The following is a 144,179-nucleotide window of genomic DNA, read 5'->3' as shown; positions in this document are numbered from 1 at the left end:
CTCTACCTCGCTGATTGTATCCCGATTTCACATTGCTTCTGCTGGAAGTGACGTTTTTGTCCCAATCTTGAATTTGTTTGAAATTTTGTCCCAATCTTGAGCTTTTTTGTTTTACGGATGCTTAAAACGGTAAAAGGGGTGACCTTGTCATTTTTTTAATATAGAAACAAGTGTATTAGTTTTCTCGTTGTAAATCTGCGTTATCAATTTCGGGTTTTTTTTTTGGTTGAAACTTTTTGGTTGAGCCATATGGTGAAGTTCAATAAATAAAAGTAAATGCGCTATTGGGAGGTCGACACATAAAAGTAGGTACGCTATAGGTGGACCTATTGGGAAACTTTGCTTTAGTCTCTTGCTGTTCCTTTGTGCTATTTTCAAGTTTAATCGGATAAATTGGTTCACTTTAGGTGTAGTACTGATTTACTTTTTTCCCCCGCATCGTATCAACTAGTTGATGTCTCCTCTTCAGTGTCTATTTTCTGAGGCTGTGGATTTGTGTCGTTTAAAAACTCCTGACAAAAACGTCACTTCCAGCAGAGGCAATGTGTAATCGGGATGCACTAAGCGAGGAAGAGCTGGTTTTAATATACATAGAGCGACCACCAGATAATCAATCTAAAACCAGGTAGATTGATTCTCTGGTGGTTGCCCTATGTATACTAAAACCAGCTCTACCTCGCTGATTGTATCCCGATTTCACATTGCCTCTGCTGGAAGTGACGTTTTTGTCCCAATCTTGAATTTGTTTGAAATTTTGTCCCAATCTTGAGCTTTTTTGTGTTACGGATGCTTAAAACGGTAAAAGGGGTGACCTTGTCATTTTTTTAAATATAGAAACAAGTGTATTAGTTTTCTCGTTGTAAATCTGCGTTATCAATTTCGGGTTTTTTTTTGGTTGAAACTTTTTGGTTGAGCCATATGGTGAAGTTCAATAAATAAAAGTAAGTGCGCTATTGGGAGGTCGACACATAAAAGTAGGTACGCTATAGGTGGACCTATTGGGAAACTTTGCTTTAGTCTCTTGCTGTTCCTTTGTGCTATTTTCAAGTTTAATCGGATAAATTGGTTCATTTTAGGTGTAGTACTGATTTACCTTTTCCCCCCGCATCGTATCAACTAGTTGATGTCTCCTCTTCAGTGTCTATTCTCTGAGGCTGTGGATTTGTGTCGTTTAAAAACTCCTGACAAAAACGTCACTTCCAGCAGAGGCAATGTGTAATCGGGATGCACTAAGCGAGGAAGAGCTGGTTTTAATATACATAGAGCGACCACCAGATAATCAATCTAAAACCAGGTAGATTGATTCTCTGGTGGTTGCCCTATGTATACTAAAACCAGCTCTACCTCGCTGATTGTATCCCGATTTCACATTGCCTCTGCTGGAAGTGACGTTTTTGTCCCAATCTTGAATTTGTTTGAAATTTTGTCCCAATTTTGAGCTTTTTTGTGTTACGGATGCTTAAAACGGTAAAAGGGGTGACCTTGTCATTTTTTTAATATAGAAACAAGTGTATTAGTTTTCTCGTTGTAAATCTGCGTTATCAATTTCGGGTTTTTTTTGGTTGAAACTTTTTGGTTGAGCCATATGGTGAAGTTCAATAAATAAAAGTAAGTGCGCTATTGGGAGGTCGACACATAAAAGTTGGTACGCTATAGGTGGACCTATTGGGAAACTTTGCTTTAGTCTCTTGCTGTTCCTTTGTGCTATTTTCAAGTTTAATCGGATAAATTGGTTCACTTTAGGTGTAGTACTGATTTACATTTTTCCCCCCGCATCGTATCAACTAGTTGATGTCTCCTCTACAGTGTCTATTCTCTGAGGCTGTGGGTTTGTGTCGTTTAAAAACTCCTGACAAAAACGTCACTTCCAGCAGAGGCAATGTGTAATCGGGATGCACTAAGCGAGGAAGAGCTGGTTTTAATATACATAGAGCGACCACCAGATAATCAATCTAAAACCAGGTAGATTGATTCTCTGGTGGTTGCCCTATGTATACTAAAACCAGCTCTACCTCGCTGATTGTATCCCGATTTCACATTGCCTCTGCTGGAAGTGACGTTTTTGTCCCAATCTTGAATTTGTTTGAAATTTTGTCCCAATCTTGAGCTTTTTTGTGTTACGGATGCTTAAAACGGTAAAAGGGGTGACCTTGTCATTTTTTTTAATATAGAAACAAGTGTATTAGTTTTCTCGTTGTAAATCTGCGTTATCAATTTCGGGTTTTTTTTTGGTTGAAACTTTTTGTTTGAGCCATATGGTGAAGTTCAATAAATAAAAGTAAGTGCGCTATTGGGAGGTCGACACATAAAAGTAGGTACGCTATAGGTGGACCTATTGGGAAACTTTGCCTTAGTCTCTTGCTGTTCCTTTGTGCTATTTTCAAGTTTAATCGGATAAATTGGTTCACTTTAGGTGTAGTGCTGATTTACCTTTTTCCCCCCGCATCGTATCAACTAGTTGATGTCTCCTCTTCAGTGTCTATTCTCTGAGGCTGTGGATTTGTGTCGTTTAAAAACTCCTGACAAAAACGTCACTTCCAGCAGAGGCAATGTGTAATCGGGATGCACTAAGCGAGGAAGAGCTGGTTTTAATATACATAGAGCGACCACCAGATAATCAATCTAAAACCAGGTAGATGGTTGTTGCCCTATGTATACTAAAACCAGCTCTACCTCGCTGATTGTATCCCGATTTCACATTGCCTCTGCTGGAAGTGACGTTTTTGTCCCAATCTTGAATTTGTTTGAAATTTTGTCCCAATCTTGAGCTTTTTTGTGTTACGGATGCTTAAAACGGTAAAAGGGGTGACCTTGTCATTTTTTTAATATAGAAACAAGTGTATTAGTTTTCTCGTTGTAAATCTGCGTTATCAATTTCGGGTTTTTTTTTGGTTGAAACTTTTTGGTTGAGCCATATGGTGAAGTTCAATAAATAAAAGAAAGTGCGCTATTGGGAGGTCGACACATAAAAGTAGGTACGCTATAGGTGGACCTATTGGGAAACTTTGCTTAAGTCTCTTGCTGTTCCTTTGTGCTATTTTCAAGTTTAATCGGATAAATTGGTTCATTTTAGGTGTAGTACTGATTTACCTTTTTCCCCCGCATCGTATCAACTAGTTGATGTCTCCTCTTCAGTGTCTATTCTCTGAGGCTGTGGATTTGTGTCGTTTAAAAACTCCTGACAAAAACGTCACTTCCAGCAGAGGCAATGTGTAATCGGGATGCACTAAGCGAGGAAGAGCTGGTTTTAATATACATAGAGCGACCACCAGATAATCAATCTAAAACCAGGTAGATGGTTGTTGCCCTATGTATACTAAAACCAGCTCTACCTCGCTGATTGTATCCCGATTTCACATTGCCGCTGCTGGAAGTGACGTTTTCGTCAAGAGTTTTTTTGCCTAAACGCAAGAAGTTATTATTTTTGCTTGAGAGTTTGAACTGTTTTGGAGAAGAGGTTTTTATCAAAGTGGGCCCAGAAAATTGATTTTTGTTGTAGTGTTTGGTGTAATTCTTAACGTTGCTGATGAATTTCCTCGCATCGAAAGCTAGCTTTTTGGTTTAAATGATTTATTTATTTTCTTAATTTCTTTAATGTTCTGGTCAGGAGCCAAGAATAAATTGATGTTGTCTCTTGGGATGGGATGACATTGTGGTTAACGATGTGCCTTTGCATAATTCTATTGATAGTGTTAGCTGTCATTCGCAACAACAATTGCTATTGGAAAACGGGAGAGACTTGTCAACCCTCACTAGTATACACATTTCTTAGTTCTTCGTTCTTTCATTCTTCGGAAATGGACCTGCGATATCCAGTTGAATTTTTTTTCTGTGTTAGATTCAAACACTGTTTCTGCCGACATTAATTTATGGTTTCTATCCTTTTTTCTATATTTCTCTGCGAAAATAGGAATAACATACCTGTTTCTCTGCCTCTACCATTACTCCTTATCCTGGATTGGTTAAATGCAATGAATCGATCAGGATTGGACTTAATTGTTTGGGCTGAACTGCTCTCTCATTGTAAACGAGGATTTTGTAAATTACGGAGAGTCTGTTCCTTACATTGAGAAAATATAGGCCGTAACTCTCTTTAAGTGCTTCCCCCAGAATTGATTGCAATGTTGGGTGATAATTTGCTCAATTGTTGGACAGAACATAGAACTCACGAACAATTCAGCATCTTGAACATTTTTGGATGTTGAAAATTTAAAAATTACTTGTTTTTTTTGCATCAATGTGGTGCAGTTTTAATTATTTACGAAGCCCCGCAATTTGACCTCTTTACATCCAAATTTTCCTTTGTCAACGGATGTATATATCATGTTTTTGCTATCTAACTTGTCTAGCTTTTACTTAAGTTTTTCCAGGTGATTTTATTTTGTTCCGCCGGATATATTATTCAATAGGTCGTCTAACAATGACCACGGGTATTTTTTTGTTTAGCGTTAGATTGATGGCTTGTTGGATCTCTGGGGGATATAGCGAGCGCAAAGAATCCCATTTGGAGTTGATGGGTTTCAGTAGTTTGGCGTCTAATTATGCATTTTTTCTGGCTGACTTGTCTTATTCCAGCTGGCAGTACTCGTACCGTATATCTATTCTGAAAAAAAATGACATGGGCTTTTCATTGCCATCTTGTGCTGGTTGGGCCACGTAGTCGTGTAGAGCGTCTATGTTGGCGATGGACTGACCTTATTTTGTTATTTTGATTGGGCTATTGACTTTTTGATTGCTACATTTGTCAAAAATAACGATGTGCTCTCGGTCTATTAGCGTTTTTATTACTGTTTAAACCCTTTTTGGGATCAGGATAGTAATTATCTTCCCTTTGTATTGAAATCTTGGCACCCGTCATTTTTTTTGTATGAACTATATGCCTTTTGCCTTTCCTATTTGTTTGCACAGGCCTGTGTTTGTTGTTTTTACTCAGTTGGTTATTTGCTTGTCCCAGGTGTCATAATTAGAATTAAGAATGCTTGTTGGTGTAGATTGAAACCGATCAATATTCGTGCCCAGGATAATTGCCAGTTGGTCCTTAACTTGTTGACTACGATAAAGGATGCTGTGTTGACTGTCCGCTCCCCTGACTCTATGGGAGTGATGATTCTTCCAAATGTAGGTATTCTGCATCCCATGTAACCCACCATCCTATTGTCTTCGTCGTATTTGTTCAATTGTGTCCGTTTTGCTAATTTGACTGAAGGTTCAAGCATATTGCTGTTTTTTTTTAGTTGACGAATCGTGTTTGCAACCCAGTGCCTGTGTTATTGTTCCCAGACCTTCCTCTCAGTAATTGGCTTTTTTTACGTCTGTTTCCTTGTTTTTCCCGACCTTGTCCTGGAACTGTATTGAATTTGTCGTTGTGATCGCCGGGTGGGTTATTTTCCAAACTATAATAGAACAAAGTAGGAGTTTGGTTTAATGTCTGTTTTCTAGATGGACTCTTTATGGCTTCATTCATCGCGGATAGCGCTGACTTCGGTGGATTGGTATATCGATTGCAGGTTTTTTGGAGTGCTGGGCATTGCTGGAGACATCCTGGTCAGAAAAGATTTCGCCGCTCGAAACTTGAATGTTTATGCTCTGACGTTTGCCTTTGGTAATCTCATCTTTGGAACGGACCCGTGTCTGGTTGCCGTCTCTTGGATCTTTAGGTCGGCGTAATAATGACTGAGACGCCTCTGCCTTATAATCCCCAGTCATAGGTTTTGTAACTGCGTATCTTTGTTTCTGCCTCCTCCCTTGAGATACCGTCTATTGTAGGGCCTAATTTGACGAAATGTCTCCTATTAATTTCACATTGTTCTCTTTGCTCCTGGTTTTGAAAGTTTCTGTCTCTGTTTTGCAAATTGTTTTCGTCGTCGGTTGGTAGTATGTGCTCATTCTCTTGTGGTTTTCTCACTGTTGGCGTATTTAAAAACTTTGAATTTCGAGTACAGTCTTTTTCGATAGTACATGGGACTTTGTTGGTTCTAAAATACCCAGCGGGTTTTTTTTAATAATAGCCTGGTGCGCTATGTCATACCCACGGAGACAGTGAATTGAAACGCGGTAAATCTCGAGATAACAACTGAACGCATAAATCTTGAAATGAGAGAAAGCGGACAATCAACTTAATTTCACTCAACAAAGTTTAGGTCTGATCGATTCTGACTTTCGAGCATTTAAGAGCCGAAGACTCGTAATATCAATTACATTTGATTTTCGGTCAAAACATTTGTTTTCATACTTAGATTTTTTTCTCTTTGTTTCTCTTAAATTTCAATCAATTTTAAATCGTTATATGATTCAAAATTTTGATTCAAAAAGCATATTCAAAATCAGTTTCATCCATTTTTCATCAATTTGAGTCCTGTGTTGCCATTTTTTGTCCAAAAAACTATTAAAACGATAGAAATCAGAAACAATAACAACTTCTTTGTCTACTCATTTTATCCAGATTATCTTTAGATTAACTAAACAAACAAACAAAAGAGAAGTAGCGGCAATTATATTTTTCTTTCAAGTTTCTCGCAGTTTTTATTCAGACAAACTTTTCTCGCAATTTTTTACAGAGTCTTTTCAGATTTTCTGGACTGGCAAACAAAACAAATAGTAGAAATTAAAAAAATGGGATTTTATTTGAGTTTCTTGATGATATGTTGTTTGCCTAATAAAGTTGAGCCTAGAACGTTGGTAGTGTAACTAATCTTCACTACATGACCTTTGTGACTCTTTTTTTTTCAAATTACTTTTGAAAAACGCCATTTGAAAAGAACTCGAAAACTACCAACACGATCAAAAATAACCTGTACAGTTATTGGAAAAAAAATTGATTTGTTTTATGAGACGAGCTAAATGAAAGGAAATACACAATGAGCTCATCGAAAGATGCGACGCCATCGCCAAATGATCAAAATTCAAACAAATAAACCGCGAGAACACTTAGTTTTGCACAATTTGTAAGGGAATCAATCAAACGCAGTAAATTGCTGTGAAAAGCTCTCCCTGGGTGACTCTTGCTTTCTGCGTTACTAATGGAGATTTTTTGAGTACCTAAAATTAATCAAGTTTCGAATCAAAAAGAATATTTAAACCAGTTCTGTTGAGGTTTGATGATTTTCCTTGCCCTGCGGAAGTCCCTTTGAATCCATGTTACATTCGTCCGGAAATAGACACCGACGGAAACTCAAACCGACTCCTAAAACGACTGGCTGGCGTCAAAATAAGGCTTGACGTGTTTTTGACTGCCTCTACCTTGGCCAAATCAAAGTAGTTCTCGTAACATCGAGTCGACAAAATCGTTACTGTCAAAAGGCTATCAGACGACTGATACACTGTCATTATTATAATACTATATTACTAATGTTTTTGTACAGTAGAGAAAATCAATCCTTCCATCGGAGTTGGATCGATTCTTTCCTAAACTCCTAGCTTCTCATATCGTGAAAATGATCTTTGATGTTAATAAATTGAATTCAGTGCATTCCATGAAGCTAAATGTTGTTAAAATTAGTTTTTCAATAAAACGGGAGACCCTTCCTAATACGCGGTCTTCGTTGAAGCTTCCTCTACACCTTCAGGAAGGGTTGCTATCGTCACTTCTAGCCTTCCCGATCGGTGAAATATGTCCAGTAACGATTGTAACTGCACAATTATTATTACTCGGAAGGCTTGTTTTTTTTTTAATGTCAGTTGTTATTCTCGACTTAATTGCTGCCGTTTTCTCTCTCGCGTGTATTTTCATAGCGAAAGTTGGCGTTCTTATTTTTGCGGTTTTTAGCTATCGCGAATCTCAAATTGTTACGTGTCATGCTTCTCCAAAGCGAAAGTGCAAAAAAATTTACTTCACTTCTAAATAACCCTTCTTTTTTCGGTTCTTTGCTGATAGCGTCATTCTTCGTCATTTTGACCGTATCGTGCGATGATTTTCTTCCGAATAAAAATCAACGGCATTCTGGTCGAATGGCACACCATTTTTTATGCAAAAAAAAAAGATTTTTTTTTTGAACCTTACAATCCATTTAATCCATTCTAAATCAATTTACGATTCTAAATGGGCTATCATAATCGTAAATGGATTTCTATAAACAATGTTATCTGCGTAAAAACCTTTTAAATCTTTTTTGTCAATTGTTTTCGTCTAAATTTTCTTACGAAATGATTTAAATCTCAAGTTTGTCAGTGCGGGATGGTGTTCTTAATATAGTTTTTGTTTCAGTGTTTGTTGTCACTATTCTGGATATTCTATTCATTTCTACGAATAAAAACATTATACAGATAATGAACGCTATTTTTAGCATCAGATTTGACGAATTGATTAGTATTTGCTTTTGTGTAGCGCCGATTCGATAATTTTCTAATTCCCCAGGGAAAATTTTTTGCGTCACATCACTAAATATTGATGTCAAATTTTTATACCGTTTATGAATTGCTTATTCATTCTGAGCTCACAAATTGGGCTTTAGTGTGGGCTAAATTTTGACTAATTCTCTAGACAGTTTTCAACTAGCAAACGTTACTTGCTCGCTTTTTTGTTTGTAAAATAAAGTAAAAACAAAGCTCCATTCCTTTTTTTTCGACAGTGAATTTTGTTTTTCTATATTATAATTTTTTTTGAATGATGATTTATAGTGCATTATTGTTATTATGACTTGATCAATTCTGATAATTATTGGTGGCTGCTTATTGTGCATGGAGAAAAAAGTTTTTTTTTAAATGAAAGGTTAATAACTTCAGAAGACAGGATTCCTCCACACTTTCAGGCGTCGGAACAATTTTAAGATTCCTTGAGGTTGTGATCTTTTCTTATTTTGGATACAACGCAGCCACCATTTTGCAGTCAAATTTGGAAGCATGACAAAAATGGACAAATCTTCTCACAAAAAATGAATTGCTATTGGTACAGTAATCAATTTTGGAAGCAGCGCCATGCATTTTAATTGGATTATAGGGGAACATTTGATTGATAGCTCTGCGACTAGCATTTTTTTCTTAGTATGTACAGTTAGCATTTTTGCAAAAAAAATGGCATCATTTTTTTGTAGTTTTGTGTGTCTAGAATCCGTTTTAAGACCATTGGATGGAATGTATAAATTTGTAACATCCTCAATTTTTATAAAAGGTTTTTTTCTTAAAACGCTATTCGCACAATGTTCATAGTATATAATTTTATGCCTAGCTTTTTTAACGGAAGCTCGGGTCATCTTTTTTTGGTATTTTTTGTCTCCATAATCAACTTCAATACCATTATCCTTGATTTATCGATTTTGAACAACTTCAGGTTCAGTTTTTTAATTTTTGTTGATATAGAAGAAAACTCTATTTTTGAAGTCGTTTTATTTTCTATAGTTTGAAATTGTATGACTAGCATTTTTTCATTTGCTCCATTTGTAAAAATTGTCTCACTAGCGTTTTCCTAGTGTGGAGGTCAATCCGGGGAAGTGATAGAAGTAGATTACTCCAGAGGCTGTCAAATTTTTTCTTAATTATATGGACGTCGTTGATACAACTGTCCGGGTCGAGGTGCTCAATTTATAATTCGACCGTCTCGACCAAAATTTGGAATGTTTCAATCGTCCTCGATCGTGTTCGGAAGTTATCCAAAACTAGATGCTAAAGAAACAGTTCATAGTTCTCATTATTTTCAGTAAAATAAGCAACGCGAGGAATTATCGTTAAAAATTATAGTCGTACTGAAAATTTAAAAAAAATTGAAGAAAAACCATTCGTCAAACATCTCGGAGCTATAGTCGATCAAATTCTAAATTATCATCTGGAAATACTAAGATTTTGAAGAAATTTGGCTTGTGTCATTAAAACATTAGCCTCCGTCAGAAAACCATAACCGATAAAAAATTGAATGTGAAAACATCACGATAGCTCAAACGGCTGATTCTTAGGTTATGCAAAATAAGAAAAAGATTTCTCTTGGTTTCGTTAGAGCGCTTAAAATTGTTCTCGGAATATTAACAAATATTTATCTAAATCTGAATTTGTTGATCTTAAATGAATAGTCATAGCCGCCACCGCTGGTCTTTGATTAATACCAGAGAATAACGAGCGTTGCAAAAGTAGCACACTATAATCCAGATCGTCGATGACGAGAAGTGATCCGCCATATTGGCAGGCGCATCTAGTTGATGAAGACCCGTTCTCCGCTAGCTCATATAGGGGCCTGAGATTCCCATTGGCCATCTCGAATTGATAGCGAGAAGTACACAGCCATGCCCATTTGCGCCCAACTGTTGATGGTATGTTGTACTCTTGCGGCATTTGTGTTCCTAATCGCATGTACAGTGGATAAAGGAACCCAAAAAATTGATCGAGCGGGTTTTCTACTTCTGACATTTGACTGAATCGCGTTCAGCGGACCAAGTGAATAGTTTGCGATAGCTGAAACAGATGATTCTTAGGTTATTTCAATTAGGAATAAGATTTATCTTGATTGTGGAAACGCGGGTTAAAATATTCGTGGAATATTAACAACTATTTATCTGAAATAGTTGATTGTCCAAGATTTCCTATGATTAAAGTCGTTATGGTTCTAATACATAATTCGGTGTTCCATTTGTCTGAATATCAATTAAAAAATATTTAAGTTGGGCAGTAATAGAATTAAGTATAGATCAGCGTCAATATTGGCGATAAGATTTCTCCACGATTGGAAACTAGCATGTCACTTCTGGAAAAAATGACATAACATATTATCAGCCTTTATGAAGCTAGGTTATTTAAATCATCAGCCGACTGAACATCGTCGATCAGTAAACTTAATGCTACATTTATGGAAAGTTTTTTCTTTTATAAGGTCTGTACCAATATGGAACTCAATAAAAGAACATAAGGTAATCGAAACGCTCTAAAGATATTACCATGAGCTGAAGTTTTGAAAAAATATAATCATTTTTTTTTCGATATCTGTAACTTGAAAATAAAAATGTGGCGGCCTGTGGAAAGATAACTAGATAAATAATTGATTTCCTAAAATGCCCTTATGTTTTTTAACCGTGTTATCTTGGAATCTTTATATAATTGTTAATTTCATTTTTTTAAGTGTAAAAGAATGAATGAGTCTTAATGATTTTTTCAGGAAAAGTCTGAGTGTTCACGCACGTTCAATTTTGATTTTTGGTGGTTTGACTTGTGATTTATGTTTGAGTAGACTTCTCTTTCTTTATTAAATGAAGGTAAACTCCACTATCGAACAGCAGAAGTCGAAAGGCAACAAAAAAGTGGAATGACTTCTAGTTTCGAAATTGGACTTTAATTTTCCGAATTCTGAGAGGAATATAAAATTGCCTTTTGATCCAGTTTACTCTAGATAAGATAGATAATTTAGTATTAGTTAAAAAGATAGTATTTAAAACCAATAGAAATTTATAGAAAAATATCCTGCAAACAATAAAAGTTTATTTGAAGCCCGAGTAACTATTGATATAATTTTTTTTGTAAATGAGTAATATACCTAACAAAAATTGCATGACCTACCCTTCCATTATGTTATTAGCTAACGTTTTGCAATAAGATTTTGTTTTTAATTTGAGAGCTTCAACGTGATATATCTTTTTCCTCGAAGTTGGAAAAATGTTCAAAAAATTTTTATCGGTTTCTGAGTTTTTGTTTACTTATTGCCAATCTTTATTGGCGATTTTTAGTAATGTAATCTTTGTTTTTACACTTGCGATCAGCTTAGTGTAGTGTTACGAGCATTCTTTTTTTCTAACTTAACTCGCAAATAAAATGTTCATTAAAAGTTATTTGGAATTTTCACTGTATCATTGGAAGTTGCACAGCATATGTTCTCTTTACTTGTGGCTCGTGTTTAGTGCCTATTGAGCGGCCGTGGCTGAGTGGTAAGTTTGAGGGACTCATAATCTCTTGGTCGCATATTCGATTCTCAGGCGTAGCCGTTTTTTTTTAAACTAATTTGAGGCTTATTTCGAATTTTTCTTGTTGCTTTTTATAGAGCTGCTTTTTGTCGTGTTCTCGCAAGTGTTTACGAAGCTTCGCCTCTGTGTAAATCTTGATTTTTAATGAATAAAATGTTTCTTCTTTTTAGTAGTAACTGGTGACCTGCCAACGATTACTTTCAGCTTTCCAAATTTAGAAAGCTTTGTTTTTAAAAATTGAATTTAGATGATCCACGGTGTGTAAAAGTTCGCTGATGTTTTTCAGGTTAATATGGATACTGCTCAAAACGACGAGGTTGATTTCTCAGGGAACACTTTCGTTATTCGGCCGAATTTCAAACACAAATTCCGACCAGTAGCAGTTAGGGAAGTGATTAATTCAGTTCTCTCAAAGAATCTAACTGACAAAACATATAACGCGGAAGAAGTTGCCGATCTTACGAAGACGCTCTCAGAAAGTATCAAGGAAGCAGTCAAGGAGCTGGGATATGATCGGTACCGACTGTTGGTCCAGGTAGTCATTGGGGAACAGAAAGGAGAAGGTGTGAAAATGGGCTGCAGATGCTTCTGGGACGCTGACACGGACAATTATGCCCAGGACACATTTATGAACGACTCGCTCTTTTGTGTAGCGGCAGTTTTTGGACTTTTCTATTACTAGATAGTTTCAACTCATATCACAATGTAAAATTCATTTGATCCGAATGTAAATGTTGTTAAGTACGTGAGCCTAATGTAAATATTGTAAAATACGTACATAGAAAAAGACTGTTTTATTTGGCTGGTTCATAAATGAAAAGTATCCTTGATCTTTCAACCTTTCTTGAAAAGTACAGCTTTTTTCAAATAAGTGTCATTTTTTCTGCGTGGTGTGATAAAACGGATCAGAACGAACAACTAAACAGTCGTTGTAAAATGCGCAATTTGGAAAAGTTTTTGTAGAAAAATGATGAGAAAAATAAAAAATCTTACATTTTTTTAAATTTTTTTTTGGATTTCAATTTTTGATTCCAAAAAGGAGCTAAATTACTCAAAAAAACTAACTTTACTCGATTAAAAGTAAGTTTGTACGGCGTAAATCAGGGACGGATTCAGGGGGGGGGCGGACGTCCCCTTATGTGCATCCCCCTTATGTACCTTATATATTAGGTCCTCCTTTTGGTACTTTTTAAGAAATCCATTTCGAAATGCAACAAAAAAGTGGAATGACTTCTAGTTTCGAAATTGGACTTTAGTTTTCCGAATTCTCAGCGGAATATAAAATTACTTTTTATCCAGTTTTCTCTAGATAAGATAGATAACTTAGTATTCGTAAATCAGATAGTATTTGAAAACTAATGGAAATTTTAAAGAAAATTATTCTTGAAACAAATTAAGTTTATTTGAAGCCCGAGTAACTATTGATAGAATATTTTTTGTAAATGATTAATATACTGAAAAAAATTGCATGACGTACCCTTGCATTAGGTTATTAGCTTACGTTTTGCAATAAGAGTGTTCTTTTTATTTAAGAGCTTCAACGTGATATATTTTTTCCTCGAAGTTGGAAAAATGTTCAAAAATACAATTCTTTTTATCGCTTTCGGCATTTTTTTCTACTTTTTGCCAATGTTTTATTTGGCTTGTTCGTAAATGAAAAGTATCCTTGATCTTTCAACCTTTCTTAAAAAAGTACATCTTTTTTCAAATAAGTGTCATTTTTTCTGCGTAGTGTGATAAAAAGGATCAGAACGAACAACTAAACAGTCATAGTAAAATGCGCAATTTGGAAAAGCTTTTGTAGAAAAATGATTAGAAAAATAAAAAATCTTAGATTTTTTAAATTTTTTTTTCATTTATTTCAACTTTTGATTCCAAAAAGCTAAATTACTCAAAAAACTAACTTTACTCGATTAAAAATAAGTTTGTGCGGCGTAAGTCAGGGGCGGACGTCCCCTTATGTACATCCCCCTTTTTGTACCTTATATATTAGGTCCCCCATTTGGTGCGCGCGCCAAAAAACCCAATTTTTGGTCAAAACAGCGCCTTTTAGTGCTTTAGGAGAGCTCGGAAAATCAATTTGGTCGACTTAAAAAAAAATTTCGAACGTTTTTTAAAAAGCCCCCCCCCTCGAGAAAAATCTAGATCCGCCCCTGGCTAAATTATGCTATTGTAAGCTTTTAAGCTAATAAAATAAGCTATTGTAAGTCTACTTGCTCGAAATTAGACGAAAAATCAAAAATTTCAAAACGGTTTTTCTCGACATAACGAAAACTTTTGTCGACACAAGGAAAATTTTTTAATCTTCAAATTATGACTGAAAGGGATTTAATGTGATATATAACTCAACTAATTTTGATAATTTTTTGTGGAAGCTGATTTTGCTTGGAGAAAATCTAAAACACACCCGAATACTAAGTTCCTCCCGATTTTTCAATTTTTCAGAACAAAAAAAAAATACATTCAAAGCCACACCTCCAGATTGAGCCTCGAAATGTAAATCTGAATGTGAATTTTTAAATTGAAAATGCCATGTAATGATTTTCATAGCCAATTAGTTCAAGACTTTCACAGCAAAATAGTTCAAGACTTTCAAAGCAAAAAAAGTTTTTCACCAGAAAATACTCACTCAATTTTGTTAGTGTCACCAAAAAAAATAGCAAAAAGTAGCTTTCGTAACTTTTGTTTTCACTACATTCAATTACATATCTCTGCTGCGCTGTAATTAAACTGCAAGTTATTGCTTTTGAAATGTTTCCTGGAAGTGCTTAGTCAATGTGGACAGGACAGTTATTTATCTATATCCGAAAAGCTATAAAATTGAAATACTACAAAAGAATGCACACCCAGAATTGCAAATAACCACTTTGATAGTACAAACCAGGGATCTCTTACCCTGTCCCCCTTTTTTCAAATATTAGAGAGCGACCGTTGAGGAGCAAAACCAGTTAAAGAGCAACATCTTATGCAACAGTTAAAGAGATTTGCAACAGTTAAAAAGATTTGCAACAGTTGAAGAGCAACACCTTTTGCAGCTCCCTTGGTCGACAGTTAAAGAGATCCGAGATCATAAACCAGCGTAACTGGTCGCCGAGGAACTTGCACAGAATATCGCGACTACGAAATAAAATGAGAAATTGAAATCGTTATGACAGTAGAAAAAAATTAGAAATTGAAAAATTTCTTCAATTTTTACAATCAAAAGAAATCATTCTTCACTAGGTGTTTTTAATGAAGGGCAACCGACTGCGGTGTCACACTGAAAAGGCAGTTGAATAATTGCTTCAATCTTGAAATTGTGGCGTTTTGAAAAACAGAAGACATACTATATGAGTTAGGACCGAAGTGTAACTCATAGAGTAATTTCGGATAGGGTACACCGTCTGCTCGTCACGCTATCTTATTTTCGGCCGGATAGATTCGTGCAACTTCTTAGTCTAATACCGATCCTAATCTTACTCTTATACTATCTAGTCTCAGGTTGTTTAACTAGTCTCTGCTAGGCTCAATAGATCTAGGGTATACTGGTTTATTGCGGTTGCTGAAGTGCTCGGGAGAGTCCAACTAATTTCTAAGTTAAATTCAAATCTCTCTGGTGCTGAAATTACAAGTAACTTCAGCACTTACAAATAAGTGGGTTGTTAGTTAGATGGATCATGATTGGTTAATATTCAATACTTTACATTGGTAAAACATTTAATTTATCCAATCATAAAATATAGTTTAGATCAGGTTCCATATACTCGACCCCATGAGCCAGGAGTCTCGTGCGCATTTGGCGGGGAGGTAACTCATATGCCTAAAACAACAGACCGGGTATTCGATTCCAGTAATGATCTATTTTTTGCAAGCTGAAAACTGTCGTCTGTTTTAGAATATCATCTGTATCTTTTGTCGGGTTAAGGACTTTTTTAAGGTTTGGTTTCTTTCTGGCAGTCCTGAAGCTCTTCATGAGGATTTTTAATGGTGTAGATAAGTTTGTTCTTGGTTTTTTTTGACTTTTATGCAATTATTACCAAATGTTTTGATTTTCTTCCATGAGTTTTTCTCGATTTTAATTTTCATTTGCTTTTGTCATAGTCATTCGTTTTTGTATCGCAAGTGGTGCGACGCTCAGCTTCGCCTCTGTGTCATCAACTACTTAACTCATTTTTTGTGATTTATTGGAGTAATGGGAGGGCAATTATTTAGCAATACGATGCAGGAATGATGGACAATCGATAAAAATTTTCAATACAGTTAAATTAGATCAGGAGTTGAGTTGTTTGTTCATTCCGCTTATTAAACAACTTTGAAAGAGAGACCAAGCAGAGTTGCGCACTACCTGCTTTATATTATAGTTATCGCATGGCAATTAAGCCAAAAGAAACTGAGACGAAAATCACTGAATCGAAAACATTGTTTGAAAAAAATATCAAGAAAAAAAGTGATTATTTTGAAGCTCCTTAGGTGAGTATTCAGATTGAGGCCCGACCTCTACTCGTGTTTTTATCTATATGTGCGTTCCTCAGTTTTGTAGTTATCTGATTTTGTCTCAACTTTTGTCAGCTTTGATTTTTTCTGCATTTTTGCAAACGTTTTACTTAGTGTTCTTACCATTGGATGAACAACGATAAAAAAAAGTTTGGCGTTCGTTTTTGCTCATTTCTGGGTTTCCAACCAAAACTCCGTAAACATATCCTTCAATAAGTCATTTTAAAAAATCTAAGTGCATGCGCTTATACAGAGATTGGAACCTATCAAATCTTTTTTGAAAACGTTTTTTTTAACTTCGAACTTTTTTGGATTAACTACCGCTGCGATTAACAAGGGTTATGGAGATTACGCAATTTGAAAGTTTTTTTTTAAAATGTTTTTTGTCCTCAAACTCCCAGGCAGAATAGATATTCGTCTACATCTGCATGGATAATCGTGATATGAAGTTTTTCAAACATTTAGTTAAACATCCATTTTTGAAGTTTTGTCTCTTTTTCCAAGTAGCTTACTTTTCTATGTTTGCTATTAGTTGCAAGTGGCTAGGAGATTTGCTTCATTTCTGTGTTGGATGCTACTAGCCGCAAAATTTTGTCCAAGTCTGTTGTTCTGTTGTGTTTACACAAGCATAGCTTGTGTTATAGTATGAACTTTCTTTTTTTATCCAACCTAAGTCGCAAATATTGTTGCGATGCAATTGTTGCGACAAAATGTGTTCATTTTGAAAGTGATCATTTTGATCCATCTATTAAGTACAACCAATGCTAAGGATATTAAACAGGAATTTTATATTACAAATAGCACTTTAGCTTCAAGGTATCAGGGTTCTGTAGCGTAGAGGTAGGGAAGGAGACCAGTCAGCAGTTTAAGAGAGCTCTAGCCTCTGCAGGTTCGGATGTTTTAAATGATTTTTTTTTTCGTATACTAGTTGAAATGTGTCCGCTCTATAAATTCAGGCATGTTATTTGGTTTTTTTTTCAAATTGACTGGTACTGCTAATGCGTCATAATTGACATGCGCCACTTAGCAATTACGTAGACTCAAAGTTTTACTGATTCAGTTTTTCCCAGTTGCGTTGTCGGTCATATTTTTGCTTGCGTATGCGAAGTACATTTTTGCTTGCGTATTCGAAGTACATTTTTGCTTCTGTGTAAGATGAAAAATAATGCCTGGAGAACAAATCAGCCAGGCATTGATGTGGATTTTTTGTATCGTGTTTAGGCGGGAGCAATTCTCAGACTATTGATATCCCTAACTGATGCATTTCCTGATTTTTCAATTAAAAGCTGGCGAAAGTTAGAGCAAACACGCTTAAGCTTTGAAAGTTTTAATTTGAAAACAATGCAATATTAGTTTTTTTTAGTTTCGTTGTCGCGAACTTTGAAAAAAAATTCAAAATGGTATACTACAGCAACAGAAGACTTGTGATTGGGGAAAAGTATAACTACTTCGACTTCTTTTTTTTGAAAATCAATTTTTTTGAAAGCTAGCTTTATTGTAGTTAAGAGACTTTTAATATGCCTTAGAAAAAATGCAACAGTTACTGAGTCTTTTTTCTTCTCTGTTAAAGCAGGAACAAATAAGCAATCTGTTGTTGTTAACTATGATATTTGTTCAAGTTTTGATAAAGATGCGCAGGCCGAAGATGAGGGCAACTTCAATGCCTTGGACAACATTTAACAAATGCCTTTTACAAGTTTATGGAAGACATTAAATCTGGCTGTTTGTTCCTATTTTAATATGTCTTGCTTCTCTCTTTCCCATTTTTTTTAAATTGTGTTTCTCTTAAATTTTAATAAAATCAGTTTTTTAGTGAGTTGGGATTTAAGAAAGAACATTTTTCCTTACAGAGAGATAAATTTTATTTTGGCTTTATTCTGGAAAAATACTTTTTTGCTATTAATCTTTTTTTAAAACGCACTAACTTTAAAACGGTTTTTTGACCCCATGTTGCATTGTTCGAAGCGTACAGGATTTCATGTATGAGATTATGCATGTGTGCTTCTGTTTCTTATACAGGAACCGAGACAAATATGATTACAGAAATCAATATAATAATTTTCGCCGCTAAGCATAGAGGTAACTTACATGCCCTCTGTCAAAAATTGGAGATTTCGAGTTTGTACCAGTTGTCATCAGTTTTTTAAATTTTCGCGCCTAGCATAGAGGTATTTCACATGCCCTGGATGTCAAAATCTGAGGTTTTGACTTTTTAAAAAACGAAGTTGAGAAAATTGAAAGTTTTAGTTTTTGTGCTTTTATTTGCCTGTTTACTTTTTTGGCATTGTTTCCACGGCATAGTTTTTTCTGATTTAAGCAATTTTTACTTTGACAAAAAAACTTTTTGGGTTATTCATATAATGATGCAGGGTTTGAGTTAAAAAAACTCATCTGTTTTTCAACACTGTTACGCAACCTTTTTGTTGAAACTTCAGCTGACCTTTTTATTTATTTCTAAGTTTAAAACAGAGCAAGGAATGAAACAAATTAGTTAAAACTACTTATTTCACAAAATAATTGAAACTACTCATTTATTTGACACATTTTTCCTTCTTGCTATGAATGATTCCGTCACTTGTAGTTTTACTTTGCCGAATGAGCTTTTAAAGTCTGATAGAGATAGATTATTTGCCGTATGTCTAGATTCTCGATTTTTTAAAAAAAAGTTCATAGCTTTTGAAAAACTTATTTTTAGTCTGTGTAAAATATCTAGGATGCTACTATAAACCTAAAAGTTTTAAAATATTTTGTTTTCAGTCCCCAAATTTTTCAACGAATTTTTTTCTTCCTCTGTCAGGACAAGGGTAGTAGACTTTTGTGTGCTACGTGCATTTCAATTTGTTATCTTTGCTCATTTTTCTGGCGTAGTGGAGTAATTGAGGTAACTTTGGCCCAGGGTCAGTTTTTGCCTAACTTACTATCTCAAAGAAAGCACGAAGGGGGTCACACGAGGTATCATATTAAAGAGCTGTCAGTCGTGATTCGGATTTTAAAACCAAATCTCATTTCTCAATGTGCCAAAAAACTGGTACGGTGTTTTAGCTACTGAGACACAAATTTGGCAAAACACGAAGACAGAACTCTGCTTCCGTTGTTTTCACATGTTAATTTAAGTAATAAGCTATTAAAATTTGTTTTAAAATGTGGATTTTATCAGCTGCAAGTTCTTGCCCTGTCAACAAAAAGAAACCATCATTTTTTGCCTGAAAGATTATTTTTAGTGATAAATTCTCATCTATTTGGGGCAATTATAACAATGGTCAGAACAATCTGTGCCAATCATACAGCAGCCGGCTGCTCCTGAATGTTAACGCATTTCCTTTCCTCTCTGATCGGCTTTTTCTGTCGGTTTAGGTTCCGAAATCACTTACGAGTTAACTTCGAAATTAGAATTCATAGATTAGATGTAGAAGGTAGGTGCATTTTTTCTCTATAAGGCTTTTTGCCAAAAAAGTGTAATCCAATTTTTGGCTTATGGGGCGTCGGCTTAAATGCTGTCGGCCTTCTCACCTAGTTTTCTTCCTATTTTTTCGCAAAAATTGCGGCAAGTTTTTGGGATTGAGGGAGAGTGTTTGAATGCCGAAAATGAACTCCACAAAGAATTTCTTGTAAAAATTTCAAAAAAAAGAAAAATTTTATTCTAGTTCCTTTAATTGTAACCTGGTTTAAAATAATTTTTGGGGACAAGTCTCTTGTTACCGTTTTTTTGTCACAACAGGAAATTGAAGTTATGAAATTTTGTGCCACTTTTTGAATATTTTTTTGATAATTTTTTAAAGTTTTTTTTTTTTGGTTTTCTTGCTTTCTAGTCTTCTAGATTTCGTGTAGAAGAATAACAAACAACTTAAACTCCAAGATCCTTCTGCGCAGTCAGGTTTTTTTGCAAACATAAAATCTTAGATCATCGTTCGTCTGGTTTTTTTGTCAAATTAGTTCCCAGAGAACGGATTTTCTTGGATTTTCAGCTCTTTCCTAACATTCAAATAATCTAGAAGCTAAAATTTCTAATACTGCTTGAAATTGAAAATTCCAATTGTTTCAAATTTTTCTGCAATTTTGCTGATTGTTCAATTATTCGTGATCATAGTTGTTCCATTTTGCATCGCAAGTGGTGCAAACTTCTGTTTCGCCTCTGTGCAGGGGCGGATTTAGGGGGGGGGGGGAACGGGGGGACGTCCCTTCTCCTCAGGGTTTCGATCCCTTACCGACCCAATGGGTCCCCTTCTGTAATATTTTGATATGTTCATTTTTGGTGACGAACCCTTAAAATTTTACACTATTACACTAATTTTAAGAAGGGGAGCGCCCCCTTCCTGATTTTTCAATTAAAAGCTGGCGAAAGTTAGAGCAAACACGCTTAAGCTTTGAAAGTTTTAATTTGAAAACAATGCAATATTAGTTTTTTTAGTTTCGTTGTCGCGAACTTTGAAAAAAAATTCAAAATGGTATACTACAGCAACAGAAGACTTGTGATTGGGGAAAAGTATAAGTACTTCGACTTCTTTTTTTTGAAAGTCAATTTTTTTGAAAGCTAGCTTTATTGTAGTTAGAGACTTTTAATATGCCTTAGAAAAAATGCAACAGTTACTGAGTCTTTTTTCTTCTCTGTTAAAGCAGGAACAAATAAGCAATCTGTTGTTGTTAACTATGATATTTGTTCAAATTTTGATAAAGATGCGCAGGCCGAAGATGAGGGCAACTTCAATGCCTGGACAACATTTAACAAATGCCTTTTACAAGTTTATGGAAGACATTAAATCTGGCTGTTTGTTCCTATTTTAATATGTCTTGCTTCTCTCTTTCCCATTTTTTTTAAATTGTGTTTCTCTTAAACTTTAATAAAATCAGTTTTTTAGTGAGTCGGGATTTAAGAAAGAATATTTTTCCTTACAGAGAGATAAATTTTATTTTGGCTTTATTTTGGAAAACTAATTTTTTGCTATTAAATTTTTTTTAAAACCCACTAACTTTAAAACGGTTTTTTGACCCCATGTTGCATTGTTCGAAGCGTACAGGATTTCATGTATGAGATTATGTATATGTGTGCTTCTGTTTCTTATACAGGAACCGAGACAAATATGATTACAGAAATCAATATATTAATTTTCGCCGCTAAGCATAGAGGTAACTTACATGCCCTCTGTCAAAAATTGGAGATTTCGAGTTTGTACCAGTTGTCATCAGTTTTTTTAATTTTCGCGCCTAGCATAGAGGTATTTCACATGCCCTGGATGTCAAAATCTGAGGTTTTGACTTTTTAAAAAACCAAGTTGAGAAAATTGAAAGTTTTAGTTTTTGTGCTTTATTTGCCTGTTTACTTTTTTGGCATTGTTTCCACGGCATAGTTTTTTCTGATTTAAGCAATTTTTACTTTGACAAAAAAACTTTTTGGGTTATTCATATAATGATGCAGGGTTTGAGCTCAAAAAACTCTGCTGTTTTTCAACACTGTTACGCAACCTTTTTGTTGAAACTTCAGCTTACCTTTTTATTTATTTCTAAGTTTAAAACAGAGCAAGGAATGAAACAAATTAGTTAAAACTACTTATTTCACAAAATAATTGAAACTACTCATTTATTTGACTTGAGAAAAAAACAGTGAAAAAACACATTTTTCCTTCTTGCTATGAATGATTCCGTCACTTGTAGTTTTAATTTGCCGAATGAGCTTTTAAAGTCTGATAGAGATAGATTATTTGCCGTATGTCTAGATTCTCGATTTTTTGAAAAAAAAGTTTATAGCTTTTGAAAAACTTATTTTTAGTCTGTGTAAAATATCTAGGATGCTACTATAAACCTAAAAGTTATAAAATATTTTGTTTTCAGTCCCCAAATTTTTCAACGAATTTTTTTCTTCCTCTGTCAGGACAAGGGTAGTAGACTTTTGTGTGCTACGTGCATTTCAATTTGTTATCTTTGCTCATTTTTCTGGCGTAGTGGAGTAGTTGAGGTAACTTTGGCCCAGGGTCAGTTTTTGCCTAACTTACTATCTCAAAGAAAGCCTGAAGGGGGTCACACGAGGTATCATATTAAAGATCTGTCAGTCGTGATTCGGATTTTAAAACCAAATCTCATTTCTCAATGTGCCAAAAAACTGGTTCGGTGTTTTAGCTATTGAGACACAAATTTGGCAAAACACGAAAACAGAACTCTGCTTCCGTTGTTTTCACATGTTAAGTTAAGTAATAAGCTAAAAAAATTTGTTGTAAGGTGTGGATTATATCAGCTGCAAGTTCTTGCCCTGTCAACAAAAAGAAACCATCATTTTCGCCAGAAAGATTATTTTTAGTGATAAATTCTCATCTATTTGGCACAATTATAACAATGGTCAGAACAATCTGTGCCAATCATACAGCAGCCGGCTGCTCCTGAAAGTTAACGCATTTCCTTTCCTCTCTGATTGGCTTTTTCTGTCGGTTTAGGTTCCGAAATCACATATGAATTAACTTCGAATTCGAATTTAGAATTCATAGATTAGATGTAGAAGGTAGGTGCAATTTTTCTCTATAAGGCTTTTTGCCAAAAAGTGTAATCCAATTTTTGGCTTATGGGGCGTCGGCTTAAATGCTGTCGGCCTACTCACCTAGTTTTCTTCCTACTTTTTCGCAAAATTTGCGGCAAGTTTTTTGGGATTGAGGGAAAGTGTTTGAATTCCGAAAATCAACTCCACAAAGAATTTCTTGTAAAAATTTCAAAAAAAAGAAAAATTTTATTCCTAGTTCCTTTAATTGTAACCTGGTTTAAAATAATTTTTGGGGACAAGTCTGTTTTTACCCTTTTTGTTGTCACAACAGGAAATTGAAGTTATGAAATTTTGTGCCACTTTTTGAATATTTTTTTGATAATTTTATAATATTGTTTTTTTTGGTTTACTTGCTTTCTAGTCTTCTAGATTTTGTGTAGAAGAATAACAAACAACTTAAACTCCAAGATCCTTCTGCGCAGTCAGGTTTTTTTGCAAACATAAATTCTTAGATCATCGTTCGTCTGGTTTTTTTGTCAAATTAGTTCCCAGAGAACGGATTTTCTTGGAATTTCAGCTCTTTCCTAACATTCAAATAATCTAGAAACTAAAATTTCTAATACTGCTTGAAATTGAATTCCAATTGTTTCAAATTTTTCTGCAATTTTGCTGATTGTTCAATTATTCGTGATCATAGTTGTTCCATTTTGCATCGCAAGTGGTGCAAACTTCTGCTTCGCCTCTGTGCAGGGGCGGATTTAGGGGGGGGGGGGGGGAGCGGGGGGACTTCCCTTCCCCTCAGGGTTTCGACCCCTTACCGACCCAATGGGTCCCCTTCTGTAATATTTTGAGATGTTCATTTTTGGTGACGGACCCTTAAAATTTTCTGAGGGCGACTTTGGCGCCAATATACACTAACTTTAAGAAGGGGGAGCGCGCGACAAAAAAACGCGATTTTTTGGTCATTAATTTCCAAAAAGTACTTGAGAACCTTTTTTTTCGGCCTGTTTCTTAAAAAAAACTAGACAAAATGTTCGAAAATTTTTATGAAAATCCGCCCCCTCCCTCTTGAGAAAATCCTAGATCCGCCCCTGCCTCTAAGTAATGTTTTTTTCGCAAGACTGACTGTAGATAAACAACCATGTGCTTCTTACGCCGCAATTATCTATTTTTGCTTTGTTTATTTCAACGGGCAATGAGTAAAAGATTGATCATCGCAAAAAGTGATGTCGCGTCATGGCAGCTGACTTTTTTGTATCGCATTCCTTTATAAATTTCAGTCTGAAAACCGATTCCTATTGTCATTCCAGCATTAAACGGAGCAACTTAACACAGTGCAATTTTTGAGGCTGAATTTTTCCTAATGTAATTACCCGTTTAATCGGTGCAGACCCAGATAACGAGATCACCTATTTAATATGCGCAGAGTATATACCATAAAAACACCCCTGAAAATACAAAACCAAAGTAAGGTATATTTTAATGTGTATATTTATGTATCACTAGCTTGTATGTAATGTAATGGGTACTGATGAGTGACCTTAAGGTAAATGTTTCATGCTACAAATGGGCGATTATTTTTTTCAAATCTGAGATAAGGTCAATCGGCGAAGGAGGGTAGACTTGAAAACGATGCCTCCTCCTCTATTTCGAGGGGAGATAAAAAAGCAATGACGCTTGCCGCGAACCTCATTCTCAAAAACAGCGACATTACAACCTACAACTGAGCAATTGTGGTGTATGCAGAATAACTGGTTTGATTCATGGGGGAATTTTAGAATTCCAAATTGGATTAGAATTGAAGTTGCTTGCTAATTTTTGGATGTTGTGCCTTTGCTCAATAAGCTACAAATGGAACCCGGCTAGAATCCAGTGTAGCGAGAATCGATCAGCCTCACCTGTCAAAGGTAATAATTATTTCACGATTTTTGGACTATCCCAAAATACTTGCCCTTATTTCCCTTTTACCCATTATTTAGTAGCCAATTTAGCCCCATTGTCAAACGCAGACGCTCACAGGATTGAATGATGATTTAATAACTAGTTACTAACTAGCTATCTTCCTCGCAATGTATAGCGCGTAACTTGAAACAAACCAATTTGGCCTTAATCCTTTTACTGGGAACCATTTGGAATTTCGACTTCGATGAGCTAATTACTGCGAGTCACATTGCAAAATCACCTGAAATTTCAACTGATACGTGTAGCGTCATCAAAAAATCGTAAAAAAAAGACCTTTGACTTTGGCAAACTTTAGAAGTTCAACTCGCACTATTTTTTTTTGATGACACTAGAGCTGTATGTTGGATCAGAATTATTCCATTAACTGTTTCTTATCATTGGACCGACCACAGATTTTTTTTAAAAAAAAAACTTATTATTGGCATCATTCAAAGAAATTTTCAAACCTCCAAGGTAAGCAATGCTTCGAATAGATGTTTGTTTTGAGTTTCAAAAGCGACAATTGAATCTAGAAAATGATTTTCATCCGCTTTTTACCGAAGCGCTTCCGAATGCTTTCTATGTAGATTCATTGACTTGTAAATCGAAAAAGCAGTTAATGCGTTTTAGAACTATTCAATGTCCATTAGACGTTTAACGTTGTTCAACGAGACGTTTAACGAGACGTTTAACGTTGTTACAATCAGATTTAGTGTTAATGTACTTAGTTGCCTTTGCCCGAATATAAGGTGCATAAATCTTGAGAAGTTTTACCTATTTTTTTTTTTGAATGATTCAAAAGCATATTCAATCGATTGGAAGTTTTTATGTGTGTTCTTCAAACGAATCTGTGTAACCGATCTATCTTGAGTCAATTTCTGTTTTTAACCTAGACGAGAAAACAAAACTAGCATTTGCAGAAACAGACGTTTTATTTTCATTATTGGCATGCCTTGTTAATCTCGAACGAGCGCAGTGAACTTTTACTTAATAGGTGGTACTATGTTTTTTGTAAAATTCAGAATTTTTGCTTTTTTTCCCAGTCTAGTATAAAAATGTTTAGTTTTGCTTTTTCCTCCCCCTGCCCCCACTTCTTATAAGAACCATTTTTTTGGTGTAACGAGCGGTTTTACACAGCAGGTATGCAGACCAAAGTTGTTTTTTATGGACCAATCAATCCACATGCCAGCTTTTCTAACTATCGGACAGAGTGAACAGAAATTTGCAGGTAGTAGGAAGAAAAAAGAGCCTAAATTTCTACTAAAAGAGCATTTTTCTATTTATGAGGCGATCTCATGAAAACGGGTTTTGTTCACACTCATTTTTCTTTTTCGGTGTTTCGACTTCCAATTTTTTGAACCTCACTTCGAATTTATTTGAACTGGTGCTTCCAATTGATAAAAATGTATTTGACCAAAAAAGTAGCCTGATTTTTAAATTAAGGAGGGATTTTTTTTTAAAAAATCGCAAATTAACAGCTTTTTCTCTTTTCTCAATGTGGTTGGTTTTATCGAATGATTCTTACGTCTCAATAATTTTAATAAAAACATTTAAATAGGTCAAATTGCTTTCAGGAAATAAATCTTAAGGGTTGTTCGCGCCGAATCTGATTTTTTGCCGTGTGACTTTTTTATCTAAATTTTAATTAAAATCTTTGATGATTAGAAGGCGTGAAGAGAAAAGCGTGAAAGACTTCTAGTTTCGGAAAAAGATTTCAATACTTAGTTTCCCTTGCGTACCTATCGACTCAGTTCTCTGAAATTGGGTTTTTTTTTCAAAAGATCGACCACCATGAACATTTCCTAAATTTCATTTTTTTACCACAACGCAATAGAGCCCAATATTTTCTACTTAAAAAGAAAGAGTGTGCTTTTTCAAAACAAGGTTAAAAAACAATTCGTAGAAAGTTTTTGTTTTTCTGAGGTCCATTAACACTTCCTTGGTCAGGTAACTTACTTCTGCTTATATTTTCCGTTGTTCAGTTTCCCTGGTTCTTTTATCTGAAAAAAAAATTAACCATGCAAAATCAGGTAGTACGAAAACTCATCTGATTGGGTCGAGTGATGTTTCATATTAAAACCCTTTCAGTTAAATGTATATAGACAAAAATATCAAAAAGATTTCCAGGTGTCGAGGAAAAATGTTGTGAAGTTTTTGATTTTTAATCTAACTTGGAGAGAGCAAAGCAAGCTAGTAACGCGAAAAGCTTCGGGTTAGGCCATAATAAGTACTTAATTATCAAATATTTAGTTTTAGCTTTATATAAATAGTTTTTTAACCTATTTTTACCATTACTCAATTTTTATAATGGCAAAAAATTTTAAGAATAAACCCAAATAATAAGAAAAAATATTTGAAAAAACTAGAGTAACTGGTTTTCGTTTTCGGTCTTAATCTGTCTAAATTTAACTAAAGTTAATTGAAACTTAACTTAATTTTTTTCGAAGACTTAGAATACATCTGATCGGGTTAACACCACTCAAATATTTTACACAATCGAGGAAAAAGTCGTAAAAAGTCAAGTTTTTTTAAAAGCAAGTTCCTTCTAATTGCACAGCAACTGGTAGTTTATGCTAAAAAAGCTGTGTTTGACCGCGGGGCGTGAAATTGACGAAAAAAAAACAGTTAACTTGACAGGCCTGCTAACAAAATTGCTGCTCACGTGGTTGCAAAAATAAAAGTTTCTAAAACAGGTTTTTTTAAATCATTTACTGGTCAAGGGCTACCAAGTTCGAATCCATATTGCCGATTGTTTTCACATGAATACTTTTAGGTTTCACTATAAAGTTCATTATCACCAGGTTCGAGGTTGTTTTAGCTATACCGAAGTTGTCGAACCAGATGTCGTAGTTCGACCAAAAAGCCATAGTCGCGCAGCGCTTATGGTCGATCGATCTGAGAGTCGAACTACTTCGAAACATAAGGTCGAAACATAAAGATGAACAGCCAAATTGCAAGTCAAGAAACATGAAGTCGTAAGAATTTGAAACATTATTTTGAACTGAGTCGAAACATCAATTCAAACTAAGTCAAAATATAAGGTCGAGCTGCGTCAAAACATAAAGTTGAATACTCGAAATCGAAAGTCGAAGGAGATAAAGTTGAACTGAGTCGAACCAGACGTCATACTCAGGGCCTATATATTTTTAATGGAGACAATTTTTTAGGATGCAGATTTTTGGGCCGCAGCAAAAAACTTGTCGTAAATGAATAAACTCAAAGGAGGCCGCAGTCGAAACAATTGAATTGCGTCTAAGATAAAGAGTCTCTTCTCAAAAGTTTTAAGATTTCTTCATTAGCTCAATGGATACCTCGGGGTATTATGGCTAAGGTCTACGTCTTGTGGAACCTGATCTAAACTACATTTTATGATTGGATAAATTAGATATTTTACCAATGTAAAGTATTTAATATTAACCAATCATGATCCATCTAACTAACAACCCACTTATTTGTAAGTGCTGAAGTTACTTGTAATTTCAGCACCAGAGAGATTTGAATTTAACTTAGAAATTAGTTGGACTCTCCCGAGCACTTCAGCAGCCGCAATAAACCAGTATACCCTAGATCTATTGAGCCTAGCAGAGACTAGTTAAACAACCTGAGACTAGATAGTATAAGAGTAAGATTAGGATCGGTATTAGACTAAGAAGTTGCACGAATCTATCCGGCCGAAAATAAGATAGCGTGACGAGCAGACGGTGTACCCTATCCGAAATTACTCTATGAGTTAACCAACTCGGTCCTAACTCATCTGGTGCGACCATAAGTCTCGAACAAGACCTTAATAGCTTAGAATTAACCAAAATAGATTAGAAATTAGACAAAAACATTTACAAAATGTTATACGACAATAATTTAATCGAAATGTCTCTACGACTCAATAGATCAGAGCCAATATTCCGAACCATAACAGAACTACCCGGAATTGGAAGAAGACCTCGAACCAGAGACGACATACGACAAAGTAGAAACTTGCCATATAGCTATATGATAGTTAGGCAAAAACCAGAACAAACTTTTATATTTAGAATACTACTGGCAATGAATTTAGATTTTCATTTGCAAACATAAAACCTTGAAGTTAATCTTCAAAATCATTTCAGGCGCTAAACAAAACTATTAATATACAATAACGATTGATAAAAAGATCTAAGATCGTTTTCCTAAAATTCTGCAGTAATATACAAAACATGTTTGAAAAATATTTATTGAAAAATAAAAAATAAAAATTAGTAGCATGACAATAAATGGTTAGTAATCATAAATCATCCTGTTGTTCCAGCTCCATCACCTAAAACATAACAGCAATCATACACCCACTAATATCATCAAAACACTAAATCTTTCCTTTACACACATTTAAAATTTTATTAAAACTTAAATTCACTTAATTTTAAAACCAGATCATCAAGGCTTATCCTTGGATCTTAAATCATTTTCTACTTAATTAAATTTCAAATTTGATCATCAAGGCTTATCCTTGGATCAAACAGAACAACTTTGTTCTCCCCCACCCACTTAATTAGTGTCTAACGACCTCAAACGTCGATTCACTATCCAACCCTTTCTAAATACCCAGGACTAATACAAATTTTTAAACAAAACTAATCATTCAAATTAGGATAAACAGTGAAGAACTTCGGTTATTCATCCTTCACTTGACCCCCCCTCTTACCAGACCCAGGATAAATCTTAGACTTAGTAAGTTTAAAATAGTATCTAACGAACTACTCGCGTTCTAATTATACCTGAACCTTGTGGATCGATTTACTATTCTCCAACCCTTGAACACAATCACTACCCCTAAGTAAGATTAAGTAAGTTAACACCTTAACTTATACTAGCCACGAGAAAGTAAAAAATCATTCTTCGGAATCGATATACTTTTCTCTCCAACCCTGAACAAATAGACCCAGGTTAAGCTAACCAAAAAATCGTAAGAACTAACAGTTTAAGAAAATAGAAATCATTTAACAACCTTTTGCATCCGTCATCCTAAAACTTATGTCATTTAAAAACCTAGGAAATAAACAAACAATCGTTTTACACAATTGTGAAATAGATAACAAAAAATACGACCTTGTAATCATACCTCATACACAAACAGTTGGATATATTCGAACAAAACGACAAACACTAAAAAGAAAAATAATAACGAAACAAAGACAAATATCACGAAAAAGATTTTCAAAAAATCGAAACGCATTTTCAGAATCAGAAACCAACAGTTTAGACGAACTTTACAAACTAAAAGAATCAATAGATAAAAATTACCCACTTCACGATCAATTATATTTTTCTGACTCAGAAACAACTTCAAATTCATCAAAAAGAGGAAAAAGAAGAATAAAAAAGCAGTATAAACACAAACCAGTACATTTATACAATTGGAATCAACCAATTCGACACATTAATAATTACATATTAACAGTCATCGAACGAAAAAATGAGCTCAACGCACACCCCAGGTGAAGAAAGTCCAGATGATGATGAAATCTTTCCTTTTATAGTAGATGCAACCACCGATAGAGGACAGCATATATTTTGCAAAAATTTACTATTAAATTTATTTGAACCCGGAATCAGTCCATGTAAAACAGAGGTCCCAGATGTAAAAATCAAAAGACAAATCATAGACCACTACTTAAAAGATATATGCAACATAACACAACAGTATGGAATCTACTCCATAGAATTCACCTCACCAAACCATAATAATAGAAAATATACAATTCAAACAGACGATCTTGATTTAGAATTTTCAAAAGTTTTTTCAGAATATATAAAAAGCATCCAATATCATAACTCACAAAGAGCAAACTCCATATTCACCAATGAAGTTTTCGCAATAATATATAGTTATATTTCGATATTAGAAAACGAAATCCCAATAACAAATGTCTCACCGACAGAAACATCTAAACATTTAAGAGTACGACATGAAATCACACTACTCTCTAGTTATTTAAACATCATTAAAGAAAATTTCACGAAAGACGACGTTTCACAACATACAAAACACGATCTACAAAAAATTTTGGCATGGTTCATAATAGATTATTTCACACACAATATTGATTTAATTGCACAAGCAAGAAAAAATTTTAGACCCCAAAACTCGAACGATGATACCGCTATCACAGAACAATCAGATTATGTTTGGGACCCCGAATGGTCTCATCCCGCATTTATAAGCTTCCCACAAACAATCTCAAGTCAAGCAATAAGTACGATATCTTACATAAGAGATTATGTAAAAGTAATACCATTAACCATTGATGCAACACCATTAAACTATAATACATTTTTACCCGATACACAAAATAATAGTTTAAACTCTACAGTTATACACAATGAAAACCTCAATGGAACTAGGAATCTTACTCAACAAGATATCCAGACACCATCACACTTCATAAATGAAGAAGTTGTACACACAACAACTACACAACAAAGTATTTCACCAATACGCCCAAATTTAACAACACCAAGAAATACAAATCCTTCACAAACACAGGTAACCTTACAATCAACCGTTAAACCTTCGGTTGCCCCTAAATATTCACATATGGATTACCAAACATACAGACCCATGACAATACCATCAAAAACACGCAAAACATTCACTAGAAACAACTTTGCAGACCATAATTATAATTATACACATCCATCAAAAACATATAACCAACCACAAAGAAATTTTAACCAATATACAAGATCTCGAAATTGGGATAACCCAATGACCCAACCTAATTCAATAAATTTCCAAACAAATCCTCCACAGGATCACAGTGAAAATTACCCATTTTTTCAACAAAATAAAAATAAAAAACAGACATCTTATCAAATGGATTATTTATCCTCAGATGATGATTTCTTACAACCAGATATATTTGCACCAAATACTCAAGAATATCGTAGACAAGAAATACAGAAAACACGTACAAATCATAGAAATTTTTCTCCACAACCAATAGATGCACAACATCAACAACCAATTCAACAACAAAATTTAATTAATACACAATCTTTTCAACCAATTCAACAACAAAATCCAATGACTGCACACTCGTATCAAGCATCACAAATGCAAAATGAAATACCACTCCCATATTATCTCCAACAACATGAAATAACAAGAAACCAACTTTCGAATTTTTCTCAAATGCCAAATGCAGCAGAATCATTACAAATGACAATGAATCCATACCTTATGGGTGGATCATCAATAACATCAAACAAACCTTTAATGGTTTTCACAGGAACAGACCCTGAATACTCTGTAGAAGATTATTTAAATGCAGTAACAGCAAACCTGATTTTAAATATTGGACCTGAACCAATTAATACGCCACTACATCAAAATTGGATACATCGACGCACAGCGTTAATACAAACAACCTTAGATGGCGCAGCCCAAAAATGGTTTTCAGTACTACCTCTAGAAATAAAATCAAACTGGAAAAGGTTTACACAGGAATTTTCAAAAATGTTTGACTCCGAAAGAAACAAACAACAACAAAGAGTTTTATGTAATGAAATTCGCAGATTACCAAACGAAACCATCAAGCAAATAGCAGTACGAATCGAAACACTAGTTCGAAAAGCATATTCATTAAATACACATGACTATAAAAACACAAAGATGACAGAAATCTTAATGATGACCTTAACACCACAATTAAGGAAAATAGCAATAAAAAAGAGAGCATCCCATCCTTCTTCAATTCGAGAACCCGATTTAGATTTTCGAAAACTAGTAGACAAATTAGAACAAGCAGAAATCACGATGAAACTAGAAGAAACGGAAAATCTGAAATTACAATACGTTAACAGAATTGAAACGACTCCCACTAATATTAATAATATACAGGAATCAGAGACAGACCTCGTTGAAAAAATCACTGAAATACTCAATATTTATGAAAAGAACCCAAACTTTAAAGGCAAACCATCTTTCAAAAAATGGTGTAATTATTGCCGACGATACGGACATAGTATTTCCGAATGTAGACAAAAACAGCAAGACAATCAAAATAAACCTCAAAAATATAAAGAACCAAATAAATCATTCTATCAATACATGAAAAAAGATCAAAATCTACCGAACAAAACAGTTTACAGCAACAACAGTTCAGGAAAACCACTCCCGAACAATACAAATTATACAAGAAATCAATCACCATATAACTCAAGTTATAGAGGAAGATCACCAGAACGAAGAAACACGCATAATTCATCACAAAATCACTACAATAGACCAAATAGTCGAAATAACTACTCCAGATCAAATTCAAATACACAACGATTTGTTTCTAGATCTAATTCCCAATCAAGAAATAACTACTATCCAAACAACCAATCACGAAATTCATCATACAATAGGAATAGAAACTACTCCTATAATCGAAATAGAAGTTATTCAAACAACCGAAACCAGAATTACCCGAACAATCAATCAAGGAATAACTCATATAATAGATCGAACTATAACAGACCAAACAATAATTACCAAAACAGATCGCGAAATAATTCACAAAATCGACACCCAAGTTATAATAATCGTTATAGAAATTATTCCCAATCACCACACCGGAATAATAATAACTATAATAATTCTAATAATCGCCACAGAAGTAGTACACCTAAACATCAAAGACAAATCAATCAAGTACAATCTAACCCAGAAACAACATCAGACCCTCCAGGTATTGATGACACAGTAACTGATACGTTACAACTCAATCAAATAAACTGTACATCATCAGATTCAGAAAGTGATACTGAAAACACTCTTTCTATCAATATGATAAAAGTCGAAAATGACTATGAATCTGTCATATATGAACAACCCTTTTCATCACACATATATGAAAATCAATCAGAATTTCTTCAAAATTATTACACTACACCCATAAATTCCACACCAACGACGCAAGAAACAAATGAGATTAACACTACAAATCAAACCAATAAAAATACCAAAACAAAATGCTTGAATACAAACCACATTTATCAAAATATACAAAAAGAACAACCCAAAGAAAAAATTTGGACAATACCATTTCTCTTAGAAAGCCCAAGAAATAAAGAATTTCAACCACCAGACCTTGAAATAGATTTTTTAATTGATTCAGGAGCAGAATCAAACATAATAAACATCCCCACATGGAATGAAATAAAAACTTTACACCCAAAGCTAACACCTCTTGAAACCTCCAGTAAGTTAGCAACAGCACAAGGATCAACATTGATAAACTACGGAAAAATCCAATTATTTCTCCTCCCCACCAGAACAATGGAACAAAGCAAAATTTTAAATAAGCCATTTAAACAAATATTCCATATCACTGACATTAAATATAATATCATTGGAATACCATTTATTTCGAAGTATATACCAACAATTAACATACTAAATAGTAAAATATTAATCAAAGATAATTATACAAAAACAAAAGAAACATCCTTAACATTTTTTCAAAGATTAAATAAACAACCACCATTCTTTTCAAAATTCTACCCGATATTTAACCAACAAAGAAAACACCTAAAACCACTATCAGGAAATATCTATAATTTTTCAATCAAACAAGTTCACCAATATGATAAAGAACAAAACAAACAAAAATTTTATATGTCAGAATTTGAATTCAAACCTATTCACAAATTTTTCAAAATCACAATCTCATCCATAAAATATTTGAAAAATTCGAATTCCGATATCATTTCCTTACATGTCTATAACAACACACCTTACCAAGTAACATTACCTTTAGGACTTTTAGGATATTGTGAAACCAACGCTACAATATCACCAATACACGAAAAAGCCTATCGCGTAAATAATATACTCCAATTACTAGATATTTGCCAATCTACAATTCTTAATGAAGAATTATCTATAAATAATATAATAAGTAACGAAAACAGAAATACGGATTATTTCACAAAAACTCCATATTTCAAACCTACATTCAACATAAGTAACTACACAGAGGACCAACAAAAATTTTTAACAATGTTTAATTTCCAACATTCACAAATAACACAAGACGAATTCGAAAAATTAGCCAAACAGCTAATTAAATATTCATCAGTCTATGCAACATCAAAATTCGATGTTGGAAAAATCAGTTCATCACTACATCTCCCGTTAAAACCAGACGCAGTTTTCAAAAAACAGAGAGCAAGTAAAGTACCAATTCACTTACATGATAAAGTGAACAGATTACTCGACATTTTAGAACAATACAACATTATATCACCAGTAAACAAAGAAGAACAACCAAAAGGCAACACATTTATCAACCCTGTTATCATTCTAGCTAAAGGAGAATCATTAAAAATCGTTCTCGATGCTAGATACCTCAATTCACTTATAGATGAATCAAAATGTAATTGGCCCATTGAACCAATACAAGTTATTTTAACAAAAATAAACGGCAAATACTTTACAACCGCCGATATGAATAGTGCATACAATCAAATGCCACTAGATGAACAATCACGACGTTTAACACAATTTGTTATCGGAAACCAACAATATGAATTCAACCGCTTATTCTATGGAATATCCATAGGACCAGCAGCATTTTCAGCTTTTATGAGCAAAATTTTTAGACCACTGATACTCAAGAAAAACGCAATCACCTATTTAGACGATGTTTTTATGCAATCACAAACAAAAGACGAGATGTTCAATGTTTTAGAAAAATATCACCAAATACTTCAGAACGAAAATCTGAAGGCCGCCCCCGATAAATCACACTTCTTTTTGACAAGAGTTAAATTCTTAGGACATAATATAGAAAGAAAAACAATCACTCCATTGAAATCACGCATTGACGCTATTCAAAAACTTCAACCACCAACAAATAAAAAGAAAATCCAAGAATTTCTTGGAATGTTAAACTTTTTAAGTAAATATGTTTATAAAATGCAATTATATCTACGACCATTTTATAACATCCTTAGACAACAAAATAATTTTGAATGGAACACAGAACATCAAACACGATTTGAAGAAAGAAAGAAACTTTTAACTGAACAAATTTCAAACACAATTCCAGATTCAAATCAACCATTTTATGCAATGTGCGATGCTTCGAACTTTGGCATCGGTGCAGCACTATTACAATCACATAATGGTACAAATAAAATGAACCTCATATCAGCAAATTCTCGATTATTCACTCAAGCAGAGCTACGACTCTCAACTCTAATGAGAGAATGTACAGCCATAATATATACACTGACAGAATAAGAATTTCTGATACTTGGATCAAAACATCCAACAGTTCTATTCACAGACCATAAACCAATCATCTTTCTCTTTACACAAAAATCTAACCCAAACCACCGAGTTTACAGATTTCAACTAATTCTAATGAAATTTCCAAACTTACATATAGTTTGGACTGCAGGAAAAAATCTTGCATTACCAGACACCTTAAGTCGAAATACACCACCTGAATTACTTACACGAAAAACAACAGTTGAAATACCCAAAAACATAAAATTCTACCTTGCAGAAAACGAAACATCACCCCGATTGGAATGCAAATATGCAGTAAAAACTGATATTGAACAATCACACATAAATAGTTTACAACATTTCCCACTTTATTTAGATTGTCAAAATAATCATTATGAAGTTGATCTACTTGGAACATCAACTTTCAAACCAATCCCATATTCTCAATGGATAAAAAATAACACCCAACAAAAACGAACAAAACAACACCCGCCTAAAAAAGACCATTTTCCACTAATTGAAAAAGAAGATTTAACTGATAAAATAAATTTATCAGGACCACAAACAAATGATTCAAAATACACAATAAATCAAGTTTTTGACCTTCACGACCCACTTGATACAATACCCTTATCTAAATTCGAAATTGAAAACATTTTTCTCCCTCCAACAGAAACGATTACAATTTCAACACTGAAACAATATCAAAATCTTGACCCGATAATTAGACAACTAAAATCATGGCACAAATATAAAACTAAACCTGTCAAGGCAGACTCAACCATTCTAGGAAACAAAACACTCCTCCGATACTTTCGCAAATTTAACAACACAACAATTAACGAAAATACAGACCTTTTAGAGTATAACCTGAATGAATCTACAGTTCCATGTCTCCCTTTAAGTATGATTCTCATAGCTTTTAATATTTCACATACACAAAATATTAAAGGACACTCTGGATCAGAAAAAACATATTCAAATTTTATACAAAACTTTTATTTCCCAAATGCACCAATTTGGATAAAAGTACTATGCAATGACTGTATAGTATGTCAACTAAATAAACCTTACCCAAATCAAAAACAAATAGCACAAAAACAAGATTTTAAAGGACAAAGTTTGTACTTTAATCATCGTATCTCATTTGATACTAAAGGACCAATTTCACCCTCATCAGAAGGAAACTCCTACATTATGGTAATTGTTGACGCATTTACACATTATGTAGCACTTAACCCAGTACCACATTGTAACGCTTATTACGCTTACACAACACTCTATGAACACTGGATAGCAAAATTCGGACTACCAGAAATTTTAGTTACAGACAACGGTACAGAATTCATAAATAATGAAATTATCACAGTATGTCATTTATATAACATTAAACACAAACCACGTACATCTCATGCACCTTGGACAAACGGCTTAGTCGAAGGTATGAACCGTTCATTACAAGAATATCTTAGATGTATCATCAACGGAAATGATACAAAATATACCGAATGGTCAGCAGATGTAAAATTATTTCCCTTAGCATATAATTCACAAATTACGACAACTTTAGGAATGTCACCATACGAAATGGTTTTTAACCAAAAGCCACGCAAACCAATAATGTTTACAGCAAATTCTCATAAAAACGCACAAGGTTATTGTCAACCAAATAAAGACTCAATTTGTTATAACCTACCTTTACATACACACGATGAAGATCATTTTCATCACCCACAAATTCTTAAACTAGCCTCCGGTACACACACCGAATGGATTCTAAACAGAGATAAAAAACACAATGAAATTTATCAAAAAATAACAAAAAAGTTATTACAAAGACAAAACATTAATGAACAAATCAATTCACGTTTTACACCAGCCTCCGAATTAAAAATTGGAACATTTGTTTTAATACCTAATTTTAATACTCAAAAAGGAATTTCTAAAAAATTACAACCCCTTCGAAAAGGACCATACCAAATAATTGCAAAACCCACTGATGTCACATATAAAATTACCGACTCAAACAAAAAAGAAATCGTTCAACATCGAAACAACCTATTACCTTATTACCCAAAAGAATACGCACTCCGCGAATTAACTCAATTATATTCTTTCACAGGATTAAAAATCATTCAAAATGAACCACATTTGAAAAACACAGAACAAAATGATAACCCCACCGAAAATCAAAACACAAAACCAATCGCCACCAAAAACAATACACAAAACCATAAAGAATCCCCAAAACAAAGAAAAAATAGAAAAATGACCGAACAAATAATACCCCAAGAACAAATCGACAAATCAGAAAATAGAAAAACAACAAGACTCCGAAATCAACCACGTAAAAACTATAAAATATTCATCCCCCAATCTAAAATTTTAAAGAAAGTGGAATTTCAAAAGTAATTTTAACATTATACTTCACTATCTTGAAACCTTCGAAACATTTTTCATTTACAAAATAACATGCTGACAAGTACGTAATAATTCTAGTTCAAAATAAACCAATAGGATTCATCCAATCCGTCACTTTCTCTAACTCAAACTAAGACCAATTAGACGAATCATATAGAACTCCAGGCACATCTATAACTATAACTTTACGACCTCCAGGTCAAAAATAAGCAAACCACTCCAACTTGACAACTAAAATAAATATCACCATAATACCGTACCCCTCCCTTATCTAATAACCCAAAGATCAACAATATTTCCCCAACTCAGACCACGAATACCCCCAAAGCAAATTTGTTAACTTAGCCTAAAGTAACAAAATGAACATTTTAATTAGCCTAAAGTATAAAAATCTCACCATACCCCGGATCATTTGACAAACAAAAATAAAGAAAAAGACGACCTCCCAATCACCATGAAAATTGCCCCCAACAATTTTTTACAAAACTCGACCCACTTGTCAAAAAACTAATAAATAATCCGACCACACTAGAAAATCGCCTCAAACAGCAAAAAATATTCGACCAAGAGATCATTTCTTAAATGCTCTTCTCTCAATCAGTTACTCAAATACTCATAAATCTTAAACATTTTTTTACAATACTTGAAACCTTTATAATATTTCTTTTTGATATACTTGAATCTTTTCTAATAATCCTAATCATTTTTTGTAACATTTTTTTAATTTTCTACACTATTCTCGAACTATTCCTCCAACTTTCCAAAACCCTTGATTATATCCACAGGTACGATTTATACAACTTGTCTAAATGATACGAACAATTTTCAGTAGAACTGATATTTTTTTATTGTTTGTAATTTTCATAGCATTCTTATCATCCCTCATTTTGACAATATGTAAATGTATAAAGAAAGCAATCTTCACATTTGCCCTAGCAACAATCCTTCTAATTCTTTTTTTGGAAGAATATTATAATAAACATAAACCTTCCCACTAAAGTAACAATTCAAAAATCCATCAAAAATTGCTACCCAACAGTCACAGAATCAGTCTTCACCGACATCATCCCAAGATAACCAAACACCACCTTCAACTACTCAAAATCCTCAAACATCTACACGAATTTCTTTTCAAGACAATCCATACACTTTTGAAGAACGACATGCTCGTTTATCAGAACCACTAGAACCAGTTCAACGACAAGCACCTCTAAGCGAACCAACATATAACCTATACCCAACACTACCACAAGAACTAAGTAGAATAAGAAATCCTAGTCAAAACCAAAATACAGTCGAAATAAATAGACAAATTATACATCCTCGACGAAACAGAAATTTTCAAACTCCACGAGTTCATTTTGATATACCTCAATCCCCATCACAAAACACTCCAGAAAACCCCATTGGTATATTACCAGAAACCCCTACGCTTCTTTCACAACGTAGCACCTCAAGCCTACCATCAGATTACTTAGGTTCAACACCAACATCTGAACAAATACGTGAAAATCCCTTTAACCCCCCAAACCAGGCATCACGACTACCATATTGGACAACACATTCATTTACACAAGGTGAATTAAATTTAGTCAATAATCCAATAGATATTTCTACGGATACAACAACATCCTCATCACTACCAGAAACATTATCACTACCATCAACACCATCAATAAGCCAGATTTCACCACCACCTTTTAACTTAAATTTTCCAAATAATCTCGACGCCAGATATCGAGAACAATCATCAATAAATATTCCTTTAAGACTAGATTGGAATACATTTACAGCACCTCCACCATTATTTGGACAACATCAAGAAAGTAACCGCCTTCATAACTGGGCACTTAATAGATTACAATATCGCCAAGATATTCACAACGATATCCGTGATCACAATATTCAAATACTCCAACAAAACAGTTTACAATTAAAGTTTGAAATCACAGTTAAGTTAAATAATATTACCCAACATCCCTACCCATTAAATCCACCTAACATAACAGCTCAATCACTACCACCACCGTTTATAACTACTGAAGTAATATACAAATACGACAGATATACCAAAAACACAATTGGCTACATTACATTTTATAATCCATACTCAGGATTATCATACACATGTATATTCTAAAATTATTAATTTTTCTCCAACTCCTTTTTCTAGTAATCTCAAATCAAAACATAAACCCTTCCCCTCGTACAGGACCACAAGATTTATTAGTAACACATTACGATTGTGAAGAAAATGAACAAAAAACACTACATAAATATGCAATAAATCAAGTATCACAATGTGAAACAGAACCACAAGCTATAGAAACCACAGATGTAATAGCAACACTCTATTCAAAAGCCCGAGCAACAACAGTTACAGGTTATAAATTCACAGCAACATTTTCCGAAAAGAAAGTACATTGTTCACAAGTCTCGAACGGAAACAAAAACCGACTTGACCATGAATCATTCTATCAAAGTAATATAGAACGTCTTTTACATCTCAATCCCGACGATTGTAAAAATGAATTACTTAGACTAAACATCACACAAAATAAAAACTCCCAAAGAAAATTAGTTAATTTTCAAGTTTTTTCAGACTCTGTACATCAATCACAACTTGAAAGACACCAAGGACATATAAAACTAGACGAAAAATACCCATATAACGGCGCACACGGACGATTAACCTATGACCTACACGATAAACATTGGATACCACACATTGGTATAAATGACCCATCAAACTGCAAAGCAGACACAAAAAATAAAGGATACCAAGAAATAATGTTTTTCGATTGGAAAATACAACTCGAAAAAATACAACTAGCACGAGATTTATCAGATAATACAATGATCTATCAGGGAATCCGATTACCTTGTAAAAATGATCAAGGTTATTGCGACCCTACAACGAGAACACAAGCAACAATTGTTTGGTTCCCCGAAGATACATGTACAACATTTCAAGTAGCAAAAATACACGCTCGTATGATAAAATTTCACGAAAAATATTTTATACAATCAATTCCATATGAACAAGTCCATCCATCACGAAAACTAAGTTCTAATTTTAGAAACATAGACAATATAGAAAATAAATTGACACGTTTTCAAATATATCAAGAAACAGAACTTGCATGTAAATACAGGAATCCACTTCACAGAACACAATACTCTGAAATATTAGTTGAATACGAAAAAGGATTCGACATGACCACTGGAAAAGTAAAAATCGACCCATATGCCACAGGTCATCCTCCAAACGAAGGAACATCCTATATACCAGTTAATTTTGAAAAAAGCAACGGACAACCTGGTGGACATCTAAAACCCCATGACACCAGAAGCACACGCTTACAAGAATTATCACTAATGAATACTACATATTTCGGTAATATCCACTATGATATTCATTTAGATATGAAACTAGATTATACAATTAGCCGAATTTTTCAAGAAATGTCACTCTCCGAATTAGAAACACTACACCAACTATGCGAATTAGAACGAACACAAATATTACAATCACTTGCACTAGCAGTATTAAAAATACCCTATGCAGGATACTTATTATCTGGAAATAGATCAAATTTTTTAGACTATGAAGGAAACATCTTATGGTTTTATACTTGTACTAAAAAAGTATCACCACTATACGTTTTTGAAGATAAACGATGTTATAAAAGAATCCCTATCTTTTATAAGAATAAAGTACATTTCGTGGATACACTTTCACGAAGAACCTATTTCTGGGATACCGCAGTCCCATGTGGATCAGAAAACAGCCACAATGTAGTACAACTAAACCCTGATGAAAATAAATATTATCTTCTCACTCCATATCCCACATTAATGCAATCACTCAAAAAATTTTCACCAGAAAGCATTCGCGCTATTGCTCGAAACCCAAATATAGACTTACAATCAATAGGAATCTATTCAAAATCAGATATTCAACATCACATTAGAACACAACAATTCCAAGAATTATTAACACAAATGGACACTATACAAAGACAATCAATAGACCAAAATTTACGCAAACTTGCAGAAACCGCAGGATTTGCCGATATCTACACGCAAGACTATAGCGGATATTTTAAAGACATTAAAGATTATATATATCTAAACGGTGAAAAATACCGTCCCCAAGATATATCACCAATTAACATTTTTAGCTTTGTTACACTCAAAAATGAGATCCTCGATTTTCTAGGATGGCCCTACTACATCTTAGAAAAATTGACTATTTTATACGCAATGTTTAACTTTATTGGATTTCTTTTCTCACTTTTAAAAGGAATCTACAACACATGTGCTATACACACACAAGTAAACAGACAAGCAAGCGTAGCACGCATACTCTTTGCAGGATTTTTTGGAATCTTTTCTACATCTATAAACAAAATTCTTTTAGACGCACAAATAAAAGAATATAACACAAAAATAGCAACACGACAAAATACATACGACGAAGAACATAACAATGTAGACATAACGCCAACGGCACCACAATTACCAGCCCTACCAAATAACCATCCACTATCCCTAGTCCCACGAAATTTTCGAAATTTAGCCATCACACATAATCCAAATTTTCGACTCACCACATCACAAAGTCCCATCCAACATATAATGACACACCAGTCACAAGATGATAATACTTATGAACAAATTATTGAACAACCCCATACCACCGCTTTTCAGTCTCAAAATAATCATTTTTTTAGCCCACGATGAGCCGCCAACTTGGATCACTGCACCGATCAAATTCCCACCCAACCAATCTTACCTCTCCAATCCCAATAATACCACTTTTTGCTTTTCCGCCACCCGATTTTCCATCTAGTAATGTAACATCAGGCATGAATTCCGACACTAATTCACACATCTCAGTTTTATATTCCATCTCACAACTCAATAACCCGAATATTGAAACCCCCGATGAATTTGCCGACTCAGAACCATCCCCATCCAATAATTTTCATAACTCTTCTAATTTTTCTCAACCCCCTTTTCAACCCATATTATCCAATAACCCTGACCCAATCACTCCCACACCCTCTTATGCTTCCCAAGTTACCCCAACCTACTCCTCATACCATTCTGACCAATCATCTCATTCTCCAGACACCCCCCGAATCTCCCCAGAGCTAGATAATTTTATTACCCTTCAACAACAACCCTACCACCTTAATACCCCAACCATAAACCAAATCTCCTCCACAATAAATTCATCCAACCCCCCTACCCCTACACCCTCTTCAAATTATACTGAATCATTAGCACCATCATCCACATCAACTGAATCTTCACTCAACACTAATAGAGCTTACCGCACTTTTAAAAGAAAGTTCCCCAACCATCCTTTCCCAGCAAAACCAGGAACAGCCCGTGAATACATCAACCACCCCAAGCATACTAACACAAAAGAATTTTTAGCCATCACCTTACCCTCATTCCCACAATACACCTTAAACACCCCCCACGACACTAACGAAACACGCAACTTTGTAGATGAATACGTTTTAATGCCCACTCTCTCTTGGACCTCATATTATCATTTTACTAACCCTCTTTGCTTACCTTTATCTAACACTCACATCGATATAGAGCGAAATACGGACATGCTATATCGACTCACTACACCACTAACCGCTAGACAATTTACTTACGTTGGATATAAAAAATCACTAAAAACACACACTGCACCTAGAGCTAACGAATATACACTCGAATACTATGATCACAACATCATCAGAGCTAACCAAGATCAATTCTTAGACGACGATCGCTTCGCTAATCCACAAATTACTGAGAAATTTTTCATCAAGACACCATATATATTTACACTAAACATCTTCGACCGAAAGTTTGATCACATTATTTCAGAAGCACTAATAGACACACAAGCATACGAAAGTTTCAAAGAACGCTTCCAAATATTTTCACTAACCTTTCATTTCCTTGCACCACACGAAAGAGATTTACACTGCTCACACGATATTATGTTGCGCACTAAACAAACCCACACATATAGTTATTATCGCTTCATCCAAAATCACTTTGACCTACACACACCCTCTAGACAACCACACCATCGTTTTCAATTCATTAATTCCAAATACACTTCACCATTTTTCCTAAATTTCACATATTGCATTAAAGATACTAACCTTCATGGTATTCTTCGTAATTATGACCCCATAACCCAAATGTACATCTTCTGTCCCATCACCAAGACCTTCAACGCCGAAGAATCCCGACCCTTCCTTATCCCGCACGAGTTTGTACAACCTATAGAAATCCCAATTTTAGAATTCATTCACAACACTAAATTCAATCACAAATTATATAATCTAATCCAAAACACACCTTATGAGTTTGCAGTTGGCACTGAAGAACTAACCACTATCAAGGCACTTCAATTGCTTTGGCCACTGCTTCAGACTAAAAATATCATCCGCATCTTAGCTAAACTACTAACAACTTCAGAACTAATTCACGACATCTTCCCCCACGGTTTTTTCCCCGACGACTAACAGGTAAGTATGAATTAAATGAATATTACTAACTAATTAAAATATTAAAAACTCACCATTCTTTATCCATGTTTTCTTTAGATTTTTAGTCTTCATCCGACGATCACCTACAAAAACCACAAAAAACAAATAAAGATCGCAAATTTCATCAAACAGATTTCAACAATTCTATTAATCTCTTACGCTTATAAATTTATAAATTTAATACCAATGCAGTAAATTCATTTCTAAAATTTTCCCCACAAGCAGTAAATCTAATTATAATGAAAATTTGTAACTTAAAATTCCCCCATAACTAGCAGTAAATTTCCAAATTCTATGCAGTAAATTAATAAAATGCAATTGCAGTACTAACCTTTTGATATTTTCATTCATTCGCACAGAAATTCTATCCACACTCGCACAGCTCGCCCACGAAGAATTGTTTAAAATAATGAATTTCAGTTTCAAGTTTTCACACTCAACAACTCTAACATATAATAACATGTTTCAAACCTTCCTTTAACCCGGTTGGAAAGGAATCATATACTAAACAAAACTAACCAACGCAGCTTACTAAATACCACAAATCATAGAATAACAGCATGACTAAGAAAAGGAAACCAACGGTACCCAAACCGGATTAACCCAGTTTAAAACTGGATAATTTATTCTTTTGAAGACTATTATAAAGTCTAAGAAAGAAATAATAAAACACAAAAAAGTCGAAAGACAAACCCATACCACGAACAATTTGCTTTTTGGAAAAAGGACATAACCAACAAGACATAAGAAAAACCACAACAAACCCAACATAAAACGTTGTCACATAACAGGACCCCTCACAAAAACCGCATGAAATCATACTCCCACTCCTGGCCTAACCCACCAGGAAGGACGTCCTGAGCATGCTCTATAGCCGGCCTAACCCACCGCGCTACATCCACGCTTTGTGACCACACCTCTATTTTTAATAAGAGCTACTCAAGTGTGAGTAACTCTTCAAAATAACCGAACTAAAACAAAAAGCTTTTGTGAAAACAACTAACTAAAATCATAATTAAAAAATATTAAACTAATAAATGTTTTATAAAATGTAAATTACATTATGCAATACATAGATCAGAATACAACACCAAGGACGAACATCTAAAGATCCCACTACACTCGAGAGAGAATGACCAACCACAATCGATATGCCACTCACAATCACAACTCAAAGGATTTAGAGTACGACTTGACTTCGCAGAAAAGGACTTCATTGAACTAGACCAATGACCACCTCGATGTTCAAGTATACGTACAGATCCGAGTAACCAGGCATCCCCTCCACGCACAATCTCCACGCCATTCCCAAACTAGATCAGACACAAAAGAAGTTCTCCACGCAGAACAGAAAAACCTGACATAGCCAACCATTCTGAAATCAGATTTGAGTTTGTGGCAAAGACTTAGTCGTTGTCACTAGAAGACACAACGTCTTATGTCTCTAACTCCAGCTTCCTGGAACTTCTTTAACAAAGAGGAAACGGAAGAAAATGATGTTCGCCAAAAACCAACGTCCATCATCCATCCTTCAAATTGCAGAAGAACTATTCTAAAAAACTCTGTAAAACCCGGATGGGTGGAACCTGATCTAAACTACATTTTATGATTGGATAAATTAGATATTTTACCAATGTAAAGTATTTAATATTAACCAATCATGATCCATCTAACTAACAACCCACTTATTTGTAAGTGCTGAAGTTACTTGTAATTTCAGCACCAGAGAGATTTGAATTTAACTTAGAAATTAGTTGGACTCTCCCGAGCACTTCAGCAGCCGCAATAAACCAGTATACCCTAGATCTATTGAGCCTAGCAGAGACTAGTTAAACAACCTGAGACTAGATAGTATAAGAGTAAGATTAGGATCGGTATTAGACTAAGAAGTTGCACGAATCTATCCGGCCGAAAATAAGATAGCGTGACGAGCAGACGGTGTACCCTATCCGAAATTACTCTATGAGTTAACCAACTCGGTCCTAACTCACTTGTAACCGAAAGTTGGCTGTTCGAAACTAGCCATTATCCTTAACCTTATTCGCAGCTTGTCTGGCTGCAGCAACATATCCCCGCCCGGAACAATAACCAAATCTACATGTAGTCGTAAAAAAAGGAAAGAACAACAATTTTGAAATTTATGGGTCATTTTATTGCGCCGCTGTTAAATTAAGACCTTGAGTTCGTTTTAATGGGTCTGTTTGCTTCAATGTGCTAGTCCTTCTTGTTGCAACTTTTCAAAGGTTCCATTAGACAACACCAAATTTGACATTATTCGCGCTTAATTAGTCTTCTACTGGGGTTCTAAATTCAACCAAGTTTTATCACGCCTATCTTAAAAGGCACCTACCTTAAAGGTTGTATTGTTATTGGTTATAGCTTTTATAACAAAATACGGACAATTTAGGGTTAGTTATGTTTGAATTAGATTATGGATATCAGTTTAAATTGTATTTCTTTTTTTTTGCAACGAAAGTGTAACCAGAACAGTTCGGTTAGTAGAATAGATTTTTTTTAGTTTTGTTGATCTAGGAGTATGGTGCAGTTGTATTAAAATTTTGTACTTTTTAAAAAAAATCCCACTCCTCCAACTTCCTTTTCGAGAGAATCTTCCAATTCTAGAGCTAAAAAGTAGATTTTTACGAGTGTAAGGTACTATACTTTAGTTTTGACCATGTTTTAGGATACTCATTTTAGTGTGATCAGATTTCTCGGAACAAATTCTTAAAATAGTCCGATATTTAAATGTTTCACAAAAAATTGGCCCTTTTCTGTGCTAATTAGTGGGAATTTGAAAACTTTAAACTATATCAGTTTTAGTGTTAACCCGGTTTTGTCAAATTAATTGTAACAAAATCTGATTTATCAGAATTAGGAATCTTAAAATTGTCACTTTCATAAATTTTAGGAAAACTGTCTCATTATCGAGCTTATTAGCGGGCTTTTAAGAGTTTAAGCTGCTGCTCGAGGTTTAATGTTGATCCTGTTTTTAAGATGAAAAATTTAAAAAAAATTATCAATCTCAGAAAAAATATATACATTCATTTCTCTAAATTTCAAAGTTTTGAAAAAAAAAGAAATACGGACCACAGCATTGTCGATTGAAATAACTAGATAAGCGTTTTCTTTAAGCAGAAGATCCTTCGCTTAGTTCTGTTGAATACTGCTGCAGTTGAGTTTGATAATTGAACCCTTTTAAAACAAACTGTTTGTTTGTAATAGTCTATTCCCTTCGGGTTATTCTCTGCTTGGTTAATTTCTAATTTACCCCCTTTTAAAAGGTAGTAAAATCTGTCTTCTTTCATACTTACGCACACTGACCAAGACAAACAAAATGGGGATAAATGTTATAAGGTAGGGTAAAAATAACTTTATTATATAGTAATATAGTGGTTAATTTCATCTGAAATTATATTTGTGAAGAAGAACATTTTAATACACTTACCAAATTTACATGATTCTTATATTTATTATAAAAATGGTTTTGATGGCTTGCATTTTGGAATTCTTCCCAGAAATAGCCCGACTGCTTGCCTCATAAAGTTTTATCTCTGGACAAGTATGTAGTTTTTCATTTTATTTGCCAAATAGTGTAAGCTACTTAGGTCTTTAAAGGTCTGGAAAGAAATCTGAAACATGTTAAATGGACGGATTTAAGGAGAAAATCTTCTTCACCAAGTATGTTAGGAGTTAATAATAAACAGCTGAATTATATTCAAAACAACTTCAATTTGAGCAAAGCCGAAACCTCCCCCGTTTTCTTACTAATTGTTGTTTTTATAAACAGTTATTAACACACTATATCCCCCGGAGTTCATAGAGGGAACATTTTCATACCAATTTCTTACCATTCTAACTAGTCCTTTAAACATAACAGATAACTGGCCAAATTTTGTGAAGTTCAGCAAAAATGGCGATCAAATACTCATTTTTGGAGCTTGAGCGACTGATAATATCATCAACGCTTGTTTAGTGTACATTAAAAAAATGTTGCTCTGAAAAATCCTCCATAAAACATTTTGTAGATGTTGGGAATTAAGTTTCAAGATAAATTTCGAGACCAATTATTTGTTTGTTTAAGCAACAGCTTCTTGGCTCAAGATTTAAAAATGGTGTTATAAAGCTGATAAGTCAGATGTCTTAAAACAAAAATTTCTCAAAAAAAATTGAGTAATAAATCTTTTTTTTTTCGAATAGAGACTATAAAAGTTGCGCCGTTTTCAAAAATTTTCCATCGTCATGGTTTATGCTGTAACACCCTTCGTCTTTTAAACTAAAGCTATTCCTTGCCAAGTACATGTCGTTTAGTTAACGCTCGAATTAATTTCAAAGCCATATACGGGTTAAAAAGCATTTACTGAATTATATCAACTTGTTCAAGTTTCCAAAAGTAGGCCGAACTATTCCAAATTGTTACCAGCTTTGCTTCCAGGGCAAATTGATTAGTTTGGATAAGTTTTTCACGCATCGCTTATAAGTATAAACTGAAGTTTATAAATATAAACTTAACTATCTGGTGTAGATTCCAATTATTAACGCCAGGGAATCTCCGGAAATTTTTGATTAGTTTACTATTTTGGTCACTGATTATTATCATACAGTCGAAAAGCCTTATTACTTTTTTACCAGTTCATAAAATGTAAGTTGAAGTTTGTTTTGCAGAAATTATCGTTGTTTTTCGCCATTTTTAGATGGGCGCCATGTAAATATAATACGTTTTAATCTTTTTAATAAAAGCCAGTTCTCTTAGAAATAAAGATATCCAATCATATTAAACAAATTCAACGGTTAAGTGTTAAATACTTTTGAACAATAGTCGAAGATTTCCGTTTGTCTTGTTTCGTAGTGTAAGTTTTCATAAAGTGATTAGTTTTGATCAACATTAACATTTGAGAGTAAAACAAGACTGCTCGTATACAAGGCAAAGCTCTGAATGTTCCGGTTGACCCGTAATCCATATCGAATAATTTTTGGGAAAACAAAGCAATGAAAAACTATAAACTTTGGACGATGTAAAAAATCTTCTGGGTAAGCTATTATTTAAGCTATGAAATAAAATATTTCAAGATACTTCACAGAGCGAATTGGATCGCAACAGGTTCAAGTTTTTCTATGAAAACTATATAAAATATTTCCATTTTTAAACATATCCAAGTTTTTGCATAGAATAATTTGGTTCAGGCAAGGTATAAGTTTTTCGAAGCAAACTATTAAGCTATGACACTTTGAAGTATTTGAGTTATACGGAAAAAATTGGCAAAAAAAATAAATTTTTCTAATCAAGCTGTTTAAGCTATGAAATTTTAAATAATTCAGGTTAGTTCAAAAAGTGAACGAGAGTGCAAACTCTTTTTCTGTTGAAGCCTTTCAAGAGATTTCCATGTTTTTTCTTAGTTTTTAATAAATTTTTTGTGCGAGCTAATCGAATGAATAACTTCGAAAAAATCCAAGCTATTTCTAAGACACTCAACGGTTAAGTGTTAAATACTTTTGAACAATAGTCGAAGATTTCCGTTTGTCTTGTTTCGTAGTGTAAGTTTTCATAAAGTCATTAGTTTTGATCAACATTAACATTTGAGAGTAAAACAAGACTGCTCGTATACAAGGCAAAGCTCTGAATGTTCCGGTTGACCCGTAATCCATATCGAATAATTTTTGGGAAAAGAAAGCAATGAAAAACTATAAACTTTGGACGATGTAAAAAATCAAATGTAAAAACTTGAGTCGTACGAGGTTAATTCGACCGACCATCTAGTCTCAATTCAATTTAGTTCGATTTTTTTTGCGCGAGATAGCTCACTACGCATAATTAATTCGTGTTACGATTCAGCATTCGGATGGCGCAACCTAATGTTTTTCCATGGAAGCAAGTCAAGCTGGTTCATAGAGCGAATCAATTCGCAAAAGTAAAGTTATTATACGCAAACTATTAAAGCAAGGAGACCTTGAAAAAGTTCACGTTTTTTCATAGAGCGAATCAGCTGGCAAAAAACTAAAATTTTTCTTGGTAAGCTATTATTTAAGCTATGAAATAAAATATTTCAAGATACTTCACAGAGCGAATTGGATCGCAACAGGTTCAAGTTTTTCTATGAAAACTATATAAAATATTTCCATTTTTAAACATATCCAAGTTTTTGCATAGAATAATTTGGTTCAGGCAAGGTATAAGTTTTTCGAAGCAAACTATTAAGCTATGACACTTTGAAGTATTTGAGTTATACGGAAAAAATTGGCAAAAAAAATAAATTTTTCTAATCAAGCTGTTTAAGCTATGAAATTTTAAATAATTCAGGTTAGTTCAAAAAGTGAACGAGAGTGCAAACTCTTTTTCTGTTGAAGCCTTTCAAGAGATTTCCATGTTTTTTCTTAGTTTTTAATAAATTTTTTGTGCGAGCTAATCGAATGAATAACTTCGAAAAAATCCAAGCTATTTCTAAGACACTCAACGGTTAAGTGTTAAATACTTTTGAACAATAGTCGAAGATTTCCGTTTGTCTTGTTTCGTAGTGTAAGTTTTCATAAAGTGATTAGTTTTGATCAACATTAACATTTGAGAGTAAAACAAGACTGCTCGTATACAAGGCAAAGCTCTGAATGTTCCGGTTGACCCGTAATCCATATCGAATAATTTTTGGGAAAAGAAAGCAATGAAAAACTATAAACTTTGGACGATGTAAAAAATCAAATGTAAAAACTTGAGTCGTACGAGGTTAATTCGACCGACCATCTAGTCTCAATTCAATTTGGTTCGATTTTTTTTGCGCGAGATAGCTCACTACGCATAATTAATTCGTGTTACGATTCAGCATTCGGATGGCGCAACCTAATGTTTTTCCATGGAAGCAAGTCAAGCTGGTTCATAGAGCGAATCAATTCGCAAAAGTAAAGTTATTATACGCAAACTATTAAAGCAAGGAGACCTTGAAAAAGTTCACGTTTTTTCATAGAGCGAATCAGCTGGCAAAAAACTAAAATTTTTCTTGGTAAGCTATTATTTAAGCTATGAAATAAAATATTTCAAGATACTTCACAGAGCGAATTGGATCGCAACAGGTTCAAGTTTTTCTATGAAAACTATATAAAATATTTCCATTTTTAAACATATCCAAGTTTTTGCATAGAATAATTTGGTTCAGGCAAGGTATAAGTTTTTCGAAGCAAACTATTAAGCTATGACACTTTGAAGTATTTGAGTTATACGGAAAAAATTGGCAAAAAAAATAAATTTTTCTAATCAAGCTGTTTAAGCTATGAAATTTTAAATAATTCAGGTTAGTTCAAAAAGTTCACGTTTTTTCATAGAGCGAATCAGCTGGCAAAAAACTAAAATTTTTCTTGGTAAGCTATTATTTAAGCTATGAAATAAAATATTTCAAGATACTTCACAGAGCGAATTGGATCGCAACAGGTTCAAGTTTTTCTATGAAAACTATATAAAATATTTCCATTTTTAAACATATCCAAGTTTTTGCATAGAATAATTTGGTTCAGGCAAGGTATAAGTTTTTCGAAGCAAACTATTAAGCTATGACACTTTGAAGTATTTGAGTTATACGGAAAAAATTGGCAAAAAAAATAAATTTTTCTAATCAAGCTGTTTAAGCTATGAAATTTTAAATAATTCAGGTTAGTTCAAAAAGTTCACGTTTTTTCATAGAGCGAATCAGCTGGCAAAAAACTAAAATTTTTCTTGGTAAGCTATTATTTAAGCTATGAAATAAAATATTTCAAGATACTTCACAGAGCGAATTGGATCGCAACAGGTTCAAGTTTTTCTATGAAAACTATATAAAATATTTCCATTTTTAAACATATCCAAGTTTTTGCATAGAATAATTTGGTTCAGGCAAGGTATAAGTTTTTCGAAGCAAACTATTAAGCTATGTCACTTTGAAGTATTTGAGTTATACGGAAAAAATTGGCAAAAAAAATAAATTTTTCTAATCAAGCTGTTTAAGCAATGAAATTTTAAATAATTCAGGTTAGTTCAAAAAGTGAACGAGAGTGCAAACTCTTTTTCTGTTGAAGCCTTTCAAGAGATTTCCATGTTTTTTCTTAGTTTTTAATAAATTTTTTGTGCGAGCTAATCGAATGAATAACTTCGAAAAAATCCAAGCTATTTCTAAGACTGAAACGTTTCTGCCTAAAGTTAAAATTGTCCAAAGCAAGAACTCAAACTAGGAATATTTGAAATAAATCAAGATATTTAATGAAACAAATCGGTTCACGAAAAATTTGTTTGAGCTTGCTAGTCGAAACTTTGAAGCTATTCGACGCTTTGTAAACTACAATAACTTCGAAAAATTTCCGAGTTAAATCAAACTCAGTATGAGAAAAAAAATAGTTTTTCGAATCAAGCTATTCACGCTATGAAACTTTGATAAATGTAAGTTAGTTCGTTGATTAAATCAGTTCGCGAAGAGCTTTAAGTGTTTCTAAGCAAGCTTTTAATGCTACGCGGCTTTGAAGTTATTTCGAAAACCGAATCGGTTCGCAAAAAATTTTTTGAAGCAAGCTAGTCTATTTCGTAGACCAGATCGTTTGGCGAAAATTTGAAGTTTTTCCAAGCATGCAATTAGAGCTAAGCAACTTTGAAATTTTGTTGTTGTTGCTTTTGAAGCAAGCTAGTCAAGCTACGAAACTTTGAACGTTTTCGGGCTATCTCATAGACCAAATTGGTTTGCGAAAAACCGAATCAATTCGCGAGAAGCTTTAAGTTTTTCGAAGCAAGCTAATCAAGCTTTGAAACTTTGAAATAATGAAAGTTATATCATAGAATGAATCGGTTCCTGAAAAGTTTGAGTTTTTCAAAGCAATAATTTCGAGCTATGAAACGTTGAAACTGTTCCATTTATTTCATAGACTGAATCGGTTTGCAAAAAATTTCGTTCATACCATAGAGATTGCTGTTTTTAAGTGATTCGTTCCAGACTGAATTGAATCTGTAAACGCGAAGTTTTGGACAAAAATTTGGTTGTTCCATTCTAGCTTTGAAAATGGATCAAGTTCGTCTTCGTCTCATGGTTCCTCTGAATGCTTCTTAAACGTTACGCTGGATAGCCTTTATAAGCATTGTGATAGCCTTATAAAGCGTTGAACACAATGCATAATTTTTAAGCATTGTGTTCAATTAAACATTGCATTCATAGCGCATTCGGAGTTCAATTAATATATAAGATGAATAAAATCTGCAAAGCGCGCATTAATTAGTCCAGAGCATAGCCGAATTGACTATTTTAAAACTACCATAACTTCGCAAAAAAGATAGGGTGTAAAATATCTTTTTATATTTGATTTCAGGAAGTCAAGCAATCGCCAACTGACTGAATAAAAAAAATCCCAAGCATGTTTTTTTCTTCGATAGTCGGGACAAAAAAAACAATTGACAAGAGTATATTTTGCCGTGCAAGTAGCATAGAAACATCGAAACACAATTTTTTGCCGGGTTATTAATCACAGGGAGTCTTTCTTGGTAAAGAATCTAAGATTTTTTGTCAAAAAATAATCGAGTGCTAAAATTAGCCTACAGAAGCCTTGACGATCACTTTAATTGAGTTTTGAGTTTGACCTCAAGCTATGTGATCATATATTTTTATTCAAAATTCAGAAAAAAAACTATTATACTGTTCACGATAGTCTGTTAAAACAATTAAAATTTTACAATTATTCAATTATTCGTCAATACGCTGTTATCAACTTGTGTTTTCCATCTTTAATAAAGAAGATCCTATTAGCTATTTCAAGTGTACCAGTGGGTTTTTCTTTGGATATGAAACTTTTTGAGAACACAGAGTGGGGCTTGTTTTTTCCTTAAAACAAATCACAGTTTTCTCAACCCTTGGGTTTGCCAATAGAAATTTAAGTGTACTAAATTGTGATTGATAAGACCATAACTTCTCTCTGAAAATTTGTCTTAAGCTGTCTATGCTACCTTCTTCTCAGTAATTGTTTTATCTTCTCTGTAATTGTTTTTCAAATTTGATGCAGTTCATGTTTTTCTTTGCCCCAAGTGTAATCTTAGTCTCTAATGGTATCAAATTGTACTTATTCTTCGTATTTTGGTCCGATCCCTCCTAGGGCTTCTAGGGGAGTGAAGCAATTTTTGCCTAGGTCGTTATCACTCAAGGTGAACTATATATCATTTGTAAATATTTACCTTTTTCAAATTCATTTTAGCTAAAATATAGCCAAATTCAATACATGATTTCTTTCCGATAATCCATTAAGTGTATCAGTTTTTTAAGCAGCAAAAAAGTTTTAAAAAATTTCATTGCGTTGGTTATCAAAAATTGCTTCGACGCGAAAAATCTGCGGTACCCTCACTTCTACTACTGTTTTCCATTTTGATGAAAGCTATGAGTTTTCTAGCAGTATTCCGACATAATTTGACTAAACTGTAAAATTTCACTCTCTAAAAATGATTTTCAGCTGTCGGTGCTATTTTTCTAGAAATATCTACTCTGCAATTGCTTGTTCAATTTTATACAGCTCGTGTTTTTCTTTGCCTCAAGTGTATCCTTAGTTTCCGATGGCTTGAAATGTACTTATTCTTCGTTTTTCGGTCCGACCTCTCCTGGGTCTCCTATGGCTGTGAAGCAATCTTTGACAGTTCCTTATCATTCGAGATAAGTTATATACCACAAGTAGGCTTCAGCTGGGGTCGAATGATATATTGTATGATTATCGTTCTTAAAGATATGTTGAAGCCCTTTAGTTTGTCATTCGAATTCCAAACAAAATTACAAAACAGATGTTTTGTTTTCGACAAAAATGAGTCGCAGTCTTTCCGTTTTTGAGAACTACTTTCATCAGGATGCTGAAAACATGTTCCAATAAATTTGTAACTTTTTATTATCTTCTAGTAAATTTTTTAAACTAGTTCATTTTAGCTAACATATTGCCAATTTCAATACATAATTTTTTTTCGATATATCATTACTGTTTACCAATTTTGTACGCAGCAAAATTAAACATAAAAAAATATTTGTTTTGAAACTTTGCGTTGTTTGTCAATACACACTGTAGCGCGAAAAACCTCAGGTACCTGTACTTTCACTACTGTTTTCAGTTTTGATGAAAACTATCAGTTTACTAATAGTAGTCTGACATATTTTGGTTAAACTTCAACTTCTTAAAACGGTTTTGATAAACTGTGCTCCTCTATGTCTTACTTTGCAATAACCTGCTGTCAAAATTTTCAAATGTTTGGTTCAAACAGTTTTTGTGCTATTAGTACGGCTAAGTATTGCAAATTGTAAGTATGGTAATGCAATCGATATCCCAATTTTTTAAGGCTCTTTATTCGGCGCTCAGTTTTATCAGAGCTTTTAAGTAATGATGGTGCGACAGATTTGACCCTAAGGTAGAGAGTACCGTAATATTCGATTTTTGTCTTGTTAGTTTTTTCCGTGAGTATAAATTTAGACTATATCCTGCCAATAGTACTGATAGAAATGTTTCTGATTATAAGGTAGCTTGTCATTATCAGTTATTTCGAACCTGTTTTTTATCACGGTTAACTGCTATATGTGAATTTTCAGTACGCCTCGATTTGGATTTATTCTGTTTTTTTTGCTGTCAAATTGTTATTTTAGATAAAATTTCTATTTTTTCTAACTTTTTCTAGCTAATTTCTGTTTCTCATTAATGTTATCAGTCAAACAACCTCGCTTTGTTACTTATTCCCAATGAGAGAGCTGTTTTTTGAGCAGCTTTTACTTTTTCCCTGCAGAAGTTCTGTTAAGGGTGGCGCCGGTCCAAGATAGCCTGACAATTTCCAGCAATTTAGATAAAACTGAAACAGATCCATCATGCATACCAAGTCTTTTTCACTCAATTGATGCCAGAGAATACCAATAAAGTAAACAGACCCCTTCATTGGAGTCATGAAATACTTTATAAACAACTTAAGCCACGTGAATGTACTAATTTTCATAACTTTTTCAGCATAGAATTCCGCAACCAGCATTAGACCATTGCATTGTTTTAAAATAAATTCAAAATCCGCTAACTCTTTTGCTGTCAATTTCAAAGTATTCTGCAAATTTCTGCTTAGGTTAATAGATTCTATTTTATGGAGCCATGTAAAAGTTGAAGTAAGAGCGTTTACACTCCTAATAAAACGCTTTGACAGTAATTTTTCACTTGGCGCCTTTTTCGATACCAAAATAACATCTTGTTCAATAAGGTAACATTTGTTCCCGTGCCAAAAATACCCTGGTTTTATTCTGTATTTCCCCCAGATTTCATTAAATGCGATTTCGATATTGCCGATATGTTTGCAATGTATTTTGTCCAAAGGGTCCGATCTCGGTTTATAGTGACCAGCTGGAATCATGAAGAATTTGTTCTCGCATTCAGCGTTTACTCTGCGCATCCAAATGGCCGAAGGCTCCTCGAAAACAAAAATTGGAAACAACCGGTGCGAATGATTTTCATTTTCTCCTGAAAGAGTTTTAACCGCACGGAGAACGAGAGGAGTTGTTTCGACTGAATAAGCACCAAAATGCGCTGAGTAATCATTTTGAATGGCGTTGAAATTTGTTCCGTGAATTGAACCGTTAGCTGAAAATTGCGGAAACAAACAAGCCTGTTCGGTAATATTTGGTTCGAAAGAATCAAAAGTACCGTTGTCAGGCATCGGAGTAAGGCCTGTTTCAAAATCTCGAAATAAAGTTCGTAGCTCTTTTGTTTTCTCTTGGTCGTACCGTGGAACCGAGAGTATTTCTGGTTCGTTTTTTGGAATTGAAGGTATCTTTGGTTCGTTTGTTAGAATTGAGCATAACTCTGGTTCCTGTCTTGGAAGTGAAGGTATCACTGGGTCTTTTCTTGGAATTGAGAGTACCCCTGATGTCTTTATTGGAAATGAAAGTATCCCTGATTCTTTTCCTGGAGCTGAAGGTTTTCTTGATACTTTTCCTGGAACTGAAGGTATCCCTGGTTCTTTTCTCGGAACTGAAGGTATCACTGGTGTCTTTATTAGAATTGAGGGTATCTTCGGCTCACTTCTCGAAGATGGGAGTATCAGTGGTTCCTTTTTCGGAACTGAAGGTATTCCTGATTCGTTTCTTGGATCTGATGCTATCCCTGGGTCTTTTCTCTGAACTGAGAGTAACCCTGATTCGTTTGTTTGAAATGAAGGTGTCACTGGGTCTTTTCTAGAAAGTGATGTTATCTCTGGATCCATTCTTGAAGCTGAAGGTATCCCTGGTTTCTTTGTTGGAACTGAAGATATCTCTGGTTCCTTCCTTGGAAACGAAGGTATCCCTGGTGCCTTGATTGGAACTGAGGGTGTCCCTGGTTTGTTTCTTGAAACTGATAGTATCCCTGGCTCCTTCTTAGGAACTGAAGTTATCCCTGGTTCGTTTCTTGGAACTGAGGGTAACTTTGGATTGCATTTGATTGTCGTGATATCCCTTTCAAACAGCTCAGAATGATCCCCAGGTATATCGATAATTATTAAATTGGAAACTGATTTGCGAATCTTTGGAGTATCGCAAGTGTTTTTGAAGGTATCTTGACAACTCGAATCAACCTCTAATATCGGACACAAGGAGCTTGATCGTTTTCTTATAGAACGTATTGGTAAAGATGGCCGGCGCACAACCTTCCGTTGCTTTTCGCACTCCCCTGTTAGGTAGGGTTGGGCAGGTGCCATTTGCGACTGCTTGCACTGCATGTCGGGTCCACCACTGAAAGGCACAACATCTGGACCCTTACGTTGATCTCCCTTTGCATTTTGTTCAAGGCCTATGGGTTGTGAGTTCGATACCGACAAGAACCCAAGGCTTTTCGAATTAAGCTCTACTTTTTTCTGCGTTATGCTTACCAACTCAAAGTGTTCACCTCTTGCATAACAATTTTCAGCGATCTGGTCATTTTTTACATGCAACGTTTTTTGCTGGTCTTCGTTTTCCTTCATTTTTATCTCCGTTGGGAGGAAATTGGGTATTTTTGGTATCCCAACTTTGCCAGAGTTCAAGCTGTTATTCTCTTTGTTGTTAGTTTTGTAATAATAATTCTGGCTATAGCAGGCCAAGTTCTCAGGAACTTGGCGTTGAAATGATTTTCTGTCATAAGATTTGGTTCTAATGTTTCTAGTTGCATGAACAAGCACCCTCCTTCCATGCCTGGGAATGTTGTTCATTTCAAAATTGACAATTGGTCGGTTTGATTTCATAGTTAACAAACAACCAATTTTGCTTCGGAAAATTACAAGACAGATTGCGAATACTTAGTGCTTTGTTAAAAGACTTGAAAGGATATGTCAAAAGTCAAATTCAGGGATATTTATGGTTTGACGTTTTTCTGTTAGACGCGCAGTTAATAAGCTTAATCAGACAGCATTTACATCTTTTTGCTCTTTTTTAATGAAAAGTTGCCCAAGGGTTCGATTCAGAAAAAAAATTTGAAAACCCAAAATTTTTTTAAGAAAAAACTTCATCGTTAAACGGTGTTTTGAGGAAAAACTCTGACTGATAAATGCTATTTTAGATCAGAGCTTCCAAAAACTGCCCAAAATGGTTTCTTTTTTTGGCTGTTTTCTCCGCAATTTTAGCTGCTAGGAGAAAAAATTTTGCAAAAATGGCTCTTTAGAGTGTTTTGGAAGATCAATATGGTTAACATATAAATAGATCAACAATATTTAAACTTGGAACGTTTTTTAAAAACCAACCCCTGCCTCCGAGAAAATTCCAGATCCTTTGCTCGTTCAAATGATTTTGAAGTGGTTTAATTAGCAGGTAAAATTTTTGAAACAAAATTTTTCTTCTTAAGCAAAAAAACCGTCAATTTTTAAAATAAATTGCAAGTCATGAGATCCTAAGTTTTTCATTTGTTAAGCTTTGCTAAATCCTTGAAATTATTTAGATAGCTTTAGCTTTGAAGTGTTCTTAAACCGAAAAGCACTTAAAAAGTTTTTCTTTCGTTTTAGCTGTCTATCAAGGTAATAATTTGATATTTTTGGGCTGTTTCTACAAATCTTGCTACCTAATTGAAGCTTTTTAAATATTTACTGATGAGATTTTAGACAACATTACAGTAAAAATGGTTCAAACAATTGTGTTCGTTCCAATGAATTTAAAAAAGGGAAAATAATTTGAGTATAAAATTTAAAAAAGTTTTGAATGTATTCTTAGTTGCAATTTTTACTCCCGTCAAAGGAAACTATCAGCGAACCGCTTGACGTTTATGTTTGCTTCGCTTTTTGGTCTATTAGAGGGATTACCTCGGTTTTTTTTGCTGATTAATATCTGGGCCCTATGCTTTAGGAAATTGCAGCGCATGTGGTTTATTGAGTACCTTGTTTCTTAACTTTCCAATTTCGCTCAATCCAATTAGCCTTGAATTTTAAAACAAGAATGTTGTTCATTGAATTTTTGGAACTTGTTTTCATTTTTCTGAAGTGTATATAGACTCTCGCGCATTTTTGCCGTTTTTCAGTGCAATTGAGAATGAGCTGTTTTTTTTTTATTAAACAAGTTCTAAATTTAATTCAGCTAAGAATTTTCAGTTAATTACAGCAATTTTGTGAGTTTGATTCTAAATGACTAGTAAATGACCTGTATATATACTCCAAAGTTCATTCGAAATACTATCTTTACTTTCGGAGTGTTGGTTCTCGGGGTTCTGTTTTCTCCAGAAAGATTTTAGTTTTTTAATTAACCATTTTTAGTTGACCTTTTTCATAAAAAACTATAAAAATGTTTATGTCCAAAGCTCAAGAAAACCTTTAAAAATCTCCAAAAATAATAATTTCGCTTATTTGTTTAAAGCGATTATGTTGAATTTGTCAATGTTTTGATTAGTACATACTACAATTCAAATGTTATTATATTTTGTCCTATTAGAGCGTAAGCGAAAATCAAATAAAACCGAACTGAAATGAAACAAGCAATTAATTTTTATTGATATACAACAAGACGCAAATTATGTCACTTTGTTTTTCCTATAATTCAAAAAATAAAAGAAAAAATTTAAAAAAGTTGCATTATTTTTACAAATATTTGACTAAAGACTTTGTAATTTACATTAATGAGCAGTTGGAACCTTCAAAGTTTCGTCTGATACGAGCAGTTGTTTTCATTGGAAAATACACAAAAACATAATTGCGTATGCTCAGAGAAACATAAAGAAACAAGGCAGCTCGCATCTCGAACTTTTTAGTTGCCATTTAACTCAATGCCCTTTAACTCAGACTTTTCTTAATTTGAAAAAAAAAGTTTTCGTTAATTGAAAACTTCTTTCTTATTTGTTTTTTGTTTTCTCCCTTCACACTTTGTAAAGTACAGAAAAACACGTTTTGCTTCTGTTTTACGCTTCACCATAACTTTTCATAAATCTGTCGGGTGTGAATTTTGTTTTTTTTTCTAGTTCAGGGTATCAAAATAGTTTAGATGACAAAAAAATCTGTAAAAAATGCTAGTTAAAAAATTTGCCATGAGAAAAAAAAACAACCTGAGCGCAAACACTCCATCATCTTATTCGAAATTGGAATAATAAAAACAAAAAAGCTGTTTGTTACAAAAATGGACAAAATACTTAGCTAATAAAGATAGCCGATTATTGTGCAAATATCACAGAATGTTCCGACCAGAGTCTTGAAAAAATGCAAAATTGTTTCTAACTTATTGTCGTTTTTTCTGAGTCAAAATCTTACAAAATAAATCGAATCACGGCTGAAAGGGCTTCAATATAAAACATAACTTGGACAGAAAAATGGAAAAAAAAGAAAAAAACTAAAACACTCCTAAATACCTTGTTCGTTCACAACTTTCAAATGATCAAAACAATAAATTCCATGACAAAACTCATGTGTAAATCATTAAATGATACTGCGCTACAGTAAGCATCGGATGGAGATAAAATTTTGCTTGTAGCTTTAGTCATTTGTTCCATCTTACAAGAGAAAATGTTTTTTTAAATTTCTATATCTTCTGTTCAATTTCAGCGATAACTGTGCTTTGGAACCGGCACATGATTTTTTGAATTAATTCTACCGAATACTTTGACTGACTTAAATTTTTCTACATACAAGTTGCTTAATGTATTCCAAATTGACAAAAAAAAACTAATTCATTCTTTTAAAGACTTTTCAATAGAGATGTATAAATTTTAGCCGGCATAGTCACTTGATAATTGTAATTTTTCGCGCCATTCAATTGGAAATAACAGACCAGATTTAAATAACAAATGAGTTTTTTTTCGTTTGTTCAATTTGGAGGCTTTTCCCTGATTATTGATCATAAAATATATTATGTTTTCACAAATATCTGGATTTTTTTATTTTAGAGGAAGGAGGGAAGATTATTATGTTTTATTACCTGTTTACTTAAAGTTTTCATTTTGCCTGTTGATTTTTTAAACATATTTTGAAAGTGTGATGAAAATGGTTAGAAGCGTTCTTGTAAAGATGAATAGTAAAAGAACGCCAACTTTTTGTTGGTATATTTTATTGGCATATGAAGTGCTATCTCACTGCCAAAATCACTTTTTCGTCAACATCAAAGTATAAAAACATATTTTTAAACAGAATTATTTGTGGAATAACTTTTTTTCGCACTAAAAATTAAATCCACACCTTTCAACACGTGACGTATTTTCATGCGTCATCGTGTTTTTACACCAAATTTAGAGTTAGCTGAGATTGGTTTTATTTTTTCCTGGTCATTTGTTTCCAGGTCAATTACTGGAATAGATAATTTGGTTATGTTTTCTGTTTAGAATACCGAGAATCAATGGAGTGAAAAAGACTCAACACAAAATAAGCACAGAAGTGTGAACAATAAAGAACAGTATATTGGAATAACTTACCACTTATCAAAAAGATGGTAATATGCAATCAAAAGGTGGTTGAACATTTTGTTATTACACGACCGGCAAAATGTATTTTGACTCCTAATTGATTCTCTAATTATCACTTTGTTCTTTTGTTAGTTTGTTTTGTAAGAGTGTTTCTTCTTTTGTTAGCTCACTTCACGAAAATTATTGGAAAAAATTATGCGTATACTACCTGCTGATATTGTCAAACTTAATGACACAAATAAAGATTGTACAATTTCCTTTTGAGTCGTTCGATATTTAAACAGCGATCTCACCTCAATTTTCATTATAATTTATTTGGGGTCAATCAGAAAAAAGGGCGATTCGTTTATGAAAATATACTAAAATCGAAAATTTTGCCTCATTTTTGTTAACCCGTTCACCAGCGAGTTACCATTGAATTTCAAATGAAACGTACTATCTATTTTTATGTGGCAAAAAAGTAGAGCTTTAAGTTGAAAAGCGGAATAAATTTTATCGACCGAAGGCTTGATTTGCGAGGCGTTGTGCCACATTTTCCCAAAACTATCTTGATTTAATGTTTTGGAAGTTATTCGATCAATTTATTTAAATCTCAGAGAAAAAAGTTCGAACTACAGCATTGGTTTAATCTTCGATTGAGATGTCGACTTTTATAGTCATAAAATTCAAGTTTCTCAAAATGATCAATCAATCAGTCTTCTGGGTTACTTGAATCAATTTACCCATTCATCGAAGTTATCATATTATTCAAATAGTTAAAAAGATGTCATTTCTGACCGCCGAACACCCACGATTCGCAAATTTCACCCCCGAAGGTTATATAGACTCTTCGGTGCCGACACCCGATTCGGCTTCGAACGGGCAAATTTCACGCAGTCGGAATCCCTCGGCAGCCGGAAGTCGCTCTGGGTTTTACCCTCTGCAGCCGAACAGCAACCACTCTGGATCAAATGATCTGATGACTCACCAGGAATGTTCCAATTTCACTTTGAAGCTTTTAAACATAAATAACCCACAAATTTAAAATTATTACCTGAAGTCGGCAAGCACAAAATGTGCAAGAACCCTCAAAAATTGTGGGTTTTCGATAATGGGTTCTGTAACTGGTAATTTTCAGCTCAACTCAAAACAAAATACTAGTTTAAAAGTAGGTTTCAGATTTATAAATTTACAATATCAGCTAATCACTTAAAAAAGATGCTCAATCTGACAGTTTTTTATTCAAATTTTGAGTTTTTGCTGTTTCTTTCACTTGTTGTTTTGAGGTTTGTTCAAAGGTACCGATTTACTTTGCTTTATTATAAATCAAATATCATTATAACTATACTTCAAAAGCAAAATTGGAATATTGTATCAGGATTCACCGCGAACCGAGCCTTCCATCTTCATGGAAACCTCTTTTCGGGTAATGTCGCCTGAAAACGAAGTCGCGGCCGCCTCCTTGCGAACCCTTCAGGGCATTCGGGTCCCGAACGAAGTGTTGCCGAGTCAAAACTCGGAGTCCTGTAGCTCGTGTTACTCCCAGTCGAAGATGAACTACAATAATAACAATGTTTGTAATGTACATGTGGTTTCGGATAAAGTTTCGCCGTCACATTTGACAAGTGGTGCTCCTCAACATGAGAGAAGTTAGTAATTTTTTGTTTAAATTTTAGATTTTTTGAGAAGTTTTGCCAAGATTCTGTGTGGCACAAAACATTCCGATTCATCTGAAATACATGAACACATTTGAATTTTAAACCAACATGGCTTAAATTTTATCGTTTTATTTTGTAAGTCTTAAGGTTTTCTAGAATTGAGATCATTTTTTTCTTGAAACTCTAATTTTCTTCATTCAATTCAGAGCAGTTTTAGATCAGTCAGTCATTGTTTTTCCACCCTCTTTGAGATTCGAAGGTTTCCAAGAGTGGCGTCATGTTTTTCTTTGCCTCCCGTTGTTGAAATACTCGTTATTTTCCAGAGACTCTCGTTAAGAAACTTAAACTGAAAAATGTTTGGGAAATAACTGAGTCAGATTATATTTCAGGCTTCAAACCGGTCGAATTAATCGTCAGTGGACGATCTGCCCTCTCCCCCAACGCATTCTCAGCCCACAGTCGCATGGGGGGAGTGGGACCTCCGCACCAACACCACATCGAACAACCTCAACCTGTGTCGCATAGAGTGTTCACTACTCACCACGGAGATAGTTTTGGCCCGGGTGGGGGAATTGGAACGGGTGGGGGTGGTGAGTCACGAGATTCGCGTGGGAATGGGAGGAATCATCATCATTATAGAGGATTCGAGCAGGACTTGACGCCTCCCTTTCCGCATACAACCCAATTTACAGGTTCGCGTTTGGTGTGCAAAAGCGACCTGACGTCTGAAGATCTCCTTTTCTGTTTTTCCCTACTTTTTATATTCTCAAAAACTTTAATCCTGTTACGCTTTTTGAAATAAGTAAGTTTTTATCCTCTGGTTGCTCTGACCACTTAAGCGAAGGCGACGGGAAGGAACTATATTACCTAGTTTATGCTATACCCAAGAGGATCAAATTTCAACTGTGTTGTTATCTTACATCCCTTTTCGGCCGTGTTTTTGAATTCCAAAACAAAAATTTCTCTCAGTGTCGAGAAAAATTTGCCTGACTTCAGACTTATTTGCGCTTAATACACTCAGTAATGAGTAGGACAAATGATGGCTTCCAATCTACAATTATGCTGCTTTTTCAGCGTTGTTTTTGTCATAATAGCCTCAATTGCCTAATAGTATCTAATTGAACCTGATTACAAAACCCAGCGAAAAAATGTAAGCTAGAAAGTTTTTCGAACCCTAGTTGATAGCCAATGGTTATCTTGCAAGATGTATGTAAATCTTGTCAAGATCTTGCAAGATAATTGCAAATTCATGCAAGAAAACCATCATTCAAGTTAAACATAATTTTGTAAGATCGCAAAAAAAATCTTCTAGCTGAAACCAAAAAATTTATGATTCGTGGAATTGCTATAATAATTGCTATACCGTTTTTAAGTTTCATTGTACTTTTTTCCAGATTTTTGAAACTTGGCTATCGATTTCTCAAATCTTGTCGGGCTTGACAGATATCAAAAAACATTAAAGTAAATTGATACAATAAAGTCATACTTTAAGACTATCTAAATTTGAAAAAATATCAAAACTAGCAAGAAAACTACTTGTAGTTTCAACACCAGAACAATTTGAGTTAAACTTAGAATACAGTTGTTCTCATTCTGGAACTACCTAGCGCAAACCGGTGTACACTAAATCTATTGAGACTAGGAGATATAAGAGTAAGATTAAGATCAGAATTAGACTAAGAAGTTGCACGAATCTATCCGGCCGAAATTAAGATAGCGTGACGGGCAGACGGTGTACCTTATCTGAAATTACTCTATGAGTATAGTATTTAATACATAACTCACCTTGCAACTATATCATTAATTATAGTTGCGAGTACAAGGGGATTGTAATCGGGATCTAGATTTTTTTCCGTAAAAAATTTTGCTTGCAACTCCATAGGAAGTTGACTTTGCTTCATTAAGAAGCATTAATAAATCGTACAGCTGTCCACTTGATTCTTCTTTACACTGGCAAATATCAAAGGTTATCAAAACGGAACATAGACTTTTTGAAGCGGACAATTTGTGTAGCAGGATTAGTGAATCATTTTCGTTTTCAATGCACGTTGTGAAAATACTTATTTAAGTCGTGATGATAATTTCCGTTCTTTGTGTTAAATTACATGAAAAAATCAGAAAACGGAAATGGTGCTTAAAATGCGAAGGGCCTTCAATATCGAAATTGAAATTCAATTTTTTGACGTGCCAGCAGAATAAAAAATACAGATTTAATCAGTTCTCTCTAGTTTTTGAAGTGGTTAGTTTTATGAAAAAAAGTCAGAAAAACAATTTTTTTGAAATTTGGATAACTTAAACATTATTAGAAAGCTACTACCCTTAAGCAATTTTTAAAGAGCAATTTAAAGAGGCTCAGTATTTTTCTTCGAATTTTGAAAGCTTCAACAAAAGAGAGTTTTGGACTGTTCTATTGGTAACGCTAATATCGTACGCCTATGACTGAAATTTTTGCACATGTTTTCATAGTCACAATTGATTCTAATGTTTTTTTTTGTCCAAAAGATTAAATAAACTTATCATGTTCAATGAATTTCTAGAAATTTTGTCAGTTTCCAACACTGTTTTTGTTTTCTTCTTTGTCTTAGCTGATAACTGATTCAAAATTTTTTTTAACTGAAGAGATTTGAGCCTCCATCCACGTTCTTTTTGGAGGCAATTATTAATTCTCAATTGTCAGAAAGTTAAATTTCTGTTGAATTAGGTTACAACTAGCTGACTCAAAATCCATCATGTTTTTTGGCAATTCCTGGCTTTAAGTTGAGTAATTATAGCGCGGAGTAAATTGGCAGGGTCAATTGTAACGAGTAAAAAAAAAACAAAGTTCGTGGGCACCGTTGATGAAAATACACTAAAAGCATCGACTCGCAATTCTAACTTTTTAGTGAATAAGGCTGTAGTTTTTTTTCTGAAAAGCAAAAATTATCATTCTATTTTCCTAAAAAATTGAAAAGTTCATTGGAATTTTCATCGAAAGCTGAAGAAAAATGAATGGTTGACTCAAAATGGTTTCAATTAGGAGTTTTATTTTTTGTCTAAAATATCTAGATATACTTGATTTTGCACATCAAAATACATACCAGAATAGAAATTTCCAGCTCCATTTGTGAGTTAAGACTTCAATGAATCATTTTAATTTAAAACTTAATTTCAAATGCATTTCTAGTTCTGGGATAATTAGAAACAGTGAAAAAAGTCCAAAATCTCGTCAATTTAGGAAGTGAAATCATCCAAGAGTAAAATTACTAGCAAACGAGTTCATTACCATTTTAGGAGGCGGAGTTCGCAGTGTTAGTCCATGCTCCCCTCCTGAACAGATGAGTAATCACAGAAGTGGGGGTGGAGGTGAGGGTGGGGGTGGGTTCACTTCTGAAAAGAAACACCACATGTTGTCTCACTCTTCGATATCCTTACCTGCCCTCAAGCCCATTCAAGACTCAATCAACCCCCACGGAGGAAACGATCATCAGGTCAGTTCTAGAAGAAGTAGAACTTATAGTTGCAAAGTAGTAGAGATGCAATATAGTAGTAGTGTTTATTAATGATTGATTGATCGAGGTATCATTAGAACAACAACGAGCCTAACTGATAACCTCTTGATGTTGCTGGAACTACTGTTGGATTGTGTTACTAAATTTCTGCACTATATCAACCAGGGGCGGATTTAGGGAGATTGAGAGCGCGCGCCAAAAACACGTGGTTTTTTGGTCAACATTTTCCAAAAAATGGGTAAAATCTCCTTTTTTGGCCTGTTTTTCAAAAATTCAGTGCTATAGGAGAGCTCGGAACGTCAATTTGGTCGACCAAAAAAAAGGTCGCCAAAACTTTTGAAAATCCGCCCCCCTCCCCCTCGCGAAAAACTTAGATCCGCCCCTGTTATCAACTATATCTCCCATTTAATTTTGAAGGTGCGGTTGCAGCAAATTTGGATCCAGTTTTGTTTTTTCATCGAAAACGCGGCACCACACAGATACTCGTCACCTGGGTTCGAATTATGTACCATTTCAATGTCAGTCGTCAGTCAAAAATCTCAGTTGTGTTTCGAGTTGCTATATAGAAAGTGTGTGAAAAAAATCGCAATATTTTGCTTAATCCATCGAAAGAGGTAATATAAAGCAAAATTTTAATTAAATTGGGATTTTGATACAACGCTGATTTAAATTATCCGGACGAAGAACACATTAAACTTGAAACCAAACGACGAGAATAAATTTTTTAATACAAGTTTTAGAGTTTTATATTCTTCTTGACGCGTTCAGACAGTTCCGCCGAAGACATCATTACGAAACCAAACTGTGCATTTTGCCAATTGTAGGCGGATTCCAAAATAAGGACGCTCCCTTTGTTCTTCTTTTGTTCTTTCATTCTCTTTGATCATTCTGACAAAATTTTTACAAGTTTAAAGACTTGTGTCTGAAATCCAGGAACGAACAAACACAAAATTGTGTGCCTATCCAGTGCACAGTTTGGCCTTGTATTGATTTCAGCAAAAAGTATGCAAACAGTGTAGTCTTTGTTGGGATACATGAAAAGCTCGCTTTGATATAATTTTGTCAACAATTGATCCAGTTGTAGCGTAACTTTGATTGACTACAAAAAGAGATACTTTTTGGGCCCGGAATTTGCACCATAATTAGTTCGCGTTTTAATTTCAGCATGAAAGTATTAAGCGAGCAGTTTAGATAGACTCTTTTAGGACTGCAGGCGGTAGATTTCGAATTAGTGAAATGTTGTGCGCGCCTTTGCTTGAAGCACAAAAATCGTGAGCGTGCCTCACTCAAAAAAGGTTTATTTGGAAATTAGTTTAAATAGAAAAATCACTCCGAGCATATATATTCCCCCTTTTTTTAAAAGTCGGAATAAAAATTTTTTTCCGACCCTTTGGTAACATAGCTCACCCAGAATTTTTTTATGTTCCGAATTTTTCTCATTTCACAATCAAAAGGTAGGTTGTTTCTAACTGAACAGCCAAATAAGCCAATAGACTAATAGGTTGTTAGATAGGACTGAACGGGTTCCAGGTACTTCGGTTGATAGCTAGAAGTTTTTTGGTTTTAAAAAATTGTTGCATATTTTTATTCGATACCGGCTATTCTTGTTACACAGGTTCTCAAATAGTAATAACGGGTTTAGGAAATCAGACGACAAGCAAATTAGACGATCAGAAAATAACAGAATTCTGACGATGACATGTGTGCAAATTGTGGGAAATTTGTTTACAAGCTTAAAGAAGACTGCTCGTATATCAGGGCAAAGCCCTGAAAGTTCCGACTGCCCCTTAATCCAAATCGATTAGTTTTTGGGAAAAGAAAATATTGAAAAACTATGAAGTGTGGACAATATCAAAGATTAAGTTTGAAAGTTTGAGTCATACGAAAATAACATGACTAACTAAACTAGCTAGCCTCTATTCGAAATTGGATAGTTCGCCATGCATAAATAATTTGCGTTACGCTTTCAAAATTATAGATGAAATATACTAAATTTGCATAAATTAGTCCAGAGCATGCCCAAATTGGTAATTTTCGAAGTCCGTAAACTTTGCAAAAATGATCGGAAGTAAAAAATTTTTTTTGAATTTCATTTCAGGAAGTCAATCTCTTCAACGGAGCTTAAAAATACTTTGTTAAAAAATATGATTTCGATCGCCGAAAATTGACTGAAAAAATCACACCAAGTAGAATTATTTTTTTATTCGAAAGCCGAAACAATTAACTTTTGGTTGAGTAAGTACTAGTTGTCCAACCACAAATCAGGTTGTTAATGTTACACATATGATTAGGTTTTTCAAAAAAAATTTTGTTTACGATTGATTGTTTCATAATGAACTTAGAATAAAACTTTTGATCAGTTCTGTGATCATATATTCTTCTTTTTTTTTGTCTCACTTCATTCAAAACAAAAGATTTGTTTGCCCAAGTCTTATCGTCTAAATTCACAAAGAGTTATTGTCTGAATTATGTTTTGTTTTACGGTCGTCTGATTTGCTTGCTGTCTAATTTCCTAGGCCCCAGTAGTAACGACTTTTTTTTACTTTTGCGAGTTAAAAGTCTTTTATAATTTATTCGGAGATGGAGGAGTCTTGGCGTTATGAACCGATAATGCGGATAAAACTACTTACTATGTTTTTTGTTGTCGCTGACAGCATCTTGCCCCACCCGATTCAATCAGCCTCGCCAGTCACAGACGCAGTCGTGCCGAGACAGATCAAAGTGCCGACATGCCACTCGGAGGCGCCGACAACAACTACATGAACAACCCTATCATGGCCTACCCAATGGACAGTACCCAGAACCCACACCAGAACAGACTCTCGATTAGTCATGAGAACAATGAAGGGGGCTCTGTTGGGAAGTTGAAACCGGGGGAGAGTTTCACTGAACCCCAGCCAATCTACACTTGGGGCTTCCAGTTGTGGGAGTGTTTCAGTGACACCAAGTGGTGTTTGATCACGGGCTTCTTCCCATGTGTGACTGAGTTCCTTCTTAGGTAAGAGGCTTGAACAGTTCTGCTTCAGTTTAAGACACTTTAAGGTACGGAATTCATTGTAGGTGTTCAATAGGTTTGCAGACTTCGATATAGTGTTTCACACATGTCAATTTCAAATTTTGGATATGATTCATTTAATGGCAGATAATTTTTGGCATTTGTTAAAGTAAAAATCACAAATAAATACGTTATAAATTGTATTTCAATTGATTTTTGTAAAATACACGTAATCACGTATAGATTTTGAGCGGATTTTCTAAAAAAAAATCAAAATTTCCGTCGACTTTTGTCCGCTCTCTTCAAAAATGAGCCTATTTCATCAAAAAAGCTCGCTGTTTGAGACAACTTGCCAAAAAGTACAGTTCACGGAAAAAGTTTGGACGACTTAGCCATAAAAATTGCATTCCTTAACAATGGTAGATGTTATTGGTTCCCCGGGTGCTCTTAGAGTCTGTTTAGGGTTTGCTATCGTGTTTTTTTAATAGTAAATTCCATCTTGTTTCTAGAATAATCTTGTGCTCTTGAGGGAGGGGGGTGTATATATGTTATTATATTAAATGCATTCAGATTAGTATAAAATGTAGTAAATTATTCATTCACTGAACCCTTTATTTTGTTGTTACAGCCAGACGTTTGGCCTACAGCGTCTGGGAGTCTCCTTTGTCGTCTCCTCCCTCTCCATCCTCTCCCTCCTCCTTCTCCAATTCACCCTCCTCACTCCCAACACAGACACACTGCACATCGGAGTAAACGACGCCTTCATATGCAACCTCCTCCTCTACTTCCTACTCATGTTCCGAGTGTTTCTCGCCTTCAAACTGAGGAACAGAATCCGAAATGAGTACCGGATATCAGGTTACAAAATCATCAGATTTTTTTTTGGTTTTTAATGCTATATATGCTACTGTCACTATGCTTCTGTAACTGCAAAAAATATATCAAATGGTTGTACTGGAAAAAAAACTTTAAATCCAGAGCAAATTTCCGATTGTTTGATTTTGTTCAGGTAGCCGATTGGGCGACTGTTGTGTTATCTGCGTATGTCCCTACTGCGCATTATGCCAAATGAAACAGCACCACGACTACTACGACGCATCCGACTCCGAAGACAATGACGATGACGACGACCAGAACTCCTCGACTGCCGGGGCACCCAATGTTACCCTGTCTCCTCTAAACGTCGCCTCAAACCACCCCAAATTACACCATAACCACAACTCACGACCCAGTTTGCACGGCATTGCAGTGCACAATCATCAGTGCTCGCACGGTGCTAGCGTGAACAGTGCGAATCATAACTCAAGCTTGCACTATAAATCACGCATGACGAGAGAAGTGCGAGGCTTCAAACAAAGTCCAATCAGCCAGTTGGGGAAATTTCTAGATTATTCTGGTAACATCGGTCGCAACGATTATGGAAATAACAGCAATGACAACAATAATAGTTGCTGCAGTTCAGGTAGATGTACTCAAACTATTCAACCAACTTGTAGATTACATCACGTGACTGAACAACCCTGCTGTTTGGGTTCTGACGTGGTAGCCATGAATCATCAATGCAATAACTCATTTTCGACCAATCACAATCAAGCTCACCACTCTCATATATGTGGCCAGCCTAGCCAATCAGGTCGAGGCAACGTTTGGTTGGTCAATCCCGACAGCCAATCACATCAGACTATTTTGAGCGATGGAACGAGAGTGAACACAAATATGCACAGATATTAAACTTAATTTCAGTACTAAACTGTTTTTTCAAGTTTTAATTCATTTTGTTTCGGAAAATATGTAAACATTTTGCGGTTCGTTTAAATTTTGTAAGCAGATGGTGTTAAATTCTTTACTTGCCACTTGTTTTTATCAGAAACTCTTTTGGTCTTTTACTTATTCGGCTTTAATTTTTGTAGCATTCATCCTCTGAAGGTAAAAACGGCGAAGGTTTTTACATGCAAAAAAAAATTTTGGTCAGGAAACTGCTAAGTAGAAAAAAGTTGGATTTTTCAGCTTTTTTCATTCAACAACGCACCCCTGGCTTGATTTGTATTCCCAACAAACAAAAACACAAAAAACACAAATAAATGATTGTTCGACAAAAAAACACTAACGATTCGGCTAATTTTGATTTGCTTATAGAGGAAAACGGAATGCATTGGAATGATTAATATTCTTATTGTCCAATTTCAGCTGATCAAGCATACAAGATTGGTTCCAAGAGTTTGAAACCTCGATCGTGGGCTGAATAAATAATAAGACCTGAAATAAATGCAGCTACAAGGAAAAAAATTCAACCAAATTTACGTGAAATATTTTTAAAAAATCCATAAACAAGTGAGCGATATAAAGGATTTTTTTACGCATATTTTACTCGATTGACAGGCTGAGCATACGACTTGTTTAAACAAAAAAAAACAAATACTTTTTTTTGACGAAAAAAATGGTCTGATTATTTTCGTTTCAAAATTTCTTGTTGTTGAAAATATGCAATTTGGTTCCACGGGTACCATCCTCAAAAGCTACAAAATTTTATATGAAAACATTACGAGGCCCAAATTGCGCTGGATAGGCTCAAAATTTGATGTGTATAGGTTTCTGGAGTCCAAACAGAAGTCTTCAAGCCTGTTAAGATTTTGTGGGAACGATCAAAGAAAAGAAAAGAACAAAAAAAAAACGAAAAATGTGTTCTTGCTGCGGACTCCGCTTACAATTAACAAAATATACAGTCTTTCCTAGCAATGAAAATGACTCTTTTTTACTAGTTTTCTAATAGTATATTATGCTAAGCAAAATTTGATTTTAAAGTTTTTATGAGAAAAGATTGCCTGTTTCTGTGCTATTTTGGTTACAACAATTCAATTAACTTGGAAGAAAATAGGGAAAAAAATTTAAAAAACCATTCCATAAAATTGCTTTTGTCCTAAGTGTTTCTTTTTTTCGCAAATTTTTCGTTTTTTTTGTAGTCAAGTGCAATTGAATTAGGTTCGAAGCTGCAAAAATGAGAGGTAAAATCAGAAAATTAAAGTTATTTTTGCAGTGGAATCAAATAGAGAATCACTCAAATTTGAACTCAACCTCCGTAAAAATTTAGTTGAAATTGCTCCAAAAAACAAGCGTAATAATTCAATTAACCTAAAATATATTCAACCGCTCAATTATCTCGTTGATACAAATAACTTGATTCATAAACTATAATGCGATACAAATCCTTTCAAAAACCGTTCCTTACAGCAATGGCGCAAATTTATAGGTGCTCAGAAAGAACTTTTCGAAGGCATTGGCAATCAAAACGATTTTGCTCCCGCAACTTTCGCACGTAAAGGAAAAAAGTGGAAGCTCAATCAACCACGTGCAACGCACCACGTTGATGTTTAGGAGCGGTTCGTGAGAAGTTTTCAGCGAGAACTAAAAGATATACTAGACAACAGGATAGTTACCAAGGAGGTTTTAGGAACTACACGTTTTCTGGTTGAGCAGTCATTGAAAGCGAGACTAATAAAAGCTTTTGGTTTTAACCCACGCAATAAAAAAGCGTTGAACCCAAACCAGTTTTCGCTTTGGGGTCGCTAAATTTTGAATTAACTTTCATAGCTAAAATGAAAGTCAGAACTTGGTTACGAAAATACTTACCTTTCCTGAAAAAGTAGCAGAACACTAAGGACATCACTTTGATTGAATTGTTGTCAAATTTGCTTGAATTGTTGAATCCGAGAATTCGCAATAACCACTCGCACGTTTAGTCAAACTAAGGCCAATATGAATGCGCGCGATCAGCAGAAAAAAACCATCGCGAGCAAATTGACCAGTCCGATTGTAAATAATTTTTTCCATTCTTCAATCTTTAGCGGAATATACTGCCACGCAAATTTAAAAAAAGATAAAAAGACATGCATGAGCGTACATTTTGTTGGACCAAAAGTAAAATCACAAATTATTTAGCTGAGCGAACGCGTCGAGATCCAAAAGGCCATATTCAATCATTCATAATGGAACCTACTTGGTTGTCAGGCTGAGCATAAGCGTTCTTGATTTAAAAAAATATGGAAAATGTGAGCGACGTACTTTAAAATCAGTTTAGGAAAACGATTGTTGACTCGATTGAAAAGAATATAGCGTTCAATGGATCATAACTCATCGGTTTGATATTGTTGTTTCCCATTTATTTTAAAGTAGTGTTTGTTTGTATTTTTTCTCAAGTAAACTGTTAAATAGGGCTCAAAAACAGTTGTTTCGATCACGTCACGAGGTGAGAACGGATCATATCCGACTTTTTTGTTGCGATTACCGGAAGCTCGAAAAACCGGTCAATTTTTTCTGTGTTCTCACACAAAACCTCTTACGGCGTAATTTTCTTCGATAATAAGGGTAAGCACCTTTTTTCTGTCATAAAGCAATAGTCCAAAAAACCTTTCTTAAAAATTTACGCCGGTCACACAATTACCATTTATGAAAAGAAATTTTGATTTAAAACTTTTGATTGTTAAAATGAAAGTGATCTCGTTGATAAAAAAAACGTGATCTCGTTGAAACGAATAACTTTCAAAAACCGTAATATACAGCAATGGCGCAATTTTTTTGAGTGCTTAGAAAAAACTTTTTGCTTGCACTGACAATTGAAACGATTTTGCTCCCGCAATTTTTGCGCGCAAAAGGAAGAAAGTGGAGGCTCAATCAACAAAGCGCAATGTACCACGTTGATGCTTAAGAGCGATTGGTGAGAAGTTTCTAGCGAGTACTATGAGATATACTAGGCAACAGGATACTTTTCTGGTTGAGCAGTCATTAAAACCGAGACTAATCACAGCTATTAGTTCTAATCCACGCAATTAAAAAGCGCTGAACCTGAACCAGTTTTCGCTAAATTTTTAAATAACTTCTATAGTTGAACTGAAAGTCAGAACTCGGTTACGAAAATACATAACTTTCCTGAGAAAGTAGCAGAACAATAAGGACATCACTTTGAAACCCGTCAAATTTGCTTGAATTGTTGAATCCGAGGATCCGCAAAAACCACTCGCACGTTTAGTCAAACTATGGCGAAAATGAAAACGCGCGATTCGCAAAAAAAACCGTCGCGAGCGAATTGACCAGTCCGATTGTAAATAAAATTTTCCGTTCTTCAATATTTAACGGAATATATTGCCACGCAAAGTTAAATAGTGATAAAAAGACATGCATTAGCGGGCATTTTTTTGGACCAAATTTAAAATACACAAAAAGTATTTAGCTGAGCGAATGCGTCGAGGTCCAAAAAGCCATGTTCAATCATTCATAATGGAACCTACTTGATTGTCAGGCTTAGCATAAGCATTTTTGATAAAAATTTTGAAAATATTAGCGTCCTACCTTAAAATCAATTTAGGAAAACGATTGCTGACTCGATTGAAGAGAAAGGAGTTCAATGGATCATAACTCACCGGTTTGATATTGTTGTTTCCCATTAAGTTTGAAGGGGAGTGTTTTTTTCATTTTTTTTTCAAGTGAATTGTTAAATAGGGCTCAAAAACAGCTGTTTCGATCACGTCACGAGGTGAGAACGGATTAATCCGAGTTTTTTCTGATAACTGGAAGCTCGAAAAACCAGTCAATTTTTTGTGTTCTCACACAAAATCTATTACGGAGTAATATTCTTCGATAAAAAAAGGTAAACACCTTAGTTCCTGTGATACAACAATAGTCCAAAAAAGTTCCGTTCTCAGGATTTATGTTAGAGTTATGCTATTCGGGCACACGATTACCATTTATGAAAGGAAATTTTGACTTAAAAATATTCAAAAAGTTATTTGAATCAAAATTATACGTTATTATATTTATTTTGCTTTAACTACTTTAGTCAATTTATTCTCTGCAAATTGTTAAGCAACCGGATACCGATTTAAAAAGCCTGAGATATTCCATTTTTTTGGCCCACTATGTAATCGGATTTTTGCTCTACGAAATCAATTTTAAAATAATGATACTACTAATTTTCATCTTGTTAGTATGGATCAAGTAGCAGAAGAAAATAGCAAAAACCTTGTTTGTAGTTAAATTATCATAAACCGCTTTGAAGGCCAAGTTTAGTACCATTTGCTAGTTATTGTGAGCTTCTTTTTCAGCTACATCAGCATTTCAAATCTGATATACTCCTAACAAATTCAAATGTTTTTTTAACATAATTCAGCCTACATGTCAAGTTCAAATCTGATGTTTTTTTTAAAAAATTTAGATGTTTTTTCAGTTTAAATTAACCCGAAGATTAAAGAAAACTTACTTTTTAATTTAGGTTTATAAATCAACAAATGTGATCATGTCAAGTCAGGCTGGTTTCTAAACAATATCAAAATAAAGTTTAGGGTAACCAAAAAAGTTATAAAAATAGAAATGTTGTTACATTACGAGAGCAAACTGTGCACTATATAGGCGCTTAAATTTCTGTTTGTATGTTCCTGGATTCCAGACGCAAGCCTTTAAACATGTTAAAAATGTGTCAGAACGATCAAATGAAACAAAAGAACAAAAAAAGAACATAGGGAGCGTCCTTGTTGCGAAAATTGCTTACAACTTACAAAATGCACTGTTTGGCCTCAAAATGTAATAACATTTTTGCTAACGGGTGCTTGCTCATGTAAATATACCAATAATTTATTAGACTCTGTTTTATAATTTGACCATTTTTTATCATTCCAAAGTTTTTACTTACAGTTTTCTAATTCTCGACACTTTCTTGGCATATTCTTGACACATTCTGGCAATCAAAATTCTGATGAGTAGTTTCCATAAACTTCTCCTGTATTCGATTTTTTGCTTTTTTGTAGATCAATATTTTCGTGTTTTGTATGATTTTTGATCCGACCATTGAAAACAGAGAAACTGTGTATTCGGGTGTGTTTTAGTTTTTTTCTTTTTATTTTCCAGGCAAAATCAGCAACCACAAATAATCAGCAGACAGGGTTGAGTGATATGTCATATTAAAGCTCTTTCAGTTAAAACATTTCCAAAAATTTTTCCTGGTGTCGAGAAAAACCGGTTTGAAATTTTTGATTTTTTTTTCGTCTTATTTCGAGCGAGTGAGCAGTCTTATATTAGCTTATTTATGCCTAATTTAGGCCTTGAAACTTTCCTTTAGTTATGTTAGCTTTTGGAGTTTTTAACTTCATCTTAGGAATCAAAAGCTTCAAAAATTTTGGGAGAATTTTTGAAAAGTTGTTCAAAAAAAATTTGATTTTTTTGATTTTCTTGTTATTTGTCTTGCATATTTTACATGACTGACAAAAATGACTAAACTCTACTTTTTTGCTCGGACTTTTTCATTACACCTAGCCAAAAACGACACTAGTTTGAAAAATAATTTGTTGTAATTATTTAAGACTGGTCGGAACATTCTGTGCTACTTTCACAGTAACCGGTTATCCTTGTTTTTTTTTGCTTTTTGTTTTCCACGCAAAATCAGGTTACAAATAATGATTGGACTGGTTTGATTGATGTATCATATTAAAGTTCTTTCAGTCGTGATTCGAACTACATTTAAAAGTTCATTTTTCTCTAAAAAGTTTGTCCAATTTGCCTATATTACTATGACTGTCTAATATGCCTAACTTATAATTTTACGTCACATCCTTTTATCACACCAAGCAGAAAAAACTACACTAATTTGAATTAAAAAAATTTCTAATCCTTAGTTCTCTAAAGACTCTTGTCGGAACATTCTGAGCTACTCGCTCAGTAACCGGCTATCCTTGTTTTTTTTCTTGTTTTCAATTGTCAAAGGATTTGTATTTTCAAAGAATTTAAGGTTTTTTGAGAAAATCGGGACACGAACTATCCTTTATGCAATGGCTTAAAGAAAAAAATAAATGTTCTGTAATTGAAATTTCGTCGATGTTTTTCTCTTCCATTTCCGAACAACGACTTTTTTTAATAAAACTTTGTCATGGTTTTTCACTAGATTAGCAACTGAAACAACAATTTAATAAGTATTCGAATTCAAATTTTGAGCTTTTTCTGAAAAGTTTCTGTTTTTTTTCTAGAGTTAATTAATTGTGCAAAATCTTCGCAGTCGGCATTCTTTGTTTTGATTTATTCATTCCCACTTTTTTCCGCAGAAGGCCTGAAGCAAGCTTTAATTAAAAGACTAAACTACTGTGCTTGGAAAAACATCAAATCAACTACATTATTAGGTAAAATGATAGCTTTCTGCATTATTGAGTTTTTAATGTAAGAATTGCTTCTAATTAAACTTTTTTCGCCACATGAAAGAAATTTTTGCTGCAGTCAAACGTAATTGAAGAATAGCGCAAAATGGTCTAAAAATAACGAGTCAGTTTTTGTATAAAAATATTGTTTGTATATTTCAATTCGGTGTGTAAAATTTACAACTTACACTTATTTATTTTCCTGTTAATACAAGGATACTGAAACAGGAAATAAGGAACGATAAACAAAAATAAACAAAATTGTGCTAACTTGGCTATTAAAACTTATTGCCTGATGCAATTGACTGAATGGCTGCTTGTTGTATATTGATGGTGCCAAAAGGGGGAAATCAGATTTTTCAGCTGAGATAAAAAGTTCTTTCGCAGTTTTTTCGTCGCTTTTGAGAAGGTAATTCTGCTTTTAACTCAATTAGAATAACAACCCACGCTCCTTACAAAGTATCAAAATATTGCTCAGCAAGCAAAATTGGAAGAAATCAGAGACAAAAAACCAATTTAATCTTTTCGCCTGAGTTTTTTTGGGGTCAAACAATTTGAACCAGATTTCGAACTTCTCAAAAAAGGTAAGTTTCTTGTTTCGTAAATGATAATTTTCATAATTAGTAATCCATTACTATGGTTTTATCCAAAGTTTTTGAGTCAGAAATTCCTACATAACTTCAATTAATTTCTGAAGTGGCTGGAAAAAAAAGGCAAATTGTCCGTTTCATCATAATTTATATTTTTGCTGGCCGCAAAATTAAACTTTTTTTTCAAAAAAGCTACTCTTCTGATTTGATTGCGAATTTTTCTCTTGTTTTTGCATAAAAGTAGCTGTAACTTACAACATACGCAAACGCGTTTTGAACAAAGAGGTAACTTTTCTCCACGCTATGTCGTGAATTTTTGTGTTCAATCAATTTTTTCAATTTTCTTACATATATGCCTTACATATAATACATATAAAATACAGTCGATGCTGAGGTGAAAGTACGAGCTACGTTATCATTCAGAATTTTGATAGATAGCGGATTATTTATTAGATAGTGGAATATTTGTGCTCGGTTCAGTTGTTTTATTTTTAGTCAATCTGTAATTTTTAATTTAGCCGGTCAGATCAATTTTTTCCTGTAAAAACGACTGCCGTGAATATTTTAAAATCAATAAAATGACTTCCATGAGCATAAAATATAAAATAGTTATTAGTAAATTTATTGGGTTGTCAAAATTAGCAAATAGTTAAAGCGCAGTATGTTCTGTTCTGTTTACTAAGAAGTTGAAAATTAATACCGCTCAAAATGATGTTCCAAAATCAATTGAAGCAGGCTTTATAGTCTTATCACAGTTTTATTTCATGTCGGTTGCAGCACCCGAATTAAGGGCTTCGCGACTCGACCCCCTGACTACGCAAAGGGTCTTCCCTTTGGTACTATTTTAAGACCTCCAGCTGTGGCTGGCGGACCGTTAACTTTTTTTTAAAGCGCCTTTGGCGCCAATGTATACCAATTTCGAGGCGGGATCGGGCACCAAAAAAAACATCCAAAAAGTGCCCAAGAACGCTTTTTAGGCCTGTTTTTCAAAAAATGCCTGCGTGCAGAAATTTCGCCCCTCGAGAAAATCATAGATCCGCACCTGGTCGGTTGCTATTTTTGTTTTCAAAAAACACGGTATAGAGTTAAGTTTTTGTCTTTTTTGGTGTACGGAAGATTATTCACTTTTACAAAGAGTGCAAAGTTTTCGTGAGAGCCGAACTTTGTTCCAGCTGCTCTACAAAAAGTAAAGGAACTGGCGCTACATGTTTTTTTTTGTTAAAAAATCAGTTACATCCAAGAAAACTTGTAGGGAGTCACGTCAGAGCAGATCTATTAAATCTGTTTCATTCGTTTTGGTTTCAAGAAAAATTTTCAAACACTTTTTCCCTAACTTTTATAGCTATTTAAAAAATCAGGCTTGCACATTTCTGCTAAATGTATTGCAATTCTAAAGAAAACTACACTGGTCTAAACTAATTGTGGTTCCCTAGTTCGAATTGCTTTCTTCATTTGTGGTTTTTGACTAGATACGCAAACAAGCATTCAAAATTAAAGCCGTCCTAAAAGGCTCAGCAAAGCAATTTTACATTACGCAATTAAAATGATCCACCTGCATGCTTTATTCGAACTAAAACTGGAGTAAAAATCAAAGATCTCAAACAAGAGTAAAAATCAAAAATGTAGAAGGAAAAGCTCTCCTAAAGACGAAGTTTTCGCCTGCATATAAGAAAAGTGAGAAAAAATTCTCTATTGTAGGTTTAGAGGATTGCTTCTCTAGGTTCAATGTTTTCTCTCTAAACGACACTTCAAAGTGGTCCCACGGATAGTGAATAAGAGGAGCGACCAAGATTCAAGGCTATCTACAATCCCGAAAAGGTTAAGTTGGTGGAAAATATTCTGTATTGTATTATGTTGCTTGCCCCGTTCTGTTGTGCTGCTCTTCAGGTTGTCTCGACTACTCGATAAAATCGCAACAGGTTCCAACTGTAATTTAACTCAGAAGAATATACGGCTAAATACAGAAGGCGCTGAGTGGCCAGGTTATAATCTAATAATCAAATCAAAAGGAAAGGGTCCGCAATTTATCAGCATAATTACCCAATTACAACTTGACTTCCAACTGGCATCACTAACCAATTCTCTCTCTGTAGAGACGTTTTCTCACCTTAATGAGAACTAAATACCTACTGTTTCTGCTATAAATGTTTTCTGACTCCGAGAACCAACTACTCGAATCACTAGAAATTATTGTTCTCCCTAACTAAATGAGAACCAACTATGCACTATCACAGTATCAAATGCTCTCTTCTCTGAATGAGAACCAACTACTCTTAATTGTAGCTAGCAACTCTTCGGACTCTTAAAGGCTCTCCGGTACTCTCCAATTTCTTATCTTTTTTTACAATTAGTTTTAGTTAACTCACGCCATTCTCTATCAGTCTTGACTTTCGCTAAAATCAACCGTTCGCACATGTCTTATGACTTTATCCCTCCACCTGTCAATTCATGTGCCAAATTTGGTTTCTTTTATCAATCTTTTTACGCTTATTAGATACCCGGTATGCGTTAGGAGTCACAAATTGACCAAGCAAACAAGTGTCATACAATTCTAATCCACTAATTCTTGACCTCCGTGAAATTCAGCAGCCGAGTTAAACTCAACCTCTTAACCATGCTATGTTTATTCAGTGACGATCCCTAGATCTTTTTTTATTATCCCGTTAACATTCCCACCCCCAATGGTAGGGAGAGACCCTTTTCATAGGTAATTATTTCATTTTAGGCATCTAAAATTTCAATCTGTACTTTATTCCAACCCCGATCTTCTAGCTATCAGGGGAACGTATTTTGTCTATTAGGGCAAATCAAACCAAGAAATCACCTCCGGGAAGCCAGACAAACTCGCCGTCTGTTTATACTACTTAGGAGACTTCATTCTCATGCTGCAGTGTCCTATTACTATCATTTTCCTCTGGGACCACTTTTCTTTAGTCTAGTTGAATTGCTTTTAATAGATCATTTGCCAAGCTAAACTGAACCCAATATTTACCATGTCCACTCTGAATTAACTCTACTACTCCAAGGTTGCAATGTAAAAGCTGTATTGCTATCATCTTCTGCCCTTTTTCTCAATATGCAAGTTTCCTCCCAGTTATCAGTTAATAACCCATTCTCAATTCCAGGGGTTGGTCTGCGGAATACGCAACTTTCCGTTGTTTATCTCGGGGTTTTTCAGGCAATTTTCGGGTGAAATAGCCCAAAGGTCAACATAATTTTACCCAGGGATCAACCGGGATCAAACTTCCAAAGTTGGGTTCAGAATCCATGGTGGCCCTAACTACCATGTTCCAATCCATATCCCATTAATACTTCACAATTTATCCCATTTCTAAGGTCCACAATCACTTTTCCCTAGAATAGCGCTATTAACACCAGAAAGAGCCGCCGGAGGGCGTACACTCATAAGGGATCTTTTTTAGAGGTTCGTATTTTATGTCCATTGCCGCAAGGAAATCATTAAGCCACCTCCATTTTTTGCGTAAATTGCCTATTTCAGGTTTAAGGGGGTGTTTTTAAAGTGCTAATAGCTTCCGATCCACCCTTTGGAAACGGTTCAAATTATAACACAAGATGTATCTTGCCATTATCAATCATCCCTCTAAACTTCAGCTCCCTATGTTCATTGAGGGCCGAGAAACGATTTCCAGAAGTTAAGAGTGGGTTCTATTACTTAGAGCACAAAACCGGAAGTGGGGGGTTCTAGGGGTCTGGGGTTCGAAACTTAAGCTTTCCTCAAATAGGCCTATAACATTAAAAAAAATTGCCCTAATACCGCCGCTAATTTCCGTAGGGCCATTTACACTTCCGGGGACCGTCATCACTTGCCCCCTTCCAAGGGTCTGAGGGGTCCCAATTTTCGTATGCCCGGGTCAAAACATCTAATATACCGCTACTCTGAATTTCGTAACATTAGCTTCCTTAGTTCCGAGATTTTGTTTTTTTTGGGGGGGGGGGAGGGGTTTCGCCGATTTCGTCAACTTTTAATTTCTGGGATAAGGGGGGCGATATATTCGAAGAATGAACTATTTTGAACTCAACCATTTGTTTGTTGTACTACTTAATTAAATGTCTAATCAATCTTACGCTCAGGTTAGTAGTCTATCTAATACAGTCGAAACGCCAATTCTACAGCTATTATGGATTTTTGAGGTCTAAAATAATGTCAATACAATCGATTTCCATGTTATACTCCGACAACAAAATTTCTCTAAAAATGAAAATAAATCCATTTTTCCTCGCAAAAAAAAACATTGCATTATGAAAATAAATATTTTTTCCACTATTTGTTTTTGCGTGGTGCAAATTTTTGTGCAAGAATTTCTCCATTTATCAAAATGAGTAATGCGCCCGCATTGGAATTCAATGAATAAAAATCAATTACAATTGAGTTTCCTTGTCAGTGTCCAAGAAAGTGATAAACATCAGGTGGCGGAGGTTGTGGGTTAGGTGGAGGTGGGTGTTCAGGTGGGGGGTTGTTCAGGTGGTGGTGGGGTTGTTCAGGTGGGGGTGTTCAGGTGGGGGGGGGGGGTGCTGATGGGGGGGTTCAGAGGGGGGAGGGGAGCAAAGGGGCAAACGTTAGGGGGATTGAATGGGAGCAAAGGGGCAAAAGTTGGAGGGGGGAGAACTTAACGGAATCTTTTTGCAATTTGTGTTCAGGTTTTGAAATGGATTAGGCCGTATACCCTTATGCAAAGTTTCCGCTTCACTCACTTGATAAATGCAGAAATTCTTGCAAAGTTTTGCACGACGCGCAAAACAAAAATAAAGTGGAAAAGATTATACCCTTCATAAAGTTTGTTGGGCTACGTAAGGGGCTCACTTTGATATAATTATGTCTGTGATCGACTGGATATTTTCGGCGTAATTTTTGATTAACTAAGAAAAGCCAAAATGACCCATTTTTGGGGTAAAATTTCGGGCCCGAATTTCTCAAAACAAATTACACCATATTAATTCTGCTAGAACTTTAAGCAAGTTTTGTCTTCCTAAGTTTTCACCTAAACCCAACCCAATTTGAGAAAAATGCGTTTTAAATTTCAAGTTTAACGCGTTTTGTCCGGTTAATTTAAATCAGCACTGTATTTCTGTCTTCACGTCTCAATTGAAGGATCATTTTTGTGATATCAATTGTGACCATCTATTCTATAGTTTCCAACATCACAAAATAAAAGTCGCTGTCAGAGCCTTTTTACACACTCTCCTTGCGAGGCACTAGTTCTCCAATTTGTCTACTTCCCTTCTTTTAAGTCTCCTTTTAAGGCTGGATCTCTCATCACCGTTGCATGATTTCTTGGTTCCTGGTTTCCAGTTTTTCTGATTGGTTTCTGGTGCTCCTTATTTTTTTGCTCATAGCCTTGCCCGAATCTTCTTATAGATAGTCTTAGTGCCTGTTCCCCATTTCTTTGATTTCTTGCACTTTCGCGTGTGCTCATTACAGTATCTTATTTTCTATCTCCGCCGCCATTTCCGATTCGTTTTTTCCACCTTTTTGCTTTTCATCTTCACAAAATCCTCCAAAACTGGAATCAATGCAGTTCCTTTGTTACTCAGGCTGGTTTGCAACTTTTTGTATCTAAGTTTCTGTGATTTTATTGAAGGAATTGGCCACACCCAGTCTAATTAGGTTGTCATCACGGTAAACGTCTATCTGAGTCACTATTTTTCTTGTCCATCTCTTTTCTTCTCTTTTTTTTCCACTTAAATGTCGCCTGTGTTTTCGAAAACCTTCGTTTTGATTTTGTGCTCGCGATGTAACAGACATTATTGGCGACTTTTTTTTAGCGACTAGCGTCTAGTTTGATAGTTCAAAAAGTACTTCTTTTCTATTTTGTCAAGAACCTCTCAAAAAGTTTACTGATACTTTTGAGGAAAATATTGCACATCTGGCAGAAACTTTCCCAACTGTCGTTTTGTCGACGAAATTTGCTGCAACATCATGCAAAGTTTGCGGTGTCAAGTGAAGCATCTTATTACAGCGATTTTGCTTTAAATCGGGTTCTGAGCAAAAGCTTACAAAAGTATCTCAAAAAGCTTATTCGTTTGTTGTTCCGACTATTAGAAAAATGGGGAGGAACTTTGTATTCAGGTGTTTTTTTTTAGTTTTTTTGCCTCTTTTTTCTCTCTTTTGTTTTCCAGACAAAATCAGCTACCATAAATAATCATCGGAGAGATTTGAGTGATATATCATTTTAAAGCCCTCTCAGCTGTGATGAGAACGACATTTAAAACTTTTCCAAAAACTTTCTGGGTGTCGAAAAAAACCGGTATGAAATTTTTGATTTTTCAACTAATTTCGAGTTAGCGAGCAGGCTTAAAATAGTTTATTTTAATAGCTTATGAACTTAATTTAAGCGGTAAAAGTTTAGTTTTAAGACAGTCTAATTTAATTTGGATAGAATCATCATGTTTCCAATCTTTCCGTGACATAGTCGACATTGCTGCTCCCGATTCATCCAAAGTGTGATGAGGCGACATTTAGTACCTCATTTATTTTGCTGTCTTTTGCAGCCATGCTGCATAGTTATTTACCAGTCTGCTCAAGGTCACCGGGTTGGCCTTACCGAGCGACACACTGTGTGTGATCACTCTTATGTTTTGTATACATCGTTGTTAGATGTAAAGTTTATTCAATCTCTATTTGTTCTATTTCATTTAGTCAAAGTCTGACTAACTAAATCTCAAGTAACTAAGAATCAAAGCAACTAATCAATCAATTCACTATTACGAACAATCTAGTTTTGTCCTTTAAATCTCGGCAAATCTCATGGCGCAGCCAGCAGTTCCTGTGAACGAAGACAGGACTGAACTGTTGGGTATTCCCCCTTTTTGGGCGAAACCTTCGATTAACCCCCCATTCCTTTGGGAATCTTGGATTGGACAGTTCTTCCTGGCGGTGGGGTTAAAAGATAACCTGAACCCTCAGGAGTTATTAGCAGAACCCACGGAGGTCATCGATGAACCACCTCCAAAAGCTGAGATCATAGGAGCGACGGAAACAGCTGCGGAGGCCGATGCACGCCTCCTCAGAGATCAGGCAGCAGTTCGCCGCATGGCCGAATACAATGCCGAGCGCAGAAGGAAAGGCCCCAGAATAGGCCTCAACTGGTTCTATCACGAAGCAGAAGCCCGACTGAAGTCACGGTTGTTTTTCGCTCTAGGAAACGAAGGGAAACGACGCTTCGCGGATTCCTACCCGCATACGGACATCAGTGTCACTCCTTTCCGTGATTTCCACAAAGCCTGCGAATCACTATTCAAGATAGAACGCGATTATACTGTCGAGCGCATTAAACTGTACAACAATATCTTTATGTTGGAAAATGACACCTTTTCTTCATTCTACGCTCGCCTCAGTGCTCAAATTGCCTTGTGTAATTGGCCACGTGCTCAAGAGAGGGATAACCTGAAAGATCTTTTCATAGGACGAATTCGTGATGTGGATGTGCAACAGCAGCTGATTAAGGCAAAAGCAGATTTAGACGATACATTCCAACTCGCTCTAGAATGCGAAAAAGGGGCTAGTACATCAGCCCAGTTCCAAAAACTACTCCCACATAACCAAGTCACTGGAAATGTCAAGATAAAACAAGAACCCACTTTCTCAATACAGTCATCTAGAGGAAAGCGGAATACTCCTCAGAACAACTCTAATCGACCAAATATACAAAGTAACAAAGGCAACAAAGCATGTTATTTCTGTGGCAACCCTTTTAGCCCGGAACACAGAAAGTCGTGTCCCGCTCGAGAGGTTACCTGCAATCTTTGCAAAAAACGAGGTCATTTTGCTAAATGCTGTAACTCGTCAAGACGTCGCGTCAATTTGGTCGATGATAGTGAGGAAGTGATTGACCCCTCAATTGACTGTAACTTCATTGATGCAGACTATGATAGCGAACCCGAATACAGTGTGCTACAACTTGAAAGTGCTGTTAGGATTGATAGCGCTGAGCTTCTCAGATCAAACAAAGGGAAACCGAGAAGCCTCAGTATCCAGCTGCGTACGGGTTCGAGCTTCTTCTACTCAACCATCGACACTGGAAGTCCTGTCTCATTCATTAATAAACGGACTTGCGATTTGATATTACAGCGAAACCCGTCGTTCAAATTTCGAGACGTAGCACGGAATCCTATAGACACTCTGTATGTTGATTACAATAAAAAACCAATCCGCCTTCTCGGCTCAGTTTGTCTACCGATCTCGTCTAGTGGTTGGAGAGTGGAAGAGGCTTGCTTCCTTGTCTCGGAGAACAGAACAAGAAACCTGTTGGGTTTGGACTTACAAGACCAATTGGGAATAGTGACCACCCAACTGAAGGCAGAACACGTTCAGCAACTTGAGGTTCTGAACCAGGATCCTGTCTCCGATTATTGGAGTTCTTTCTTCGCTAAAAAATACGCGCACGTATTTAATCGATTAGGAAGATCAAAGAACCACAAAGTGTTTACAAACTTCAAGTATCCACTGGTACCACGTCAGGTTAAGGGACGTAAAGTCCCAATTCACATCCAGGACAGAGTCGCTAACGAAATCAAACAGTTGGTAAAACAAGGTCACATTGAGAAACTGGACAAATGCACAACTGACTATTTCATAGCACCCATTGTACTGACTGCCAAGAAGGACGGCTCGAAAAAACTTGCTTTAAATGCTAAACCGATGAATGCGCAAATCTGGAAGAACAAGTACCAGATGCCAAATATTCACGAGCTTGTTGATTCTGTGGCTCAAATAATCACTAAAGATGTACCAGGCACCGTTTGGTTCACCTCGTTAGACTTGAAATATGCTTTCAGCCAGCTGCCATTGTCTTCAGCCACCAGCAATCATTGTAATTTCAATATTTTATGCGGAGATGCTACGGGAACCTATCGGTTTAAGACAGGGTTCTATGGGTTGACCGACATGCCAACCGAGTTTCAGAAGGCGATGGATTGTACCTTGCAAGGATTAGAAGGTGTGGTTTGCTACCTCGACGACATTCTAGTAGTCACGAAAGGAGACGTTCAAGCACATAATGACTTGGTTGAAAGAGTGATGCAGCGACTCGACGCAGAAGGCTGGGCATTGAAACTCAGTAAGTGCGAGTTATCAGTAAACCAATTAACATGGCTAGGTTATGTCATAAATGAGCACGGGTACTGCCCGAAATTTTCAAAGATTGATGCGATTCGATCACTTAAACCTCCCAAAACCTTAAAGCAGCTCCGCTCGTTTATGGGGACGTTAAATCACTTACAACGATTCATACCTGATCTACACACATATACCGTTCATTTCCGAGAATCTCTAAAGGCATGTAACAAACAGTCTTTTCGGTGGGGGGAGGAACAAGATAGCGCCTTCAAGAGTATCATAAATATGTTGGCTAATATTCCCAATTTATTCCATTATGACTCTTCAAAAAGTTCTCGGGTGAAATGTGACGCTAGTCATAACGGGTTAGGGGCATGTTTGGAACAGGAGATCGAACCAGGAGTTTGGGCCCCAACCGCGTTTGCCTCACGCTTTCTCAATAATGCTGAGACAAAATATAGTACGAATGAACTTGAGTTGTTGGCAATCGTTTGGGCGTGCGAACATTTTCGTACTTATTTATTGGGCAATCGTTTTCAAGTATTAACCGACCACAAAGCCATTATTTCGGCATTGAGTGAAAATTATAATAACAAATCCTATCAGTCGCGTCTTTCACGTTGGGCGGACCGGTTACTACCTTTCGATTTCGAAGTTATTCACGTGCCTGGGGTTACTTTAGGCATTGTGGATTATCTGTCTCGACATCCAACCTTCCCAGCTCCAGCGCCATCAATCTACGATGAACTTTTTGTTGTAAAGTCTATTGAGGCATTCAATTCGGCCTTATCATTTATAAATACATTTAATATACTTGACTCGTCTAGTAAGTTATGTTCTTCGTCGCAAGAGGTCGATGTGCCTCAAATTCATAAATCAAAGTGTTTTCTCGACCAATCAAATCACGTTATGCAAATTCGCGCGTTCGGTCTCTCACCGCGTGAGGGCGTCGAGTCATGTTGTTGCAGAATTGACCAATCAGAAACCGGTATGCTAATTAATAATCGCAAACCAAATTCGCTCGCTTCAATTCACTGTCTCCGACCTGAATTGTTAAAAGATAGTCGCAACTCTTTCTTCTCATCTTTAACTCATTCTACTAATTCTCTTTTATCTCACTTCTCTATCTACAACAACATGAATCCCTCAAAACCTACTCACTACCACATTCCGCTCTTGAACATACTAACGACAAACCAACTACTCAACCAGCTCACAATCCGATACAACACTCATCATATAGCACAATGGAGGAACAAGCAGAACTCCTCTCTTTTGTCGAAAACTTCACATTGAGTTCACCTAATTTTCGACGGCCGAGCCCGCGCCCTTCAGTAAGATCTCGTCAAGTAGGACGAATCTCACGACTGGACCAGGTACGTCAACGCAATCGGACCAGAGAGCGTGCGGCGAAAACCCGATTTGTTGCTGCCAGGACTGTCTCCAGAAGGGAGGGACACAACCAGCTTTTGGAGGCTTTGCGGAAGTGCCGATTGTCAAGACCGGGCAGAGCTCATTCTGTTGATAAAGTTGGCGTGTATGCAATCAATGGTGGAAAGCCTATCATCTCCAAGTCCAAGAAAGAAATTGTGGGACTACCGGGATTATTCGACGCTGACTTGCTAGCCGAGCTCACAGAAGAAGATAGATTTCTGGGTCCGATGAAACGGGCCATCAATAACAAAGACGTTTCCAGTTTTAACAAACTCGGAACCTACATGGCCCAATTCTGGTCGAAAGCAGCGGTTGTCAACAACTGTGTGATAATTGACAACAAACTGGCCATCCCAGAAGTCCTGAGACCAGCTGTTCTTGCCCGCCTTCATCGGTCGCACCCGGGTCAAGAGGCCATGATGTCAGCCTCTGAATACATTTGGTGGCCATTTATGAATCGGCAGATAGTCGACACCTGCGAAAGATGCCGCGAATGCACGTTGTATGGTAAGAACTTAAAGCCCGTCAAGACTTTTCATACCGCTCAATCTTTGCCCTTGTTAACGGGGCCTAATCAGGAGTTACAGTTAGATTTTGCCGGTCCTATTGTAGATGATAGAGGCGTAAAAATATTCCTCTTGGTAGCTATCGATCGTTTCTCGAAATTTCCTTCTGTACTTATTACAAAAACTACTGGGGCTAAAAATATTACGAAATTTCTTGAATCTTATATCCGAATTCATGGCTTACCTCATTCTATCAGGACTGATCATGGCTCCGGCTTTAAAAACGAAAAATTACAACAATTTTCTACTAGTAAAGGTATCAAACACATCTTTTCCCCAGTCGGAGACCATCGGGGCTCTGGCCTCGTCGAACGTACGATACAAACAATAAAACCCAAGTTAGGCACTGAACAACTGGATCTTACTTTCGGTAACTTGAAAGAAGTACTCTATCGAATTATAGAAGATATCCGTAAAAGCAATCATTCTACACTTAAGAAGTCACCTTTTGAAATGCACTTCGGACGAAAACCCAATACTGAATGGTCACAAGCTTTTCATAATATAGTTAATTCTGATACTTCAGCACAAAGACTTGAACGCAACCTCTTGACGCCGGATCAAATTGCCAGTCAGGACTATAGTCGAGATCGTGCCAAAGTGGTGCCAAGAGGCAGTCTCAGTCCTCAGATTTCCCCACGGTTCAACCCAATGTTCTCTCTGGAGGGAAACATTGCCGACAGTGCGCCGTACAAGGCGCTGGCCGATCTTGCCCGGGCGGCTAATAACTGGTCTCAACAGAAAAGAAATCTTCCACCAGATGGGGGAAAACGGGTGCTACAGGAGCTGTCGAGTCGCCATTTGGATTTGGCTCAGTCACTAAAAACAGACCTCTCTCGCAAAACACTATACTTTGCGGAAGACCGGTCAATCAATACGCCTCCAGAGGCCCAAGATACTGTTCGCCGTCTACCGACACTTCAACCCCGTCGACAGTCTAAGACAAGTAAACTAGAATCTCTCCTTTTATCCGATCCTACACGTGTGAGAGTGTTTAGAAAAATTATAGATCGTCAGTCTGGCAAACCTCTTTTTAAACTCGCGAAATTCAAAATTACTCGTGTCACCGATCATACATATGTTACCGACAAGGGAAAGGTGTATCGGAAAAATCATGTCTGTCTTAAGCCTAATTATAATAACATTTCAGCAACTTACAACACACTAGGTGATCGGCTCCAAACTTCATCTTCAAAAAGTGGGGGGAAGAAACCATTTACTCGCGCATCTAGCCCAAAATTGCTCGAAAAACGGCCAGCTAACACGAGCGCGTCATACCCGGCGGTGGTGGACCTTACTGCGGATTCATTTAGTGAGAGCCCTCCCGTTCAGCACGCTTTGCATGAAACTCGGACATCTACTCCGATGGAAAAGCGATTACGGCTACACGACGATTCACAACCGGTTACGTTTGGCAGCTCGTCCCTCACACCGGGCCCATCTTCTATGGATACTAGTGTCGACCCCCCGCTCACCATTCAGCCTGCTGAGTCCACAACTTGGGTTGCTGGTTCGCATCAAGTACCACTGGACGTGGTTGATTCCGAGAGTCCTATTGTCCAAGGAAAAGGCGCCCAGGCAGACCAATATTCGTCGCTCCCTTCTCTTTCTCTCCCAGCTCAACCGACTACGGATGATCTGGAAGGCACTCGGGCCTCATCTCGAAACAAAAAGGCCACAAGATTTTTCGGCGACCCGTTACGGCACTCGGTCAAATCGGTGGAAGAAGCCAAATCATTAGGAAAAGAAGCCGACTTGTCATTCTCTACAAGTATTGTACCATCTTCCAAGACATACGCAAAAGACACTTCAGTGCCATCATCCTCCACGTCACCTAAACGTAGACTTCTTGTTCGGGACCGTTTACACTTAACTTCTCCGGAGGCGTCATTTTCCTCCTCGCCAGTTAAAGCTCAGGACGAAATCTGAAGATCGAAAAAAAAACACTCACTCTCAAACTTTTAACAAAACTTCGTATTTAAACATTATTCTTTTCACCGTGCATTTTACGGGATAGGGGTGCTATCTAAAATAATGCTTAGGGGTGCTGTCTATTTATTTATGTATTAAACAATTTTTGGGTTCCCCAAAAATTTTCCCTTCCGCGGGGAATGTGATGAGGTGACATTTAGTACCTCATTTATTTTGCTGTCTTTTGCAGCCATGCTGCATAGTTATTTACCAGTCTGCTCAAGGTCACCGGATTGGCCTTACCGAGCGACACACTGTGTGTGATCACTCTTATGTTTTGTATACATCGTTGTTAGATGTAAAGTTTATTCAATCTCTATTTGTTCTATTTCATTTAGTCAAAGTCTGACTAACTAAATCTCAAGTAACTAAGAATCAAAGCAACTAATCAATCAATTCACTATTACGAACAATCTAGTTTTGTCCTTTAAATCTCGGCAAATCTCACAAAGCCTTTTTACTACCCAATTTGTACTTAATTTTTGCGAACTAATCTTTTTGCAGCTCATCAACAAGACATGTTTGGGTTGCCAACTCCGAATTTGTCTTTGCGAAGTTAGTTTGATACAAATGATCGCCCGCCTTGAGAGTTTTTGCAGTTTCGGTTTTCTTCTTCCATGGTTTCTTAGTAATTTAAGTTTCATGGTTTCAAGGAGTTTCCCCTGTTCACCTTTCGTCATTCTTTTGGGTCGGTTTTTTTTTGTTGTCTCTCTCCGTCAATCTTCATCTTCTTTAGATTGAAACTCCACATTTTACCTAACATATCTTCTCTTTTGACAACCGTACAGCCAATTATCTTGTCCAAATCTAGAAATCTAGAATACCCATTCTGATTTTCTTTTAACATTTCGTTTGGGCATTACTTCTGGGTTTTGTGTCGTTCTCCACTGGCTTTCAGAAATTACACAATTTGTCTCATTCTCGGTCGCTGAAAAATCCTCGGTGATTGTTCTAGCACCATACTGTATTAATCTAATTCTCGGTATTTCGTAGTGATCTATTTGAAATCAGTTTCGTATTAATCTATCTCCTTCTCGCTTTCCCTTCGCAATACTCTGTTTGATTCTTCTGGCTATACAGAAAAAAATGAGAGGCAAACCGCATTTCTGTCTTCTGTAGAGTTTTTTTGAATGCAACACTCCACTCTACTCTTCTATCAAACCTCTTCTATCGTCTGTTTATCGGTGCTGATTTCAAAAATAAGTTTGGGTAGATGAAAAATTTACGAGGCCTAGTTGTGTTAATTTTGGAACACAACGAAACTTCAAAGGATTAAGCTTCTGTCGAAAATCACCAGATCCGCATCATCCAAAAAAAACCTAGAGGCCTCGTAATACATATTCAAACATCAATTTTAGAAGCAACTCTTCCTATTTCTGAATGCACTTCCTTGCGGTTTGTTGCATTTGTCAATGTAATTATATCCTGGTGTCTTTATCTCGATCTTGATAAAAAGGCGCTTTCATACCGACAATTAGTTGACAACAATCCTTGCACCAAAAATTATACATATTTTTTGTTTTTGCAAACTGTCTACTTTGTTTCGTTTTCCAAATTAGAATATTGAAAATGTTAAGTTTGTTTGCGTATCTGGTCTTAATTTGTACAGTTTTTATCTTGAGTAGTTTACACTCCATGCTTTCCGCTCATCCAATTTCTCTGTGCTTCTCAGGCACATTTTCTCTGCTTTGATCTTCTTTTGCAGTTCCAAAGGTCGGATGTTCGAGGCCCAACATGATCCGTGCTCGTTGCTTGAGGGTGAGGCAACATTACCCAGCCCAGAACAAAAACCAATAAAAACGAATTGCATGTAGATCCTAAACAGGGGAAAAAAACAGGCCTCCATGAAGAGCCGAACAGCTCGTATGCTGGTCGTTTCCCTTGTGAATAAACAGTCTTAAATTAGGTTAACATCAAGGTTGCCGTTATTAGTTTACAGTTGGCATCATAGTCTGTAACCTCGTTTTTTCTTACATGAACTCTTGCTACCGATATCCCTGTAACTCTTGATGACCTTGCTTTTCTTCCTCTTAGTTCCACTTCCGCACAAATTTGAAAAAAAAATTGTCTTTCAGTAGAAGACAGGGGCGGATCTAGGATTTTCTCGAGAAGGGTGGATCGACAAGATTTTCTGAAAATTTTGTCGACGTTTTTTTTTGATCGACCAATGAGGTTTTCTGAGCTCTACCAAATCACTATAAGGACCCCAAATTGACCAAAAAATCGCGTTTTTATTGGCGCGCGCTTCCCCTTAAAAGTTAGTACAAAGGGGGCCCGCAGTGACAAAATGGATCAAAATCGATCATCTACAGAAAAACATACAGATTTTAGATCTCTTGTAATTTTATATAGTAAAGCTTTGATTATGCAGTTTTAATAATTAATTAAAATGCATTTTACTTTGCAAAAATTTCATACTGTATTTTTTCATTAAATAATCAAAACCAAAACACTCTAAAATTGTTTTTTTTTTCTGTATCAAATTTCCTGCATACTATATACATATTGTATACAGATTATCGAGAGAATATTTACAGATTATCTAGAGATTAGTTACAGATTATCTACACAATATCTACAGATTATATACTGATTTTATACAGATTATGAACAGACTATATACATATTATACACTTTTTTGTTCAGAATATACACAAATTACATACTGATTTTCTCAACACTGTCGCCAATCAGATGATATGGTTGTAATAAAAATAAATTATAATGCATGCTTTTCATTGAATTTTTCTTTCTGATGTTTGAGAAAAAAAAACTCAAATCATTTTTTTTCAGAATGGGTTGCTGCAAAAACTAACTGCACTATGTTAAGTTTTCTAATTTTTTATTGATTTTTTTAAGCAAAATTGGGCTGGGAAAGTTGATCTTTTAAGTGGCAGTTGAAGAATTTTTGCACAAATTTACTTTTATTACCACGGGAACCCTTAGATTGCAAAATCCTTGATGGATCTCTTAAAACTTGAAGTTTGTGGTCAACAATTTTTGTTAAGTGAGTTCAGCTCACTGTAATACTAAAGAAAATTTTCCTGCTAACAAATTTTTGTTGAATTTGTGACAAAATCATTAATATAAATCATGAATGACCAAAACTGAAATTGATGCGACCCTTATGGTTTTTGGGCAATTTAATCAATTTTAAATAGATTGTATACAGATTATATACTACAGATTGTCTACAGATTATCTACCGATTATATACAGATTATCTACAGGTTTCAATGTATAGAGATTACATACTGACTAAATGCAGATTATCTACAGATTAAATACAGGTTTTATAGAATAGAAGAATTGATTGTTTTGGCACTAAAATACATTTATTTTTAGTGGAAAAATAGATTCTAACTGTATAGAATCGATTAATGTTCGCAAAATGGTTGTAGATAAATCGATTCTATACTTACGTTAATCTGTAGATTTTTATGTATATAATCGATTTATATCCATTTTTTTCACTGCAGGGCACCTTTGTACGAAGAGGGTCGGCATGGGGTCGAATCCCTGAGAAGGGATGCGTCTCCTGTCCCCCTCCTCCTAAATCCACTGGTGGCGCGCTGGTGGAAGAAGATCATTACACCAGCCTCCATGCTGAAGAGAAATACTATGTGCCGAGCAAAATCGAACAAATTTTTTGGGCCAAGACGCATAAACACATCAAACTTTGGTCAACATAAGTTTGTCAAGTCTTATTTTGTACAGGATTTTTTAAATCTTAGTAGTTTACACTCCATGCTTTCCAGTCATCCATTTCTTTTTGCTTCTCAGACACATTTTCTCTGCTTTGATCTTCTTTTGAAGTTCGAAAGGTCACTGAGTACCTCAGACGCAGATAAATTTGCTTTGGTCGCGCTGGTTGTGCACGCATCTAATTGATCTGCAAAGTCTGAAAATACCCAATTTTAGTAACGATAGTCTTATCAAAAAAATTAGGTGTCGAATTTTCTTGAATTATGTATAAGCTTGCTTTCAGACTGTTCACGATAGTGACAAAGTCAAAGCCATGAAGGTCGAGCCGCAAACAAATTTCGTACAGTATTTTCAGAGAATGTCCGAGTGCGCGATAATTGAAAAAAAATTGCAGTTTTTGATCGGTTTTCTGCTGAAGAATCAGTTTCTGATTACTGAATGCTCAGAGGCAAAATATGCCCTTTTTTCATTTTATTGTGACGCAATATGGTCCGTATATCAGGGCGAAGCTCTGATTTTTCCGACTGCCTTCTTTCAAAACAGATTTGTTTCGGAGCTAATAGCGGATTTAAATTAGCATCCTAAACAGTAGAAAAATGTAGTAATTATGATTTGAAACATTTTGATAACCCTGGGTTTCCCCGCTTATAGTTTTTATTGAACATAAAAATATGATTTGAGTGCTTTCTGATTCGCGAATAACAAAGAAACACAGATTTCGGTGAATATACATGAGAGGTTGAGATAAATTCAGATGTCAATACGAAAGCATGGTTCGTGAAAATGCAAAAAAATGCAGATGTGCAGCATATTTTTTGATATTAAGAAAAACTTATATTGACTAAAATCACTTTCGTAACATATTAAAATTTCTTCTAATTACTACTCAAATCAATACTAATCAAAATCAAAATGAATGCATGTTTCGTCAAATTGCAAAAAAAAGTGCAGATGTGCGCCATATATGCTGGTAGTAGCAAAAAAAACAGATATAGACAAAAACCAGTTGACAAAAATCAGTTTGGTAACCCATTGAAATTTCTCCTAATTACTATTCAAATCATCATGTTTCAACGTCAGAATGAACTCATGTTTCATAAAATTGCAAAAAGTGCAGGTGTGCTGCATTTATGCTGATATTTGCAAAAAATATATGTTTACAAAAATCATTTTGCAACCCATTGAAATTCTATCTAATTACTATTCAAATCACCATGATTCAAAAAGAAAATGAACGCATGTTTCGTATAAAAATGCAAAAAAGTGCATGTCTGCTGCATATATGCTGTCATTTGCAAAAAATTATATTGACGAAAATAATTTTGCAACCCATTGAAGTTTCTCCTAATTACTGTACATCAATACTATTCAAATTCAAAATAAATGCATGTTTTGTGAAAATGCAAAAAAGCGCATGTGTGCAGCAAATATGCTGATTTAATTTAAAAAAATTGATAAAAGTAAACTTCGTTACCCATCGAAATTTCTTCTACAATTACTATACAAATCATTAATATTCAAAGTCAAAATGAATGCTTGTTTTGCAAAAGTGCAAAAGGAACAGGTGTGCAGCAGATATGCTGACAACGGCAAAAACATGTATAGACAACAAGGGGCGGATCTAGGATTTTCTCGAGACGGGGACGGATTTTTTAAAAAAAGAAAATTTAGACGACTTTTTTTTGGGTCGACAAAATTGATATTCTCCGAGCTCTCCTAAAGCAGTAAAAAGACAGTGTTTTTGCCAAATTTCTCTGGGCCGCAGGCAATCTTTTGAAAAACAGATTAAAAAAAGCCGTTTTTGGGCACTTTTTGGAAAGTTTTGACATAAAACAAATCGCGTTTTTTTGGCGTGCGCTCCCCCTCAAAGTTAGTATATATTGGCGCAAAAGGCGCCTTTAGAAAAATTTTAAGGTCGGTCGGCCAAAAACGGATTTCTTAAAAAGTGCCAAAGGGGGCCCTTTGGGTCGGCAGGGGGTCGAATCCATGAGGAGGGAAGCGTCCGCCCCAACGCCCCCCCTCCTAAATCTGCCCCTGTAGACAACAATCAGCTGACAAAAATCAGTCTCGCAACCCATTGAAATGTTTTCTAATTTTTATTCAAATCATTACTATTCAAATTATTACGTTCAAATGATTGAACGTTTTGCGAAAAAACGAAAAAGTGCAGGTGTGAAGCATTTTATCCTGAAATCAGTAAAAAATTATATAGTGAAAAAATCAGCTTCGCAACCCATCTTCTAATTGCTATTCAAATCATTTTTTTTCAAATTCAAAATGAATGCTGATATCAGGAAATTGCAAAAGCGTGTTTGCAGCATATATGCTGATTTAAACAAACAATTATTGTAATTCAAATTTCTAAAAATGAAAGCTGATTTCGGGAAATTGCAAAAGCGTGTTTGCAACAAATATGCTGATTTGAACAAAAATTTATTGAAATTGAAAATTGAAACAACTCATTCAAGTTTCTGCTAATTACTATTTAAATCCTTTGAAACTTCAAAAACTCAAAAAAAAACAGTGAGCATGAGTTTAAAAAAAAATTTAACTTGCTGAGTTTGGGAACCAATCGTGAGAATATCTCCAAGGAAAGAGCGGATCGCCACTTAGATCAGCCAAAATCCCAATATCACCGAACAATATTCCAACAACTCTATCCAAGGGTTTCGTTTATTTAAGCCCTAGATAAAGATAAACCGCTTTTGGATGGTCACTCTGCAGCAAACAGCAGACACTATTTAAAATAAACAAAAGGAAGCTTTGAACAATTGTTCAATCAAGCTGTATTTCCACCAGAGATGAAAAAATTGTTCCAAAATTTTATAAAATGCTTCAAAATTTGTTAAAATTTTTGAAAACTGTCAATGGAAGGCATATAGTTTAACAAATACACCCATTCAAAACAATTGTAAACACTCTCTCAGTTAATGATAAGTGATGGCGCTAAAAGGGACATTCTGTAACACTGTTTTTTAAAATTATTTGCCCTATAATTGACCTTCATTTTTGAAAAACTACTGGTTACAACGAAAAATTTTTTCCAAACGAACGTTTTTCTTTCCTACATTATTAACAGTACAATTTCTTGAGGTATTTTTTTTCCAGATATTTCATCGTCCGGTCATAAAAATTTTCAGATAAAAAAATTATTCAATCAAAACTTTCTATGCGCAGGTTGCAATCAACCTACCTCTAGCTCAAATAGCAAAACAATCTCAAAGCAAAACAGTTGGTTTTTTTTAAGTTTGGCAAATTACAAAGTATAAGCGTAACTTGACACGCTTCAATTATTGGTTATATTTGGCACTTGAGGCAACAACACCGCACAATTATTGTACCGTTTGCATTAAAAAATCTTTGCTTCGATTTTGAGTTTTTCAATAAACCATAAAAATGATTAAAGTTTTAACAAGCAAACACTGTTTAATGCAAATTTTATCTTCAACTTCATTCCAGAAACTCGGACATTAAGTTATCTTACAAATTTGTTCGGACAACCGAAATGAAACTTAAACTTTATAAACAGCTGAAAATTGAAGTTTTGAACTAAGCAAAAATTCATAGTTGGCTATCTGATTTTGAATAGCCTGAAACACTTGTCGGCGTTGAAAATAAATTGAATTTTTTATTGAACATTTCAGCTGTAATTTTTAGCTTTGAAAAATGGTGTTTAAAATTTGCACTATATTTAAAGCAAATACGGTTAACTTCAAATTTGAACCAAATTTTTTTTTCATATTTACCATTTTCAAATCGCAGATACAAGAAAATTTTGTCAAGGGTTTTATCTTCTCTCTAATCTTTTTACCTACTTGAAATATTAAATGAAATGTCTGAACTTGTTGTTTTGAACTTTTTCAGCTTATATAAGGCAATCAGATTATAGAACATGAGTTTTTCACTTCAAATTGCGAGAATATTGATAAGAAAACATTATTATCAAAAATGTTTCCTGCAAAATAACCTCGACGATTTTAGTCGAGCGCATATTTGAAAATTATTATTTTTTTTAATTTAGATTTTTCGAAAGCACTGAATATAAACAAAGATGCAAATTTTTTTTTGATACTTCGGCAAAAGTTTTTCTGCTTCATGAGTTGCCTAGGTTCTGAGTTTTTCAAATTCATTAAATTTGCCGATTTTTTTTTGTGTAGCTTACAATTAGTTGGAACAATGTAATCTGCTTTGAATAGAGATATATAGTAATTCTTATGTTTTACTTTTATTTTTCTTCAAATCAATACGTCATCTGAATATATATTTTGATGACTGTTATTCCAAATAGTTACTGATCTTTAAAAAAAAACATTTCTATGTATTTACCAGCACATCTTTCAACAAAGTATAGTTCTGTTTGTTCTTGAGTTTTCCTCGTTGTGATAAATTTCATTATTGATTATTTTTGTAAGCCGTCATTTGTTTTTGATTTTTTGAGTCATTCTTTGCGCGATTGCAACAAATTTTTATAGCCCAAAGCACAATTTTTGACTGAATGCAATGATTTCAGTTTTTGCTTTCATATCACGAGAGTAGAATTTAAAAGATTCCGATATGGTTTGTAATTTTTGCAGTTGCGTGTCCTCGTATTTTGCGCAAGTTCACACGAATTCATTAACTTCTTGTTAAGATCAAATGAAAAGTAAAAAAGTCCAGCACAGTAACCCCTTGAACCCCCCCCCCTGATGTAGTGAGATCCAACTAGTTTTAATATATTTTACATTTATTTTGTTGCTGGCTGTTGCTTATGAATGTTTTCATCATTGTACTCGTGCTTTCTGAAAAACCAGAAAAACTCAGTTTCTGTTATATATCTAATAATTAGCAAGCAGCGTGATTGTTCGTATCAGTCGCTTTTCTAAAATATTCTGTACAAAATAGGATAACGTCAATGGTTGAATAAGACCACCGAAACCCAAATTGTGTGCTGCTCAGTAGATTGCGGGATAGTAGATACTCATTTATTTGTTTAAATAAAATTTTTTCAAAAACATTATTTGGTGCTCCGGTTATTGAATAAAATCTGTAGTTTTCAGGGTCTTCTGGGTCATCTTTTTCATATATTGGGCTAACATATGCTTTTTTGCGTAGCCCAGGATGTAGTGTTTCACAAAAACTCATTCAAAAGGAATGTGGATGTGTGTTAACTTCTTTGCAACCATCTTTCATAGCACACGCTGGAAGATCAGACCTTCGGTGTTTTTTTTGCAATAAGATTAAGCGATACTTTTTTGCATTCAACGGTAGTGACGATAGATCCAAAATGGGAGTTTTTTCGGAATAAGATATATCATTCCCTAAAGGAGGTTGGTCACTTTGTTTTTTGTCAAAGAGACAGCCTAGTGCCGAAAACTTGTATTTTAAGACGCTTGCTAATTTGGTATGATTTGATATTGATTCTCCAAAGAGTTTTTTTAGTAGAGAAATGCTACTTGCTGTTGTTTTGGAAACTTTTGTGATATTTATGTTCCATCTTTGGCACTTAATCTTTAATGATTTAACTAATTGTGATTTAAATTCTTCGTCCGCGAAATTCAATCCAAGTATTGTTTTGGGCGGGGCAAATAACTAGATAGCTCTCACAATATTAGACGAATTGGACAACTCTTTTTTTTCTTCTCAAGGATACACAATCTAGAAAACATAATCACTGTTCTTTTTTGGCTACGCTTTAGCAAGCAAAAGGCCGTTTGTTAACGGTGTGGGACTCTTATATGAAATGTTTCACACAATTAGGAACCACAGCAAACACCAAATAGCGGGCTAAAAGTTGGTCTGCAAATTTTAGCTTCAGTTAATTAATTCAATCTGCCTTTGACCCGTTCTAGAGCTCTTGGACCATTCTGCTCAGTGCAGCCGTACAAAGTCCTTCATGACCAACGCAATCGATTAACTTTAACTGATCAGATTCGATAAACTTTAACCAATCAGAATCATTTGTTTGAACCTGTCTAATCAGAATACAGCGAACCGCATCTTTTCTGAGTCTTGAACAAAATATCAATTCTTTCATTTCAGATATTTTCTAATCAGAGTCCACGAAGCTATCGATAAAATTCAACCAATCAGAATCATTCGTTTCAATCTGTCCAATCAGATCTCGCAGTGTATCTTACAGTGTATCTGTCCCATCTATGTCTTCTATGTCGGACGACACAATAGCAGAATTGAGGGAGGTGTTCGAACACTTCGACCAGAACAAAGATGGACAACTGACAGCGTGTGAGTTGAAGGCGGTGATGGAAAAGGCAATAGGGGAGGATATCACACTGGAGTATGCGGAACATCTCATCCAGCAGGCATCCAACGGTCAGTCAAGTTCAAATCTTCAAATATAACAACTTTCGGACCTCCTTTTCAACAACCCGCTTTATCTTATTTATAGTTAACGCCAAATGGTTGGCAATATCTGTTCGGTCAGAGAATCTGAACGAAGTTAATTATTCTAAAACTGCACATTTTTACATCGGATTTCTGTGTTTAACTGATTTCCCCACGTACAATTTAAAAAAAACTAATTAACCTAAAATGCTATACAGTTTTTGACCCATTAAATTGCTCAAGGTCAACGATATTGCCAAAAACTCAGCATTAACTATAAAAAGGAGAGCTTTTTGGTAATTGCAATAAGCGTTTGTGCTTTAAATCGAAATGTCAATCAACTACAAATCTAGGATGTCTTTACTTATTCTATCAAATTACAAAAATAGAAACTAAAATGCATTTTTTTACTGCTTTCAATTTTTCTCTGCCTGTTTGTTGCACCCTACAAATTAAACTTTGGTTCTATATATCTATTTTTTGGATTCTAGGAATTTGGATTTTGATTGTTTTAGTTTCGAGAATTAGGATTTTAGTTTTTGGATTTTGATTGTTTAAGGGAATCAATTCTGCGACTTCGAGCACTTCCTGGCCTTCATGAAGAAGAAGATGCACCCGGAGATCACTGACCAGGACCTAGAAGACGCATTCAAGGTTAGATATCATACCATCACATGTTAATTCCATCACACATTCTAACGCTACCATACAGTACTTTTTGCAACCTCTCTCAAATGTTATACTTCTTTTTTATACTCCCATAATCCCACTTTTTCAAGGGATGGTATTTTTTGTTCCGACCATTGAAAATGGGGAGGAACTTTGTATTCGGGTGATTTTTAGTTAATTCTTGTTTTCCAAAAAATCAGGTACTACAAATACTCAACAGAATGGATCGAGTGATATATCAGATTAAAGACTTTTTAGTCGTGATTCTAACATATTAAGTTCAAAAAGTGCTCCCAAAGTCGAGGAAAATCGGTTTGAAATCTTTAATTTTAGCCTAATTTCGAGCGAGTAAAGCGATCGAGCAAGTAACGTTCGTTACATAAAATGGGTCATTTATGCTAAAAAATTTTCATTTTGCAAAGGGAAAAATATATCTTTTCATACTTATGTTCTATTTCATTAAAAAGCCTTATTTTGCGCAAACAAATTACATTGCAGCCTACTAGGCATGCTGGTGCGTTAACTCGAATTTTGCACTCATGTGAGAAGCAATTGGCAACTGTAGTTTTAATATCGATATTTAATTTGGCCTGAAAAAAAAAACAGTTCTGCAGGATAATACTTCATAACTTGTTTACAAACCTGGATTGTAATATGATATTCGTGAAGTATCTTAAAAAATTGTTTCTATCATTTTAAAAGAAACATTTCTTGACCTACTTGTTGTTCCCAACAAATTTACAGAGGGAAAGCTGCGCTTGGCAAACACTTGCGATATTACGACCAAAAGGCACTCTATCAAGTGAAATAAGAAAAAGTAGAAATCAGCATCGAATTGGCAAAAACTCGGCTACGCGTGGGATTCCAATCTGCGACGTAGCAAATACGACTCTCATGCTCTAACCACTCAGCCACGAATGTTTAAACCCCCCCAAAAAATTAGCCACCAATAAGACAGGTACATATGCTATTAAATTGCCAATTCGATGCGGCAAAATTAGCACCAAATACAATAAGACACAATTTTGCATGTAATAAATAGGAAAGCATAAAGCCAAATTATGCATTTCAAAAAAATTGCGAAACATATTGAGTTGAAATTGAGATAAATTTCTGAAATCGAGCTTTTTATCATTGTACTGCTGTTTGAAACCAATAATTTTATTTCGGTTCATTTGATGAAATAAAAATGCATGAGCTGTGTTAACTTTTTCCTCATCAAAGGTCAAAGCACATATGATATTATACTGCTACCGCAGCCTACCGATTCAATAGTGCCAGCAAAAGTAACACTTTTATTCGCGACTTAGGTTGGAAAAAAGGATGTTCGTAATAATACACTTCGCTTTGCAAGTGTAAAAAAGTGTAAAAAAACTTTTGCGTACGGTCCAATTTTAGTTTTTCCCCAGCCACCTTTAATAACTACCTCAAAAAAATCTTGTAGGCCGTTAACTGCGGCATCATCTTAACACCCTATTAACCGTGATTCGTATTCTAAAAATATTTTATAAAATGGTCTGAATATATTCAATTTTCTTCTAAATTAGACAAAGATTCCAGAATTTGAATATACAAAAAACTTGTAAAAAAATATTTTGCGATTTTATTTTTAATTTTTCCTCATTTTTAGTTTTTTTTTCAAAATACCGTGGTCGGAACATACTGTGCCCATTGCACAGCAACCAGCTATCCTTTGTTAATTTAACCTATCTCTGAATTTAAAAAAATGAGCAGGAGTTCGATCACGACGGGGACAGAGTGATCACGCGGGATGAGCTGAAGGTGGCGATGAAGAACTTGGGGGAGGTGTTGTCGGACGAAGACATCGACTCCATCATGAAGGAGGCCGACCACGACGGCAACGGAACCATTGACTTCGACGAGTTCAAAAAGATCGTGCTCGGACACTGAACTTAATTTCTTAACATTATGTTTAAAAATATTATGTAAAAGCTCACTAAACATCCATTATTATGTAACTAATAAATCATCTCGTGTGAGAGATTGTGCTTGAACGTAGAGCTTAACCGGACTGATGAATCCAACTTCTCTTTATTCTGTAATAATTCATTATGCATCATTCAGCTAGTGTGCGAAGTCTGTTCTCGGAAACTGATTTCAAAAACACTTGTAATCTTTAATGCACTTCAAAAAAAAACATTGATTTTGCTCAACATGAGCAAGAGACTATAAATTATACGATGGTAGGTGGTTCAAGAAAGAGTGGCGCTTGAACATTTATTCAAAACATAATTAATTTGGAGTCTGACAAAACCACGCAGTCTGCGATTAAAACATACAAGGCATCTCGACTCGTAAAAATTACCTTATTCAAATTTTGCAAAAATTCCATGGTGAGTACATGGTGATCGAATACAGAACTTCTTATTACAATTACTTCTTAAGCATTAACTGATAGCTCAATAAAATAACTGAATAATTATATAAGACAAAACATTGACATACCTTAATTTTTTATAAGCAGAATTGCCAATTTCATGAAAAAACCCTGTTTCGTCTGATTTCTTTTAAATTATGTATCATACATTGCTAAATGTTTTTAAAATGATCCGAACTTTGTATTAATTGTCAAACTCCCCATCAAGGAACCCTTCTTTTGTAAATTTAATTATTTGCAGTTTGGTTCATGATATTAAGCGAGAAAATGCAGCCAAATGAAAGTAAATGGACACCAGAATCTAAATAAAGAAAGCAAAACTTTAAATTCACAAATTTTTCCAAACTATAAACTCACAAAGTTCCAAGTAAGGTTGAATATGAGCATTCGAAAACTTAAGTTTGGGGTCAGAGTATTAACGACTTTATAAAAAATATCGCAAATTTGTAGGAAACAAAACGTTATGTAAATAAGCCAACCGAACTAAAGCCGATTATTAATCAGCTGAAAATCAACCAAAACTGTTCGGCAAAATTTTATTAGAAAAAAAAACATGCATTGCCCAATTAGTATCCACGAAATCCAAAGATGTACTGAATCAAAGTGGTAAACACAATTCGGATATGTAAACCGAACACTTAATCGAAAACAAAAAAGCAGAAAAATCATCGGCAAAAAAAATAATACCGATTGTCTTAAAACTGTACTTACAACGAGACCTATCAGAATGAATGAAGATAGTTTTTAAAAAACAAGCCCAGCCGATAGAAGGCAAAATTATTATCGAAAGAAAACTTAACAAACGGCAACAAGGCCGAAAAGACCTGAGTAGAAACCCTTCATGCCGAAAAAAATCAGAAAATTCTTGAAAATAAAAAAATTTTGAGTCCCCCTTTCCCTCAGACACACGCTTACGAAAACTTTTTTTGTTCATCAGACGGCAAAATAGGATGCCACGAAGTCGAGATAAAATTAGCCGGAACCCATTAAGCCGAAGAAAAGACAAGAAACTGAAAACAATCGAAATTTTAAGCAATCGAGTCTGGTGAAACTAAAACCAATGTAAAAAAAAACAATTTTCGATTCTGCCGGATTTTTAAAACGCTAAATCACTAGTAGTATCTACAGTGAAAATTGTTTACAGGAAAAACAAGCGATTCTTAGATGTGGCAACTAAGCCGACAAAACTTAGCACACAAATATTAAGAGGAAAACTTTTGAACCCGAATGTTTCACACTTGGAAAAAAAAGGTCCCGGTCAGATTCGAACCCAGGACCTTTGCCGCCTCAGGCATATTTTTTATGTCCAGGCGACACTAAGAAACTTAAATTCATTATGAACCCAGGTACCGCCAAGAGTCCAGATGAGTCCAAGTTATTTGCGGGAAAAACAATGGTACTCTATTGCAATACACTTAATTATTGCAAGGGTAATCAAACGGCCAACAATCTGCAGCAAAAAACAAACACCAAAATTAGCATTTCTTTATGCGGTTGGATTGGAAAAAGTCAACTTTTAATATAACACAAAAATCGCAAGCTAGCATGTCTTATTATTATTAGCACACCCAGAGGAGCAACGGGAATATGTTTCAGTTGTCCGCCTCTCAGTCGAAAGTCAGTGGATCGAGGCCCGCTATGATGCATTCTTGGTCCTTGAGAGGTTGATACAAAATGAACCAGCTCAGAAAATAAACACAAGAAAAGCATGTAGGTCTTAATCAGGGCTACAACAACGATTCCACCTGATGACTTAAACAGCTCGTATATTAGTCCTTTCCTTCATCGTAAAAATTCCTTATTTTGAAACATAGCCAACAAACAATTTGAAAAGGGCCAATGAACCCAAAAACAAAAATACTGACTTATTTTTTGAAAAAATATATCAACTTTCAAACTTCCAAGAAAAAAATAGATGCTTTTAAAGCTCTTCGAATTTCCAGAACAATTGATTGAAATTAAATCAATTCAATTTTCGAAACGTTACATTTGAGCCTGAACAAATTTATAGACTTTTCCTGAAAATCATCACGAACTTTATCGACTACGTTCATCGACTCAGATCAAAATAAGTGTAAAATCAGTTCATTTACACAGGCGAAACTGCGCAAACACTAACCACTCAGCCACTGACACTCAATTAATGACAAATACTAGCCACAAATAAAGCAGAGACCAGATGCTATGCAATTTCCAGTTCTGTGAAATTTCTATAAAAGTGAACACTTCCCATTAACACTTTATTTGCGAGTTAGGTTAGAAAAAAAAGAAGGTTTGTACTAATGCACTAACTCTCGCAAGCTCGCTAGTGTGAGTAGCGATAAGACGAAAGAAAAGCAGCAGAGCCGAATGCCCACTAGTTACAAATGTCGAGCTTGATACGAATCCCCATTCAGTATTCAAATGCCGAGATATATATTGTCGATAGATACGAAAATTCTCTTTTAGAAAATTTTAAAATGCCACCTTTGGCGATTCGTACGAACTGTCGCACAACCGCAATTTACTTAACAATTTGATAATTGCGTTTACAGCAATTTTTTTATCATGCGCAGCTGATTTTGAGCTATAAACCATTCTAGCTTTTAAAACATGATATAAAATTAGAACTAAATTAAATTTAGACTAAACTAACGACAGTTAGGAGACAGAATGTAACCATAGATTGATAACAAATTTACATTGCGTGAATATTTGTACAGAATTGCCATTATCATACATCACCACAAACAGCAGTTTGCTATCAATTTACAAATTAGGTTAAATTCCATGACTCAGTTAGATTGACATATATACATATATCAAATCACTATCAAAGAAAATTCTAGAATAACTTAATGCAGCCATATTTGATAAATACTGAAACCGAAACTGTCAGTCAAAAATGAAAATGATATACAGGTTTGTACTTAAAATAAAGGTAGTTGATCAAAAGTAACCCCGTGACCAGTGCGTATCAGTTTTCGGACCAAGTAAACAATCTCCCCTAAAAATCGATTTAAGTGGAGATTGTTCTCTTGGTTAAAAGCAATATTTTGAGCCAATCAGATTTGAGCATAGAAACATGAATTTATCATTTATTTTAGGGAGGGCATAGTTCACGTGGTCTATTAAGGGGGAGATTGTTTACATGGGCCAAGTTTTCCATTGTATTTGCCAACAACAGCTGCATATTTGTTTTTTTTTAAACTAATTGCAAAAAAAATAACATTTATTCATCGCATAATTGAAACTTTAGGTTTTAGTCACTGTTACATTACGGCATGTCAATTCTCACGACTTTAGTAGCCAATGCAAACACACCATCATATTCAACAGTTTCCGGGTTCAGATCATAGTGATAATGACCTAATTGTTTTCTCTCTTCATTATACCCATGCGAATGCTCCATTCTCAAATTCAACCCCGGATCATGTGAGTGTAACACAGATGCAAAGGTCATCGACTCATCAAACTCGTAGAAATTTAGCCAATCTTGAACCATTTTGTCATTTTCCAGAGGTTCCTGCGAAAAATCAGGCATCACGTGACAATTAGTTTGTGATCCAGTTACACTAAAAACGCCACCAAGAGAGACAACCTGGTTCGGAAAGTTTTGAGAAATCACGTTACGAATGGCGTTTGTAAAGTTTTCATTCGTGAGTCGAGTTTTTGCTTTGATTCTCAAGATAGTGGATTCCTCTTCTTCGCTGCAAACAAAGAAATTGCCAAGAAGACCGAAATTGTTGGAACTCGAACACTTGAATCTAGCACCATCCGAGCTTTCGTCGACATAGCCCAAAAACGAATCCGATTCGGTTGAGCTTGACTTTTTGCACGCAACCATTTCACTATTTTTACCCATTTCCCAAAACGGTCCGGCACATGAGCCGAAAATAATCTCATTTGGTACATGGAGAATATTGCATAGATCCAGCAGTTGTTCCAGGGAATATTTTTTGGACTTATTAGGCGTGGGAAGTAAGTTTGCGGGACCCCCGACATCCAGTATTGCCCCTTTGGATATATTAGAAATTGGAAAACGAAACGGGCTTTCATTCAAATCGGGGCAGGGTTCTAACTTTACATTAACATCAGCAAAATATTGGGTTAAATTTTCACCCAGAGCAGTTTTTAGGCTTTTTAAACTAGGTTGAAAGGTCTCAACGGCTTTAAGCGGCAATTGCTTCATAATTTATTACAAAACTAGAATGCGACTAATTGCAAACGTGCTTAAATTAATAATGACTTTTCGGGTTGTTCTGATGATGGGCGATCGATAACGAACTGGAATGTAAACACAGTTGCCTGATTTGGAAGTCGACTTACCACATCTAAAGTAAATTCGAGATCAGTTGTCACTTTCAGTGGCTTGACATTCGACTTAACTACGAGAAAACAAACCGAAATGAAACAAAGAAGGAAAAACGCCGAAAATATATTTTTTATAAAACATTAAAATAAGATTGCGTACGCCTGTAAAGACAAAAGGCCAATACGCCGATAACAAAACATAAACAAAACAATTGACGTTTAAAGGAAGTATGAAACTTATGAAAGATTCACTTAAGTAGCTAGAGAGCACACAGTACTTTGAAGCCAACTAAAATTTGTAACCCCAATAGCGGTCTTTGAGTAACTTCTATTCTTTCGGCAATTTGATGGTTCGTCTAGATGCTACGATTGGTTGTTGACCTTTTCTATCCTTAGACCAGTTTGAGGAAAAGCCCGTGATTTGCAGTTCAACTGACCTGAAAAACAAATTTAACATTAAAGGGTGTGTATATTTGATGGGCAGTTGTCAAACTAACAACTGAAGAACTGGATTACTAAGAGAGACAGCCATAACAGCTTGACTAGTAATTAATAGCATATAGTTCAAGGACACTGTTTAGACCTTAACCTCAACACTAATTCTGAAAAGATTTACATCTGCCAACAAATTACGCTGGATTAACGTTGGCACCCTCAAAATGACATGATAAAAACGTCTATTTAATCAGTCTAAAGTCTGAAAAAGATATGTCACTGACTGCGTAAAAATGTCGACTTCTCGAAATAGTTAGCTTAAAATCACAATTGATTTATAAAAATGACCAGTTAAAACATAGGATTTCTACACAAACATTCCAAAAATCGGACATGTGCTAAAAATGTCAAATCTGATTGTCAAACAGAAATCGAAGCCTAGTTCGCTGAAAGATGTCATCTTGCAGTTGGTTGCTTTTTCAAATTTGGAAAAAAGAAACAATTTGGTCATTAGAAATCATGGATTAAAATGAAATGTACAAATATTGATAAAAGAAAACAAAAAGAAAAAGGCATAGCCGGCTGCTATTTAAAGAGCACCGAATATTCCGATAACACTCTTAAAAAAGCTTTTCCATGTTTTTTTTTTTCAAATTAGTATTGTTTTTTTGTGCATAATTATTTGTGGTACCGGATTTTGAGTGAAAAAAAAGCACTAAAACACATCCGAATACAAAGTTTTTCCTATTTTCAATCATCGGAACAATAAGCTAACTTAAAGACGAAAGAATCAAAAACAGGATTGAGAGATATCAATTGAAAAGCTCGTTTAAGCGTCATTTTAGTTATATTCTCAAAGTGTAGAGTCCTAAAATATGAAAACGTTGCAGACCCGCTTAAATTTCGAACTTTGAATTGTTAATAAGCCCCGTCCTAAACTCTTTCAGCTGTTAAAAAGTTCAAATATTCCTTTTCGCAGCTAAATCGAGGCTGCAAACTCTTAGATAAGATACTCAATCAGTCAAATTTGACTTTTCTTATTTGTGAACTGGAATTCGAAATTTTTGAACAAAACTTTCAATAACAGGCAGACTACTTTCATGTACCTGTGATTTCACATGAAAGTATCCAATGTGCGATTAAAAATTGAGATAAAAGTTGAGATAATAATTCTTGAAAAAATGCGACCTTGAATTATTTTTCAAGGAAACAATTTTTTCCTAACTTACTATCTTTAATTAAACTCAGTAAGCCTTTGCCGAATTTTGAGATTTCGTTTATTTTTCGGAACTAATTTTCTATTTTTAGATATTATGGCGCACACTCTGAAATGCTTAAAATCAATGAACAATTTGAATAATACTTACTTTTGAATTACACTTAATTTAAAAAATTTTCACATCGACGTAGAAAAAAATGGTCACAAAATGAATTAAATTTGACATTTCCGAAGATTATTATTTTTTATCTTAATTATTAGGCTGTAGCGGCTTCTGAATCGAAAAAGCCCACAATCTGTTAAGTTATATTAAACCCTTCATCCAGGATTCGGTAGTTTTCGAGATAATTCAAGTTTCAAAAAAGCCTTACAAGTATAAAAATGACCCTTTCAAAGCCATACAGATTTGTAAAAGAATTTCAGATGTAGCTGGTTACAAAAAAAAACAGCTTCTCAGATGACTTTCTGTCTTTTGAACCTAAAATTTCAAATTGGCAGGTCAGTTGCCCAGAAAAAGAAAAAACCAACAAAACTTACCTTAATGTTTTTTTTTGAAAACCGTAGCAAGTGGGTCAAGGAAAAAACTGCGAAACACAAAGCCACAGACGAGATTGAGCAATTTTTTCGGTTGGTATAATTTCAAAAAAAGGCAGAGTAGTTGTTGAGAATGACAATATTTTCGTAAATGAAAAGTTTTACAACACCTCTAAAAATACATGACAGTTTTAACAAACAGGAACAACAAAAATGCGCCCAAAGAGGCATATCAGGGATCCAAAAAAGCTGAGGCACCTGTCTGATAATTTTTAAGAATGTATTCTTCGCCGCAACAACTTGTTACCCTATTTTGCAAAAAAACGCGCTGCAAGCATTTTTCAATTCCAATCACTGACATTCAGCACATAATATAATCACACTTAGAAAACGAACCCAAATTTTTGTAACTAAAACTCCATAACCGTACGCAAAGAAAAAACAAATTCAAAGATTGTGCCCATCCAGTCAAAAATAAAACTTAAATTGTAACCCCGATTATACAACTAGAACTAACACTCAGATTAGTCAGACCCAACTAACACCCCTAAAATTGGAAAACAGAGCAGTAAAGTTAGCCGAAAAATTTTTTTACTAAGGTTGTCTTGCATAAAACCGAACAATATTATGTCAAAAATCCAAACAACAACAGAAACAAAAAAATGAACGGGATTCCAAGAGCCTCCTTAACGAGAATTTGGGTCTTATGCACTAAACGGCCCAAATTCATTATTTCTACATCTCTTGAAATGAAATTATTCAGGATGAATTTGATTGGCTAATTAGCCAATCAAGTGCCATCGACATTTTCTGCCATTTCAAATGAAATAATTAATATTCTGCCATTTCAAGCAGATACAATTATTAGCCGAATTATTAATACGAATTGTCAAGCCGTTTTATTAAGTTTTCCTTGTCTGTGCAAGGTTTCACAAGTAACTCACAATTAGTTTGATTATTTTACAAAGTTCCATCTTTTCGGAAATTTCGGCTAATATTTTTATCTGCTAGAAAAGTTGATCGGAATGCCTGACCGTGTAACTTGAATTTGATTGGCTAAAATTACCCAATCAGATTTGTTCGCATAATTTCCAGCTTACGATGTAGAAAAATTGATTTTGGGCCGTCTAGTGCATAAGACCCGAGAATTTAAAAGTGTAAAAAACAACCTCGTCAGAAAACCAAAAACTCAACTTTGAAATTTACAAAATCTAACTGCTCCTCAAAATCAAGAAAGCCATTGGCAAAAAAATCAACGGTCTTCCACTTTGTCGAATGATTTCTCCTTCAACAATTTCTCTCAAACATCAATTTATCATAAAATTCTCACTGCATGTTTAATTAATTTTTAAATTTGCTTAGCTATTTTGTAATTATAAAGTTTATAGAAATAAGTTTCCACACATAAATCAGAATTTGTAAAATAAAAACTTTTCTTTAGCCATAAATATCATATTCTGCAAGCTTGTTACTCTGAAAACAAGGTAACTATCAATTGACTAGTTATCACAATATCCAAATAAAATATAAGTTTTGTCCAAATAGGAGTTAATACTCAGCACTTCGAACTCAGAACTTCTGAATTCAGTACTACTTAAATTTTTGAAAGAACTTAAAATGCAAAAATTGCTTTCACTCTTGAAGAATAAACATTTGCCTTTTTCGGATCTGACTGTAAACGTGATAGCAAAAGTTTGCAATCGGGTGTCATTACTTTGTTCCGCTGAACAACAGACAGTTTGAAATCCCAAACTCGTTTATGATTGAAGTTTCTTTTGGATGAAACCAAACCGATTTGAGACAATTAGATCAACATATAACTCTTTAACTCCATTGCAAAATCTATTTTTGAAGCTGGATTTGATCGCGTTTTTTGTCGCGCAATTTGAATTTTGGTTTTTCGAGAGCAATTTACCCTTTAACAAAAGAATTTTAATTGAATTTAAAAGAGATCAGAGTCGAAACGCCAAAAAACACAAATTTGAGTAGGAATGCACGTCCTTTTTAATAAGAGCATTTTAAGACTTTTCCTTGAAAAAAAATTGCCACAACTTTAACAAGTGTCTTCACTTTGTTGACTGACACTTAATAAAAGCTCGAAAAGAAGCTTCATTTCTTAACACTCTAAAACAAACACATTTCAAACGTTTTTTATAGAGTTCTACAAAAAGATACGTTTCTTCGCCGGAAACATTCCACAGACACCTCCATCAAAACCATGAAAAAAAAGAGCGTCAGGGCAACAATTTATACAAATCACAAATTTAACATGACTGGCAAAGGCTGTGCAGCTCGAATCACTACTGGAAGGGCTTTAATATATAATGAATAACTAGTATTGACCGCATTGGGAGAAAATCGGAAGTTCCGCCTCATCTTTGGTGGATAGAACGTTAATTAGATGCCTTTTGATATTTTCAGCCCACCAAAAAATGAGCTAACCTGAAAATACGGTATTCCTTGAAAAATAATCATTATTTGGAATATGCAACCTTGTAATGAAGAATCTATTGAAAAATATTAGGCCGAACGTACGTAAAGGTAGCTGAAAATCGTAGTTTTCGTACAAAGTTTGAGATATTGTCTCATAAAACACTAGAAAGCTAGCCTTATTCTGAAATTATATTGGAATATATGTCAGCTTTCATCTTTGATATCAATTTGTGTACATTTTAGGTAAGCTTAGCTACTCGAAAATTCAACAAACAATAAATTGTTTCTCTTACATTTGCAAAAACGAGAAAATTTCGAAAAATAAAATATCTTTGCTTTTGTTTTAAAACAAAAAATATATGATATCATTTATCAGCACTTTTTCAGTTTTCTTTTTAAAATATCTCTGGCATCTTCATTTCTTCGGTATATCGTCAATTTCTTCGGCTGATATAAGACTTATCGAGTGAATGACCGTGGAATGGCTTCCAGACTGCTTCTTCAAACTTTCTTCCAACTTCGCTCTGCCAGTTAGATAACTGAGCTCTATCACAAAGAGGCATAAACTGCAAGGTATGTTCAGTTTTGTTAAGAGAGAAACCGCGGCCTAAAACGAAAAAAGAAAAGCGGTAACAATTGCTTTCTTTTACCTAGCGACTAACTAGTTTGAATTAAATAACTTAAGAACTTTCGAAGCCATAGAAAAAAAGGCATATTCAACAACAGAATTCTTTTTTTCGAAAAATCAATAGAAAAACAACGATTTTTGTTCAGATTTTTTATAGATAATTTAATTTCAGTACGAAGCCAAACTGTTTACTTTGTGAATTGCGAGCGGATTCCGAAACAAGAAAGCTCGCTTTGCTCTTCCTTTGTTCTTACACTTTATTTGATCGTTCAGTCAAAATTTACACATGTTTAAAGACCTGTCTCTGGATTCCAAAGAACCACACACACCAAATTGCGCCCCTATTCAGTTCAAAGTTGGGCCTCGTAATTTGATTGGAAAAAGACCCCATGAAGGCGCTAAAATAATGGTGAAAACTAAGTTTTAACTTCTTAATTAAAAGCTGATCCTCCCAATTTAAGTCTGCTAGCTCGCTTTATTCGCTCGAATTTAGACTCAAAACGAAAGAATTCAGACCGGGTCAAAAAGAAAGGAATCATCAGCGAATTAAGTTTATATGTCAATCGATTCACGAATAAAAGGGTTTGATATTATTGTAAATCAATCGGCACCCTCTGATAATTATTTGTTAAGCTTGATTTGCGCGGAAAAAACTTAGAAAAAATTAAACACCCGAAGACAAAGTTCTCGGAACAAAAAAATTGTAGCCATTCTGAATTGACTAACTGAGTTGATTTTTTCAAATCCAATAAAATAGAGAATATTCAAATCTATTAAAATAGAAACGATTCAAACCCGCTGAATTAGAGAAAACGGTTAGTCGTGATTTCCTTATTTGAACTATTTTTACTAAAGAGCCCATCAAATTTGTGTTTTCTATATTTTGGAACGATAAATCGAATCCAGCGTCGAAAAAAAAAATCAAATTTAAACTACTCAAATCGGAAAGGCTTTTTTTTTGGTGCGTGTAAGTGGTGTAGGTGTGTCAAAGTTTTATCCGTGTAGAACTTGATGAATGCTAATGGTAGCCATCAACAGATCGTCAAAAAAAATTAAGATTTACAAAAAAAAAGTAATGCAAATCAAGCAAGTGTGGATGGCCGATTGTATGAACAAGAGCGGTATACAAGTAATGATTGCGCCGAGGCAAGGAATCCTCCCTTTGATTGGAGAATTTAACAGGCTGTCACAAGAGAAATTCTAGGAATACTCCAATGTTTTTTGGTATTGAAAATTAATGCAGATAGTATACAGGCTTGTCGCACACTGCCTAACACAACCATTGCAGGTTGAAGGATACTTACCAAAAAAGTTTAAGAAATTAAAAAACAAGCTTGAGCATTGAAAAACAGGAACCCAAAATAACTAGGGTTTAATCGTCGAATCTTAATCTTTGTTTTTGTGTTGAGAATAAATTAAATTGAAAAACATCCTTTTTATAGTTTTTTTTCTTTTTGCCTCATATTGTTAATCCAGTTGATCGGATGTTAGTAAGCATTTATGCAGGCCTAGTCGAAAGAAACGAACAGAATAAGTGAAGATAATTATGAGAAAAAAAGCACAAGCACTTACTAGAAACCAAAAAACAAATTAAGTTCTATCAACTAGACAAGCTTACATAGACAAGAAAACTAGACAAGCTTACATAGAAACGAGGTAAAAAAAATGAATAAAAAAACTAACGAGCTGACAGGAAACGAAACCAAAACAAATTTTGATATAAACGACTCTTTGGTCGGTGACTTCTTTCGATTAATAGGTGAAAAATTGGCTATAAAAAGCTAATCAAAACTCAATGAGACAGAAACTGGAAACAACCGTACTGCAGCCAAAAGATAAACTAGTAAATTAAACAACTGCAGACACATTTAAAACCTGAACGACGCAGGGAACGTTTTGATTTCAACTATTCTCGCATAAATTGAATAGCACCATCCATAATGAAAATTTAAATAATGAAATTTAAAGAACCAATCAAGAAAACGAGTTTTAGAATGCCTAAAGATATCAAAAACGTTAAACTACAATGAGAGTTGCAAGTCTTAGTTAGCCGCGGAATATAGACCCATTTCATACCTGCCTGCACTTCAATGCTACTATAAAGCTTAAACAGGATTGTGAATTTTCTTTACAAAAATTTGAATGAGGGTGTGGACCTCAAACTTTTTTGAAACAGAAGAATCGATACGGTAGATCACGGATCAAATATTCATTTTATAAAATGTATGATCTGGTAAAGCCCCCAAGTTTGGAATTTGAAATGCAATATACAAGTTATGCTCACTTTTTTATATAGAACAAAGTATGCGTTTTTAGTTTAACCTATATGACAACTATTGAGCAACCTGATCAGCTAACAAGACTGCACCGCTTCAACTTCTACACAAAAGAATGGAGTCTCTAAAACATTTCACTGACGATTATCAACTCTAGAGTGCGTCTGATTTACGTCTCTATTAAGGATTTAAAACGCCAAGCAATACTGCACGGAATGAAAAATTGAACACCATAGGTTCGCACATGAACCTTAAGAAGAAGAATAAAAAACCAGTCAGACAAGAACAGCTGCTCAAAAAACACAAAAAACATTAATAGTAAAACTAGTGAGCCAGAGACTGGAATCAATCGTACCGCAGCCAATAAATAAACTAGGAAATTGAAAGTGCAGACACATTTTGAACCTAAACGTAGCAGGGAGCGTTTTGATTTAAACTATTCTCGCATCCAAAACAAAATTTAACACAGAGGCAAAGTTACATACACAAGCAAAAATATGACTGATAACGCTACTGGGAAAAATTGAATGAGTAGAAAACTTGGAGTCTGCAAAAATTCTTACAAGACACCAGCCAATTATGATGCATTAGCAGCAACAGTAAATTAAAAAAAAAAAAGAAATTTACCAAGTAAAGAAATTTACCAAGAAATTTAAAAAGAAAATTACTAAGTTCATTAAAAACATCCGACCCTGCCCAGTTTCGAGCCCTCTCATTTTGTTGCGGGTCTCCCTCCCCACATTTACGCTGCATATCCATGATACCTTGAAGCTAAAGTGCTATTTGTAATATAACAGTCTGTGTTAATATCCTTAGCATTGGCTGTACTTAATAGCTGGATATTGATCAAAATGAACATTTTCAAAATGAACACTTTTTTTCGCAACATATTTGCGTCTCAACAAAATTTCCGACTTAGGTTGGAAGAAAAACTAATTTTAGAATGCCCTCTAATCTCAAAGATTTAACACTACAATGAGAGCTGCAAGTCTTAGCCGCAAAAGATGAACGCATTTCATTGCTGTCTGCACTTCAACGCAATTATAAAAACTTTTAACAGTATTATGATCTTTCTTTAAAAACTGATTAAGAGCGTGGACCAAAGAAATCGATACGGTAGATCACCCATCAATCATTCATTTTGAAAAATGTATTATCTGGAAATCCCCAAGTTTGGAATTTGAAATGCAATATACAATTTATGCTCAAACTAATATATAACGAAGTATACGTTTATAGTTTAACCTATACTAGCGCGTTACGCAACTCCAGTGCTTCCAAATTTTGACATATATGAAAACCAGATCTACAGGCTTTCAGTGTACTCTGACAGCACCCAATTACAGGGTTGGTAATTTCACAATTTACGAACTTTTTCTGAATCCCAATTTTCCGTCAAATCTCGAAAACGTCAAATCTCGAAAAATACGAACAATTGAGAAGTCATATTTGGAAGCAAGATTTAAAACTCCTGGGAGTACCCTGACACCACCCAACTACAGCGTAAGGAATTATAAATTTTGAAAAAATTATAATCTATATTTTTTTTGAAAAATCACACATAACGTATTATCTCAAAAACTACAAGGGTTTGAGCAGTCATATTTTACAGGCAAGATTCGCAACCCCTGAGAGTACACGGAATGCACGCAACTAAAGTGTAAGGAATTATAAAGTTGAAAAAAAAAACATTAATTCAGTTTTTTTGAAAATTTTTTGAAAAAATTACAAAAAACGTAATATCTCGAAAACTACAAGGATTTGAGCAGTCATATTTAAGAGGCAAGATTCGCAACCCCTGAGAGTTCCCTGACAGCAACCAACTACAGGTTTGAGAACTTCAAATTTTAAAGAAAAAATTTATGTTCGAGTTTTCTAAAAAAAAAAGTGTTTGAAAAAATCACAAAAAACGTCATATCTCGCAAACTACAAGGATTTGAGAAGTCATATTTGGAGGCAAGATTCGCAACTCCTGAGAGTACCCTGACACTACCCAACTACAGCGTAAGGAATTTTAAATTGAAGAAAAATTGATTCAATTTTTTTGACAAAATCACAAAAAACGTAATATCTCGAAAACTACAAGGATTTGAGCTGTCATAATTGGAGGCAAGATTTGCAACCCCTGAGAGTACCCTGACACCGCCCAACTACAGGGTAAGGAATTTCAAAGTTGGAAAAAATTGATTTAAATTTTTTGAAAAAATCACAGAAAACGTAATATCTCGAAAACTACAAGGATCTGAGCAGACATATTTGAGGGCAAGATTTGCAACCCCTGAGAGTACCCTGACACCGCCCAACTACAGTGTAAGGAATTTCAAATTTGGAAAAAAATTGATTTAAATTTTTTGAAAAAATCACAGAAAACGTAATATCTTGATAACTACAAGAATTTGAGCAGTCATATTTTAGAGGCAAGATTCTCTAATCTCAAATATTTAACACTACAATGAGAGCTGCAAGTCTTAGCCGCAAAAGATGAACGCATTTCATTGCTGTCTGCACTTCAACGCAATTATAAAAACTTTTAACAGTATTATGATCTTTCTTTAAAAACTGATTAAGAGCGTGGACCAAAGAAATCGATACGGTAGATCACCCATCAATCATTCATTTTGAAAAATGTATTATCTGGAAATCCCCAAGTTTGGAATTTGAAATGCAATATACAATTTATGCTCAAACTAATATATAACGAAGTATACGTTTATAGTTTAATCTATACTAGCGCGTTACGCAACTCCAGTGCTTCCAAATTTTGACATATATGAAAACCAGATCTACAGGCTTTCAGTGTACTCTGACAGCACCCAATTACAGGGTTGGTAATTTCACAATTTACGAACTTTTTCTGAATCCCAATTTTCCGTCAAATCTCGAAAACGTCAAATCTCGAAAAATACAAACAATTGAGTAGTCATATTTGGAAGCAAGATTTAAAACTCCTGGGAGTACCCTGACACCACCCAACTACAGCGTAAGGAATTATAAATTTTGAAAAAATTATAATCTATATTTTTTTTGAAAAATCACACATAACGTATTATCTCAAAAACTACAAGGGTTTGAGCAGTCATATTTTACAGGCAAGATTCGCAACCCCTGAGAGTACACGGAATGCACGCAACTAAAGTGTAAGGAATTATAAAGTTGAAAAAAAAACATTAATTCAGTTTTTTTGAAAATTTTTTGAAAAAATTACAAAAAACGTAATATCTCGAAAACTACAAGGATTTGAGCAGTCATATTTAAGAGGCAAGATTCGCAACCCCTGAGAGTTCCCTGACAGCAACCAAGTACAGGTTTGAGAACTTCAAATTTTAAAGAAAAAATTTAGGTTCGAGTTTTCTAAAAAAAAAAGTGTTTGAAAAAATCACAAAAAACGTCATATCTCGCAAACTACAAGGATTTGAGAAGTCATATTTGGAGGCAAGATTCGCAACCCCTGAGAGTACCCTGACACCACCCAACTACAGCGTAAGGAATTTTAAATTGAAGAAAAATTGATTCAATTTTTTTGACAAAATCACAAAAAACGTAATATCTCGAAAACTACAAGGATTTGAGCTGTCATAATTGGAGGCAAGATTTGCAACCCCTGAGAGTACCCTGACACCGCCCAACTACAGGGTAAGGAATTTCAAAGTTGGAAAAAATTGATTTAAATTTTTTGAAAAAATCACAGAAAACGTAATATCTCGAAAACTACAAGGATCTGAGCAGACATATTTGAGGGCCAGATTTGCAACCCCTGAGAGTACCCTGACACCGCCCAACTACAGTGTAAGGAATTTCAAATTTGGAAAAAAATTGATTTAAATTTTTTGAAAAAATCACAGAAAACGTAATATCTTGATAACTACAAGAATTTGAGCAGTCATATTTTAGAGGCAAGATTCGCAACCCCTGAGAGTACCCTGACAGCAACCAACTACAGGTTTGAGAACTTCAAACTTTAAAGAAAACATTTATTTTCGAGTTTTCCAAAAAAAGTTTTTGAAAAAATCACAAAAAACGTCATATCTCGCAAACTACAAGAATTTGAGAAGTCATATTTGGAGGCAAGATTCGCAACCACTGAGAGTACCCTGACACCGCCGAACTACAGGTTAAGGAATTTCAAATTTGGAAAAAAAATTGATTTAAATTTTTTGAAAAAATCACTGAAAACGTAATATCACAAAAACTACAAAAAATTGAGCAGTCATATTTTGAGGGCAAGGTTCGCAGCCTCTGAGAGTATTCTGATAGCCCCCAACTACAGGGTTGGGAACTTCAAATTTGGAAGAAAAAAATTTCGTTTGTTTTAAAACTTTTTTGAAAAAATCACAAAAAACGTCTTATCTCGAAAACTACAAGGATTTGTGTCGTCATATTTGGAGGCAAGATTCGCAATCCTTGAAAGTACTCTGACAGCCGCCAACTAGAGGGCTAGGGGAAGTTTGGTAAATTATTTTGTAATTTGATTTTCTGAAAATTTATTTTTAAAAAATCACGAAAATCGTCGTATCTCTTATACTGAAAGGATTTGAGCGTTCTTAATTGGAGGCCGAATTTGCAACCTTTTCGGGAATCCTGACAGCATCCTGCTATTGGGCTGTTTCTTTTAAACTCGGTGGAATAATCGCTGAATTCAAACTGGAAAATCGAAAATATCTTAACCTTGGAATATACGATATAGCTTAAACGTGAAAAAATTCTTTCGTTAAACGTGCAAAAATATTACGTTGAAAATGGTTAAACATGGCCCGCATTTATATACATAATAGATGACAACTATTGAACAACCTGATTAACAAAAAGACTGCACTGTTTCAACTTCTACACAAAAGATTCGAGTCTCTAAGACATTTCACTGTATTATCAACTTTAGAGTGCCCCTGATCTCTATTAATTAATTAAAACGCCAAGCAAAACTGTATGTAACGAATTATTGAACATCAAAAATTCGCACACGAATATTAAAAAGCAGAATAAAAAACGTTCAGACAAGAATAGCTGCTCAAAAAGCACACAAAAAAAATTAGCAGGAAAACTAAACCAGCGATATAACATCTATCTCTTTTTAGCCATGTTTTCTCTTTTTTGAAGCTTTCAATAATCTTTTTCCGCTCGAGATGTCTAGCAACGAGCCATATAGTCGGCTGCCTTTTTTCAGGCTAAGAATTCAGAATAAAAAATATTACCACAAAGAGGCGAAGCGGGGCTTGGCTCCAATTGCCTTACAACATAAACTTGTCAATGCAAGCTAGCAGAAAGGAAAAGAACGCCACTAATTCTTAAAAAATATTCAAAAAAACGGCAACTTGAAAAAATTCAAATGTTGCCTGGAATCAAATTCTATTCGCGGAACACATTTCTAGAAAGAAACACAATCGACGGCATTTAATGAAATTTCAAAAACAAAACAAGCGGCAACTCAGCCGACGAAACTTAATATCGAGTAGAACGGAGAATATAACTGTTGTCATGAAAAATTTTGAACTTTAAATTCTATTTTAAGATTTTTAGCATTTTGAGCGATCCGGGATGAAACATAAAACTTGTGCTTCATTTAAAATGAAAGATGGGTCACCTTCCAAGTTACGTCACTAAGCCGATAAATTAATTGAGTCGAACAAAGTTTTAAAGCGAAAAATAAAACAAAAACAGCAAAACATACGAAGTCAAGGATAGTAAAATTGAAAATTACAGTAATTCAAAAAACAAAAGTTAACTACATTGAAAATTGCGCACAAAAAAACATCAATTTTACGATGTAGCAACTAAGCCGACAAAATATAAACAGACAAACTCTATAGGCTGACATTTTTTTGGAAAGCAAGATTTGCAGTTTGAAAAAAAAAACAGTTCCTGGTCAGATTCCAACCCAAGATATTTGTCGTCCCAGGCGCATTCTTCACCTTCAGGTTAAGTTCCGCAAACGCACAGAAGTTTGCATTCATTATGAATCAAGACACAAGTGATTCTGCACAGCAGGTCGTTAACCCGAAAAAAAGTTGTTAAACCGAAATAAAAAACAACCTGTGATTCATCCATAGGCCGATTAACAAACTATTATTAATTTGCCAAACTTTTGATTCCTATTCCAAAACTAGACAAAATTGGGCTCACGTGTGGTATTTTCTCCAATTATCTATTTTATTATGATAATTTCTGTCGTTAGTATAAAAATTCAAGCCAAAAAAGTGCATCTGCTCAAACATTTTAATTTTTCCTTAAACTTCTCAGGAGGCCATGTATCATCCAGATAAAATTAAAACGATTTATCCACGAGCGAAAGGACCAAGGTACGAGCTGTTCAGCACATCGCCGAGAACCGCTTAAGAATGACATGCAAATTTTTGGTTACTTTTCTAGGCTGGCTAATGTTGCCTCAACCTCAAGCAACGAGCACGTAGCCCAAAACTCATAGTTGTACCAAAAATTGCGTACTTGGTAGAAAAAATAAAACCAGCAAAGCAAACCGTAGTCACTTACAGATGCTGTGCCTCCAGTTGCCAAAATGTCATCAAAAATAACAACACTGTCACTCTCTTTCAAAACACCACTCTGAATCTCCACCGTATCTTGTCCATACTCAAGCTGATATGTAAAATTTTCCACTTTTCCCGGTAATTTTCCTGTTTTTCTAATCGGTACAAATTTAATTCCGAGTTCCATCGCAACTATAGGAGCAAACAGGAATCCTCTTGCTTCCAAAGCTACAATGGCCGTTGCTTTGGGGGACAATTCTTTGATTTTCTGGACAATTTCATCTGTTATTGATTTGATCACTGCTGGGTCGTGGAATAGAGGAAAGATGTCCAGAAAATAAACGCCCTGTTTCGGGAAATCGGGCTGAACTTCGAGAGTTTTCCTGATAAGTTGGTCAACTTTACTCTCTGATGTCATTGTTCTGGAACCAAATTAATGAATAAATGGTAAAGAGAGAGCTTGAAGCATAACTAAGTGTTCAGTTGGAAGAGCAAATTTACATTGCAAATAAAAGAAACTTCTCAAAATTTGTAACTCATACAGGCTCTTATTGAACTGAAAATTCAACATTCCGAGCAATTACAATAGCCTGTACTAATATCATCAGCATAATCAGTACTTACGCGCTGTTTTATATGTATACTTGGCAATTAAACTAAACAAGACTGCTCGTATCACTAAACAAAACTAGATCAAAATTTCAAAAAATGAAACAATTTTTGAGTTTTTTTGAAAACCACCCAAAAATAAGACCACCCCTTTGTTTTTTGAAAACCACCCAGTTAATAATCCTAAACTGGTCAAACTGCTAATCAACCAACACCCAAAACTTTACGAAAAATGATCAAAGTTGAAATATCTTTTTAAATTTGAGCTCAGGACAACAATACGATATAAAAAAATCTCGTCAAAAATTTCAACTTAAAAAGTCGAAATTGGTCTAGAGAAAAAACCACTCGGGCACAAATATTCCGTCACTTGCTTCGGAAGTCGGAACATAAACGAAAAATTGAACACAAAAAGTCCGGCCTAGTAAAAAAAAGGACTCGAAAGCTCAAAAATTTTCTTCATTTATCTGGTAAACTATACCAAAGTTAAACAACAGTGACTCCAACTTCTACCCTCTCGGCGCAAACACGAGCCGTTGCTTTTTCGACCTGGCTGAAACTAAATGTTTTTTTTCTAGCAGGCGGACTTACCCCTTGTAAGGTTTAAATTGTTTTACTCTGTGAATCAGATAAGAAACCGAGCAATAATAATCTATTCAGCAGTATAAACTCAATGATAACAATCCAAATACAATAATTGCCTTCCATGTATTTACGCCACATACCAACATCAATTTTCAAGTTATGCCAAGTCAATCAACAAAAATCGAAATAATATCAAATATCACTTTGATAGTTTTACAACACTTGGAGAACATAATATTTTATTACCGCACTTACCTCAGTTGTAACACTGATTGCCACCATAAGGAAGATATTTTTATAACAATAATTAAATATATCAAAGGAATGAAAGCAAAAACTATTTACACAATACCTCAACCATATCTATTACATTTGGTCAAATACAACAAAAAAGATAGCAATTTCAGTTCAAACCGAAACTCAATATCCTTTAATTTGTACGATGAAGCAAACGATAGGCTTAAATTTTTAAACACATGTATTGATACTTTCTCCTTTAAACCCCCCAGTTCGTCTGTAAATCGTTTACTTCTCACCAAAAAAGGTACTTTTTACACGACGGCCAATTTCATGTACATGAGAGAATTTTTTTTTACCACATGAGAGTAAGTGTTTCACATGGAAAGACTTTAATTTATCTTCAAATATTCTTATGGTAATCGAAAACATAAGTCTTGCTTCGTTAAACTAGCGTTGTTTTTCAATCAATTGATAATTTTAGGAAGAAAATTTTGATACACCAGTTGTTCTTGTTTTCTTTTTACTGCATTATTGATTTAAAAGGAGAAAGGTTCCACACGAAATTAATCATTTAATGATTTCTATGCACTCTTCGATTTCTTCACGCAGTACTTAGCGTAGCTTCTATACCAGAAGAAGCCCGGCATCAGAATACAAGGCAAACTCATGCCAGCAAAGTAGAGCCAGTCTTTGGCGTGAGCTGTGAAATACCGCTCGTATTCTGCCAGTGAGTACACAACCACTTCCCCTGGGGCACTGGTGTAGCCTATTTGGGGGTTCTTTCCTATCTGCTGCTGCGAAGAGTAGGATACCTGGGCGTAAGTGAAGTTGAACCGACCTGAAAGAAATCATCATCATCAACTTCAGCATCATTATTTCAGACACAACAAATAACTGTTCTATTAGCCTTAAACCTGGACCGGGTCTGTAGCAGAGACTTCACGACATTTAGCCAGACCTAAATCTGCGATCTTGTTGCTCGCCAAGAAACATATTGGAAATTTAATTGGACAAAGACTTTTCTTTTGTTAATTAAATTTAAGTTTAAAGCAATATCTTTAAACAAGTGCTTGTAAAATACTGTATTACTGTAGCAGCACTAAATTTTCTTTAAAAAGCGGTTCCAAATTATTCTTCAATTGCGGCTTAATGATGGTTTCCTGAGCCCAAATACTTCGAGTACTAACCAGGGTTTTGTGGAATCAACACTACCGAATGGGAGACATTGCTGCCGGGACCGATTCGTTCATACTTGACCTTGGTCAAGCCGGCTGCTATTTTGAAGTCGCTCATCGCAAAAGTATTGTCCAGAAGTTCAACATCAAATGCCGATCCAGAACCCACATTGAAGATGGAATACTTGACATTCAGTTGTTTATTTTGGAAGATCAGGCTGTTTAACACTTCTTTATGCGCAATAAGTCGAGGCAAGTTGTCAGAGTTTTGAGAGGTTACACAGAACACTGTCAAACATGCCGTAGCAATAAATACGGACATTATCCCCATTTCGAAGTCTAAAAAAAAACAATTTTCAAAACCAAATCGAATAAAAAATTTTCCACATTATTTCAACAAAATTGCCATTGTTTCTTAATTTTCTGGAAAAAAAACTTGCGAGCGAAACTGAATAAACAATGCAAAATTCAACGTTTATACTTGACTGGGTCAATCCAAACAATGGGTATTTCAATTCTGCTGAGAAATCTAACACTTGCGCTACAGAACAAGAAAGCCGCTATGTTAGAAAATCGAAAAAAAATTCGAAAATGGCGAAAACTAGATCTATCAAAAAAGGCTAGTTTTCAGATTAAAAAACATCACAACACAAAATAATGAGAAATAAGCGAAGGGAGAAAATTTACCAAACGGTAGCAAAGCCGAAAAATACCTTGGCAGAAACCCTTTTAGCTGAAAAAAAATAATTAACAAGTTATTAAGTCCACTTTACCCTCAAAACACAGATATTCACACACTGAAAGAGTCAAAATGGCCATTAAACCGATGTAATATAGGCCAAGTCCTATCAAGCCGAAAGTAAAGGAAAAAAATTGTTGTCATGAAAAACTTCCATTAGGATTTTTTTGCATTTCGTGCGATCCAGATATAATCTTGCGCTCATAAGCGTGTTTTCTCATTCTTTTAAGAAATGAAACTGATATAAAAAAACAGTCAAAAGACACTTGGAAAAATGTCAAGGAACAAGAAAAGCAATAAAAACGATTGCTTGTTTCTGATGTATTTTCAAATTAAAATCTTACCTTGAAGCGCTTTGAATTGCAATGAATTATTTAAAAAAAAATAGACGTCCTCACTTCAAAGAAAGTGAACGAATCATAAAAAATTTGCAAATTACAACCCGATCACAACAAAACACAGCCAACAGACAGTTGGAAGAGAGCCAATGCACTCAAAAAAACAGGGAAACACTGACATGGTTTTTTGAAAAATTTCAGCTTTCGAAAAAATATATATATATATGGCATTAAAACTTGTACATGACATTGATACATGGCGTTAAAGAACAATTTATGATCAATACTTTTCGATAAAATTAACCCATATTGAGAAAACTCGATCGATTTACTAAATTTTTTCTGCTGTAAAATCTGAAACCCACTTACGAAATTATAAATGAATCACGTTTTTCGTGGCCTTCATAACTTTTGCTGTTTGATAGTAGCAGAGAATTCACGAAAATAAGCCAGACCTAAATCTGCGATCTTGATGCTTGCCAAGAAAAATATTGGAATTTTAATTGGACAAAGATTTTTATTTTGATAATTAAATTTAAGTTTGAAGCAAAATCTTTAAACAAGTGCTTGTAAAATACTGTATTAATGTAGCAGCAATAAGTATTCTTTAAGAAGCGGTTCCAAATTGTTCTTCAATTGTGGCTTAATGATAGTTTCCTGAACCCAAAGGCTTAGAGTACTCACCAGTGTTTTGCAGAATCAACACTACCGACTGGGAGACATTGCTGCCGGGACCGATTCGTTCATACTTGACCTTGGTCAAGCCGGCTGCTATTTTGAAGTCGCTCATCGCAAAAGTATTGTCCAGAAGTTCAACATCAAATGCCGATCCAGAACCTACATTGAAGATGGAATACTTGACATTCAGTTGTTTATTTTGGAAGATCAGGCTGTTTAACACTTCTTTATGCGCAATAAGCCGAGGCAAAACAGACAATCGAAAATTTAGAAAATCGAAAAAAAATCGAAATGGCGAAAACTAGATCTATCAAAAAATAAGGCTAGTTTTCAGATTAAAAAACAACACAACACAAACAATATAATGTGAAATAAGCGAAGGGAGAAAATTTATTAAAGGGTAACAAAGCCGAAAACTACCTTGGCAGAAACCCTTTTAGCTGAAAAAAAATAATTAACAAGACTCAAGTTATTAAGTCCACTTCACCTTCAAAACAGACATTCACACACTGAAAGACTCGTTGAAAGAATCAAAATGGCCATTAAACCGATATAATATAGGCCCAGTCCTATCAAGTCGAAAGTAAAGGAAACAAAAAAAATTGTTGTCATGAAAAACTTCCATTAAGATTTTTAGCATTTCGTGCGATCCAGATATAATCTTGTGCTCATAAGCGTGTTTTCTCATTCTTTTAAGAAATAAAACTGATATAAAAAACAGTCAAAAGACAGTTGGAAAAATGTCAAGGAACAAGAAAAGCAATAAAAACGATTGCTTGTTTATGATGTATTTTCAAATTAAAATCTTACCTTGAAGCGCTTTGAATTTCAAGGAAATATTTCAAAAAAAAATAGACGCCTTCACTTCAAAGAAAATGAACGAATCATGAAAAATTTGCAAATTACAAGCCAATCACAACAAAACACAGCCAACAGACAGTTGGAAGAGAGCCAATGCACTAAAAAAAACATGGAAACACTGACATGGTTTTTTGAAAAATTTCAGCTTTCGAAAAAAATATATATATGGCATTAAAACTCATACATGACATTGATACATGGCGTTAAAGAACAATTTATGATCGATACTTTTCGATAAAATTAACCCATATTGAGAAAACTCGATCGATTTATTAATTTTTTTCTGCTGTAAAATCTGAAACCCACTTTCGAAATTATAAATGGATCACGTTTTTCCTGGCCTTCATAACTTTTGCTGTTTGATAGTGGAGTTTGCCTTCCTTTTATCAAAGGAAATGAACTGAACTGAAGAAGAAATCAAATCAAAGCGCAAAAAAACATGAGCATGAACAAATTTTTAGACTTTTCTGAAAAAAAACTATCATGACCTATAAAAGTCTTCAATACGCTCATAAAAAAAGCAACAAAACTACATGAAAATCAGTTAAGTGTTCTTTCTATTAAGAGAGGAGAGGAACTTTGTATTCGGGGGTGAGTCTCGTTTTAATTTTACTTTTTTTCCACGCATCAGTAGCTACAAATAATCATCAGAATCAATCGAGCGATATATCAAATTAGAGCCTTTTAATAGTGACTCAAACAACGTTAAAATTTTTTTTTAAATTGGCCCAGTTTCGAGAAAAAACGGGTTACCTGTTTTTGAATTTTGAGCGAGTAAACCAATCGAGTAACGTTCTCTATAAAAGCATTTAACCTTTATTTACGTTTTGAGGCTAAGAAAACTTGATTTTATTAAGAAAAAACTTTGTGGATATATGGCATTAAAACTCGTACATGACATTGATACATGGCCTTAAAGAACAATTTTTGATCGATACTTTTTGATAAAATTAACCCATATTGAGAAAACTCGATCAATTGGTTAAATTTTTTCTGCTGTAAAATCTGAAAGATAAAAACCACTTTCGCAATTATAAATGGTTCACGTTTTTGTGGCCTTCATAAGTTTTGCTGTTCGATAGTGGAGTTTGCCTTCCTTTTATCAAAGGAAATAAACTGAACTTAAAAAGAAATCAAATCAAAGCGCAAAAAAACATGAGCATGAACAAATTTTTACTTTTCTGAAAAAACGATCATGACCTATAAAAGTCTTCAATACGCTCACAAAAAAAAACAAAAACAACATGAAAATCAAATAAGTTTCCCTTTTATTGAAAGTGAAGAGGAACTTTGTATTCGGGGGTGTGTTGTTTTATTTTTACTTTTGTTTTCCACGCATCAGTGGCTACAAATAATCATCAGATTCAATCGAATGATATATCATTTTAAAGCCTTTTAATAGTGACTCGAACAACATTAATTTTTTTCTAAAATTGGCCAAGTTTCGAGAAAAAAACGGGTTAACTATTTTTGAATTTGAGCTGAATTTTGAGCAATTAAACCAATCGAGTAACGTTCTCTATAAAAGCATTTAATCTTTATTTAGGTTTTGAGGCTAAGAAAGCTTGATTTTACTGAGAAAAAATTTTGTGGAAGTTTTAATTAGCGCTTCCAAGGCAATAAAATTTTAAAAAAAATAATGAACAAAATATTTTTTTGTGTGTTTGTTCATTTTTGAATAAAAATGATCTTTATTGTGTCTAAATCACTAACTTTCAAAGCAATTGTATAATTCTCTTATCACACTACGCTTTAAAAGTGCAAACAAATTTGAAGAAAAAAAAACTATCTGTGTTTTTCTTTCATGAATGGTCGGAACATTCTGTGCTACTTGCACAGCAACCGACTATCTTTGTTTGTATACGAAATATGAATAGCCATCAATTAAGAAAAGAGCCACTAAACTGATTCGGACTAAATCTTGGAACATATCAGTTGATAGTTTATTTCAAAAAAAAATGACTGGAAAAAAAAGCCGTAAGAAAACTGTGCATATTTTTTGCAAAAACTTTAGTCGGTTTTCAGTTGTCCGATCTTTCTAAAATGCACTAGATTAACTTGTTACTGACAACAACTTGGAAAAATGTTGTCTGAGTTGTCCTGCAGTTGGCACACTTCGCGCCGACAACTACCAAGGTAGTTTCCAAATAGCCGTGACACGGAACTGAAAAGCACGCAACATGTATGACCCAATTGCACTTTGAGTTGTCTCACTGCCCAATTTTTATTTGTTCACAATTGTCTCTTGTATCAAAATATCCGTAAATGACAGTTTGTTTTATTAGAGTGAAAAAATAAGGAATTAGTCGAAATGAGAAAACCGTTGCTCATGCCTTTCGGCAATAAAATAATTCTCAATTTTATGCTTTTTTTAAAATTTTGACCAAAACGAAACTTATTAGATTTCATACTTGTCAGACATGTCGTTCAAACGATATGGCAATTAGGCTAACAAAATTGACACACAGAGACAGCTAGAAACCATCCTGAAACATTTCAAAACAGGCGAAACGGAGGGTGTCTTCATTTGCCATATGAACAGAAATGTCTTTCGGAGGGAATTTTTGGAATAGAGAAAAATTCTTAGAATAACTCACGGGAAACTGGAGAACAACATGAAAATAAATATGAAATCAATTGAGTAAACCTTTAAATTGAAAAGGGGACAATCTTATCTGCTTCAAAGCAAACAGTTTTTGGACCACAAGTAATGATTAAAACACGGACAAAATCAAAGAGAAAATAGCAAACGGACAGTTGGAAAATACTCAATCAACTTTACTAAGCGCTCATTGCGGGTTGAATGCTTAGTAATTTTATTCTAAGTTATAAGTCTCACCTTAAATCGTCAAATTGTCTTGACAAAAAGTAGAGTAGAAACAATAGTTAGAAAGGTATGAATTAATTAGTTGGTTAAATACAGAGCACTGGGTAATTAGATTATATAAGCGAATCGAACAGCTTAAAGAAATATACCTATGAGGGGAGGTTGAGTTAATCTTATTTTGTTCATCAATATTTTATCTTCTTACTAAGGTCGATGACTGATTAGTATGAATGGGTCGCCCTTGGTTGTGTCCACTTCGGCACTCCGTCTTTGCCGTAGTCCTTTGGGTACTTGTAGTCCAGACTTCCTCAGGTGTGGGTCTCTCGAGTATCTCGATTTATAATTTTATCGAACTTTAAAAGAGAATTTATTCTCTATTTTATTTGTGAAAAAAGGCTAGTTTAATTTTATTGTAAAGGCAGAAAAGAAAAATTATTTATTTTGAAAAGGTCTGACTGAAGAGATCTAACTTGCTGCTTACTGAGCAAAAAGAAACACTGAAGATTTCAGGCCAGTCCTTTTGCTCGTAAGCATAAACCGGCGGCTGATTCAATCTTTAATTATTCGGGTTTCACCTGCTCCTTTGTTCTCCCTTTCTAATAAGGGAATTTTCAACGAGTTTTTATTTGATTTTTTCAAATCAAATATCTTTAACTTATTAGTCCCCTTTGATAAAAACCGCAGCCTTCAGTTTGTCTTATTAAAAATTCATATTACTCTCTCTGATGCATCATATTGCAGGTGCATCTCTGCTTAATCAAAGCAAGGAGAATTTCAGTGCAGCCGGCAAGACTGCTAAATATTTATCCAGTTTGTTTCAAGTTAAGTTAAAAGGGACGTATTAATAATCGCCGCCCTTTTAAAATATTGAGCATGAAAAAATAAGAAAAATTGGACAAGTATTTAAAAAGGAGTGGATTTTCAAAACAAGATTTTATATTCCTAATAAGAGTAAATCAGTCAATATCTGATTTAGTGAAAAGAAGCTTTGATTTAAATGGCATGCTCCAATTTAGATGGCACGCTCCGTTAAATAAACAATTAAGACAATGGTCTTTTGTCTGTGTAGTATTTCTCAATACTACAACTCACCCCTTTTTTTAAGAAAATTAAGCTGTTCGATTCTTACAGTTACCATGGTGAAAATTTAAACACTTTAATGGTTAAATACTATAGTTATAAAATTTAAAAAGAACATCAAATGAAAAAGTTATAAGGATAGGGTAGGTTTTATCTAGAGCTTCCTTCCGGCTTCTAGCTCCACGTTGTATGATCTGAGGATCGCTATCTTCCTCTGTGAAGCCTCGAGTTTTTGTTGCAACTTCACGATTTTCTTCTTTTTGATTTTGTTCTGATTCGTAGTCTGCTCATTCCGTCCGTAAATTCTTGAATGTCGTCCTGTTCTTCCTGTCTGTTTTTTACATGGTTCGGAAAAGCAGTTATTCCCTCAAACGGGATGGTGACTTGCGTGCCTCCTGCCTTGAGGATGTAGCGGTGTTCCTCCCTCTTCTTTAATTTCCAGAAGTTGGTTTCGTTCTTTATAACCACTTCTTGCTGGGTTATGAAATCGATAGGCATCATCGCCTTTTCCATTGTCGTTGAGTTGACGACTTCAATGAACGATGGCAGTTTCCATCTGTTATAATTTTCCTTTATTGAGTACTTTAAACTCGATATATTTTGGATTTTCCGTATCCAATTTGGTTTCTCTGCACTTCTGCAGCTCCAATCTTTGAGTCAAACTGGGAAAATTCCGAGGGTTCTTATTTAATCCGTCGTCCATTGACAAAGATTGTATTGCTACAGGTTTTCGTTGTTTCTTCCTGAGAGGCAGCTTTCTTTTAAACTCCTCTGGTGCTGGGTCTGCATTTCTGCAGTTCCAGTTTAAAATTGGGTCATATTCCATTTTGCTAAACATCAATATAAAATGACCAAATATTCAAAATCCCGAATTACATTCGGATATTCAGGCTAATTATGAACTGTTTGAACAATGAAGGACAAAGTGTAAAATTGTATATATATAAAAGGTGGAACATATAATCTTGTGGTTTCACACAAACCCACCACGGAAAACAAATGAAGAAAAACGATCATGGTGTTTATTAACCACAGGAATAAAGCACTTTAAAACACTGAGTTAAGCTCAGATATGAAACTTAAAGCAAAAATGCAAATGTAGTTAAAGCAAAAAATTGAAATTTGGGCATTAATTAACCCCTAATCTTAAATGTATGTCCACCTGGGGTCATCCACAGGCTTACCATGGGGGTCCCCTTTTATAGGTAAAAGGGACTAGAAAAAACCGGGGGGGGGGGGGTGGGTAAATAGTACATAATATAGCATATTTAAAGGGTATTTTGTGTTTACTGTTGTTTATAAAGATATATAAATTGTGAGCGAATTACTGAAGGGTTGAGGTCTTACCAAATGTGAAAGTGTAGAGGAATTGTATAATGACATCGGATAGTGTAGAGAATTAATTCCAGGGGTCGGAAAAATCACAAGGGATGTGGCATAAGGGACAAAATTTTGCAGTATTAGGGAGGCATCTTGTACAACTAAAGATACCTTGATGGCAATCAGTAAGATATTGATAGCTTGCCATACTTTGGGTCTGGGTACTTCCCCAATTTGCGCTTTGAACCATACTATCGCATGAACAACAAGGAGTAATATGAAAGTGATTGGGTATAATTTGGTACTTGGCAAATGGGGCATAAAATCTGTCCATATTTAGAAAAATGGGCTACAATTTGGTCATGACAGTCTATACAGATAAAGTGTGGTGGATGATGTGGCTCGTTATGATGTTGTTTCTTGAATTTGGTTTTGGTAAGTAGCAAATTGGGCAACAAAACAAAAAAATACTGGCTTGTTTATTAAATCAAATCTTAATATTCGAAACTCCCAGAAAAAAGATGACCTTAGAGCTCTTTGAATTTCTAGAACAATTGAAGATTGAAACTTCTTTGATTCATGTAACCCCAATTTGAGAAAACTGGAAAAATATGTAGAATTTTTGTTTCGCTGAGAAATCTGATTATTAAATTATACTTTCGAAACTAGAAACGACCACATTTTTCGTGACTTTACCTTTTTTGCTGTTCGATAGTGGAGTTTGCCTTCCTTTTAACCAAGGAAATGAACTGAATTTTAAACACAGAGGCGAAGCAGTGCTTCGCACCATGTGCAATACAATAAACAAAAAACATAATTTTATTTAAAAAAAAAAAACAAATTATAATTTCAAGTCTCCAATGAAACTACAATGAACAACACTAAGCTTACATCAACAATGAAAATTGCTTACAGCCCAAGAAAAATCAGTGATGTGGTCACTAAGCCGACAATCTTTGAGCAGACACCAGTGGAACCGAAAAAAAATTATTATTATTTTTTACGTCTTTCAAGTCCCTCCCTGAAAAACTAGTGAAAGTTGCTTGCAGCAAAATCCGTGATGTGGCAACTTAGCTGACAATACTTGACCAGCCACTTGAAAGTTCGAACACACAATTTTTAACGGAAAAAATGCAATTGCAGACTCGACCACAGACCTTATAGAAGGAATTTGGAAATTGAAATGAACCCGAAGAAGTGAATAGAATGGCCATTCTAACTGGTTCAACTGATTTTGTGAAATTAGTAGTTAACCCGAAAAAAGTCTATACTCCTATTTGAAATTCTAATCGCAAGCGTTAAAAATAAAAAACGAAACAAAAATCATCAGGATCTATGAAAGAAACTACCTTCATTAACGACCTTTCGAATAAATAACAGAACTGCATTAGAAAATAATTTTTTCTTAATTCTAAGATCTCTGAGCTCTCTAAACCGAGTTGTAAGACTGATAATCAAAGGCTGAATCGAAGATAAATAAATTAACTATGGCTAAAGTTTTTTTAACCATTTCAAAATTAGTTGAAACAGAAAAAACTAAGAGCAAATAAAAACAAAATAAGCTGACAAAACATCAGCAGTACAAATAAAAACAAGAGCAAAAAACGTTCAAACTTAAATTACATGCACCTATAGAAATGTTTCAAACACTTAACACAAAAAAAAAAGATACACGGGAACTAGTTTTTATTTCAAGAAAAATTTTTAAAATATATAAGACAAATATATAAATTTTTAAATATGTTAAAAGGATCGAATGGAAGTAATAGAGATGTCAGTGATAATATTAGTGAAAGTGGCGATAAGCATACAGATCTACAGACAATTGCAAACGACTTCAACAACTTTTTTGGACAAATTGCAGATAAATTGGTGAAACAGTTATCAACTCCTGAATTAGAAATTAGAATTAAGGAGCCAATTGTATCAATATACCTAAAACCAGTTAATGAAAACGAAATTGCCTCAATTCTATCCGATTTAAAATCAAAAGCCTCCGTAGGGCTAGAAGATGTTAGTAATAATATTCTGAAAGCATGTGCGTATGCAATTATACCAAGCTTAACAATACTGATCAATGCTTCCATTAAGCAAGCAATCTTTCCCACCGAGTTATTCCAATCAAAAATACTGCCATTTCACAAGGATGGATCCAAATAAGATTTAAACAATTACAGGCCAATTGCTTTGCTTCTGACGTTAGGTAAAATTTTCGAACGTTTGATGTTCAACCGAATATATAATTATTTAGCGCAATTTAACTTCATATACTGTAAATAGTTTGGATACAGAATCAAACACAACACCATTGATGCCATCGCCGAGATTACCAAAAAATTGCGCCTTTCAAATAAGAAATTCATTCCATCAATATTCCTTGAATTAAAGAAGGCCTTTGATACCCGAAATCATGATATCTTAATTAAAAAATTGCCATATTATGGTCTTGTAGGTAAATGTCTACAATGGATAGTGAGCTATTTGTCAAATTGTAAACAATGTGTAGAGATATCTGGTGTGCGATCAAATTTTCTAACAATGAACAGCGGTGTTCCACAAGGATCCATTTTAGGTCCACTTCTCCTTCTTTTATATGTCAATGATCTACCAAACGTTGTCAATAACTCGGAAGTATACTTGTTTGCCGATGATACCACTTTAGTAGCAATAGATCGATCACTCGAAAAACTGAGTGATGACTTTAATGCAGTTGCGAAATGGCTTGCCGCTAATAGGCTCACTTAACATGAAAAAAACAGTTCAAATAAATTTCACTAGGAAAAGCGCTTCTAATGAAACAATATTATATGATGGCAAAAACTTATCGTCAGAAATATATTGGAAATACTTAGGTATTAACGTTGATTTCAAAATTGGATTTTCTAATCATATTGATTTTGTCAGAAAAAAATTACGAAAACAATGTGGAATAATTGCTAAAACAAGGCATTACGTGCCGAGCTCTGTTATGTTTAGGTATTATGAATCGAACATTAGGTCTATCATTCAGTATGGAATTTTAGTGTACGGATGCACAAGCTACAATGCATTACTTTCGCTTTTTGAATTACAGAAAAAAATTATCCGACTCATTTCTTTTTGAAACAATTGCGAAAGCGTGTCAGATATATTCGTTAAGCACAAAATACTTACAGTTCATGAATTGTATATTTATGAGTGTTTCAAGTTTCTATTAAGGTCACTATCGAACCTGCATTCAGAAAATTATCTCAACTCGCTTTTTACTTTTGATAATTCTATTAAAAGAACCAGATGATCGGAAAAGAATTTACTGAAAATATGTAAGCCAAAATCCCGAATAGAAAATCACTCTTTAACTAAACGGGGAACCAAACTTTTTAATATTTTTCAGGAAAACGGAATTATGCCAATTAATTCGCAGTCTCTAAATGCAAGCCAGGTGCTTACGGTAGCTCACAAATTAAAGTATTTATACATTTTAGGAAATAATGAGTTAACAAATTTTATTTTCGATAAATAATCACAGAATGTCTAATCAATAGTACCATATTTTTATTTACCAAAAATTTTATTGGTTAACCTGTATCAGACTTCAATTATGGGCTGCGAATCCATGCTGAAAACATGAAGCTCCAAATCCTTGTAGTTTTCGAGATAATCGCATTTTTTAAAAAAAATGAAATTTCCAAAATTACTAAGAAAAAAAAATTTTCAAATTTTTATTACGATTCTTGGTTTTAACTGATCCTCACTAAGCTAAGCTGCAATCATGATCCGGATCCTCTAAATAAATTCTCGAAAAAAAAATGTTTTCGAAAGAAGTGGAAAAAAAACTAATTGAAAAAATTTTCATTTTTTTTTTAAATTTAAATACTTTTTATTTATAGTTATTATACTTTTCGTCTCTTACTACTACCAGGGTAGACATCAAGCGGGCAATTATTATGCCCTTGGTCTATCCTCTTCAGATATGTTATACAAAATGTCAGATAAATTCAATGATGACTATTAAAAATGTGTTTCTTCATTTTCTGTATTTTTGCATTTAATTGTCTGAAGAAATAAATTCTTTCTTCTTTCTTTCTTTCTTTCTAAAAAACCAATATGCACAATCTAATTTTTATGATAAAAGCTGACGAACAAAAGTTCTAAATTATTTCAAACAGAGAAAACTAAGAGGAAAATCACGAAAATGGTCAGCAAAAAATCTTAACAAAAGCGTTATGACCTGTAAAATTTTTTGACATCTGAACTTTTTTTATATGAAAAACTACTATGCTCAACATAAATATTATGATATAAACAAACATTCTAAATCATTTCAAACACACAAAGCGAAGAGCAAAATCATAACAAAAAAGGCTAACCAAAAATAAAAAAAAAGCGTTATGACCTGAACGCCTTATAAAAACCGTTATGACGTAATGCCGCGCAGTTTACCCCCAGATCAAGTAGAGGAGCCAGGACCATATTGAGGTTCCATAAAGCAAGATGAACTTTTCACAGACTTACACGAAAATTTATTTAAGGTGGAAATAGTCTAGTTCCAGATTACAAGTGCTCTTATTTTCACACGAAAAAATTAACACAGCGACGTGGTGAAGCTTCGCATCATTTGCGATAAAATACAACAAAGACGCTTAGTTGAAAACAAATCCAAAATCGTCGAAAACACCTGCGCAGAAAATATTTCAGTAAAAAAAAATCAAGAAGACTCAAAAACAATTTTTCAGTACCCCTTCCACTTAACACACACACACGCACACACACACACACACACACAAGCTCTCTTGCTTATCAAACGACGCGATTCGAGACCACTAAGGCGAAACCTATGAAGCCGAAGAACAACCAAGAGGCAAAAACGGAAAAATTAACTTAGCACAAATCAAGTGGGTAAACTTAAAACCAACATAACTTATTTTCAAACAGGACGGATATTGAAAATTCAAACAAAAGAAATGTGCTGTTTCAGTATTTCCAACAGACGCTACCAGGATATGAATCCAGGACATGACTACTGGGAGAAGGTTAGTATTTGTAACAGGGCTTGTGTGCTTGGCACATGGGGCTGTCACAACAAACAGGTTTCGAGTTCGATGGTGTTGTCTTTGCTGCAGTTGTTCATCTCTTCGTATTTTGTGCATTTTTTTCCAAAAACATGAAAAATTGATTTTTTGCTCCCTCTTTTAGCCGCTGAACAATTTTCACTATAATTGCAAGTCTAGAAAAAGAAAATTTCTTCTAAGACCTTCTTCCTTGATCTCCCTAATTGAAATAGAGAACAGAGCGAGGATTCTGTGCAAGTAGGCACACCTATTAAACTGCTATCATATCTGCCCAGCAACAATTTGACAATAACAATTTGACAATAACAGAAAAAATATATCTATATGCACATCGGGAGCGTTAAAATTCTCAAAAAATCGAGATGTTTTGTATCTTTCATTGTTGACAAAATCCACTTAAGAATCAGTTTCTGTACATTTTCCAACTCAGTCATTATTTTTTTCTTCAGGCCATAACATGAACTTCCGTACAGAAAGTTTGGCACTATCATTCACTTGTACGAATTGAGTTTTGTTTTCCAACAAAGGTTAGACACATTTCTTTTGTTTAAAAAGAAAACTCGTAGCCTTTCAACAAGCTTTTCCGATATTTTGGTTCCATTTGAAAACATCGAGCCCAACTCAGATTGTGTAAACTCGTTTCCGTTTATATGTTTACCAAAAAAAACTCTTCTCGCTACAGTTAATCGCAACCTGTGCACATGTTGAAAGGCATTTGATTAATTTCCGACTACTCCAAAAGTGCGTTCAAATCTTTCTCAACTCAGATTCCGAAACGACACTAATAAACTTTGCATCATAGCCAAACATAAGAGGAAAAAGAATTTTACATTTTCCTCTAATCCCGGTATGAAACAATTTTTAAAAGAACACCATGGTCCATACGGTCAAACGCTTTGCAGTAATCGAGGAAAATAGTATCAACTTCTTCTGAATTTCAATACCATTGGATACTTTTTTGAAGAAAGTTAATAACTGAACTATTGTAGACCGGTTCTTTCGGAAGCCCAAATGGGAGCTATGAAAAAGCTTCGAATAATAGTAATATAATCGCTTGACTAAAATTCTCTTCAAATCCGCGAGGGAACAGATAGAAGGGACACAGGCCGATAATTTGATATCTCACAATTATCATTATTTTTATAAAGCGCTAACACTGTTGCAGCTTTCTAAAAATTGGGAGAACCACTTGTTTGGAAATTTTTACGAAACAGCTGTGTTATCGATACAGTAATACAAAGTTTACCAAAAAGAAAATGTGTTAAAGCGTCAGGTCCTTTACTTTTTGTTAATATTCAAGTTTTTGCAAATTACCATTACTTCTTTAGTTTCTACGTGTATTTCTCCTAGAACGGGAAAAATTGAACGTACATCATTCTTAGATTCAAACACAGTCAATTTGCTATAAATCGAAGCGAAAACATTTACAAAATATCAGCTTTTTCTTTGTCAGAACCAGCAAAAAAAATCATTGTCAAGCATTTTCGTGGGTGAGTTTGATTTCCGAAAAACTCTGAAATACTGAACATAGCTAATCGATTATTGGAAACGAGTAATGAACGCAGGTACACATTAAAAAAACAACACTGGTTTTCTGAAAAAAACCTCAATTTTCGAATTTCAAAGAAAATAGATGCCATTTAGGCTCCTTGAAATTCTAGAACAATATATGATTGGCGCTTTTTTGATAACATGTACCCAACTTGAGAAAACCGGATCAATAGTTGAAGTTTTTATTCCGCTCGGACATCTTAAACTATTTATGTCACCTTCAGCCGATGAATTTCACTTGAACTCAAAAAATGCATTATATCTAAGTGCATCGCAGTAGTGCTGATTTAAATTATCCGGACAAAACGAACAAAACTTGAATTTTCAAACGCGTTTTTCTCAAATTGGGTTAAGATTAGACAAAAAGTGGAGAGAACAAGAGTTGCTTAGAGTTTTACCAGAATTAATACGGTGCCATTTTTTCTCCGAAATTCTCAACAAAAATTTTACTCCAACTGTTTCACGCTGAACCACTTTTTCCAAAAAACTGCACCATATTAATTTTGATGAAATTCTAAGCAACTTCTGTTCTGGTCACTTTTTGTGTAATCTTAACCCAATTTGAGAAAAACGCGTTTGAAAATTCAAGTTTTGTTCGTTTTGTCCGGATAATTTAAATCAGCACTGTATATCTACGTGCATCCTGAAAAAAAAATCAGCAAAGCCTATACAAGAGTCTTCACTACGTTCATTACTCTTAAAAAAGATTTGATGTGACTCTTTAAATGATAACTTTTCTTCATATTATAATTTATCATAACTGCTAGATGAATTAATCAACTCTTTCAAGATTTACACTTTCCGATGTGCTTCTGGGAACTTTTTCCTGGCAATTAGTAGAAAATTCAATTAATGTGACGTTTTTTGTGTAATCCAGGGCGGCAAAAAGTGCAACACTTTATCGCAAGTGCGATAAGGATAATCAGATCCGCAGAAATTCCATTATCCAGAAAACAAAATAATAAGCCTTTTTGAGTGCTTTAAATAATGATATGCTGCGTTACATATGAGGGGCAGCGCAGAAGGACGACCGTATAAAAAAACTTATCCAATAACCGCTAGCCATATCCTTTATTTCTAGGCCTTTACGTTGGATATGAGTGAGCTTTTAGAGACTCATAACTTCACAACCTAGAAATGTATGAAACAATTACAGAACAGATAGCAAATAAAAATCTTCTAGAATGTGTGTAATCTTATTACCAAACTATTTACTCAAAGATAACTGTCGACGAGATATTCTGTCAGTAGGCACACTAATTGACGAATCGACTTTGTTGCGTTTTTGCTTCAACTTCGCTGCTTTTTTGCTTTATCTTCGCTGCTTTTTTGCTTCATCTTCGCTGCTTTATTTAATTTATTGGGGGTCTTTAAATCTACAAGAACCGAAAATTTGATTAATCCACTAATCCTTCAATTAAATAAAAACCGAGAGTATACACAATAAATTCACATATTATAACACCGGCAAATTTATATATTTTAAGATTACAAAAATCAGATGTACCGATCAGTCAGGCCCAGCACAACAATAACATGAACAAGGAAATGAGAATTCACGCTTCCAATCAAGCCAAAATTCCCACGATTACCCAACAACACTGCCGAGTTTCTGTTAATATCATCTAGTCTGCTTTCGAATTCCGTTGAAAGTTGACTACCACATAGTGGTATAGAACGACTAAAATAAACAACGTTACTCCGAGGATATTAGCAAAGACTGCCAGCTGAGTATCTGTGATCATTTTGAAACAAGTTGTCTTCTTTCTCACACACAACCCTCTGAAATCTACAACATCCTTTTACCGCCACAAATTTTAGTTACAACAATAAACAAAAAATAGCTATGGAATTTCTAGCTATGGAAGATAAACTTATTAAATAGATTAGATGTATGAACCGAATACGATCGCTGTAAATTGGATATGATTGGATACTGGATACGATCGGTACAAACTGGATACAATTGGATCGCTATATAAAACTGGATACGATCGCCATAAACTATAATTTGGATGGATAAACTTATTAAACAGATTAGGTGTCTGAAACGTCTTGTGGATGCAAAGCCAGCAAAAGTTGTATCCCATGCTCTCGTGATGGACTCTTACACTCTTACAACTTGAGAAGTCTTTTCAAGGCAATTCTATAAATGATATGAAACTTATGAAATAGTTTTAAAGGATATGAATTTACAAATCTTGTGTGGAAGGCCCTCAATGTTGTGCCATTCTGCCAGATTGACACAGCGCAACCTTCCGACGACACGAAAAAAAACGAATAAAGGTCTTATTAACGAAAAAAAATTGCGAAGGAGGGTAGGAATATTCTAGAATTTTTATTTTTAAAATTTCGATTGGAGAGTGGATATTTCTCAGAAATACAAAAAAGACGGCCATTTTGACGAAAAACGACGAAACAGCAGAACAACGACAAATATTGTGGAAAACGGTCGCACAAGAGACGAAAAACACGAAGCCTCTTACCGTGGCAACAACACACGATAAGACTCTTAGCAGTGGAAATTGGTGGAGAAGGAAGCTTCAGTGGGGAAGGAATATTCCACGGAACCCTCCCGTGCCACAAATTGGAAGAGATAAGAACGTTATCTCAGGAAGATTACGGGAGCGGAGGCTTGGTCCCCCCGAGACTGTTTTATGTGAAGGGACTATATAAAACTAATTTTGTAGCTACTTGGATGTCGTAGAAGTCTGAATTAACACCGGTATTATTTGATATTTTAGAATATGAGTAGCTAGAAAGAGGAAAGGGTCAAACCATCTCCAATGGATTTAATATAGAACTGTCACACAAAAACATGTTAAAATAGGTTGTTCGAGTCGTGTTTTTAATGGCAATCACGTAGTCTGAGGATCCCAGACTCAGCTATGTGGTTGTGTTCGCATGTAAACGAAAGCTGATCAAAAGTCGTTTGACTGATGGTGTGCCAGTCGGTCATATTTGGAAGTTTGACCTTGAGAGAAGCAAAAAACACTTGA

At 34.7% G+C, this 144,179-nt stretch overlaps 6 protein-coding genes across 7 annotated transcripts; 3 read left to right on the top strand and 3 right to left on the bottom strand.

Annotated features, from left to right (window-relative positions):
- The first annotated feature begins 12,165 nt into the window (after positions 1 to 12,165).
- On the top strand, positions 12,166 to 12,555 carry LOC134853491 (dynein light chain Tctex-type protein 2B-like). The gene has a single exon (XM_063869492.1). It carries the CDS (start codon positions 12,166 to 12,168, stop codon positions 12,553 to 12,555), a length of 390 nt encoding a protein of 129 aa, XP_063725562.1.
- Positions 12,556 to 64,168: 51,613 nt separating this feature from the next.
- On the top strand, positions 64,169 to 72,744 carry LOC134852953 (uncharacterized). The gene is made up of 6 exons (XM_063868836.1): positions 64,169 to 64,436; positions 64,835 to 65,137; positions 67,716 to 67,912; positions 70,588 to 70,931; positions 71,557 to 71,786; positions 71,938 to 72,744. Exons 1-6 carry the CDS (start codon positions 64,196 to 64,198, stop codon positions 72,657 to 72,659), a joined length of 2,037 nt encoding a protein of 678 aa, XP_063724906.1. The 5' UTR covers positions 64,169 to 64,195; the 3' UTR covers positions 72,660 to 72,744.
- A 6,572-nt stretch (positions 72,745 to 79,316) lies between these two features.
- On the top strand, positions 79,317 to 106,052 carry LOC134853003 (calmodulin-like). 2 transcript variants are annotated; one of them, XM_063868915.1, is made up of 4 exons: positions 79,317 to 79,508; positions 102,460 to 102,750; positions 103,322 to 103,416; positions 105,166 to 106,052. In XM_063868915.1, exons 2-4 carry the CDS (start codon positions 102,576 to 102,578, stop codon positions 105,340 to 105,342), a joined length of 447 nt encoding a protein of 148 aa, XP_063724985.1. In that variant the 5' UTR covers positions 79,317 to 79,508; positions 102,460 to 102,575; the 3' UTR covers positions 105,343 to 106,052. The 2 variants fall into 2 exon arrangements, with proteins under 2 accessions (XP_063724985.1, XP_063724984.1); XM_063868914.1 differs by having other exon boundaries at positions 79,317 to 79,683.
- A 2,375-nt stretch (positions 106,053 to 108,427) lies between these two features.
- LOC134852925 (ester hydrolase C11orf54 homolog) lies at positions 108,428 to 110,569 on the bottom strand. The gene has a single exon (XM_063868793.1). It carries the CDS (start codon positions 109,998 to 110,000, stop codon positions 109,086 to 109,088), a length of 915 nt encoding a protein of 304 aa, XP_063724863.1. The 5' UTR covers positions 110,001 to 110,569; the 3' UTR covers positions 108,428 to 109,085.
- Positions 110,570 to 115,158: 4,589 nt separating this feature from the next.
- LOC134853490 (adenine phosphoribosyltransferase-like) lies at positions 115,159 to 124,544 on the bottom strand. The gene is made up of 2 exons (XM_063869491.1): positions 124,131 to 124,544; positions 115,159 to 115,350 (listed from the first exon to the last, which is right to left on the bottom strand). Exons 1-2 carry the CDS (start codon positions 124,542 to 124,544, stop codon positions 115,159 to 115,161), a joined length of 606 nt encoding a protein of 201 aa, XP_063725561.1.
- Positions 124,545 to 125,372: 828 nt separating this feature from the next.
- On the bottom strand, positions 125,373 to 127,076 carry LOC134852894 (translocon-associated protein subunit beta-like). Its single transcript, XM_063868749.1, has 2 exons — positions 126,748 to 127,076; positions 125,373 to 126,398 (listed from the first exon to the last, which is right to left on the bottom strand). Exons 1-2 carry the CDS (start codon positions 127,064 to 127,066, stop codon positions 126,142 to 126,144), a joined length of 576 nt encoding a protein of 191 aa, XP_063724819.1. The 5' UTR covers positions 127,067 to 127,076; the 3' UTR covers positions 125,373 to 126,141.
- Between the last annotated feature and the right edge of the window lie 17,103 nt (positions 127,077 to 144,179).

This window comes from Symsagittifera roscoffensis, chromosome 8 (assembly GCF_963678635.1).
Source record: "Symsagittifera roscoffensis chromosome 8, txSymRosc1.1, whole genome shotgun sequence".
NCBI lineage: Eukaryota > Metazoa > Xenacoelomorpha > Acoela > Convolutidae > Symsagittifera > Symsagittifera roscoffensis.
The sequence above is the reverse complement of the archived record's forward strand: the minus strand, read 5'-3'. Positions and strand labels throughout refer to the sequence as shown.

Coding starts and splice junctions, on each gene's coding strand:
- LOC134853491 (XM_063869492.1), top strand. CDS start 12,166: ATGGATACTGCTCAAAACGACGAGGTTGATTTCTCAGGGAACACTTTC.
- LOC134852894 (XM_063868749.1), bottom strand. CDS start 127,066: ATGGGGATAATGTCCGTATTTATTGCTACGGCATGTTTGACAGTGTTC. Junction 126,399..126,747: donor GTTGATTCCACAAAACCCTG/GTTAGTACTCGA, acceptor GATTTCTTTCAG/GTCGGTTCAACTTCACTTAC.
- LOC134852953 (XM_063868836.1), top strand. CDS start 64,196: ATGGAAACCTCTTTTCGGGTAATGTCGCCTGAAAACGAAGTCGCGGCC. Junction 65,138..67,715: donor GCATACAACCCAATTTACAG/GTTCGCGTTTGG, acceptor TTACCATTTTAG/GAGGCGGAGTTCGCAGTGTT. Junction 67,913..70,587: donor ACGGAGGAAACGATCATCAG/GTCAGTTCTAGA, acceptor TGTCGCTGACAG/CATCTTGCCCCACCCGATTC.
- LOC134852925 (XM_063868793.1), bottom strand. CDS start 110,000: ATGAAGCAATTGCCGCTTAAAGCCGTTGAGACCTTTCAACCTAGTTTA.
- LOC134853003 (XM_063868915.1), top strand. CDS start 102,576: ATGTCTTCTATGTCGGACGACACAATAGCAGAATTGAGGGAGGTGTTC. Junction 102,751..103,321: donor CATCCAGCAGGCATCCAACG/GTCAGTCAAGTT, acceptor TGATTGTTTAAG/GGAATCAATTCTGCGACTTC. Junction 103,417..105,165: donor ACCTAGAAGACGCATTCAAG/GTTAGATATCAT, acceptor AAAAATGAGCAG/GAGTTCGATCACGACGGGGA.
- LOC134853490 (XM_063869491.1), bottom strand. CDS start 124,544: ATGACATCAGAGAGTAAAGTTGACCAACTTATCAGGAAAACTCTCGAA. Junction 115,351..124,130: donor CAACTGGAGGCACAGCATCT/GTAAGTGACTAC, acceptor TTTTCGTTTTAG/GCCGCGGTTTCTCTCTTAAC.